A 144179-nucleotide genomic window follows, 5' to 3' on the forward strand; every position below is an offset into this window, starting at 1 on the left:
GGATGTACAGGTTCGGAGGGGGAGAGGGGAGGGGGTTTTGTGTTTAGTTTTGTATTTTTTCTTTGTATGATAAAATATGGAGGGAAGAGAGGAAGGAGCATTGAGTATATGAGGGAAAGTGTACACTTTTGTTGTATGTTTATGTATCCTCTTACCTTCAATTAAAATGTAATCATATGAAAAAAATAGTTGTGCAATAAAAATCTTTCAAAAGTAGTTATTTCAGCTGGCCCACCAGGAGAGGTAAGCCAACTTCATTCTTTCCTTTTTAGAGTTTTTAACGTATTTTATTTTTTTGGGGAGGGATGCATCTACCCTCTAACTGGAAATGTGCTTTTGTTGCTGACATTTGTAGGAAAGACATTCAATTTAGAAAACGCATTGACAAACACTAGCATTTGGTAAAGATTCATTCCTGGGAAAAGTGCTGCCGATGAAACCAGACACCATTCATTGAAAACCAGTCATTACAATAGTGCACAGGTTCTTCAGAGAAAATCACCAGTATGAAAGTCATCTTCAGGTTTTTCAACCATGATAATAGCAGTGCATGTATAGTTCGCAGGCAGAAGTGCGCTAAACAAAAGGAAGGGTCACATCCATAGTGTCAGGTGTCACAGCATACATGTGCTCTCTGTAGTGGCCTCCAGTACATATGAAGGTCTGGCAGGAAGTTGGAATTAAGGTGCAATGAACACATGTATATAACATAAAATAAGCTGGTCTTAAGTCTTGTGCCATAACATTTCAGGTTGGCCCATGGACAAGCGTATTAAAATATAATAAAAGTAGTGTGGATGTGATAAAGAATATTTTCTCTAAGGAAAAAAAGGGTTAACAAGTTCAGATCTTTCCACTGCAACATCATATTCTGCTACATGTGCTCTTTAAGTAGATAAGTTCCTCAAGATACCAGAGTTAAGTAGCCAATTACCTCTAATGGCCCATACTCACGGGCAACTTTTTTGGGCCTGTCGCCAGCACACGTGAGCATGTGGGCGACAGGCCGGCGACAGCTCCTCACCAAGTCCCTCCGCGTACACACGCAGAAGAGGGACCAGCGGCGCGACGGAAGCTGTCGCCTACGTTCCTCCTCCCCCCGCCAGAAGCTCCGTATTCCTCAATGGAGGTTGCTGTCGCTAGTCCGCGTACTCACGTGTATAGTTAGCCCGCATACAGAGTGCAGAGTGAGTTAACTCACATCTCCATGCTTCAGCAATGCATTTTCCCTTCAGCCTCCTAAGTCCCATGTCTATGATTTCTCCTGACAGGCCACATGATAAGAGATGTCACTTGAGCCATTGAGGGGATGTAGAGGTGAAGAAGTTGCGTCGCTGGAGCATGCAGAGGTGAGTACCATCCTGAAAACCGCTTGCCACTTTGTTATTTCAATTTATGAAAGAAAATCAGTGAGTTTATCAGAAATAGATTGTTGGTAGAATATGTATTTCTCAAGACCAGATGGGCTACCTTGTTATTATTATTTAGCATTTATTAAAGTGCTGACATCTTCCACAGTGCAGCAAATATACGGAATATTCATGTTACTAACTGTGCCTCAGAGGAGCTCACAATCTAATTCCTACCATAGTCATATGTCTATCGTAGTCTGGGGCCAATTTTTAGTGGGAAGCCAAGACACTTATCTGTATGTTTTTGGACTGTGGAAGGAAATCAGAGTGCCCGGAGGAAACCCATACAGACATGGGGAGAGCATGCAAACAACTTGCAACTTGCAGATATTGCTGGGATTTGACCCAGGGACTCAGCACTGCAAGGCAAGAGTGCTATCCACTACGCCACCATGCTGCCCCGATAGCTGTTCTGCACTGCACATGCACCGGTAGCACAGAGTCGCTTGTGCCCAGAAAAAAAAGCCATACAAGGAAGGGAGTGCAACCGTGAGCAGAGAGAGGGTCCCATGCAAGAGGGGCATTGGAAGATCAATGTAAATTTTAATTTGACGTAAGGTAGATAGATAGATAGATAGATAGATAGATAGATAGATAGATAGATAGATAGATGTAGTGAATTCAGACTATATTGACAGTCAGGAACAGAAGATTGCAGCTGTTGCCAGCTCTGTAAACACTGTGGGTTTTCATTACCCAGGGGCGCCTGGGGCAGCATGACCTGTAAACACAGGCTTGTTATATTCCAGCCATTTATGTTTATGCATGGTGCTGATGTAATCTGGGTATTTCTCTCTCGCTGAGAGCTGCGCGAGTTCCAAGTCTAAGCATGTTTTCTCCCCACAGAGCAATGTCTGGCACTTGCTCATCACTTAAAGATTTTCAATGAAGTTTCATCAATAAACAGACATCTGCAGCCAGAAAGTAAATGCCACTTCTTAATTTTATATTATTCAAGATTAGGAGTAAACACTTCCTCCACTGCTGTCATTTGTTTGTCATTCATCATCTATTAAATGTGCACGGGTAATTAAATTTGCTAATTAGTTCGTATTATTACAAAAAAAACAAATCAGCAACTTGAATAATAATAATGAGAAGTAAAGGGAAGGACAGAACCTTCTATATACCATAAAGGGGAACTCTACCCCCAAAAAATGTTTGTTTGCCTTCTAAATGTATTTATTTAATACAAATATATACAGTATACTGTATGTATATATATATATATATATATATATATATATATATATATATATATATATATATATATATACAGTGGCTTGCAAAAGTATTCGGCCACCTTGAAGATTTCCACATTTTGTCACATTACTGCCACAAACACATTACACCCCACTTTGCAGTTACTGATTTGTAAAAAATGTTTGGAATAATGTATGATTTTCGATCCACTTCTCACATGTACACCACTTTGTATTGGTCTTTCACGTGAAATTCCAATAAAATTGATTCATGTTTGTGGCAGTAATGTGACAAAATGTGGAAAACTTCAAGGGGGCCGAATTTTTTTGCAAGCCACTATATATATATATTGCTTTATTTATTTCTTCAGTGCTGTACAGAGTACATTGTCTTCAGACGCGTATCTGGAGGCGTGCACATGGGGCACCTGCTATAGGCGCCCTTGTCACTCACCCCCAAGGGGGCGCATAAGTAATCCGTTCATCTCCCCTCCTTCCCTCCCAGCAAGGTCCGAGTCCGTTTTCCGCAAATCCTGGCTCCTTCCCATGACGAGTATTTAGCTGGCCGCTGGCGCGTTACTGTACACAGTTACCTCCCTGCTGATTGCTTCATTGACGTGGCAACCCTGGTATCTCCCTCCTGATTGGAGCCCTGCTGCTGCCGCTGGGGCTGATGGGGGTGGGAGAGCAGAGGGGAACAGTCGGAGCTGTAGCTGCCGCAGCCTAAATTCTGTAGTGAGTCAGTGCACAGACACTACTGAGATAGGCAGAGAGAGTTCATCTAATCTGAAAGCAGCCAGCCACTGGCTGCTTTTGCAGGCATGAGATGAGACAGTCACAGTGACGCTGACAGTCACGTGTGAAGACAAGCGTGTGAAGGCACCGGAGCAGAGTGAAGGAGCTCCAGACAATTTAGATAAGATAATTATTTGCTTTGGCTGTTCTGTCATCTCTTTCTCTCTCCCTCCTAGCATGTCCTCTCCTCTGTCTGCCCTCTCTATTCTGCACAGTACAGCAAACCGGACTGGGGAAGAGATTCTTCTATTTCAACCCAGTGTTTCCCTCCTGTTCCTTTTCCTCTGCCCCCTTCTTGTTTTTACCCTCTTTTTTTGTGCCATCTTTTATGTGTCCACTGTCTACTTTCTCACACTTCCCACTCTATTCCATTCCCCCATCCCACTCTCCCCTCTCTCTGCTTCACTCCCCCACTCTTTCTATCTGTTATCCTCCCTTTAAATGTACTTTTAAGTGCAATGAATCTGGCTAGTTTAGCTTACTTGAGGCTTCTTCCAGCCACTCAAAGTCCTTTTGTGCCCTCACTGTCATTCTGTACTCATCCGTTCTGTTACTGTCTACCTTCAAAAGTCGTGAGCCACTACACATGCCCTGCCCCGTGCCTCTTCAATCATGCTCCTGTGGCTGGGAGTGTTCTGCACATGCGCAGTAGCAATTTTTACTTACTGCGCACATCATGCTCCCAGCCATGGAAGCGCGATGGAGAAGGCACATGGCCGCACAGGCAGCTTTCGGAGGAGCAGCGCGGAATGATTGACAGCGAGGGACCAGAAGAACTTCTGGGTACTGGAAGAGGCCCCAGGAAAGTAGCTGGCCACATGCCATTCTCTTAAAATTTTCTTCTTGGGGCACCTGGCTGTGTTTTTTTTTTCACAGGGAAATTAAACTTTGCAAAGGTGGTGGTGGTGGTGGTGGTGGTGGTGGTGGGGGGGGGGGGCGCAATTTCAGTATTTGCCATAGGCACTTTCTTACCCAGATACGCCACTGATTGTCTTGTCACTTAACTGTCCCTCAGAGGGGCTCACAATCTAATCCCTACCAAAGTTGTATGTCTGTGTGTGTATCGTGTAGTGTATTTATTGGAGCGTAAACTAAGGCCAATTTAAAGGGAAGCCAATTAACTTAACTGTATGCTTTTGGAATGTGGGAAGAAGCCAGTGCGCCCAGAGTAAACCCACACAGACATAGGGAGAACATACATACTCTGTGCAGATAGGGCCCTGGCTGGGATTCAAACTGGGGATCCAGCGCTGCAAAGACATCACTGAAATCTTCCACAGAGTTATATAGTGTTAATAACTATCCGTCAGAGGGGCACACAATCAGATTCCTGCTATAGTTATATGTCCATCGTAGAACAGCGAGGGGAACGCCAGTGCATACCACTAAGGCTGCATCTAAAATGACCACCAGCTCAGTGTGTAGCACCTATATAGACTTTCTACACACTTCGCATTCAATTCAGATGCAAATCATATGCACATCTGCTACTACTTATCATACAAACAGGAAACTCAGAAGGAGGGGCTGGGAGCAGCTAACCTGACAGTTACATAGTTACAAAGTTAGGAAAGGTGGGGGGGGGAAGGCTGCGCATCCCTAAACACATGCTGCAATTGAATGGTTAATCACACAGGCATACACCGCCTCTGCCAGACTGAAAAATGCATGCCCTGCATCCAAGACAAGTGCTAACATTTATTAAACTAGGAGGTACTTTAGCTTCCAATATACTTTGCATGCAAACCATATTAGAAGCTAAAGTACCTCCTAGTTTAATAAATGTTAGCACTTGTCTTGGATGCAGGGCATGCATTTTTCAGTCTGGCAGAGGCGGTGTATGCCTGTGCGATTAACCATTCAATTGCAGCATATGTTTAAGGATGTGCAGCCTTCCCCCCGACCTTTCCTAAATATGTCCATCGTAGTCTAAGGCCAATTTTTGAGACAACTAATAAACGTATCTACTGTATACACTCGAGTATAAGCCGACCCAAGTATAGGCCGACGTCCAGCCTTTACCTATTAAAACAAGAAAAAGTGATTGACTTGAGTATGAGCCGAGGGTAAAATACAGCAGGGACCTGCAAATAGACTATGAGGGGCTGAAAAGAGTCCCAGGTAAGTAAATTGCAACTTTTCGGTGGGACGAGAAGAATGTAGCAGTGATAACCCAGCCATCATTCAGCTTATGCAGCTCATGTTGCATACTGGAGGATTCCAATCCCACCACCACTTGTCCCCAAGCAAGGTCACCTTGCTCCCCGCAGCTGGCATATACATTGTGGTGGAGGTGGCAACTGTGACTCCTTCCCCAAGCGGTGCCCAATATTTGCAGCATGGTCATGGAGAAGGTGGTGGCTGTGAATCCCCTTAAGTGGCCTTCCCAATTTATACCGGGCGCCACTCAGGGAACCTCACAGCCACCATCTCAACTGGATTGCATATACCAGGGGGCCACACGGGGGGAGTCACAGCCACCATCTCCACCATAACCATGCCACATATGCCGAGTGCCACTTGGGGGGAGGCACAGCTACCATCTCCACCACACTGCATATGCCGAGGGCCACTGAAGGGATTCACAGCAGTCATAGCCTGTATCCTCTTATACATTCCAGAGAGGCTTTCGAGAAACCCGGCCGTCTCCTTTCTGTATATGGCAGTAGGGAGGGGACTTGGGAGAGGTGACTATAATGAAGTGACTCATTTATAAGCCGACACCCTCGTTGTTGGGCCCAAAAAGTTGGCTTATGCTTGCATATATATGCTGTATGTGTTTGGTATGTAGAAGGAGACCTACAAAAAGCACAGGGAGAACATACTGTACAGATGCATATACTGTATGTAAAAAGGGTGTCGTGGTAAAAAGGGTCTGAAAAAGCATAGAATCTACGTCCTGTCAGAGCCGCACAGCCAACAGCAGGATGTAGATTCCAACTACATTGGTATGGAATAGGTTGATTCACAATACTAATTTAACTACTTAACCTGCTGGGCGGTCTGGACGAGCTCAGCTCGTCCAGTACCGCCGGAGCCTGCCGCTCAGGCCCTGCTGGGCCGATTTGGCTGAAATAAAAAGCAGCACACGCAGCCGGCACTTTGCCAGCCGCGTGTGCTGCCTGATCGCCGCCGCTCTGCGGCGATCCGCCGCGAGCAGCGGCGAAAGAGGGTCCCCCCAGCCGCCTGAGTCCAGCGTAGCCGGAACAAAAAGTTCCGGCCAGCGCTAAGGGCTGGATCGGAGGCGGCTGACGTCAGGACGTCGGCTGACGTCGATGACGTCACTCCGCTCTTCGCTATGGCGACGATGTAAGCAAAACAAGGAAGGCCGCTCATTGCGGCCTTCCTTGTTTATTCTGGGCGCCGGAGGCGATCGGAAGAACGCCTCCGGAGCGCCCTCTAGTGGGCTTTCATGCAGCCAACTTTCAGTTGGCTGCATGAAATAGTTTTTTTTTTATTAAAAAAAAACCCTCCCGCAGCCTGCCTGGCGATCTTAATAGAACGCCAGGCAGGTTAAGGTCCGTAGCCTTTTGCCCCCCCACCCCCCTCCCCAAGCCGACCCCCCCTATTTTTTACATATCAGGCCACTGCACACAGAGCTTTCTCTTAGTGGGCTCTGATTGCTGCTGGCATGTTTGTTTATTTTTTTTTTATTTAAACATATTTATTTTTAATACATTTTCCTATTTCTTTTCCCCACCCTCCCTCCCTTCCCCGCCAGCCAGTGACAGTGATCAGCAGCCTATGACAGCTGCAGCCTATGACAGCGGATCGCTCCTATGGGTCCCAGGGGGAAAGCCATGTCATACGGCTTTCCCCAGTACAGCGCTGCCATAGATCACAATGCTGTACCATGTAAATAGACGGCGCGTATCGGCGGGCACGATCCCCTGCATCTCCGCCCCCAAGACTTCACACCAATTGGCATTGAGCGGTCCTGGGGCTGCCGCCGTGTTTACGCCAATTGGCGTGGAGTGGTCAGGAAGAAGTTAAAATTTTAACCTCATCTGTAGCACTAAGTAATTGTGAGCTGGGAGTCCAGCCCTCCTGCCCCTTCCCTCCCTCCCTTCCCCCGATGCCCTGACTATCTACTACTTTTCTTTCATTTAGCCTTTCCTGAGATCTGCTTATAGAAAAGACTAAGAGACTCTGAAGCAAGAATAAATCTCGCTTCAGAGCTCATAGTTAGCAGGGGCATGTGTGCCCCTGCTAAACCGCCGCCATAGCGCCGCTAAACGGGGGTCCCTTCACCCCCAAAACCACCCCCGCAAACATTAGTCGTGGAATTGGTCGTTCCTGGAGGCAGGGCTAACGGCTGCAGCCCTGCCTCCAGTCGTGTCTATCAGCGGCGCATCATCGCCTCTCCCCCGCCCCTCTCAGTGAAGGAAGACTGAGGGGGCGGGGGAGAGGCGGAGATACGCGCTGACAGACGCGCGTGGGGCAGGGCTGCGGCGGTTAGGCCTGCCCCAACCAGGAAGCGCTCCCCCCGCTGCACCGAGGGGATTTGGGGGTGAAGGGACCCCCGTTAAGCCGCGGGATGGCGGCGTTTTAGCAGGGGCACGCATGCCCCTGCTATCTATGAGGTCTGAAGCGAGATTTATTCTCGCTTCAGACTCTCTTTAAGTAAAAAATGCTAATATATTTTCTACCTTTTGTGCTGTGACTATTTATTTTAGATCCTGCCATTATTGCACTTCACTTAATATTTCGAAAATTTAGTTCAAAAAAGCTTTTGTCACGAGTTCCAAATTATAACGCTAGGTGACAGAGAACATTTCATTTCTTTGAAGTATTTAATTACATTATTTTTCTCTGAACAGGTGAGTCGCCTGAGTTTAATTTGATCTCATTATTGCAGGCCCGGCCACCCATCTCCAGGGTTGTACAGATCAATTTAGCTCAGGAAATGTATTTTTTAATTTCTCTAAACAGCTCAAAAGAAAGGCAAAACATGAATAAGGAAATGGAACCAATATAGCTATTATTAAAAAAGTTAGATAAAATGTAATAATTTATAATAGAAGATGAGGATATTCTTGCCTTTTCCTGCCCTGTCCATGCTGCTGCTTACTGACTGCACTTGGGCAGAACTCAATACATGTCGCTGAACGAGTGTGTGTTTTAATGTGATCTATACTAAAACCATTCTGTGAGGTTGTATTTAATGAGTTTGGGCCAGTGCACACCAAGAACCGCTAGCAGATCCGCAAACATTAGCGGTTTCTGAAGCGCAGGGCCGGATTTACCATAAGGCACTGTAGGCACGTGTCTACAGGCACCAGATGATGGAAAGGCGCCTCACTCCCCTCCCTGATGGCCTCCCTCCTGCCTTATGCAGATTCCTGATGAGAGTGTAAATGCGGGGTTACTCTCCCTGCTCTCAGCATTCCCCTGATGAGATCTCCTTTAAGTCAGCTTCTTAATTCTGAGGTTCCTCTAGCTACCTAATTCTTGGGGGCACCTCTAGCTACTTATACTGAGGCTACCTCCGGCTACCTTATACTCAGGGGCACATGTAGCTACCTATGACGGGCAAGAGAAGTAAGGGAGAAGTGACTGCTGGGACAGCTAGTACACTTGCGGTGCAGTTTGTTGGGGGTTTGTAGGTACATGGAGGGCAAAGTCTAAGGTGCCAGGACATCTGTGCCTATAGCTCATGTGAGGTAAATCCGGACCTGCTGAAGCAGTTTTTCAGAGCGATTCTAGGCATGTTTGGAGCAATTTTCTAAACATGCCTAGCGTTTTTTGGGGCATTTTTGTGTAGTTTTTTTTTAGATTTTGTTACAGTAGAGCTGTAACTGAACAACTACTGTAACAAAAACGATTGGAAAACCACTCTGATCTAGCGTTTTTCAGAGCGGTTTTCTACTTTCCTATACCTAACATTGAGGCAGAATCGCCTCAGAAATCAGCAAAAATGCTGCAGGACCTGAGTTTGCGTTTGGAAAAAAAAAAAACAAATCGCTGTGGTGTGCACCATCCCATTGCAATACATTAGCCAAGCGGTTTTCAAACTGCAAAGGTTTTTAAAAATGCACAGAACTGCTCTTGGTGTGCACCAGCCCTAAGGCTATGTTCACATTGGCACATTGTAGTGCAGCATAACACCCACTTGCAATGTGGATTGCTGCACTGCAATGCACCACCTAAGTGACATTCACAGTGCGGTGGGTGCATTGCGGCTAACACTAATCAGCATCTTAAAGTGGACCTGAACTCTCGCACAGGACACAAGGAAAACGTAACAGAAATGCACCCTGTATGTATTTAAAGAGTTTAGCCCAGGCATGGGCAAACTCTGCCCTCCAGCTGTTACGGAACTACAAGTCCCACAATTCACTTAATATTTGAATCATCGGTTCCAGCTGCAAAAGATAAACTCAACTTTTTCAAAGAACATAATAAGATGTCACAAGAGACTATGACCCAGGCTCAAGAGAAGTTCAAACAACATGCAGACCAACATAGGAGGGGAGATCTGGAGCTGAAGAGAGGAGATTTAGTCTGTCTGGCAACCAAGAATCCGAGGCTTCCTTGTCCTTTGAAAAAGTTGAGGCCCAAGTTTATTGGTCCTTTTCCAATCAAAAGAAGACTTAATATGTTAGCTTACCAATTAGAGCTACCTGACAACTATAAAATTCATCCTGTCTTTCATGTTTCACTGTTGAAACCAGCACGAAAGGATCCATACCCAGGTCGCCAGGAAGATCCTCTGTTGCCAGTAGTGATCGTCGGGTATGAAGAGTTCGAAGTGGAATCAATACTGGACTCAAGAAAGAGGGGTAATCAAGTTCAATACTTTATCAAATGGAAGGGTTATGGAATTGAAGATAGTACTTGGAAACCAGCCTCTAACATCCATGCAGATCAATTGATCAAGGACTTTCATAAAAAATTTCCTGACAAACCAGCCCCAAGGGACATCCAGCGGCTGCCGTTAAGGAGGGGGGGCATTGTCACGGTCACTTACATGCTCCGTTATGGCAGCTGCTCACAAACAGGTGTCCGTGCGCATGTCTGCGTGCGCTGTTGCGTGCCTCTGTCCTGGTGGTGCGTAATGGTGTGCACGCGTTGGTTTACGCGCGGTGTCTGGGTCAAAGGGCTCGGGCGTCTGCATGTGCACTGACGTCTGCGTGCGCATGCGCCCTCTACTGTTTAAACTTCCTGCCGGGCTAGAAGAAGTGAGGCATGCCAGACCTGGAGACCAGAGCGCAGACAGAGCAGCGGTGACCGGGGGCAGTCGCGCCGGCGGAGCAGGTAATGTATGCGGGGGGGGGGGGGAGCGGCGGCGGCAGCAGCAGCACCACCACAACAGATTGTGAACGGTTTCAGGCTGAAATCGGTTCACAATCTGTTTGCAGTAAAGGTAGCCATACGATCCCTCTCTGATCAGATTCGATCAGAGAGGGATCTATCTGTTGGTCGAATCTGATGGCAAATCGACCAGTGTATGGCTACCTTAATATTGTTTCCAGTACAGGAAAAGTTAAGAAACTCCAGTTGTTATCTATGCAAAAGAGCCATTGAGCTCCACGACTTTCAAAGTCACAGAGAGCTCTGTCTTCTAAAGCTTGTTTTCTCAACTGTCAGTCATTGTAATTTCTTTTCTCTGCAGAGGACAGGTCACAAGGTCACTAGCCTCCTCTGTAAAATCATTTAGAATGCTGAGTAGTGTGTAAACTGCAAATATTAGAGAATGATGCAATGTTATAAAAAACACTATATACCGTATTTTTCGCCGTATAAGACGCTCCGGCATATAAGACGCACCCAGATTTAAAGGGCAAAAATCAGGAAAAAAAGAAAAAACTAAACCTAGGTGTGTCTATGATGCAGGGGTGTCTTAAGGACTTTTTACCTCCCCCTTTCCAGTTACATTACATACTATTACACCACATATGGGGACAGTGTTATGTGCTGTGTCCCCCTGTGCCTGCTGTGCCCCCCTGTGCTGTGTCTCCCTGTGCCTGCTGTGTCCCCCTGTGCCTGCTGTGTCCCCCTGTGCCTGCTGTGTCCCCCTGTTCTGCCTGCTGTGTCCCCCTGTGCTTGCTGTGTCCCCCTGTTCTGCCTGCTGTGTCCCCCTGTGCTTGCTGTGTCCCCCTGTTCTGCCTGCTGTGTCCCCCTGTTCTGCCTGCAGCCCCCTGTGCCAGTGTCCCCCGTCCCCCTGTTGTGGCAGTGTCCCCCTGTTGTGGCAGTGTCCCCTATTGTGCCAGTGTCCCCTGTGCCAGTGTCCCCTATTGTGCCAGTGTCCCCTGTGGCAGTGTCCCCCTGTTGTGGCAGTGTCCCCCTGTTGTGCCAGTGTCCCCCTGTTGTGCCAGTGTCCCCCTCTTGTGGCAGTGTCCCCCTGTTGTAGCAGTGTCCCCTGTGGTAGCGTCCCCTGTGCCTGTGGCCCCGTTGTCTGTGTGTCCTCCAGTGCCGGTGTCCCCCTGTGCAGGTAGTGTGAGTACACATACATTACCTGCTCCTGCCGCCGCGCTCCTGGCTCCCCGATCCTCTTCTTCCATCTACCGCTGCCCGCTGCTGCCCCCGCCGAACATCGCTGGCCGGTCTTAGCCGCATGGATACGCTATCAGCACACCACGTGTCGGGGTCACGCATGCCGCCGAACAACGCTGGCCGGTCCTAATTATCCGCGCAGGGATACGCTATCAGTGTGCGCCGGGTCACACATGCGTATGCGTGACCCCGGCGCACGTGGTGTGCTGATAGTGTATCCCTGCGCGGCTAATTAAGACCGGCCAGCGATGTTCGGCGGGGGCAGCAGCGGGCAGCGGTAGATGGAAGAAGAGGATCGGGGAGCCAGGATTGGAGCCAGGAGCGCGGCGGCAGGAGCAGGTAATGTATATAGTGCTTCCCTGCGCACCTCTGCATCCCGAAATCCGTACCTTCGCCGCATAAGACGCACCCACTTTTCCCCCAACATTTTGGGGAAGAAAAAGTGCGTCTTATACGGCGAAAAATACGGTAACTGAAATTGAAAATATGAGAATATTTTCTTTGCTACTAATGTTCTAGTAATTATCCGTACTACACAACCAATTCATTATATCATATTTTTTTTTCGCTTCAGTGTCTCTTTAAGTGTAAGTACTCTAACACTCTTTAAACCATTTTTTTCATAATATAAACACATTACACAAGCGACATGGGAACTGTTTACTGATTGCAGACTGCATCGCGTCTTGATATTTTATGCCTATTAAACTAGATCGCTTCACTTGTATAGCAGGAATATGAATATTAGAGTTGCATCGCTACTGCCAAGCATAGAATGCAATGTGACACGTGTCACCGCTGACAATGTTCGGTGTCAAGCAGGTGAAAGTGTCACTAATCCCTTGCCTGTCACATTATATTGTCTATAAAATGTGCTTCTTTATTATTTCATCGCAGTGTACACACATTTGTTTTATGGATAAATAAATTGCTTGTTAATGCGTAAAACGATAAATTTGTCCTTCAGTGCACAGGGAGGAGAGGAAGCCTAGATGATTTTACCTGTCTGCGCTGACACAATTATATCTTGTAGAAGCAAACCTTGCCAATTTTACATCTAAATCGCTTTTATAGAACTATCATTTAAAGGACAAGTCCGCTGAAGAAGGAAAACAATTTTTAGGCTATACAGTTTTATTCCTGCGCAATCAATCCCTTATGGGAATAAATGGAATATTCTCTGAACATTAAATTTCCATTAGCCAGGGTAAGAGAGGCTGTTTTAGCAAATTAATCCCATTAGCGGACAATTAGGTAGTTAACAGCCGTGCTAATTGGTCAGCTGCTGATTGGTCAGGAATTAGTGGCTTTCCTTTGCCAGTGCAGTTTGCACTTGCTTGGTGTGTAGACACGAAGCAGGTAACTATGGCACACTGCGCTTAGCGTCGGGCACTGAAGCTGGGCGCCGTCATAGCAGCAATGCTATGGTGCGCAAGAGTAATCTGGTGATCCGGCAATCGCCAGACGCCGAATTACATCTCCCTCCAAGTTGCTACAACTCGGGAGGGGGATTAGTATTAAACGCCACCGGGGAGTTTAACAGCATTTCACCGGCGGTGGTAAAATATGTTCGTGTGGAGAGATTTGGCAAAAGCGCCTTCAGAGGCTAATTTAACAAAAAATAAACCTTTTCCAAAACCAAATTGGGATTATTCTTCTCTCAAAATGTATGGCTTATATGGACAGTCTTCTGTATGTTCAGGAGAGACTTTCTGGCCTGTTGGCATAGCCAATGATATTTATATTTTTACAAACTTTATCTGTTTCCTGCCTACACAGAATGAACCCTGCTCAAAGTTTTTTTTATATTTATTTTAACTAAGTATATAACTATTGGATATGATTTCCCTATTGAAATATATATAAATATATTTCATTTTTTTTTTACTATTACCTGACCTCTCTCTACTCTCCCACAGAAACCTCCCGTGGAGGTGCCTAACCCAGTGTTTCTTAAACCTGTCCTTGTGACTCCACACGGTGTATGTTTTGCAGGCAAACTCACCTATGCACAGATGGGGTAATTATTGTCTAATGTCTCCGCTACATGAAATACACCTAGCTGAGACACTAATTACCCCACCTGTGCATAGGCGAGGTTGCCTGCAAACATGCACCATCTGGGAGTCACGAGGACAGGTTTGAGAAACATTGGCCTAACCTTAAAGGACTTCTGAGGCGAACTTATAAATCTATTTTTTACTCACCTGGGGCTTTGCAGCCTTCTCAGTCCCTCGCCACAGCCCACTCCTCTTCGGTGTTCCTGCTGGCCAGTCACAATGATGGCGACCCGCCAGTGGGGTCGGCTCTTCTGCCCCTGTGCAGACGCAGTACGCGTCAGATGACGTGGACGCAGAAGAGTCGATCACCATCATTGCAGCTGGCCACCGAAGAGGACCGGAGCTGTAGCAAGGGACAGAGACTGCTGCAAAGCCCTAGGCAAGTAAAAAACAAGTCTTGTAAATTTGCCTCGGAAGTCCTTTAACCACTTCAGCCTACAGGGTTGAGATTTTTTTTACATCTGAGCAACTTTCACCTCCCATTCATTTACCAATAACTTTAGCACTACTCATCACAATGAATTGATCTATATCTTGTTTTTTCCGCCACCAATTAGGCTTTCTGTAAGTGATACATTTTGCTTAGAATTAATTTATTGTAAATCCATTTTAACAGGAATATTAAGAAAGAAATGGAAAAAAATCATTATTCCTCAGCTTTTGGCCATTATAGTTTGAAATTAATACATGCTACCATAATTAAAACCTATGTACTTTATTTACCAATTTGTCCCGCTTATTACACCATTTAAATTATGTCCCATTCACAATGTATGGCGCCGATATTCAATTTGGAAATAAAGGTGCATTTTTCCAATTTGGGTCCTTCACTATTTAGAAGCCCATAATTTAATAAATCATATTCATATACTCCTTTGACATGAATATTTAAAAAGTTCAGACCCTTAGGTAACTATTTATGGTTTTTTTTTTGTATTTTTTTTTTTTTATTAAAACTTGTATGTGGGTATTTTTGGTGTGGGAGGTAAACAGGGGATTTTTCATGTTTAAAAATGTATTTATTTAATACAAAGTGTGTTTTTGGTGTAGTTTGCTATTTGGCCACAAGATGGCCTTAGTCAAAAAGTCCTGGGAGCGATCGATCTCGCTCCCAGGAAGAAGAAAGAAGACCCGAGCTCAGAAAAGCCGCAGCGTCTGAAGAGACGCTGTCGGCTTTTCTCCGGGGGGGTCCGATCAGTGAAAGGGATTTATAATCCCTTTCATTGATCGCTGGGCTAACGGCCAGCAGCGGGGGCGCGCACAGGGGGGCCAGCAGCGGGAGCGCGCGCGACCCGCGGGAGTGCGCGCAGCCTAACTGGACGAAAATTTTCGTCCATTTAGGCTGAAGTGGTTAAACGGGCTCCAAATCTTAACTCTCCCCTGGAGGGTGCCTAACCTTAACCCCCTACCCCTGCACTAACCTTAAAGAGGAACTCCAGTGAACATTTTAGTGTTGGCAGGTGATGTAGCTGCTGCATGGTTTTTGGCAGTTGGAAACAGCTGTAACAGCTATTTTCCACAATGCAACAAGGTTCACAGACAGGAAACTGCCAAAAAAAGTATGAACTTGTCTTGTGAGAGGGGTTTCACCACAATATCAGTCATACAGCGCCCCCTGATGGTCTGTTTGTGAAAAGGAATAGATTTCTCATGTAAAAGGGGTTATCAGCTACTGATTGGGATAAAGTTCAATTTTTGGTCAGAGTTTCTCTTTAACAAAGCCCCCCCTCCCCCCTGACACCAGTATGCATGCTATTTAAAATGACATCTGCTAAGCGCCCGTTATTTTTTTGCCACAGTTTGCATGGTTGTTAGAAATGGAAGGCTGTGGTACTTAGTACATCCCGTAAGGGCTGGGACCCACTAGGCACACTTTGGCAGTACTTGTTGATCACTGGCGAGTGCTTTGCCAGTAGATCCCTATGGGGGTTGTCGAGTCGATTCCAGAGCAATTGCATCAGAGGCTACAGTAGTCAAATTGCGATTACTTCCGCAATTATGTAAATCATGGGCACTTTATGCTGCCCCAAACCACTTGTAGTGGGTCCCAGCCCTTAGCGTGGATCTACAGTAGTAACTTACCTCATGTTTCATAACATTGATGTATATTTTTTAACTTTAAATAAATGTGTTTTGTAAATGGAATGAGCAGATGTGCACGGCTTATTAATAAGTTGCTCAGTGCAAATGACTTAATAACAATTATTCAGCCTCAGAATCAGTTTAGCAGATAAGTGTGAAAACATTCAATTAATCCTAATAAAGAAATCAGTTCTTGAAGAAAGAAGATGCAATTTACATATCCTAGTCTTCTCTGAGATATTCTGTCAGGTATGCTCCACTTGCCCCTCCCTAAAATTCTCCTCACAATGGTACACTGTATTCAGCCCCTAGTAATTCTGGGAAGTAGATATAGGAAAGAGGAAGGTCAATAGTCGCATACAGTAAAAGAAGGCACCTTGGAAAAAGGCGCAGGAGATTGCAGCTTGTAGAATATCATTAAAATTAACAATATTCTACTACTGCATTCTGATAATCTTTACTGATATTTTACTGTGACTAAACCTAACCGTACATACAGTAGGCGTGGCCTTTGGTGGCTGCTGTCCAAAGATGGATTGCTGCACATAGAGCTGGAGGCTGCAAATGAAAGAGGGAGGTGGCAAATTGAGCGCAACTCATGGTATAGGGGAGCTAGTGCATGAGGAAATGTCACATGAAAGAGAGGGGTTGCTGTACATGGATGGTACACAAGGAAGAGGGGATAGGACAAGGAATAGGTCAGGTGGGAGGCTGCTGCATATGGAAAGAAGAGGAGCCACAAGAAGGTTGGCCTAAGGGTCAGGGGTTTAACATCAGAGGCCCTTGGCCCAATACAAATAATATTATGCCATCCCCGCGTCACGACTAGACAAGCTTTTCTCCCCCATAGGATCCTGCAGATCTACTCCTCCTCCCCCTCTCTTATGCCGTGTAAGCGTAGAGAGTACTGTTATGTATACCATGCTGCTTCTGGTTTCCTTTTCCTCCCATCTTCCCAGGAGCTGCACACTCTATGCTGCTGCTACCCTGAAGCTCTTGACGATGTGACATGCATCAGGAGCCTCAGGATGTCAGCATGCAGCGCACAGATGCCAGAATGAGGAGCAGACCTGATACAGTGTGGACTATAACACCATTCCTTGTGCTTACTCTGTACAAGAAAGGGGGGGGACCTGGATCCCTCCCCCCCCCCTTCTACGCAGGAGTTAATGTTACCTGATTAAACACAGCACCTGGCCAAAACATTGTATGTATTTAGAGAGTTTAGCCTGTCTAATTCCCCCTCATCTGTAACTAATCACAACTATAATTTGATCTTTCAGCTGTGTCAGCTATTTTGTAAACACAGGATGTTAACCCTATGTCTGCTTCCATGAATGCAGGAAGTAGACACACTGCAGATTTATTGCAGGATTTGTATCGGCTATAATAAAAATGTTTTTTCTTTAAAGGTTATTATGCTGTTGCTTATCTTTTAGAGCACAGAGGAAGTTCTGACTTCAGGTCCGCTTACAGTATATTTACTGTATAGCTAAAACTAAAAACCTGAGAGGGCTGCACAGGATTTATATAATTAGGACAGCATAACCCCTAATGCGATTTAGGCGCACATCTCTCCGGTTCTGTGTTTCCTCTCTCGTGTGCGCTCTCTAGATTTATAGCATCCGTCACCATGATTTAAAATATTTTTATGCTCCACTTGAAGGGGAAGGACATTTCAAGTAAAGCTCAGATGAGGGTAGAGGCATAAAACTTCCATGATGACAAAAAAAGATTTCTGTTTAACAGACAGATCTAGGCTGCAGCAGCTTAAAAAACAATCCTAGAGAGACTGAAGATTACAGCTCTAACAACTGTGCGGGAAAGAGAAAGGAAACCAGCAGCGGCAGAGCATACTAAGCAGTCACTGAGGCCTGAGATGCGACACCTTCTGCTGCCTCTGCTGGCCCAGCTCTCCATTGCCCTACTTAGCCACATCTGAAGAAATGTTCATAACTAAAGGTGCGTACACACGCACTACCGCCGGCAACGACGGGTCTGCTGGACCCTCCCGCTGGGCGGATGTTCGGCCGACAGAAGTGCGTGTGTACGCGCTGTCAGCGGACTGATAAGGCTTTTTATGAACGATCCGCCGAGCGGATCGTTCAGAAACAGCCTTATCAGTCCGCCGACAGTGCGTGCACACGCGCATACTGTCGGCTAAAGACCGCCCAGCGGGAGGGTCCGGCGGACCCGTCGTTGCATTTAGTAGTGCGTGTGTATGCACCTTAAGCAATGGCCATAGTGGCCAAAGCAGGTGCTATGGGGCCCTGAATTAAGAGGGGACCCATCTTATCCCTCAACTGCCTCTCGTACAGAGAATTATAGCATGTCTGGCAGTATGAGCTGGCTGTTGTCTCTAAACCAAGAACAAGCACACATTAGTAAGATGTCTGTAAGATGTATGACTGTAAGATAACCAGAATTGATGATGACTATTAGAGGACCAGAATTTGATAATATACTGTACTAGAAAGGAAATTAGAGAGAAACTGTAACCAAGGATTGAACTTCATCTCAATCAGTAGCCATTACCCCCTTTCCCATGGGAAATATTTACTTCTTGAATAGATCACCAAGGACATATGGCTGATAATGTGGGGAAACTCCTCCCTCAGTGTGTTGTCAAGACCATGGTTCTGACAGTTTCCTGTCTCTGAAACTCATAACATTGTGGGAAATAACAGCTGTTTCCAACTGCCAAGCAACCAGTATCTCCCTTTGTGGATTTGTATATCCATAAAAAAAGATAACCTTGTAGCCTATCACATTGTTAGGGGGTGTAGTTGTAGAAAATGTCAGTTGGTGCTGTCTGACATGGCAAATATCAATCATTTCTTGATTTCTCTTCTATTTTTTAACTTCTCACTTTGCAATGTATTGATATTTCCCCCCCTTTTTGCTGAAGTACCTCCTTAACTATTTGAGTACCTTATTTATTTATTTATTGTACTTATAAAGCGTCAACATATTACGCAGCGCTGGACATTAGTTTAGGTTACAGACAATATTTTGGGGTGACATACAGCAATAAGATAATACAGGAATACATGCAAACCAGATCACGCAGCACAGTACTAGTACAAGGTAATGCTTAGTCAGTCACTAGATGGGAGCATGGAGATTAAGCAAGTCGAGTCCACTCAAGAGTTTACTCAGATCCAGAGGATGGGTGTACGGTAATGCAGGTGCGTGATCAGGTAGGAGACATAAGGAGGAGGACCCTGCCTGAAGGCTTACAATCCAGAGGGAGAGGTAGGGACATGAAAGGTAGGGGACCAGAGTTCAGCTGTGGGTTTGGAGCACTAGTGGGGGGGGGGGGGGGGTAGGCCAGAGTAAAAAGGTGAGTTTTGAGGGCCTTCTTGAAGATGTTGAAGGAGGGGGAAGCCCTAAGGGTATATACTGAAGATATGTGTGCCTTCAAGCTGTAATGTGTATTATGACCCCGTCTACCATTGTTGAAACCCAGAGTTAAATTATCTTCCCTTACATCTGAAATTGACGAGAACCCATGGCGGATGCTAACAAAAAAGGTATATACTGATATATAAAGAGGCTTTGTGTCCTCCTCAAATTTGCCACTGCTGCCCGGGACCCTTTGTAATTTTGTGATGGCTCTCCTCTTTATGCACAAGTGTGGCTGTGCTGCAGCTGCACCAGTATGGGCATGGGCGACTCCAGCAGCCATGCTTGTACATGGCAAGGATCATGACCATGATAACGTATCAGAAAAGTTCTTGTTGGATATGTTCCTGGGGTCTGCAAGCAGCAATGGTGAGTGTGAGGAGGACACAGGAGGATCCAGAGGATTCCTTCTTCGTAGGTAAGTTTCTATCTAATTTGTTTCAATCAGTTTCAGGTACACTTTGGATTTAACCTTTTCCTGGTGCCTAACCTTAACCTCCCCCTTATCTTTAATCACTATCTGATACATAGTACTTCTATATGGGATACAAAGTCTACATAATACTGATATCTGTGAGGGTGGGTACCTAATACAGGTAACTTGGGCTGAGAGTTGGGGGGCATCCAAAGTTTTATGGGAGTGCCCTGTGATTTCTAGCTATATCCTTGATCTATAGAGTCATTTAAATCCAGTAGATGCATTGTCATCAGGTAAAGTCATGCATTATGGCATAAAGACATGTAAAAAATGTATTAGTGTACACATACCCTTAAAGCGGAATATAACCCTGCATTTCAACTTTGCTCTAAAACATTATTTACAGCATATTATATGCAACCAGCATTTTTTTTTACTAGACCAGCATTGGAAGGGTTAAACACAGAGGTTTAAAGTTCCGTGGAGAGATATGCAGAAGTTCAGATAGATACATTTAACTAAATAGAATGTAACAAGTGATAAATGTAACACACTCTTTGGCTGTCCTCCAGCTCCTTCTCAGTCAGAGAGAGTGAGTCACATTCCACAATTAGATACATTTATGTAAACAAAATGTATCTATGTAAGCTTCGGATGCGTCTGCAGTTCTCTCCAGGAACTTTAAAGCTCTGTGTAACCCTTTTAATGCTGGTCTAGTAAAAAAAAAATGCTGGTTGCATATAATATACTGTAAATAATGTTTTAGAGCAAAGTTGAAATGCAGGGTTATATTTCGCTTTAAAGAGACACTGAAGAGTAAAAAAAAAAGTATATAATGATTTGTATGTGTAGTACAGCTAAGAAATAAAACATTAGGAGCAGAAACATAAGTCTAATATTGTTTCCAGTACAGGAAGAGTTAAGAAACTCCAGTTGATATCTATGCAAAAGAGCCATTGAGCTCCACGACTTTCAAAGTCACAGAGAGCTCTGTCTTCTGAAGCTTGTTATCTTAACTGTCAGTCATTGTAATTTATTTTTCTCTCCAGAGGACAAGTCAATAGTTCACAAGTCTGCTCTGTAAAATCATTTAGAATGCTGAGTAGTGTGTAAACTGCTAATATTAGAGAATGATGCAATGTTATAAAAAAAAAAAAAAAAAAACACTATATAACTGAAAATAAAAATATGAGAATATTTTCTTTGCTACTAATCTTCTAGTAATTATCCGTACTACACAACAAATTCATTATATCATTTTTTTTTCCTTCAGTGTCTCTTTAAGGGATGCCCTGGAATTATTTTAGCTCCAGCTTTATTCTTTCATGGGCCTAAACATGCAGTTGTTTGGATGCTGCTGTGATTTTATTGCATACCCTAATCCAGTTAAGAGTTTCTTTCTCAGGTATGAAGGTGTTTTGATACATTTCGTATTCATAACACTTATCACTGTCCAGGAAACATGCTATCGACTGGAAACGAAAGCCGCTGAAACCCAAGGCATTAAGAAAACAATAAACTACAAGATCCGAAAAAAAAAAGCATCTTTTGAAGCTTTTTCTTTCTTCGTCTGCTTGTTTTAAATACATTCTGTGCTGTGCTGGGTAGAGATAAAACCCAAACAAATACAAGTGTGATATGCTTTAAACAGATCCGGTTAGAAAGTGCTTTATTTTTTTTATTATTTTTCCCCTACTTGTGACTGATTACAGCCATTTCTACAGAAAGGCATGCTGGGCTACAAATTGTTTCTGGAGAGTCATGAATTAATCATCTGGCATCAAAGTTTGGATATAGAAGTACTAACTGGACTATTTTTCTCAATGCAATAAAGAAGATTAGGATAAAAAGAGACACCGCGGCTATCAAGTCGCATATTACAACGCTCCGGAATCCATATTGACATCAGTTTCCTTCTTCCCCAGAGCCAGAGTGTGTTGCGAGCTAGTCGCCGCGTTTAATCATTCCCCATAAAGGCCGAATGTGATGTAAAATCATCTTTATGGGACGCGTTTACCCACAATTCTTTGAACTGGCGTGTTAATCTCAGTTCTGCTGATTTACTAACAAAAAGTGTTTCCTGTAGTTACTGGATGTATGTATTATACACTTACTGAGCACGTTGTTAGGAACACTGTATTAGCAGCCTTAGGGAGCCCATACATTACTTGATTTTCTGCATCAATGTTTGGCTAATTTGATCATAATGATAATCGATCCTACAACATGCCCACCTGATGGATCGTTTCAATTGATTTTCATCTGAAATCAATCAATACGAGCTCCCCCAAATGTATGTTAACTACCTGGACCAGTGCTGAGTGTTGCATACTCACCTGCAGGCAGAGGCGGGACAAGGTCCTCCAGCACCCAAGGCTGAGACACCAAAGTGCGCCCCTCCATCCCTCCCACCCCAGTCACCACACACTGATTGCTATTAGACTGAGAAGCTCCTCATGGCCCCCAACACCTTAATCTCTAGTTATTTGGCTTGTAGTCACTGTATTGTATCCCCTTTTATTATTTCTTTCTGCTTCAAACACAATTGGGGAATGATAGCTGAGTGAGTTGTGCGACCCCTTCTACACTGCGCCCTGAGGCTGGAGCCTCTCTCGCCTCTGCCTCAGCCCGGCCCTGCCTGCAGGCCTAAATTTACATCACAGGAGCCTATAGGCACAGATGTCCTGGCATCTTAGACTTCACCCTCCATGAACCTACAAACACATTCCAAACCGCACTGTGGTTGGCTCAGCTGTCACTTCTCCCTTAGTTCCATTGCCCATCATAGGTAGCTACAGGTGCCCCTTGTAGCCAGAAGTATCCTAAATGTTTAATAGGTAGAGGGGCCCCCAACTGAAGGGAGATCTGTGGATCTGTCAGTGGAATGCCAAGACCTGGTTGAGTAACCTCTCACTTACGCTCTGCTCCAGACGCTGCATAGTTAAAGAGACACTTAAGCCAGAAAAAAAATGAGTTTTACTCACCTGGGGCATCTACCAGCCCCCTGCAGCAATCCTCTGCCCTCACAGCCACTCACTAATCCTCTGGTCCCCCGCTGCCAGCTAGTTTCGTTTTTGCCGACAGCTTTTTCCGCATTCCCGACTGTAATTAGCGCTATTGCGGGCCGCAACGCGCTCAAAAATATGCGTTGCCGCATTACGACCGCATAGATATGCGGCAAGGCGTATTTTTGTATGCTGGCTTAAGGTTCACTTTAAGACGGGAGGGAGACACTTTGCGAGGTGGAGTGAGCCGCCTTTTCATCATCAGGTGTCTGTAGACATGTGCCTACAATGGTCTATGGTAAATCCAGCCCTGCTCACCTGCTTCACCGGGGTATTTCTATACTTCCTCCTGTACGCTGCATCTTTTTGATTTGCCACTGCAAGCGCCTGTACTGTGCGGCACTGTCACATGGTACAGGCATTTGTGGTAGCGATTAAAAAACATGCAGGACACAGGAGGAGGATACCAGCATGGCCAGATTTCAGGCAAGACCAAAAAGACCATGGCCTAGGGCACCAGGAAAGCAGGGGCTGTGGGGAGCAGGGTGGCAGTAGAAGTTAGCTTGCAGAGCGTTTGTCCTGCTGCACAGAGTTTGCACAGAGCAGTGGGTGGCCACCAACAGCCGGATGAGGCACTCTGAGCTGCCTGTCACTCACCGAATGTGCAGCTTGCCAAGGAGCTCACAATCTAATCCCTGCCATCATGTCACTAACTGTCCTCAGAGGGGCCTACAATCTAATCCCTGCCGTGTTGGGGGGAGGGGTTCGGGTGCAGCTGGTGATAGTGGGCCGGAAGATTCTGGTCTCACTTCAGACCAGATTGTACTGCACAGTCTTTACTGTTTTATCAGTTGCACATCCGTGTTATACATCTTACTTTCTATAGCATCCCACATTACCACAGCCTGACATACTGACACAAGGCAGGTTGGGTCCAGGGACTGATGCTCTGATCCTACCATCCATGGGTCTCCGCAAACCTATTCAAACTAGGCTATTTGTTGCCAAGAATCCTCAGCGTTCTGTGTCAAACTTAAGGTGGCTATACATGGTACAATTTTTCATTTTTTTTCGATTAGATCATTTAGTTTAATTATTCCATTAGATTAAATATATGGATTTTTCCATCATGTCCGATCAGATTCTTCTAAAAAAAACAGGATAATCTTTCGAATTTCTTGATCGAAAAAAAATATTTTAAACTTTCATTTGATTTCGATCATTTAGATCGAATAAATGGGAAAATCGAACGTTTTTATTGTATCGTGTATCAAACACAATGGGCTTGATTCACAAAGCGGTGCTAACTGTTAGCACGCCTGTGAAAACCCCCTTAGCACGTCTAAACAAGAAAAACTTTATGCGCGTAAAATTTTACGCACGCACTTCACAGAGCGCAGGGTGCTCCTCGCGAAGTGCCCATTAAAGCCTATGGGACTTAGCGCGTGCATAGGATTTAGGATTGAAAAATCCAGTGCTAACCTACTTAGCACCCTGGTTAGCACGTCTAAAGACTTTAGACGTGCTAAGTAGGTTAGCACTGCTTTGTGAATCAAGCCCAATATGTATAGGTGACTGTCACCAAGATAAATGGAAAACAACCGTGGTCACGACATGTTCAAAGCCGTAACCAATTTTTTCCAACACATGTAGCATAAAATCAGTGTATGATTACTTACATTGCGGGCTCTTATGACACGGACCCTTAAGATGTATAGCACATATAGTGCATGTATAATGCACTATAGGCAAACAAAGGTGCAGAAGACAAATGACCCGTCTCCAGTTCCCGACCGGTTTCGGCTATGCACCATCGTCAAGGGATCAGGCTATTTTTGTTTTTTCTAGACTAATCTTCAATTGTCAAATTTTGTTGGACCTGTACTCACTGTTTTCTGTGTTTTCACAGCCTAGTTATATGTAGGAAATGTTATGGAACGCACACATGCTTATCTCTTCATGTCTAATGTCAACTCAAGAACCCATTAATCTCTCTGACCCTCTACAAGGTTGATCTCCATGCAAGTAGCGTATTATGTGTAATACAGGAAATCTATCCAAGTAACCTGTTATGTGTACTCAAGTAAACAGACTAATATAGCCTCTTAGCTGATTCTCAGTAATGTGGTTATATGCATATATAATCACATATAAATTGGATGCCTTATGCAGGAAGATTCCTTTAAGTGCAGCAATTCTAAGTTAAACCAACTGTTATACTGAGCTCATACTGCTAGTCACTGGAATATTAATATATTGGAAGACTGCTTATGAAGAAGTATGTGTTACGTTTTTGGATAAAATGATGATTAGCCTGTATTAAAAATTGATATTCTAAAACGTTATTGCAATTGTTCACAGTGTAGTTTATAAATCTTCAGCGATTGTGGTCATACATATCAAAAAAAGACATAAGGAAAAACCCCTCCTCCATCCAAAAGGAAGCTCTTACTGATACATACAGTATATCACAAACTTCCCCTTCATTAATTAGTAAAGAATATATATATATATATATATATATATATATATATATATATATGTATATATATATATATATATATATATATATATATATATATATATATATATATATACAGTATATATATACTGTAGGTACAGTGAGATAATGTTCACAAATCCCTTATATACCCAGATAACAGACACGGAGCAAGCAGCCAATAGTTTAACTGCACGGACCCGATGGAGTACTGTGGCAGCCCTGCCAGTGCCATGATTGGTTCACCTGGTCAGCTGACATGTCACATGGGGGGGAAGAGACCATCACTGCTCGGATGTGAATAAAAGGATTGTTACATTCCAGGGCTGCTTGTCAAGTGTATTTCTACATATTTATAAAGCACTGACATCTTCCTCAGTGAAATACAGATGCAGACAGTTATGTCACTATCTTTCCTTTAGAGAAGCTTTTGAGGGTAAGCAATTAACATATCAAGTGGCTTAACTAAAAATCATGAGCCCACCTAGAAAACCTTTAAAGAAGTCCCCAATGCTCACGTCATTTCTCTTGTTGGCCCTCATAGTCTGGGAGCCCATCTTGCAAGGGCCATAAAACAAGTGTGGGCTCCATAATCTTCACACCCGTAACGAAAGTAGCCACAAAAACATCTGAAGAATTGGAGGTAGCAGGTTGGGCCCCCTTACAGCTCTGGGCACCCTGTCGGCGCAGGGGCTGCTCCCCTCCAGTTACACATCTAAACGTAGCATACATTGATGGGATGTGGAAGGAAATTAGACAAAGGCCACACAAATACAGGAAGAACATACAAAGTCCATGTAGATAGTGTCCTATCCCAGATTTGAACCAGAAGTCCTCGTGCTACAAGGCAAGAGTACTGCCCACGAATACCTTAGAAAATCAGGCCAAATTTATTTTTATTGCATTACAGGTTCAAAGTCTCTACTAACTTTTTACATTAATTGTATTGTAATTGTTCATAAACTCAGGCGTAACAATTGCCCCCCGCAACCCCGTTGTCACAAAATGTCCCAGCTTGGCAACGCAACATATGTGGCATATGTTACCTGCTCCCAGCAGCAATACAGGTCCTCTTCACTCCCCTTCAGCATACAAGTGTCAAGTAGCCAGCCAATCACTATGCGGCTTCCATGTCACCTAATATGAGCTGATACATCTCTGCAGTGGAATGTACCACTTTATAGTTACCCCCCTATTTATGAAATACTCTGTGCCGTGGGTCTGATAGTCCGAAGCATCATTTGATAGGCGTACATTTATTGCCAGTATCCCAAAACTGTTAGTACATATGCTCTAAGAAATCTCTTCCATTTCCAATTGATTCTAATATTTTTCCAGATCTGCATTAGATAAATTTACAGAAAGGATTAGTATCCCATGTAAATACAGCCAAACAGTAAAGAGATGTACTATGGCTAAACCAAATGTAATCTGAACATGTCTGTTGTGCTATATTGTGTCATGGGCGGTGCAACACTGGGGCATGCTGCGGCACTGCCCCCACCCTTGGATTCACTGTGCCCCCCTGAGTCTTCCCCCCCCACTAAGTTAACTGTTTCCAGGCTCCAGCAACATACAGTGCACCGGCTAGGGTCTGTAAAGAACTCTCCATACCAGCACGGGTCTATGTAGCAATGTAGAAGTTAAAGTGAGTCTCAAGACTATAAATCTACTCAGCAGCACTGAAAAGGCTTGTTGTTTCTTTAACAGTTTCACAGCATCAAAACTTTGTTTTTCTTACCCAAGCCTCATTTTTAGCTGCACAGAAGAAAACTGCCCGGGCCATTTTTCCCCTGGTGCTGTGCAAAGCATGGTGGGATATCTGATGTTGTTGTTCTCCTGCTGATTTGGCAGAAATTAGTTTTTTTTAATTTGAGATTTGAAGCCTAGTGCGTGCAGCTGGGAGGCATGATCGGGACACAGGACAGTTGGAACTGTGTCTTCTCATGCTCCCTGTCACCTCCTTTCAACCAAAAAGATGGCTGCCCCCATGAAAAAGATGGCTGCCCCCATGAAATCACAAACATTTGCCTGTTCTTTTAAAACAGGGTGGGTAAGAGATTATATTACCTATCCTACCTAATAAAACCTAAGTGTCTCTGCGTCCCATGTCCAAGTGTGTGTGTGTGTGTCCCTGCATTTGCGCTAATACGCATGTGCCGCAGGGACAGCCGTTGTTGGGACAGGAGCAGGACAGCCAGGGGGCCGGCATGTACGTGTGTGCAGTGGGGGTGCGCGCACACACGCTGACAGGTGGCGGCAGTGACAGACCTAGAGCCCATTATTAAACGGGTTAAGGTCACTAGTCTGTTTTAATTAACATAACTTAACCTATTTTGGTTCCTGGGCGTAGAAACTATGTCCAGGAACCATGCGCGCCCCCGCGCGCTCCCGTGGCCGATCGCGTGCGCCCCCGCGTGCTCCCGCGGCCGATCGCGCGCGCCCCCGCGCGCTCCCGCGGCCGATCGTGCGCGTGCACGTGCGCTCCCGGCCCGCGGTTCGTTAGCCAGGCAATCAGTGAATCGGGCTATGGTGCCCGATCACTGATTCCTCTCCCCCGCTGAAAAAGCGACAGCTTCTCTCGGAAGCTGTTACCTCCCCCACGCGTTGCTCTAAGCGTATGCTACGCTTAGAGTGACGTCATGTAAACAAACTCATGGCCGCCATCTTGTGGCCAAAAAGTGAAACTACAACTAAAAGTAAAAAAAAAAAAAAAAATCAACACACATTTACATTATAAACCTATAGTTTACATCCCACCCTCCCAAAACTACCCAAATAAAATGTTTAATATAAAAAAAAAACATTACAATAAAAAACAAACGTAAATATTTACCTAAGGGTCTAAACTTTTTAAATATCAATGTAAAGATGATATATTTCTATATTTTTTTTTATTTTAAACTTGTAAATAGTGATAGATGCAAAACGGAAAAAATGCACCTTTATTTCCAAATAAAATATTGTCGCCATACATTGTGATAGGGACATAATTTTAACGGTGTAATAACATATGGGCAAATACAATACGTGAGTTTTAATTATGGAGGCATGTATTATTTTAAAACTATAATGGCTGAAAACTGAGAAATAATGATTTTTTCCGTTTTTTTCTTATTCTTCCTGTTAAAATGCTTTTACAGTAAAGTGGCTCTTAGCAAAATGTACCCCCCCAAAGAAAGCCTAATTGGTGGCGGAAAAAACAAGATATAGATCAGTTCACTGTGATAAGTAGTGATAAAGTTATAGGCTAATGAATGGGAGGTGAACATTTCTCAAGTGAAAACGACGGAACGCGAATGGGTTAATGACAATGGGCTTGATTCACTAAGACAAATAGCATGCCTTATCAAAGTTAGCATGCCTTATCAAAGTTGAAACGCCTTATCAGAGTAGCATAGCGAGCTTATGCCTGTTAATTGGCAGTGACGAGAGCTCCACTCGTCCTGCCCTGAGCCCCTGTGGGTTCGTAGCGCTCGCTATGCTACTTTGATAAGGCGTGCTAACTTTGATATGGCATGCTATTTGTGTTAGTGAATCAAGCCCAGTATGTTTGTTTAGACTGAAGTTCCCCTTTAAGTGAGCCAAGGGTCTTATCTATTTGCCATAAATACCTTACCTTGCAAGATCCATTGTAATGGATGTGGATGACACTTATATTTGCAAAAATATCTCTCTACCACTCTAACGTTGTCAGACAACACCAGTAAGAAGGCTTACAAGCTGAACACTTACTGTTTTCCTTTTAAATTAGCCAATAAAATACAGCTTGTATTTTACAGAAGTTTTGAATCAGTAAATGTTTTAGAGCAGAGAGGAAGTTCTGAGTTCAGGTCCGCTTTAAGAATGATAAATGAATGCTCCTAACACTTTAGATTTGCGGTTGTGTGAAATGATTGAGTCACCTAATGTCCTGGGTTTATAAAGTCATGTTCCATGGCAGTATAAAGAGGGATCATTCTGTGTGACTCTTTATTTTACTAAGTCATTTACAGTAAATTCTGTTTTGTTAATAATAACCTAATAATATCAATTTTATGGCATACCATTTCCATTTTGCAGACCGAGATAATGAATAACATTATGCTAATTGCCGTTGTAGTGCCAATAATATCTCCATTATCATTGCATTAGTGCCACATTACCATGGAAGGAAGGAGCATGATGGACAGGTCTGTATCACAGCAAGTTATGGCTATCAGGGTCCCCATTATCCTCCTGAAATACAAATTGCCTTTATAGAAGAGATCTTTTATACCATGCCCAAATATGTTTATTAAAGTTCATGTGACAGGACTAAACTTTAGGTACTTAACGTTATAATCAAAGTATCTGCTATGAATAATGTTTTTCAGCCTGCTGCTATTTTATAAAAACAGTTATTTCAAGTGTAATTTCACAAATGTTCAACACAGTGGTGTCCTATCACAATATGATATATATATATATATATACATGTATATATATATCCTTCCTACTAATATAATAAATGGGAAAGTTCGGATGTTTGGATGTTTGGATGTTTGGATGTTTGTTACTCGATCACGCAAAAACGGCTGAACGGATTTGAATGAAATTTGGCACACACATAGTACATTACCTGGAATAAAGTATAGGATACTTTTTATTCTCATAACCAAAAAGAGACAAATACAAATTTCACTGGAAAATGTAAACTGCAGCCACTCTTACACTGTTATACTGGAGGTGTGTTTAGATTCTAAGGGTAGAATGGTTAATTTGCATATATTCAGCAGTGTTGCTCTGGGAGACATCTCAAGCTCACTCCAACCTGAATTATCGCAAATTCTTTCTGTTTTAAGAAAGCAAACTTTTTGTTTTTCTTAACATCTTAGTAAGGGGGCTTTTAGGACCATTGTAGTCCCTTACACACTCCAATGAGTTCTGGGTCACCATAAGCTCGCTGGTTAGTCTGTACCTCTCGGTGTACAAGCCCTACTGCATAGAGCCAAATTAATCCATGCCATGCACTGATGAGGATCAACCAATCCAAAACAGTATACTTGGTCTTGGTACGAGAGGTATTCTAAGGGTCCTCCTTGTGGGGGCCCTGGATAAACGAGGGGAGGATGGCAGCTGCGTCGAGTGGAGGAGGTGGAGGAGGCATGCCAAAACTTCGGAACTCAGTTCGCTTTGTAGTAAAGACGGATTGGAGGAAGCATGGACCAAAGGCGTTCATCGATAAGGTACTGGTGGAGGGGTTGAAGCTGAATAAGAGCAAGATGTTCGCAATACAAGATTTTCCAGGACAAGGGGCCTATGATATTACTATGCATAATGAGGAAGATGCGCTAAAAGTGCTGGCAGATTATAGAGAGAGCAGGGAAGATTATGTTAATTGGTTGGAGTCGGTCACGCCATTATTTAACGAAAAGGCGAGACAGATTTATGTACATATGTACAATCCATTCGTGGAGCCAGATGTGGTCAGGCTGTTTATGCTCAGATATTTTGAGGATGTAAGTTATGCTGAAAAAATATATAACCATATTGGTGTTTACAGAAGCAAAATGAAGTTTTTTGTGAAGTTCAAGAGACAGGAGGGTTGCTGGCATGATGTAGTTCACCCACCCCCTGTTTTCTCTATTGCTGGGGAGAGAGGTTATGTCACGTACCCTGGGCAGCCTCTCTACTGCCGGAGGTGCTATATGTTCGGGCATGGAGCCGGAAGTTGTGTTTCTGAGGAGCGGTGCAGACATTGCAAGGAGCCAGTGCACCCTGGCTCCAGCTGTAAGAAGGTGAAAGTTTGTGACCTCTGTGGGATAAGTGGCCACTTGGCCAAAGATTGTGAAAAGCGTGGCAAAACAAGGATTTACACGTATGCTGCTGCAGCTGGTTCATACAGCAGGTGAAGGAGGTGGTCACTGGCTCCCCATGTGGAGCCCCGGGACCCTGAGGCTGTTACTGAGCCTCCCTTTGCTGATGCAGCTGGAGAGGGCACCAGTGTGTGTCATTCGGGCCCAACCGCTGCAGAGACCCCCCCTGTCCCCCCTGTGGATGATGTGACTGATTCCCAGATGCTGCAGGCAGAGGAGGTGCAAAAGCCGCAGCGAGTTAAAAAAAGGAAACTTGCCGAGGATGTGAATGAAAATGATGATGCTGTGGGGAGTGGGGGTGAAGAGGACGCCGTGCCTCTGTCTGCAGAGTTTCCCTGTGATGTGCAGAATGTTACCGGTCCTGCCTGCAAGAAGGCTGCCGCTGCCGTGTCTGCAGCAAGTAGGACTGAAGAAGCTGATTTATGTGCTGTGACTGAGGTTGCCCCGAGTCCCCCCGCTGTGGAGAGTCAGGCTGGGGCTGTGCAGAGAGATTTTGTGGAGGAAACCCCCCCAGAGCAGCTCCCCGAAGATGTGCCCGGCTCTCAAGCAGAGCGGGATTTCCCCGATGCCAGTGACGTCACCAGCTCAGCTGTTGCTGAGCGGGACCCGCAGCGTTAGCCTGGAGAGCATGCTGAGGCTTCCCCGACCCCTGCCACCAGTACCGAAGCCTCCCCCATGCTTCTCATCAGCCAGGCAGAGGTGCCTGATGTCTGCACAGACTCCCAGCGGCCTGCCATGGACGCTAGTAGCCGCAGGTCCGCTGGGAGCAGTAGTGCCACAGTCCCTGGAGCAGTGATGACACCCATGTGTCAAAAATGCGTATTGTAAGTGACATTTCTGAGGGAGAGTTAAAAGTTGATATGACGCAGTCTCCTGTACCCACTAGCTGGAAAAACACCAAACCAGCTAGGAGGATTAACCCAGAGGTGCCTGGGCCGAGTGCTGCTGGAGATTCTGGTCCAGAGGACTGGAATATGGCGGAGTCAAAGAAACAAAAAAGGAAGAGAAATAGAAAAGGAAAGCAGGAGCCCGCTACAGTGGGCTTAAGGAAGAGTCCCAGGGCATCCAAGAAGTGATGATGGCTGAGTGTAGGGTGCATAACACGTGGTGTCTTTTGGTGATGGTCCTGTCCCTGCTGTCAGTAAATGTGAGGGGGATCGGCTCCTCATACCGCCGGGCTGCAGTCCTGCAGGATATTGCAAATTTTAGGGCGGATATTTTTTGTCTGCAGGAGTGTATATTGAAGACGGTACCAGGCTCTAGGGAATGGGCAGGGGGCAATGCCATCTGGTCCCCTGCCTGCCAGAGTAGGAATGAGGGCATTGGCGTGCTGTTTAATAACCCAGGCATAAAGGTTTTGTCACATGCTGTCATCATTCCGGGAAGGATGATGGTTGTGAATTTTGATTTTTTTGGTTCCCAGTACCGTCTTTTTAACTGTTACGCTCCTGCAGACAAGAAAGAGAGGGCGGAGTTTTTGGAGGTGCTCAAGTACAATCTGCCAGGCCGCATTAAGACCATTGTGGCCGGTAAGATCGGTTGGGGATCGAGTGGGGTCAGGAGAGACCAAGCTGGACTCCACCAGTAGGATCCTCAACCAGATTGTGACAGATTTTGGACTGCAGTATGCAGCTTTGGCGGCAGGCAGTAGGGACAGGGAATATACTTACTTTTCAGATACGGGCACGGTTAAGTCACGCATAGATTACTTTTTACTCTCTAGGTATGTGTTGGTTTCTGCTGTCTCTTATCACCAGGTCACTTTTTCTGATCACAGAGCCATTCTTTGTTCCTTGGAAGCGTCGGAGAGAGTGGTGTTTGGGAAGGGAGTCTGGAAGTTGAATGTGGAGTTGTTGGAGGATGTGGATGTACTTGAAAGATTTAGGGTGGAATATGCAGGATGGGGGCGCCGGAAGAGAGGTTTTGTGGATTTGTTGGAATGGTGGGATTGGGTGAAGAGGAGGATTTCTGGCTTTTTCAGGAATCTGTCGTATGAGAAGAGGTGTTTGCAGAGAGAGGAGGAAGAAAGGTGGAAAGTGAGATTGCAGTATCTGGTGAAGATGAAGGTATGGGGGATGAGGTGGAGGAAGAGTTGGAGGAGGCAAGACAGCGAATGAAGGGAATGTTGATGGAACGTGGGAAGAGGATTGTGTATCAGGCGAAAGTGAGAGATTTGGAAGAGAGGGGAGTCTTGCTCCCGTTTCTTCTTTAAGAAGGTGGTGTCCAGTAGGGAAGTGTTAGAGTCAGTGGTGGTGGATGAGAAAGAAGTGGTTGGTTCTGAGGTGGTGGAAGAGGTGCAGAAGTTTTATGTGGATTTGTATGGAGGAGGGAATGTTGTGTCGGATGTGGAGATGGAAGAGTATTGTGATGAGGTGTTGGAGGAGTGTTTGGATCCGTTGGAGGTGCAGCAGTTGAAAGAGTCGGTGGCCACGGAGGAGGTATGGGCGGCAGTGGGTGCCATGCAAACAGGCAAGACTCCAGGCAAGGATGGGCTCCCAGTGGAGTTTTTTAGGTGGGCCTGGCCTATCATTGGTGGGGAAGTGGTGGAGGTGGTCCAGGAGGTTTTTTCTTCTGGACGGTTGTCCCCATCAATGCGGGAGGGAGTCATCACCCTGATTTATAAGAAAGAAGACAAAAAATTGATAAAAAATTGGAGGCCGATTTCGCTGTTGAATGTGGACTACAAGATAGTGGCGAAATTGGTCGCAAACAGGTTAAGGAGTGTGATAGCATCTATGATTGGAGAGGGGCAGACCTGTGCGGTCCCCGGTCGAAGAAGCGTCGATAACCTGGTTTTGTTAAGGGACATGATAAATTTTTCACAGGAAAATAAAGTGCCGATGGTCATTGAGGGTATCGATTTGGAAAAGGCATTTGATAGAGTATCACACTCCTTCCTGTTCGGGGTGATGGCAAAATTAGGGGTCCCTGATTGTCTCCTAAAAGTTATTAGAAGTTTTTACACTGGAATTTCGAGCCAAGTCTTGGTAAATGGGGTTTTGTCCAGGTCATTCCCCGTTTTGTCCGGAGTCAGGCAGGGGTGTCCGCTGTCGCCTATGGCTTTTATTTGTGTGGTGGAGCCTTTGCTGAGGTATGTCCAGCGGGATAAAGTGGTGAAAGGGTTTGTTGTGCCAGGTGGTGGTGGAGAGCAGGTGAAGTATTTGGCTTATATGGATGATGTGTCGTTTGTGGGCGGGTCTCAGGCTGATATTGACAGGGTGAATTTGCATGTGAAGGTGTTTTGTGGAATGTCTGGAATGGCTGTGAATTGGGAGAAGTCCCAACTGGTTTCCTTTGGGAGGCCTGTACCTTTGAAAGTGGAGAAAGTGCCGGTGAGTCAGGAGATCAAGGTGTTGGGTGTGGTGTTTGATGCAGAGATGAAAGGTAGAAAGACTTTGGATGAGGTGAAAGGAAAAGTGGTAAGAAAGTTGAATTTGTGGAGGTTGCGGAAGTTGTCCTTTTCAGGGAAAGTGTTGGTGGTGAAAGCTGTGATATTGCCGTTGTTGTTGTATTTTTGTTTGGTCTTGCCTCCTGGCAAAAGGTGGATGCAAGAGGTGCAGAGAATGTTGTTTGTCTTCTTCTGGGGTTCAAAGATGGAGAGGGTGGCACGGGTGACGGTTCACAAGGGTGTGTCTCTGGGTGCTTGGGACTTCCCTGATGTTGCTTCCTTTTTGTCTCTGCACTATCTGGTGTCTGTCCATAGAGTGTTGGAGTCAGAGGGGAGGGTGAAGGATTTTGTGAGGTACTTGGGAGGATGGTTGTGGAACAGGTTGGGATGGGTCGCTAAGGATTTGAGCAAGCCTGTTGCATACACTACTACATCATGCTACCAAAAAGTTAAAGGAATTCTGGACAATTTCAATATGGCAGGAGCAGCCTTAACAGACATAAACAAGCAGAATATAAAAAAATGGATCACAAGAAATGATATAATATGTTATATAAAAGGAATGACAAGTGCACAAGCGGAGACAGTATGGAAAAGAATGAGTATTAAAGGAATAACAAACAGGCAAAAAGATGTTGTCTGGATGGCTCTGGTGTCAGCGCTCCCTACTAGGGTTTTTTGCAAATTGAGGGGTATGACTCCCTCAGGAAGGTGTCCAAGAGAAGGGTGTGGAGGGGAAGAGGATGTGGACCACGTGTTTTGGGATTGTGATTTTGCAAAGGGTTTTCGGAGGAAGTTGAGGAAATTTTTAGAGGTGGTGGTGGAGATTAGGGGCACATCTCTTTCAATGGTGATGGGTGGAGTGTCACTGGGTGCAAAGGAGAAGGATAGGAAGGGGTGGATTGTGTTCTCCGTACTTAAGGAAGTTTTGTGGGATGTAAGAAACTTAATAGTATTCCAGAAGGAGGAGTTGTCACTTGAAGCAGTGTGCAATATTTTCTTAGCAAGATTGTATGTGGTGTACCTGGCGGAAAAAAAAGGTGTTGGAGAGGAGAAGGCACAAGAATTGTGGAAGCAAAAGGAGTGGCGCTCATTGCTCTAAAATGTTTTGTTTTCTTTTTATTGATAAAGAACAGACTTAATAAAAGCCAGCATGATGATTGAACAGTGAAGGAAGGGCAAGATCGCTGCCAACCTGATGGAGAGATCCGTGTGAGGGCTGGTTTTTAAGTGATTTTAATCTGAAAGGCTTTTATATAAATAAAAAAAAAATCCAAAACACTCTGTATGCATGTTGGATTGTTATGGCGCTGTACAAATTAACAAGCTGACACATCATTGTATTCCAGCAGTTCTGGAGGTGAATTTAGCTTTTAAGGATAACAATGGTTAATTTGCATATATTCAACAGTGATGCACTGGGAGACATTTTAAGCTCACTCCAACCTGAATTATCGCAAATTCTTTCTATTTTAAGAAAGCAAAGTTTTGTTTTTCTTACACTGTTAATGGTAGGGTTCTCAAACTTTGCACAGTTGGTTGATTTTCAAGGGGAATATTTCTGCCATTCTTGCACTGTTAACCTCCTGAGCGGTATGGACGAGCTCAGCTCGTCCATCACCGCCGGAGGCTGCCGCTCAGGCCCTGCTGGGCCGATTTTTATCAAATAAAGTGCAGCACACGCAGCCAGCACTTTGCCAGCCGCGTGTGCTGCCTGATCGCCGCCGCTCTGCGGCGATTCGCCGCGAGCAGCGGCGAAAGAGGGCCCCCCTAGCCGCCTGAGCCCTGCGCAGCCGGAACAAAAAGTTCCGGCCAGCGCTAAGGGCTGGATCGGAGGCGGCTGACGTCAGGACGTCGGCTGACGTCCATGACGTCACTCCGCTCGTCGCCATGGCGACGATCTAAGCAAAACAAGGAAGGCCGCTCATTGCGGCCTTCCTTGTTTATTATGGGCGCCGGAGGCGATCGGAAGAACGCCTCCGGAGCGCCCTCTAGTGGGCTTTCATGCAGCCAACTTTCAGTTGGCTGCATGAAATAGTTTTTTTTTAATTAAAAAAAAACCCTCCCGCAGCCTCCTTGGCGATCTCAATAGAACGCCGGGGAGGTTAATGGCACAAGCCTCAAACCTGCCATTCTTGCACTGTTAATGGCACAAGCCTCAAACCTGGTATAGTTGATCATTGGGTGACTGGGGTTCAATTTCAGAAAGGAGGTGGAGCCACAAATAGCCAATCATATTTGTTTCATTCCAATGCAAATTATTGTTGCCAAACACCGCAAAGCTCACAAACTTGGTAATTGAGTAATTGATTAATTTTGTGTTAGGGTTAGGAAAGTGGGCACAGCCAACACCAGCCAAATACATAAGCGGGCAACACAGGGTCATAAGTGGGCGCAGACAAATACAAATTTTACTGGGAAAATGTAAACAGCAGCCATTCTTACTCTGTTAATGGTAGGGTTCTCAAACTTTGCACAGTTGGTTACTGGGTGACTGGGATTAATATTCAGAAAAGTGGGTGGAGCCTACAAAAAACAATCAAAAATTACCTATTGATTTTTCAGGGGAATATTTCATTGCTGCCATTCTTGCACTGTTAATGGCACAAGCCTCAAATCTGGTACAGTTGATCATTGCGTGACTGGGGTTTACATTTATATAAGGGAGTGGAGCCCCAAACAGCCAACCTGATTTGTTTCATTTTAATGCAGGTTATTGATGCCAAACACCGCAAAGCTCACAAACTTGGTCATTGAGTAATTGTGTGTTAGGGTTAGGGTTAGGAAAAGTGGGCGCAGCCAACACCAGCCAAATACATAATCGGGCAATGCCGGGATATCAGTAGGCGGAGACAAATACAAATTTCACTGAGAAAATGTAAACTGCAGCAATTCTTACACTATTAATGGTAGGGTTCTCAAACTTTGCACAGTTGGTCACTGGGTGACTGAGATTAATATTCAGAAAAGTGGGTGGAGCCTACAAAAGCCAATCAAAATCCACCTATTAATCTTTAAGGGGAATATTTAATTGATGCCATTCTTGCACTGTTAATGGCACAAGCCTCTTGCACTGTTAATCACATGTACCTGGTACAGTTGGCCATTGAGTGATTGGGGTTCAAATTCAGAAAAGGGGTGGAGCCACAGCAAATTAGATTTATTTTATTTCAATGCAAATTATTGATGCCAAAAACCGCAAAGCTCACAAACTTGGTCATTAAGTAATTTTGTGTTAGGGTTAGAAAAAGTGGGCGGAGCCCACACTAGCCAAATACATACCTGGGCAATGCCAAGTCATCAGTGGGCGGAGACAAACACACATTTCACTGGGAAAATGTAAACTGCAGCCATTCTTACACTATTAATTGTAGGGTTCTAAAACTTTGCACAGTTGGTCACTGGGTGACTGAGATTAATATTCAGAAAAGTGGGTGGAGCCTCCAAAAACCCATCACAATTCACCTATTGATTTTCAAGGCAAATATTTAATTGCTGCCATTTTTGCACTGTTAATGGCACAAGCCTCAAACCTGGTACAGTTGATCATTGGGTGACTGGGGTTAAATATTTAGAAAAGGGGTGGGGCCACAAAAAGCGAATCAGATGTGTTTCATTTCAATGAAAATTATTCATGCCAAAGACCACAAATCTCACAAACTTGGTCATTGACTATTGACAATTGTGTGTTAGGGTTAGAAAAAGTGGCCACAGCCAACAGCAGCCAAATACATACCCGGGAAACATTAGGACATCAGTGGGTGGAGAAAAATACAAATTTCACTGCTAGAATGTAAACTGAAATTTGGCACAAACATAGTACATTACCTGGAATAAAGTATAGGATACTTTTTATTCCCATAACCAAAAAGGGGGTGGAGACAAATACAAATTTCACTGGAAAATGTAAACTGCAGCCATTCTTACACTGTTACACTGGAAGTGTGTTTAGCTTCTAAGTGCACAATGGTTAATTTGCATATATTCAGCAGTGATGCCCTGGGAGACATCTCAAGCTCACTCCAACCTGAATTATCGCAAATTCTTTCTGTTTTAAGAAAGCAAACTTTTGTTTTTCTTAACATCTCAGTAAAGGGGGCTTTTAGGACCATTGTAGTCCCTTACACACTCCAATGAGTTCTGGGTCACCATGAGCCTGCTGGTTAGTCTGTACCTCTCGGTGTTACAAGCCCTACTGCATAGAGCGAAATTAATCCATGCTATGCACTGATGAGGATCAAACAATCCAAAACAGTCTGTATGCATGTTGGATTATTATGGCTCTGTACAAATTAACAAACTGACACATCATTGCATTCCAGCAGTGCTGGAGGTGTGTTTAGGTTTCAAGGGTAACAATGGTTAATTTGCATATATTCAGCAGTGATGCACTGGGAGACATTTTAAGCTCACTCCACCCTGAATTATTGCAAATTCTTTCTGTTTTAAGAAAGCAAACTTTTGTTTTTCTTACTCTGTCAATGGCAGGTTTCTTAAACTTTGCACAGTTGGTCACTGGGTGACTGGGATTAATATTCAGAAAAGTGGGTGGAGCCTACAAAAGCTAATCAAAATTCACCTATTGATTTTCAAAGGAGTGGAGCCACAGCCAATTAGATTTATTTCATTTCAATGCCAATTATTGATGCCAAAGACTGCAAAGCTCACAAACTAGGTCATCCTTGAGTAATTGTGTGTTAGGATTAGAAAAAGTGGGCAGAGGTAACACTAGCCTATTACATACCCGGGCAACGCCGGGCGACCAGCTAGTATATATATATATATATATATATATATATATATATATATATATATATATATATATATATATATTATATATAATATATATATATATATATATATATATATATATATATATACTCTATTTTTTGGACTATAAGACTCACTTTTTCTACCCCAAAAGAGAGAAAAAAAAGTCACTGCATTTTACAGTTCAAATGCAGGGAGTTCCTGACTTGTGAATGCCTTCCAATAGGAACCTCCTATTCGCTGCAATGTCAGGGACTCCCTGTACTGTGCCCATGCAGAGGAGGACACAGGGGGACCAAATGAGGACACAGGGGGGCACAAAAGGGCATAGAGGAGGACACAAAGGGACATAGAGGAGGCCCTCCTTTAAGTGTTTTATTATCTATTTATTTATTGTATTTATAAAGCGTCAACATATTACGTTTTATTAGTTCTTTACTGGTGCTTAGCAGGTTATGATTACCTCTAGATGTGCTTTGGTTAGTTGTAACCATTAATAGACGGTTCTCTTCCCCAGCTGACACCCCTTTGTGACTGCAGCTGTCCTTGGCAGGTTTTGGTGCTAAACCGCAGGTGAGCTACTTCCTGTAATGTTGAATCTTTGACATCTTTGTGTCAGTAATGTGGAAAAGAAGAACATAAGTGTTGATATATTCATATAATCCTACTATTAGGATATTATGCTCGGCTCAGGGACTGTATGCACACTGAGGCTTAGCAGAAGGTGCTTCATAGGCCTAAGGACACCATATTGTCCAGTCTAAGTTAATCATATATACTTTGTATCTCCATATGATAAGATGGGACGGAATGATATGATTTAGCTATGATATTAAATGTCACTACACAGATATGTTCTTTTGAAGTCTAAACCACAAGCTTATATCCGTTGTCACACCTATGATACATTTCCCCTGATGGCCCACCACATGTTCTGGGCATATAGCCAATGTTTCCCTATAAGATGTATGATGCATAATGACTGCGCATGTGCCTTTTGTGGTTAAATTCTATTTAAGTTGAGAATTCATTAAACACGTCATTCTGTTCACTTATACCAGACAGCACTTTTGTCCGTGTATTATTCATGTGAATGGAATCCCTTGGCATGCCATTTGCTGACCAAATTATGTGACTAATCAATTTTAAGGTTATATTATAATTGTTTAAGATAAGTTAAGCCTACACATGTCACTTGTTATGTAAAGAGCGCTTGAAGGGGCCCAATGTAAAACTCGCACTGTGGCACAGAATTCCTAAGCTACGCCATTTCCCACTGCCATACATACACCTTCAACGAGGGTCTTCATTTGAGACCCCTTTAATCCCCCCAATGACTTCAATGCATTTTACTGAAGTGTGAAGAGCAAGTGGGCATTGTGGTCCTATTACTAGTGATCATGTACCTGTTTTGCACTGTCTCGCTTTATTGGTGTTCAAAGAGTGCAGTAAGTAAAATCCAGATGTAAGCAAGGCCAGATTTACACTTTTTGTGTCCCTAGGCCAAGTATGTTGTGGCTCTGCTTTTATGTGCAGCAGCGCTTCTCCCATTCCATGTGCCGCCCCCTCTTCCATGTGTAACATCCATGTATGCAAATCCCCTCTTTCATGTACAGCTCCCTTGAGTATTCATTTCCCCTTTTCATGTCAAGGTGCCCCCTCCCCCCTTCCCCGGCTGCAGCTGCCCAAGGCCAAGGCCTTTCTTGCCTTTACAGAAATCCAGCCTTGGATTTAAGGAAACACTTTTAATCAGTTTTTCATACTGTACCTGTATCCAGGCGGCCTCTGTGACTGCAAGACATCTGTTTGGCTCCAAAAATACATATATTTTTTCCCTGTGAAAAGTCTAATGAGGTAAAACATATGATCCTTTTATTCATTTTATTATCCTCGGTGCTTAGGGATGAGGAAACCCAGAGAAAAATCTAAGCTAAACATTTCCCGGGGCAAATCCGATGATTGTTCTGGGAAGCCAGAGACACATGGCCCGCATTTTCCTGTAATTGCAGAAAGATACGGCTCCCATAAGGGCTAAGTTGCATTAAAATAGAAAATCTGTGTTGAGCACATTGTAAGGAGTTTATTTACCCGATACATAGCGATATCCTGTTAACAGAAACAGAATATGAAGTTTTCAGATCTTTTCTGCATAATTTAAAAAGGAAAAAGGTCAGTGTATTTCAGTAACTATTTGTTTTATTCAGGATGAATAAGAGATAGGCAGCATATATCTATATGTATCAATACCTTTCATGATGTCTCATATGCTTACATTACTTTTGGAACTGAGAAAATATATTTGTTTTATTTGCTCCTCTTTTCTTACCTTTAGTATAAAGTATTCTTGTATTTCTTTACCTCCCTGGCGGTAAGCCCAACACAGTGTCGGGCTAGCCGCCGCAGGCGATCGCATCGCCCCAGGAGGATTTTTTTAAATAAAATTTGTTACATTTTGTTAAGCTAGCACTTTGCTAGCTTACTATGTTGCCCAAGTCGCTCCGGCCCCCTCCGATCGCCCCCGATCACCTCCGGTATACATACCCCCCAGGGATCCTGCGATGGCACAGCCTCCCAATCAGCACCCGGGTTCGCTATGGGGAGGATCGGAACTGCGCATGACATCATGTCCGATTGTCGCCATAGCGACGAGTGATGCTAATTGGGAAGCTGCGGCTCTCATGGGATTGCGGACGGGTGAGTGTTGCCGGCGGCGATCAGGGGGGTCGGAGAGGTGCCGGGGGACTTGGGCAGCATAGTTAGCTAGCCTAGTGCTAGCTAACATTAAAAACAAATTTAATGAAAAAAATCCCTCCTGCAGACGCAGCCACTTAAACTGCGTACCGCCAGGGAGGTTAAGCATATGGCAAAAAAAATCTTTGAAAAAGATTTTAAAGAGAACCCGAGGTGGATCGGACACAGAAGCATGTTGTCTGCTTAATAACATGGCTCTGTGTCCCCCAACCGCCGATCTCTGCCCCCTCACCACTGCGCTATAGCCCCCCGGAGTTTAGCTACAAAATTTGTTGCTAACTCAGAGGTAAACACAGGTGAGAGCAATTCCCTGTTTAAAACACCTGCCAGGGGAGTTCCTGCAGGGTTTCCTGAGCTGCCGCTGGGCTGCTCTCTTTCCCTGGTCATGCCTCCTGCCGCTCACCCGCCTCCCTGCATTGCTATGAGAGACACACAGTCTATCAGTGCAGCATCTTGACCTATAGGTCACGAAAGAGTGGCGGTTTTTGTGGCTACCTAATCCACTCACCTCCGCGAATCAGGTAGCCTACATTTTTTTTTCATTTGTTGAGCCCACCTCAGGCTCTCTTTGAAGCAGTATTTCAGAAATTAAAGTGTACCTGAGATGAAAGACATCTCAGGTACCATACTTATCTGGGGCTTCCTTAAGCCCCCTTGAGGCCACTCAATCCCTTGCTGTCTCCTTGAGAGGTGCCTGTCCCCGCAATATGGCCCGAAAGCCTGGCCGAGTCACATTTCGTTGCGCATATGCGGCTGGCAAAATGTGCCCCCCCCCCCCCCCACTGCGCTCCTGTCCCTGGGAGTGCTTTGTGCTTGCGTAATACTACCACCAGAGCATATGCAAAATGGCAAAATGTGGGCATTTGCTCAGCTCCATCGCACCTCTGTGCAATCCATTTTGCTTCTGCTCCATCAGCACTCTCCATCCACTACGATTGCCATGTTCGATCGCCGATATGCACATGCCTCCTGGCTCTGCCACTGCTAACTCTTCTGATCCATCCAGGAGTTCACAGACCGGAGGCTGGCAGGAGCATGGGGCTCCCTGTTGGATTACAATAGGCCAATTCTCATTAGTAACAGGGAAAATGTTAATTGGTTTCCCATGAACCAATAGGAATCCTCCCTGTTGCTGAGGATTACCATTGGTCTTTTGCAATCCAACTGGGATCCCCATGCTTCTGCCCAACACCAATCTGTTTACCAGCTTCAAGAATGAGCGGAGGAGCCAGCAGCAACGGACCTAGTGGGGACATGTGAGTATCGGTGATCGAACATGATATTCGAAGTGGACAAAGTGGACACCCTCTATTCTCATAGGCTTTGTTTGCCTCCATGCACCCATTGCTCTGCGGTCCATTCCTGAAAAATACACCAGATTAAAAGAAACAGATTTTTTTGTGGAAGCGAATTTTATTTTTAACAATAGGATCCGGTTTCTGGGTTGAGCGGTAATGCAAAAAATGTAGCTAAATGGTATGTTTTCTGCACAAGTTGAACTTCCTCCATCCGCCCCCTATACACATGCACACACCACACACACACGTTCTGAATGTGAAAAAAAGTTTCTAAATACGATATCTAATTTCCCAGTATCCGTTCTTGGTCCCATTATGTCTGGCAAGCTCTCCTCCATTCCTGGGGAGTCTAACAGCACAAGCTATATCCCTTTCCCATGTGGCTCTGCAATATGGGAGGGTGATGGCAGCCCTAGTTTCCAGGTGTAAGGTTGCACAAGGAGAATAACCTTCTACAGTGGACTTGTTCGGGAGGGGAATCCAGGCGTAACTTTTTTGAAATTTTTGGAGATCAAATAATCATCAACCTTCTGCGATCCACTCAAAACACAATAAGTTGGAACAATTAAAGTAATATATAAATGCAACTGTCAAAATGAAGAATCTCTGTTGCCGAAAAAGTCTGCAGTATCTTTTCTACTGGGCCAATTCACCCCTTTGCGGTTCCTCCGTAGAAATCGTCCATACTCTACCTATTCCAGTTAGCTCTATAACCTGAATTTCAAGCTGAGGCAAAGCTGTTTCTTAACCTTTTAACAAAAGGAACACATGCATGCACATAAATCAGTCTCTCCAGGGAGTGACAAATTGTATTACTTTCTATAAATTCATTGCTATTGTGTTGGCACATCTATACCAAATGGTCATGTAGAAATAAAGTTGCAGCTGAAGTCCAATTTTGCATGCTGTTACCACTGTGCACCCAATCAACCACATTGGCCCAAGATTTTACCAGCTTCCTTGATCGATACATTTGATAGATTTTTGTCCCAAAATCGGGGTGAATAATCAATTGGGCATGCTTGATGCAGAACCGATTTTCTCCCGATTACATAAAGTTAGCGAATTTGATGGTGGATCGGGCTATAATATCACTTGATGTATGGCCAACTTGATCCAGCACCTCATGTGGCTTGCCGATTCCAGGAAGTGGATTTGCGTTTCGTGGTACAGCGGCAGCATTCGGAGAGAGTGAGCCCAGCTGTGCAGTGACACTTCTTGGTACAAGTTTAAAGGGATACTGTAGGAGGGTCGGGGGAAAATGAGCTGAACTTACCCGGGGCTTCTAATGGTCCCCCGCAGACATCCTGTGTTGGCGCAGCCACTCCCCAATGCTCCGGCCCGCCTCCGGTTCACTTCTGGAATTTCTGACTTTAAAGTCAGAAAACCACTGCGCCTGCGTTGCCGTGTCCTCGCTCCCGCTGATGTCACCAGGAGTGTACTGCGCAGCCACAGACCATACTGGGCCTGCGCTGTGCGCTCTTGATGACATCAGCGGGATCGAGGACACGGCAACGCAGGCGCAGTGGTTTTCTGACTTTAAAGTCAGAAATTCCAGAAGTGAACCGAAGGCAGGGCCGGAGCATCGGTGAGCGGCTGCGCGGGCACAGGATGTCTGCGGGGGACCATTAGAAGCCCCGGGTAAGTTCAGCTCATTTTCCCCCGACCCCCCTACAGTATCCCTTTAAGGCTGGTTCTTGCTGGAGAGAAGTTTATTACTGGATCCAAAAGCGCTCTTGGCTGGTCTGATTGAGGTCAGCAACAGGATCTGGTGAGAGGCTTGAAATTCATTTGGTGTAGGGTCACACTACTGGTGCTAAGGTGGAGGTTGTTTCACCTGTATGGATATACTGCACCAAGGATTTCTGTGTTTTCCCTTATGTGCTGAAAACGTTGAGGAAGCTACTGATGTGGAGAAGTTTGCAGGCTGGGCCAAAAACGCTGATGCCTATCTTCTAGATTGGCCACGATATCTGGTGAGGGCTTTGCATGTGTATGAACACCTGAGGTGATAATTCATTCGACATACTACACCATATATGTGTCTGCTTTTGTTTTTGAGCCACTGAAGAGACGTAAGGGATAAAGTATACTGGCTGGGCCACAAATGTGCTAGCTAATCTGTTATCGATTGGCACTGATATCTGGTGAGCACATTGCATGGGTTTGTGCACTCGAGGTGGGAATTTATTGCACATACTACACCATATATGTGTATGTTTTTATATCTTTGAGTGATTGAAGATTTAGGGCTTGATTCACAAAGCGGTGCAAAGTGTTTGCACGCCAGTGAAAAGCCCCTTATCACGCCTAAACTCACTTTAGGCGTGATAAGAAGAAACTCGCGCGAAGTTACCGCGCGTACGCGCGTAAGTGCGCGCGCAGCACCCGACGCTTCGCGCGAAGCTCCCATTAAACCCTATGGGACTTTGCGCGTGCGCTCACGCGCGTACGCGCGGTAACTTCGCGCGAAGAACAGGAAAAAACGGTGATAACTCAGTGGTGAAAAGGTCATCACGCCTAAAGTCTTTTAGGCGTGATAACTGGGTTATCACCGCTTTGTGAATCAAGCCCTTAATCTGGGATAAAGCGCACTGGCTGGGACAAAAACACACTGGCTAATCTGTTATCGATTAGCATCAATATCTGGTGAGCGCATTGCATGTGTGTGTGCACCTGGGGTTTGAACAAATTGGATATACTACACCATATATGTGTCTCTTCTTTCATTTTTGAGTTAGAGCTGGTCCACACTAGGTCCGGAAACGTATCCGTGGCTGCGTTTTTCAAACCTGATGAAAAACGGAGTCCCGGATACTAATGTTCAAAGTAGCAGCCAGCCTCACCCAAGTAAAAAACGGATCCGTCTGCGTTTGCGGGGACCCGTTTTCAAAACCTGAACGGAAGGTCCGGATCTGCTGCATTTTCACGCAACGGATCAGGACCACGGATACACGCAGGGGTAGTGACAGCAATGAGAAAACGCATCTCCAGCTCCACAGGCAAAAAACTGATGTTAAAACGGATAGCCTGAGCTTTATGATTGGCCCAAAAAATCCTCCCACTCCTTCCTAATGATAGAGACGTTTTCTGTCAGGGAAAAACCTGAACGGAAACTGATGCAAAACTGATGCAAAACTGATGCACTTTCATCAGTTTGCAGTACGGTGGGTACTTCCCCTAATCTTCCCCGGATCCGGACTGCAGTGTCCGTCCTGCAACTGTGTCTAATGTGGACCTAGCCTTACTCTGAAGATATAATCCAGGACAAAGTATACTGGCTGGGCCAAAGACGCATTGACTGATCTGTAACCAATTTTCATCAAAGTTTTTGAGCGTATTGTGAGAATATCATGCACTGAAAACCTGTGGAAATTAAATACTTTGAACATTACTGAGTAGAAACATAAACTGCTCACATTGAGGACTTGTTGAGCGCTAGACCATTTACAAATAATCGTATGGCCAACTTTAGTCTGATGCATTTTCTACAGTACTTTTGTTCAGTCCCAATTTATCTAAGATGGAGCACTTTATACTAATGAATGTAACACCATATGCGCAGGAAACTGCTCAAACCTTCATCAGGGAAGTGGTAAGATTGCATGGAGTACCCAGTAGTATTAATTTTAATAATGAAAACATATTTACTTCTAATCTTGGGAGAACACATAGACCCTAAATATTTCATTGTACTTTCATCTGCATTTCACATACAGACCAATGGACAAGCTGAATGTGTAAATCAGATATTAGAACAATATTTATCGCTTTCCTTCTCCCAGAACAACTAGTTTTTTTGCTGCCTCCACAAGAGGCAGCAAAAAAACTACTGTGTACGGACCTTTAGAGACAAACTGTACTGTCTCAAAACAATGGATATGTAAATTGTGCAGTATCAATCAACAATAACAAGAATGAAACATTTGTAAAGCGCTTTTCTCCTGTAGGCAGGTCTGGATTTGCACTTTTCACCGCCCAAGGCCCGCTATCACCACCTGTCCCCGGACCAACAGCATCCTAAACTCCCGGCCCCACCCCCACCCCCCCACCCACCCAACACAGCAGGGATTAGATTGTAGGCTCCTCTGAGGACAGTCATTGAAGAGATGGCAGGGAGTATATTATAAGCTCATCAGAGGACAGTTAGTGACATGATGGCAGCAGTGGTGTAGCTAAGGAGCTGTGGGCCCCAATGCAAGTTTTCCAATGGGGCCCCCCAAGCACTCTATACATAACAATTGATACGGTGCACCAAAATCTGCCAATGGCAACTACAGTGTCAGAGGTGCAAGAAGGGGATGGGAAACATTTTTTTAATGATTACCACTATTCAAAGCATCTATAGAAGTGATTATTATGAGCACAAAAAAAAATTGCACCGCTTTTAGACCCTAAAATCTGGAAAGAATCAGACCGCCAAGGAGGTTAATAGCGGGGTTCCCAAACTTGACACAGTGGACCACTGGGTGACTGGGATTAATATTCAGAAATGTGGGTGGAGCCAAAAACAGCCAATTAAATTTCACCTATTGATTTTCAAGGGGAATATTTACATTGTTACCATTCTTACACTGTTAATGGCAGAGGCCTCTTAGCTGATAGGTGACTGGGGTCCAAAATCACTAAAGGGAACGGAGCCACAAACAGCTAATCAGATTGGTTAGATTGATTTCAGCCATTCTGTTATTGGCAGGGTTCTCAAACGTGACACAGTTGGTCAATGGATGAATGGGATTAATATTCAGGAAAGTGGGTGGAACCTACAACAGCCAATCAAAATTCACCTATTGATTTTTAAGGGAAATATTGAAACTGCTGCCACTCTTACACTAATAATGGCAGAAGCCTCAAACCAGCTATGGCGGTCATGAAGTGGCTGGGGTTCAAATGCAGTAAAGGGGTGGAGCCACAAACAGCCAATCAAATTACTTTACTGGATAAACTGCTTCCATTCACACAATTTTGATGGCAGAAACCCAAAAGCTTAAAACTTGGTCACTGGGATTTTCTGGGATTCATATTCAAAAAAGTGGTTGGAGCCTAAAAAGAAAATCAAAATTCACCTGTTGATTTTCAAGGGGAATATTTACATTGCTGCCATTCTTGCACTGTTAATGGCACAAGCCTCAAACCTGGTACAGTTGGTCATTGGGTCACTGGGGTTCAAATTCAGAAAAGTGGTGGAGCTACAAACAGCCAATCAGATTTGTTTCATCTCACTGGTAAATTACAAATTATTGATGCCAAGGACCCCAGAGCTCACAGACTTGGTCATTGAGTGACTGTGTGTCAAGGTTACAAAAATTGGGCGGAGCCAAAAACAAATTTCACTAGGAAAATATAAACTGCAGCCATTCTTACACTGTTAATGGCAAGGGTTCTCAAACTTTGCCCAGTTGGTCACTGGGTGACTGAGATTAATATTATAGGAAGTGGGTGGAGCCTATAACAGCCAATCAAAATTCACCTGTTTATTTTCAAGGGGAATATTTAAATTGCTTCCATTTTTGCTCTATTAATAGCAGATGCCTCAAACCTGCTACAGTTGGTCATTGGGTCACTGGGGTTCAAATGCCGGAGAGATGCAGAGACACAAACAGTCAATCTGATTTGCTTAATTTCTATGGGAATATACAAATTATTGATGACAAAGACCCCAAAGTTCACAAACTTGGTCATTAAGTATTTGTGTGTTAGGATTAGAAAAAGTGGCCGGAGCTAACACCAGCCAAATACATACCCGGGCAACACCGATTCATCAGCTATTATTCATAAAAGTGGATGGAGCCTACAAAAGCCAATCAAAATTAATCTATTGATTTTCAAGGGAAGTATTTCATTACTGCCATTCTTGCACTGTTAATGGCACAAGCCCCAAACTGGGTACAGTTATGTATTGGGTGACTGGGGTTCAAATGCAGAAAAGGGGTGGAGACACAAACAGCCCATCAGATTTGTTTCATTTCAATGCAAATTATTGATGCCAAAGACTGCAAAGCTCACAAATTTGGTCACTGAGTAATTAAGTAATTGTCTGTTACTATTACAAAAAGTGGGAATAGCCAACACCAGCCAAATACATACCCAGGCAATGCTGGGTCATCAGTGGGCGGAGACAAATAGAAATTTCACTGGGAAAATGTAAACTACAGCCATTCTTACACTGTTAGGGTTCTCAAACTTTGCACAGTTGGTCACTAGGTGACTGGGATTAATATTCATAAAAGAGGGTGGTGCCTACAAAAGCCAATCCAAATTCATTTATTGCTTTCCAAGGGGCATATTCAATTGCTGCCATTCTTGCACTGTTAAGGACACAAGCTTAAAACCTGGTACAGTTGGTCATTTGGTGACTGGGGTTCAAAATCAGAAAAGAGGGTGGAGCCACAGCCAATCAGATTTGTTTCATTTCAATGCAAATTATTGATGCCAAGCAATGCAAAGCTCAGAAACTAGGTCATTGAATCATTGTGTGTTAGGGTTAGAATAGTGGGTGGAGCCAACGCCAACCAAATACATACCCAGGCAACGCCGGGCAATCAGCTAGTATATATATATATATATATATATATATATATATATATATATATATATATAGCAAAAGTTTGGATGTTTGATACTCAATCACGCAACAATATCAGAATGGATTTGAATTAAATTTGCCACACACACAGTACATTACCTGGAATAACATACTTTTTATCCCCATAAACCAAAAGTGGATGGAGACAAATGCAAATTTCACTGGGAAAATGTAAACTGCAGCCATTCTTACACTGTTACTGGTAGGGTTCTCAAACTTTGCACAGTTGGCCACTGGGTGACTGGGATTAATATTCAGAAAAGTGGTTGGAGCCTACAAAAGCCAATCAAAAATCACCTATTGATTTTCAAAGTGAATATTTAATTGCTGCCATTATTGCAATGTTAATGGCGCGAGCTTCAAACCTGATACAGTTTGTCATTGGGTAACTGGGGTTCAAATTCAGGAAGAGGGGTGGAGCCACAGCCAATGAGATTTGTTTCATTTCAATGCAAATTATTGATGCTAAAGACCACAAAGCTCACAAACTAGGTCATTGAGTAATTGTGTGTTAGGGTCAGAAAAAGTGGGCGCAGTCAACACCAGCCAAATACATACTCGGGCAAAGCCGGGCCATCAGCTAGTACATATATATATATATATATATATATATATATATATATATATATATATATATATATATACACAAGGGTTATCGTAAAGTTTTAATTATCACCTGGAAATTATTATGGTATGTTGATCAGACTTTGTCAGTGTCCTCATAGGTCCGTAAATGCATGATGTTGAGATGTCAGCTCATTGTACAGCATTCTTGCATTTCAACGGTAGTAGTGCCCAAACAAAAAAATCCTCTTCATTCTGTTCCAACTGCGTCACCATCTGTCTTGAAAGGTTATACTGTGTTTGTTTCTGGAAAGGGGTTAGCAAACGTGGAACCCAGCGTATCGACACCTTAGACACGTGCAGTTCGTCATGAATCATTTTCCACACACTACCATAACTGAGGCCTGTTTCAATCATGATCATTTGGATGGTTGTTCCTCTGTCTTTTAGGATTAAACACTCCACTTCCTTCACTGTGGCCACATCGTCCACCAGTAATGGTCTTCAAGTTCTTGGCTTGTCTGTGAGGGACATGTGACCACTTTGATAATTCCTTCTCCACCTCACAATAGCATCATAAGATGGGCAATCATTTCCATAAACTGCCATCATCTCATCATGAATTTCTAGGGTACAATTACCTTTCAAAAGTTGAATCGTTATACTGTGAGCCTTTATCTTTTCAATCATACACTTTAGTCACTTCTGGCACAATCTGTAAAAAAAATAAAAATCGGATCATTGGATTTACATACAGAAAAGTTAATTGGCTTCATCTTAAATAGGCCCTAAACTGCGATGGATATACGACTATGGTAGGGATTAGATTGTGAGCTCCTCCAAGGGACAGTTAACGGCAAGAGTATATATACTGTGTAAAGAACTGCGGAAGAATATATAAATTCTAAATAATAATAATAATTCCCTGTAGGGTGTAATGAAAGATGTTCTATCTGTAGGCATGATGGGAGGGGGGTGAGGGGAGGACAGAGCATGATGGGAGGGGGCTGAGGGGAGGACAGAGCATGATGGGAGGGGGTATAGGGGAGGACGGAGCCATACAAGGTCACACTTTTTCTACGAGGTCAATGACAGGCAACGCTGAAATGGCAATAAAAACTCCATAAAACTGTGACTAAGTCATAAGTTCTGTAACTGCCATCTATTTTATGAGCTTCTTTTTGGGCTGAAGAAGCCTATTTTGACAATTTCTTCAAATTTACACATGCTGCTCTAAATCTCCATCAATTGTGTCTGAAGTGCTCTGTATAGCAATATAACAGTATGACAGCTGTGATGGGAGAAAGGTCAGGCTTGTCTTTAGAAGTGTATTTTATGTCAGCTGCCCTCGTTCTCAGCGTCTCAGTGTCACTCTTAGAGGTGCAGGACTTTGCTTTGTTGATTTGTATCCTGTGCAGGACCCATTTAACAAGGGAGTCCACTTTGTTCGATTAAAGTCAGAAACTCATCATCATAGGAACATGCCCAGAATAGAGTCAGAATATGTGCAAATATCTATCTTTCTTTCTTTCTTTCCGAGCAATCTTACTTAAAGGGATACTGTAGGGGGGTCAGGGGAAAATGAGTTGAACTTACCCGGGGCTTCTAACGGTCCCCCGCAGACATCCCGTGTTGGCGCAGCCACTCACCGATGCTCCGGCCCCGCCTCCGGTTCACTTCTGGAATCTCAGACTTTAAAGTCTGAAAACCACTGCGCCTGCGTTGCCGTGTCCTCGATCCCGCTGATGTCATCAAGAGCGCACAGCGCAGGCCCAGTATGGTCTGTGTCTGCGCAGTACACTCCTGGTGACATCAGCGGGAGCGAGGACACGGGCGTGCAGGCGCAGTGGTTTTCTGACTTTAAAGTCAGAAATTCCAGAAGTGAACTGGAGGTGGGGCCGGAGCATCGGTGAGTGGCTGCGCCAACACAGGATGTCTGCGGGGGACCATTTGAAGCCTTGGGTAAGTTCAGCTCATTTTCCCACGACCCCCCCTACAGTATCCCTTTAAAGAGGAACAGTTAGCTAGGATTGGACTTCATCCCAAATGTTAAAAGGGTAAATGATACCCCTTTTCCCATGAAATTCTTTACCTTTTCTCAAATAGATCATCAGGGATGTCTGTATGGCTCATATTGTGGTGAAACCCCTCCCACAGTGTGATGTCAGAAGCTAGGTACTGACATCACACTGTGGGAGCCTTGTTGCATTGTGGAAAATAACGTCTGTTTTCAGCTGCCAAGCAACCAGTATCTCCCTCTGTGCATATGCATATGTATAAAAAAACAACCTTTTACCCAATGGCATTAGTATAAAATAGTTTAAGCGCACATCCTGATATTATAAACTGTGCCTTGATCCAATGTATCACCTCCACCATGGACATCCAACAGCATACAGACTCACCAGATGTATTGGCCACTGCTAGACTGGCCAACCATGCACAAATCCAGGAGCCTTGGTGCTTCAGGATCCAGGTGTCACTTTGAATCACCTCCACTCTCCTGAATATTAATCCTACTCACTCAGTGACCAACTGTATGAAGTTGAAGTCACCCACTGACTGACTGTTACAAGTTTGAAGCCTCTGCCATAAACAGTGTAAGAAAGGCAGCAGTTTAAATATTCCCCTTGAAAATCAATAGGCGAATTTTGATTGGCTGTTGTAAGCTCCACCCACTTTACTGAATAATAATCCCAGTCGCTCAGTATCCAATTGTGCAAAGTTTGAGAACACTGTGATTAATAGTCTAAGAATGGCTGCATTTTACATTTTCCCATTGAAAATGAATGGCTGAAATGTGATTGTCCGTTGTATGCTCCGCCCACTTTTCCTGAATTTTTAACCTCGGTCAGCAAGTGACCGACTGTGCCAAGTGTGGGGACTTTGAATGGCATCCTTTTACATTTTTTCCATTGACTTAAATGGGTGAACTCTGATTTGCTGTTTGTAGCGCCACCCAGGTGTGCAGGGGGGACCTGAGACCCCCAGAACATCACACACGCACGCACGCACACACACACATGATTTTTTTTTTTATTATAGATATAGATATATATAGATATATATAGAGAGAGAGAGATTGCAGTTAATTCTTATGTAGCCCCACCCTCAAGGTGATGCTTAGCCTAGGCTTTTTAGCCATGCAACATTCTCCACCCACAGAATTCTGGGAGACCAGGTATATTTTCTGCTGGCTTTAGAACTCTCAGAATATAAAGATTTTGCAGAGAACACCTGACATGAATAAACGGGATGCGTTGAAAAGGGTGCCTCAGCTGCCTGTATGAAAAGGGCGCCTTTATACACATGAATGTTATTTCAGCAAATATCGGCTACAAGGTGGTGAAAAGGGCGCCCGAGTTTTGATATAGGCTACAAGCGGGCGCCCCTTGGTAGCCCATATTTTATTTGGCTACTTTCGGCTACAGTAGGGCACCCATTTGTAGCCCATATTTTTTATTCGGCTACAAGGTTGTTGATTCTGCTACAAAAGGGCACCATTTTATAGCCAAGATTTTTGATTCGGGGATGCAGAGGGGGGGGGGGGGGGGGGGTTAGGATTAGGCATCACAAGCGGGGGGGGGGGGGTCTTAGGGTTAGGCACCACTAGAGTGGTTTAGGGTTAGGCACCACAAGGGGGGACATAGGGTTAGGCACCACCTGGGGGTCTTTGGGTTAGGCACCACCAGGGGAGTCTTTGGGTTAGGCACCACCAGGGGAGTCTTTAGGTTAGGCACCACCAGGGGAGTCTTTGGGTTAGGCACCACCAGGGGAGTCTTTGGGTTAGGCACCACCTAGGGGGTCTTTGGATTAGGCACCACCTAGGGGGTCTTTGGGTTAGGAACCACCTAAGGGGTCTTTAGGTTAGGCACCACCTAGGGGGTCTTTGGGTTAGGCACCACCTAGGGGGTTTTAGGGTTAGGCACCACCTAGGGGGTCTTAGGGTTAGGCACCACCTCAGGGGTCTTAGGGTTAGGCACCACCAGTGAGAGGTTAGGGTTAGGCACCACCTCGGGGCTCTTAGGGTTAGGCACCACCACGGGAGTTAAGGTTAGGCACCATCAGGGGAGGGTTTTTGTGAGAGTAGGGAGAAGTTAGGTCATAGTAATCACTTTTCTCAGCTATATCTAGAGCCCTTTTATAGACCAACACATTTTGTCTATAACAGCATCCTTTTTATAAACTAAAACTAGCTTTTTTTGGCTACACCAGAAGCCCTTTGTAACGGAATTTGGCATATATGGGCTACAAACAGGCGCCTTTTGTAGCCGAATTTGGAATATATGGGCTACACCAGGTGCCCTTTGTAGCCGAATTTGGAATATATGGGCTACACCAGGCGCCCTTAGTAGCCGAAGTTGGTATATGGGCTACACCAGGCGCCCTTAGTAGCCGAAGTTGGTATATGGGCTACACCAGGCACCCTTAGTAGCCAAAGTTGGTATATGGGCTACACCAGGCGCCCTTTTTTCCAGACGCTTTTTTCAAATAGACGGGACTAAACATGTCACCAACTGTGATAAATTGCAGAATGTAAATAGAGGTGAGGAAAGTTTTTGTACAATGGGCGAACTCTGACTAAATAATGTATACCCTAAATGAATACTGTAAAAAAAAAGGCAATTTTATTCATTACTATATTTTCCCTACAGTTACTCTCTATAGCCCATCTCCAGCCTTAGATCTAAAATACAATCTTATAGTTGGTATTATTTATCTAATAGCTCGGAATGCTTAAAGGGAACCTAAACTGAGAAGGATATGGATTTTTCCTATTAAAATAATACCAGTTGCCTGACTCTCCTGCTGATCCTGTGTCTCTCATACTTTTAGCCACAACCCCTGAACAAGCATGCAGATCAGGTGCTCTGACTGAAGTCAGACTGGATAAGCTGCATGCTTGTTTCAGGTGTGAGATCCAGATACTACTGCAGCAAATTGATCAGTTTGGATCCCCAAACTACTGGTGCGCGGGGCGCAGACTATAGCATTACTGCTAAAGCCACGCCAAGCTTCAGCACTACGTGGCTCGAGGCAGATGTCAGAAAGCCCTGCTTCGCCATGGGGAATTCTCAGAAATGTCCTTGTTTACCAAAGCACCAGGGATGAGCAGAAACTACGCCAGTGCGAATTTACGTATCGTAGTTCGCATCTACGCATCGTAGTTCATAGGCGAAGTTTCAAAACTTCGCTTACGAATTTACGCACATAGCGAAGTACCGCTACGCGTAGCTTACGCCCACTATTCGTAGTTAACATGTGTATTGCGTAGTGAACTACGAATGCGTTACTCGCGTCTAATTTTCCGCATGCGATTGTATGCATACAAATTTACGCATTGGAAAGGGGAATGTACGCATAGAAGGGTTCCCATTACATGTATTTATAAAGAAATTAATGCGTACAATTTTCTGCATACCGGCATAAGTATCCGCACACACTACGCTTCGCATTACGCGTAATTGCGTATTTTAACGTGTATTCTACGAAATGCATACGAAGCGAATATTTATTTTCGAAGCCGTAGTTTGGCGAAGCGTAATTGCGTAAAACTACACGTATTTCCAGCGTAGCAAAGTTGGCTGACTACGACCATCCCTGCAAAGCACTTACTTGCTCAGCTCAACTGCCAAATTAGTGTGTAAACAATACTGCTAATTCCTCATGAGGAGATGGACTAGTTCAAAATCTGTCATATCTCACAGTTTTTTACTACTGACTGTGACAGCAACATAGGCAAACAGCTATGTTTAGTGCATTATACTCAGGGAGACATGTACTGTATATTTTGTACGTCAGCATTTTAAACTTTACATTTTTAATCGGGGTCCTTTAAAAACCTGGTAAAATTTTGTAATTTTCCTTTTTTTTTTTTTTTCAAATGTTCTTAAATTATTAATAGATGTATTTATCTGTACACTGCAAGCATCACTTTCCATGAAACATCTGCCTTCAGCCAAGATGCTGCATCTGATACTCCAGATGCTACAGAATGCTATATGACTCACTGCTTTGTTCATCAAGGTAAACAGAAGTCAGTGGTACTGTGACAGGAGAACAGGTAAGATCTATAACTCATCTTTTCAGAACATATCCATGAGTTGTGTAATGTGCTGTAAAGTAAGTACAGTTCTTCCATGTAATTATAATCAGCTATTCCTACACAAAATCAAAGAAAAGAACACCAAAATACTTAAAACTAAAATGATGAACATGTCATTGCAACAAGTCCAAAATTGCATATTTCACAAAATGAAAACTTTTATTGATAAAGGAAATTGAACTCACGTTGTGAGCTTTTTTATGAATAAAACATACACTACCTGAAAAGCGCATTAAATCGGTGTCTAAGCTAAATATTATAGACTACCTCCAGTGTATTTTTAAAGTCATATGAAACTCAGCATTTCCTCTTTGCTCTAAAAGATTATTTACAGCATAAAATCTACTACCACAGAAAAAATACTGTAGCAGAACAGCATTCAAGTGGTTAAACACAGCACACCTTGTTCTTCAGAGGAAAGCTTCTTGCTAAGTGGAAAGCTTCTGGCCGCATCCAAAGAGGTGATAACATTATCTTTTTTTTTTTTTTATATTCCCTTGTTTGCTACAATTAGTATACAGCCAGCAGCGTGCTCATACTGAACTGCACACACTGTAAAACCAAATGTTTTGTCAGAGTTTTATCCCTCTTTAAAGGGGAGCTGTCAGCCATACTATCTCAGGAAAAAAAACAAATATATAAGTAGATAAATACTTGCTCTGCTTAGATAACATATGTATTGCACTGTCCACGTTATGATTCCTGTGAATTTTATAAAGGAAAAGTAGAGAATCCTATTCTAGACAGTTTCCATATTTACTGTGGCTATTTTGAAGCCATTTGTGATGTAATATCCGCCCTTAGTCTCCTCTGCCTGATTTGCCTGCCCTTCACTATAGAAAGTGCATTGTTTCAGCCTGAGAAATGTTGGCCAATCAGAGAGTAGCAGAGGTGTGGGAGGGGAAAACAGGAGGGATAGAGGCTTCCCCTTTAGTCTGAGGGGAAGTAGAGAAGCAAAAAAAGACAACCCAGCATGCCCTGCAACTTCTCTTTTGTGTACCAAATATTCTGTGTACCAAATAAGAGTCATGTAAACTGGGGAATGATAATTTATCAACAAGAAAAGTAATCATGATTTTAACTTTCGGATTGCCTGATTAGCATCCTTATTACTTGTTTACCAGATAAAAATAAAGAATTGATTTTATGCCCGACAGTTACTCTTTAAATACAAGTTCATGCAAGGAATGTATGTTATCCTTATAGTATTTGAATGCTGCTTTAGTGATTGAATGGGTGAACTCATTCATTACTGAATAACCCCAACCCATCGCAAACCTGAAGCCTCTCTGTTGAAGTCCTGAGCTCCGTAGCCACCCCCACCTGTGTTGCTTTAGTTAATCCCCTGCTTGGCGGCCACCCATCAGGCTGCAGCAGCTGAGCTCCATGGTGGGTTTGCCAACAGGGGGTGGAGTTAAACACTAATGCCCATTTCCCAGTGAATTGGGGAGAAATTCACTCATTCAATTACCAAAGGTACATTCAGGTACTATAAGGATACCATTACTTGCATTAAAAAATGCACTGGAGCCAGGGTGGTAACCGCATGGAGTCCCAAAACTGTAAGGTGGCCCCAACTACTACTTCACTCCCTCCAATAAGACAAGACACAAAACATTTATATCACGCTTTTCTCATGGCAGTAAAGGCGTCCATCCTTCAGAACTCATTTTTTTTATGTTACACTTGTCATGGGTGTGAAGAATAGGATATCCACACTTGTTCTATGGCTTTTGCAAGATGGGCTCCCAGGTTGTGAAGGTCACCAGGGGTAGGCAAGGAAAGCAGTGTAAATATTGGGAGGAGGGAGGGCCTTCAAAGTTTTGCTAGGGCCCCATGATTCGTAGTTATGTCCCTTACTGGAGCTACTCTTTAACCACAGCCGGCCGTGGCCATGGCGGCAGCCCCAGGACTGCCTAACACCAATCAGCAAAAGGTCCTGGAGAAGTGGTGTGCTGGAGATCGCGCACGCTGATAACAATAACAATATTATTTATATAGCGCTTTTCTCCCTGGGGACTCAAAGCGCTGTGACCCTGCATTATGCCGCCTCAAAGGCTCGGGAAAAGAGGTGAGTTTTTAGCCTTTTTTCAAAGCTGTCCAGAGAGGGAGCCTCTCGTACTGATTGTGGAAGTGAGTTCCATAGAGTAGGGGCTGCATAGGAAAAGGCCCGAGCACGAAATGTTAAGTGTATCCTGGGAATAATCAGCTTCATCTTGTTGGCAGAGCGGAGGGTGAGTGGAGGGGCATAAAGTTCCAATAGATCCGCTATGTATTTGGGTCCCATGTGGTGTAGAGCCTTGAATGTCAGCAGGCAGATCTTAAAATTGATTCTCCATTTTACTGGCAACCAGTGAAGAGTTTGCAGTACTGGGGTGATGTGTGAGCTGCGGGGGGCATTGGCTAGGAGTCTGGCTGCAGCATTCTGTACTAGCTGTAAGGGGCGCAGAACCTTTTCTGTAGATCCGATGAACAGGGCGTTGCAGTAGTCTAGGCGAGAGGATACAAATGCATGAACCAGGGCAGGTAGGTCTTCAGCTGGGATAAGGTGTTTGATTTTCGCTATATTTCTTAGATGGAAGAAGGAAGACTTGACGACAGCTGATATCTGCTGTTTGAGTTTTAGATTTCCATTCAGGATCACTCCAAGGTTTCACACAGAGTCTTTATACTGTACAGTATCTCCCCCAATTGCTAGTTTGAGGTGGTGAGCGTTTTGAACTTTATCCATCATGTGTGGACCACCTACCACCAACACCTCTGTTTTGTCAGAATTCAGCCTCAGCCAGCTGGTGTTCATCCAATTTTGTAGATCCACTAGACACGCATTTATGGATGCTGATGGGTCTTGGGTGCCAGGCTTGAAAGACAGATACAGTTGTGTGTCATCTGCATAACAATGGTATCCTAGGCCATAGTGCTGGATTATTTTGCCCAGTGGGAGCATGTAGACTGCAAAGAGTAATGGTGATAGTACAGAACCCTGTGGAACTCCATAGGGAAGTGGCACTGGATTAGAGTAGTGTGTGCCCAGACATACTTGCTGTGTCCTGCCAGATAGAAAGGTCTGAAACCAGCTAAGAACAGTACCCCTTAGGCCACAGTAATTCTTCAGTCGCTGGATTAGTATTTTATGATCCACAGTATCAAATGCTGCAGACAAGTCAAGAAGAATCAAAATTGAGCAATTACCCTTGTCCCTTGCAGTAAGTAGATCATTCATTACTCGGACTAATGCCGTTTCAGTGCTGTGCCTTTTCCTGAATCCTGACTGAAAAGTATCAAAGATGTTGTTATCTGTAAGCCTGGCTTCCAGCTGGTTGGCGACTACTTTCTCGATAACTTTTGATAGGAATGGTAAGTTCGCAACAGGTCTGTAGTTGGTTACAGAATCATGATCTTGTGATGGTTTCTTCAAGAGGGGTTTTATGATTGCTTTCTTTAGTTCTTCTGGGAAAAGTCCACTTTGCAAGGAGCACTGAGTGATTTTGTGAAGTGCTGGCCTGATCAGCTCTGGGCACTGCATTAAGGATCCAGTTGGGCCAGGATCCAGGTCGCAGGTAGTGGGGCAGAGACTTTGAATGAGAATTCCAAAATCTTCTTCACTCAGAGTGTCAAAGACTTGCCATGGTGGTACGGTAGTTTGCAGATGCAAAGTCCAGTGGTCAATTGATGTTGGTGTAATGCTGGCACGGATGGTAGACACCTTGTTTGTGAAGAAGGCAGAGAATTGTTCACACCTTTCCCTGGAGAATGTGGTTGGGGCTTTTAGGCAGGAAGGATTGCAGAGTGATTCCACTGTGTGGAAGAGTTGACCAGCTCTGTTGTTGGCTGTAGATATTTTGTGCGAGATAAAGTCTGATTTTTTCTTGGTTATTGCTTGTTGGTATTGTCTGAGGTGTTGAATTAGGCTAGATTTGTGCTCCTCAGACCCTGATTTACGCCACTGTCTTTCAAGTCTGCGCCCTTTCTTTTTTAGATCCGTGATGGTTTTGTCAAACCAATTAGTTTTCTGGTTTTTGGTTGCTGATTTGGTGCGCCATGGGGCAATACTGTCGCAAATCCCTGCTTGGATGACGGAGCTCTGCTTCGCCTTCAGTCTCCCAGCGCGATCACCACTGGGAGACTGTTAGATGGCGAAACCGCCATCTTTTAACACGGTACAGCGATCTATGGCAGTGCTGCACAGGGGACAGCCGTTCACGCTGATAGGCTGGTGGGGGGAGTGAGGGCGGGGAGTATAAAAAATAGATAAAGAAATAGGCATTTTTATTGCAAAATAAAACAAAAGAGAGCTCTGTTGGTGGGAAGAAAGGATGAAAATCACTTGTGTGCTGAGTTGCGCGGCCCTGCAGAGAAGCTTTCAAGCTGCAGTGGCCCTTTTTGTGAAAAATGGCCTGGTCTTTAGGGGGGGTTTAAGCCCGTGATCCTTAAAGTAAATGGGAACCGCATTTAAAAAAATGAGACAGATACTTACCTAAGGAGAGGAGAGGCTCTGGGTCCTATAGAGCCTTCCCGCTCCTCTCCTGGTCCCCTCGTTCCAGTGCTGGCTCGCCCGGTAGCAGTATTTGATTAAATTAGTCAAATACTGCTTTACCCGGCCGAAGGAGGCTTCAGAAGTCTTCAGGGAGCCCGAGTGCTCCTGAAGAAGGGCGGCCCTGTACTGTGCCAGCGCAAGCACGCTCTCTTGCACGCTCACGCCTGTGCAGTATGGAGCCGCACGTCTTCGAGGAGGACACGGCTCCCGAATGATTCCAAATACCCTTTCGGTGGGAGATTGAAACGGGGGGGGGGGGAGCCAGCACAGGATAGAGATCACCGAGAGAGGAGATGGAAGGCTCTATACAACCCAGAGCCTTCCCTCTCCTTAGGTAAGTATTTGCTTAATTTTTTTTTAAATGCAGTTCCCATTCACTTTAAGAGGTTAAGCTTCCAGGCTGACATTGTAATAGGTGTCTCAATGATCTCTGGCACTTTAAAGGGATACTTAAGTGAAAATAAAAAAAATGATTTTTACTCACCTGGGGCTTCCCTCAGCCCCCTGCAGCTGTCCGGTGCCCTCGCAGCCTCGCTCCGATCCTTCTGTCCCCGCCGGCGGCTACTTCCGGGTTCGGCGACAGCCACCGACAGGCTGGGAACACAAGTGATTCTTCACGTTCCCAGCCACAATATATCGCCCCCTATGTTGCTATTGCCTTCTTGCCGCAATAGCAGCATAGGGGGTGATATATTGTGGCTGGGAACGCGAAGAATCACTCGCGTTCCCAGCCTGTCGGAAGTAGCCGCCGGCGGGGACAGAAGGATCGGAGCGAGGCTGCAAGGGCACCGGACAGCTGCAGAGGGCTGAGGGAAGCCCCAGGTGAGTAAAAATCATTTTTTTATTTTCACTTAAGTATCCCTTTAATTCAAATACTTTATTCCTTTGTAAAGTTGGGTAAGGACCTGTCATTCTCCTCTTTGAAGCATCTCTGTAGTCTATAGAGGCTGTCCATCACAATGATGGACCAAAAGAGAGCTCTAGAAAAGAGGAAAGATAACATGACTGGGCTAGATTTAGGAGCTCACATATACTATCTTGCCAGAAGTGTCGGGACTCCCCTCCGAATCATTAATTCAAGTGTTCCAATCACATCCATGGTCATAGGTGTACAATCAAGCATCTAGGCATGCAGACCACTTCTACAAACAATTGTGAAATAATTGGTCACTCTCAGGAGCTCAGTGAGTTCCAGAGTGGTACTGTTATAGATGCCATCTGTGAAATTTCCTCACTACTTAATATTTCATAGTCAATTATTAGTGGTATTACAACAGGGTGAAAGCAAATGGACACAACAACAACTCGGCCCCAAAGTGGTAGCCCTCGTGAAATCAGCACATTCTGAGGTGCACACTGCCCAAAAGTCATCAACATCCTGAAAAGTAAATAAGTTCAGATCTTCAAACTTCATAAGGCCTTCAGATAAGCTCAAGAACTGTCCGTAGATATTTTCATGGAAGGGGTCTCCATGGCAGAGCAACTGCATCTAAGTCTAACATCAAAGAGCACAATGTAAATTGTTGGATGCAGTGGTGTAGAGCACACCACCACTGGACCCCAGGGCAGTGAAGATGTGTTCTCTGAAATGACAAGTCATGCTTTTCTGTTAGGCAATTCTGTAGGTGAGTCTGTGCATGGCAGGTGCCAGGAGAATAATGCACGACTGCCTTGTGCCAAGTATAAAGTTTAGTCCAAAGAGGATTCTGGTGTGGGATTGTTTTTCAGGGTTTTGGCTTGGCTCCTTAGTGCCAGTGAAACTAATTTTGAATGTTCCAAGACGATTTGCTCTTATCTTTGTGAAACTGTTTGGGGAAGGTCACCTTCTGTTCCACAATGACGTCTCACCAGTTTACAAAGCATGAACCCTAAAGACATGGGTGAGGAAGTTTAGTATGAATGAACTCAACTGGCTTGCACATTACAACTGTTCTTCTGGAAGAATGGGCAAAAATCCCCATAAGCACACCCCTAAACCTTGTGGAAAACCATCCCAGATAAGTTAAAGCTGTTGTATATGCAAAAGTTCGGTCAACTCCCTATTAAAGCCTATGGATTAAGAGTAGGACATCATTAAAGTTCACTTGTGTGTTAAAGGGGAACTGAAGAGAGAGGTATATGGAGGCTGTCATGTGTATTTCCTTTTAGACAATACCAGTTGCCTGACAGCACTGCTGATCCTCTGCCTCTAATACTATTAGCCATAGCCCCTAAACAAGCATGCAGCAGATCAGGTGTTTCAGTGGTTCAGACTCATAAGTCTAATCTGACAAGACTAGCTGCATGTTTGTTTCTGGTTTTAATCAGATACTACTGCAGAGAAATAGACCAGCAGGGCTGCCAGGCAACTGGTATTGATTAAAAGGAAATAAACATGATAGCCTCCATATACCTCTCTCTTCAGTTCCCCTTTAAGGCAGGTATCCCAATTCTTTTGGCTATATAGTGTATTACTATGAGAGGTGGTTAAGAGTGGTGGGAGCACTGCTAGGTGTCTTTGCTAAACCAAAATTAGAACCTCATGTCTTCTCTATAGGAAAAGTAGCACTTAAAGCAACAGCACAAACAGATAAATATATTTCTGCAATGTATACACAGTCTGTTAACTTGTTTTACTTGTAAGTGTATCAATTGTACTGTTTAGACACTCAATTCACACATCCTTAATACACTCTACAGACATCAAAATGACACAACTCTTTTCTTTTGCAGATCTGCGTGTTCCCGTTTCATTTGTCAAAGTTTAATTTGTTCGCTGGAGTATAAATTGTGAAAAATCACATTTCTGAGGCCACACTACTAGCTTCAAAGACAAGAAAAGTGAGAAATCATTATTTAGCCCAAAAAATAAAAAAGACAGTAACTGTTGTCTAAGTTCATCCATTATATAAAATAAAAAAGACTGTCTACGTTTATACAAAAATAAATACTACTGATAAGTAGTATTGGCTGCATAGTGTAATGGTTAAGGTATTTGCCTCTGATTCAGACGACTGGGTTAGAATCTTGGCTCTTCCTGTTCAGTAAGCCGCCACCTATTCAGTAAGAAGTCCTTGGGCAAGACTCCCTAACACTACTACTGCCTATTGAGCACACCCTCATGGCTGCAGCTCTGGGGCTCTGAGTCCTCCAGGAGAAAAGCACAATATAAATTGTATTTGTCTTGGTGTTCGAATTCAAAATACTGCCAAAACCCACACCCCACAGGCTCAGGGGGAGTTTACTACCTACGCTTCATGGTGTGTTTTACGGAAGTCTGACGCTTCCTCCTTCCAAAGTCAGAAGCAGGAAACATAGCAGTCCCATGAACCTCATCGATAAGAGAACTCCTACTGACCCTGTCCGCTTGTTCAGTACTGAAATGGTATTGAAGTGTGGTGTTGGCTATTTGGTATTATTTGGATGTTCCGAATTCATTATGCCAAATTTGAATACCAACACTACTGATAAGTTTGTATTTTTGGTATAAATAACTAAAACTGTGCAACATTCCAGACATGGCTAATAACAGGCAACACTGTAAGCAACAAAATCCATAAGTAAAAACAAAGTGGGGTTTCCAGGCTGCACTCCCTTACAGCTTAAATGAGGTGCAGGGCCAGTCCACCAGAGCGCTAGGCCGGACACACCTTAGACAATCCACAAGGACCAGCACACTTGAAAGATCTTCTGAAAATACGAACTTGCTTTGTTATAAAATTTCTAGATGGGGTAGTGTAAGTAGGAAAACAATGTCGCCTGACTTTATTGATCCTATAAGCTAGAATGCTAAATGACATGGTGACATGGGGGGGCAGTTGTGTACAAGTTAGATTCTTGGCAGAGATGGGGGCTAACAACCATTTTGGATGAAGGTTGTCTAGCAGTTGCACGAGGCTTAACACATCCTGAGGATGATGAAATGTGGTCCTCACAAAGCAAAACATCTCACAAATCAAGCATCTAAAAACAGCTCAGGTAGGACTGGGACGAGACTTTAGAGAAAGGTACCAAGATATAGCCCCATAAACCTGACCATCTAACATACTTTTATGTGTTGCACAGAGTGTACATGACCCCAGTCCGCTTAGCGAAGTTCAAATCAGAAAAGCTTCCAAATTGCCTCAAAGTGTTTTAGGAAACTAGGCACCTATTTCACATGATGTGATCCTGCCCACGTGTCAATGGATAATGGGAACAATTGGTCAAGTTCTTAAAATAAAGGATGCAGAGGATACAGATTACAAGATGCAAATTTTAGAATGACCCAGCTTGAGTAGTGGCTTTAATTAGCTGATAAGCCTTACATTAAATCTAGATGGACTTTTGGCCCCCTTCAAGAGTTCTTTTTGAGGGTAATATGCTTGAGTAAACTGAGAGAAAACGACTGAAGGATACAACTCTCCATACCATTAACAGCTGCCATAGCTTTAGCTGCGGTATCACAGTGCATTTTTCTTCTAATGACCTTTTATAGTCATTATTTAAAGAAAAAAGTACTTGTCCACTTTAAAAGAAAATGGTATTAGTAAAACCATATTAAGAAAACCCCATTTTATTCCTATAACCATTTGTGCACTTGCTCTAGGGTGAAAAAGGTCTAATTTTTTTTCTCCTTAGGTTTTCTTAGGCTTTAATGCAACTATTTCCAAATGGTGTTTTCAAAATGCTATTTGAAAAAGAAGAATTCAGAGTCAGGCTCCGTGTTTGTCTCTGCTGTCACTTGATGTCTGCAGAAGTTAATTTGCTGATTATTGATCAGTGCACTGAGATGCTGAAGAGCATTAAAAGGGGATGCAGAATTTGTGTTACAAGTGTAATTCTAATTGAGAAGACTGCAGACTAAATTGCTAATTTTAAGTTCGTATTTATTTTTTATTTTTTTTGGTTACTAGCTTAAAGAGACTCTGTCAGGGTTCCCAACATTTCTAAAATGGCATTAATATTTAAAAGGAGCCTATCAAAAAAGGAATTATTTGCCAAACAAAAAGGCATTTTTTATTTATGTGGCCTATATGCCATCTAAAAGTCCTCCATGGAACCGGTACATGTCTTTTACTAAAAGAATATGCACAGTTTTCCAAGATTTCTTTCTTCTGTAAGTCCCTTGGGGGATCCAAGCTGCAGTTTGTCCTGGTTTAGCTGTAGAAGCTAACACCCCCGCCCCTCCCCTTTCCACTGTCCTTATTTATCCAGGAGAGGGTGTGAATGCAATCAAGTGTGACTCTCCAAACTGAAGTACAGTGTCATCTATCCTTACCACACACACACACAACACACACACACACACACACACACTGTCAGCAATATAGTTACCTCTGCTGCGGAAAGCGGCATCACGGCTCCCGGGTCTGACGTCACCTTGCCCACGGCGGCATTTCCGCAGGCTCCCCGCCGCAGGCCGGGCATTTCTTCATTGCACAGGCATAGGTTGTCACGCGCGCGCGTCTGGCAGCGTGAACTTTATGCACTTAGGAGGCAAGTCATCTGACATGCCGGTCAGCTGACCTCGGCCGCCACCTCCGCAGTGCTGATTGGTCGGCTCGTTCTGGGCGGGTCTTTTGGAATAGCTGCATGTACTTAAGTTCGGGGCTTTCAGTAGCCGGTTGCCTGTTGTTGCTGATACTTTACAGTGAAAGCTCTCAGACCTTAGTCAGATCCGTGTGTGCTTGATCTGGCAGGACCCCGGGGATTCACACTTAGCTTAGGAATAACATATTAATGTTTATTGATTTTCTGTGTATGACTCTTTGCCTGAACCTTTGATTATCCTCTCTGCCTCTCGATTCTGTACCTTGCCTATCTGATCTGCTGCCGACCTCGGTCCGACCTCCACTCTGATTTTGCCTGCTGATTCTGTTCTTTCACCCATCTGATCTGATACCGACCTCGGCCTGTTTACTTACCACCTTTTTGTCTGACGATTATGTACCGCTGCTGACCGACCTGTTACCGACTTTGCTTGTACGACCACTCTCTGATTAGTGATAGTCCCAGCCACCTTAGGGCTATCACTAAAGGAGTACTCCTAATATTACTGTGCACTAATACACATGTGATCACACTCTGAATAAAGTACTGACTACAGTTCAGATAGAGCACGTTCTGATCATCAGATACGCCACTGATCATTACACACACGTTTTTGTTTGCTGATTACTGCTAATTACAGGAACCCTTATCTTCCTGCTCTTTCTGTGGACAACAGGCCGCAGAAGTAGAGCAATAAAAGCCTGAGGCAGGGAACACACTTGACAGTTTTCATACGCATTTTCTGCACAGAAAAACTGAGAACTCATGTTAATCAATGGGCTCGTTCACACTTAATGTTTTTCGCGCGCAGAAAAAAACTGACATTCTACATTATGATTCTGCACATTTTGTTTTCTCTATCAATTACATCAGCTGCTGTGAAAAAAACGTGCGCGTTTTCCTGCATAGAAACCCACTTGTGCAGAACAAGTACGCAGAAAAACGTGCGCAGAAAACTGAAAGACAAGTGTGCTCCCTGCCTTAAACAAACATTTAAATGTAAAAAGAAGAGGTAGAATGGATTTTTTTTGCATTGGGCCACATTGTTAATATGCATTTTTAATGTGCTATTGAGATGCTTTGGGTGCTAGATTGTTTTTTTGCGTTTTTTTGCTTTTTCTTGGGGGGGGGGGGGCACTGGATAAGATGGCAAGATATAACTGAAGGCAGTGGGAGCGGCCTCTCACTGAAGCGATGTTAGCCATAACTGGAAGGAGGGTACTATCAAATATTGTAGCAACAAATATTCTGCACCTTTATAAAGCACCAGAACCTTTTATTTTTAACTTGTTATTCCTATTAAATTTTACTTTTGCTAAAAAAAAAAAAAAATTAATAATTCTATTTTTTTTAATACAATTAACTAGAATTAAATAGAATTTAACTAGAGGTGAAACAACCATCAATAATCAATGCTCTCCTCCTTTATAATGCTAAATGACAAAAGCTAGATGCTTTTAAACTCAAACTATAATTTTATTCCTTGACGCAAATACTCCACATTCAGTTTTATCTCTTGGCTCTGATATAAATAAACTAGATTGAAGATAAGAAATCCATTTTCTTGGCTTCTCTTGCGACACCCTTGTGAGATCCCCTTAACATTCAAATGTCCATCCTTTATTAGGTAAATAACCATTATTTAAAATCATTTTACTTAACGTTTACACAAGTTTTTTCCAGGCAGCTCTAGGGGCAATCCAAGCAAGTTTTGAACAACTACAAATTCATCTTGTCATGCTTTATTTCTGTTTTTGTCATAGTCCTAGCAAGCATATTTCAGATTTTTTTTTCCTCCAACACAAATCAAAGTCATGTTACAGCTAATTCCATTTTTTTTCCTTGACCTCATTCTAGCAGAGTAGATGCTCAATTTATATCCTGAGACTTTGCCAAGTGCCTTCTACCAAAGCAGTCATTCAATTCCTTAACGACATTATTGAAGAGGAAATGGTGTTTCTACAACATTCTTCAAAGTTTTGTTTGTTCTTTGGTTAGGTCTTGAAGGTGCCACCAACTACATTTTTGAACAGTTGGAAGACTACCGTATATATCACCACAGATAGGTTGAATTTTTGGCAACCAAATGGGTGTAAAGTAGTGGGAGATCAACCTATTTCAGAATCAGGTTTGTTCAACAAGTACAGGGGTTTGAACCTGGAATAATTCTTGGCACAGTCAAGCTCAGTAGTACACAGACAAGATATGCTGTAGCAGAACAAGGTAGTACAGAGAGATAGTGGTATTACAAGTCAAGTCAAGTTACGGTCATGTGACGTGGACGGGAATCTACACGGGTGGGAACATTGAATAAAGGAGGTGTGATTGGGAGGATAGGTTAAAGTGGACCTGAACTCTTGCACAGGACAGAAGGAAAACATGGAGAAATGCACCCTGTATGCATTCATTTGTGTCTAATCACAAGTTGTAATTTGATCTCTCCCCTGTGGCACATGACTGCCTTGGCAGAGATGGCAGATAAGCTCATTTGAAAGCAAATGCTGTTAACAATATGTCTGCTTCCATGAATCAGGAAGTAGAAACAGTGCAGATTCATTGTAGGAGTTGTATCAGCTGTAACAAAAAAAAATATTTTTGTTTAAAGGTTATGCTGTTGTGTATCTTTCAGAGCAGAGAGGAAGTTCTGAGTTCAGGTCCACTTTAAGGCGTTGAAGGGCATGGGGAAAGAAGGTGTTTCTGCGTGTAGTGGACCTGGTCGATAAGGACTTTTAGCGGTGGCCTAAGGGGAGAAGATTGAGAACAGTTGCCGGGCTGAGAGGGGTATCTTGCTGTCCTAACGTTCCTGGAACGCAGTCTAAATGGGTAGAGAAGACTGAGTGGTGGGTACAGATGATGCTTCCTACAGCCTTTATGACTCTCTCTAATTTGTACCTGTAGCTCATGGAGGCCCTTGCGTAACATACGATGATAAAAGGAGTGCTGTGCAACTTAATACTGAGGGTACCTCTGGCTACCTTATACTAAGGGGCACCTGTGAATACCCATGAAGAGCAAGGGCAGTAAGGGAGAAGTGACAGCTGGGAAAGCCAGCACACTTGGAAGTGCGGCTTGGTGGGAGTTTGTGGCATCATGGGGGGGCAAAGTCTAGGGTGCCAAGAAATTTGTGCCTATAGGTTCCTGTGACGTAAATCCGGGCCTGCTTAAAATCGATAATTACCTTCCATTTACATTTTGTCTCATAAAACTGATTGAATGATCGCATCTAATGAAGATATCGTACCGTCAATGGACACCTACAAACACATTCAACTTACAAACAACCTCCCAGAACGGAACCTGTTTGTAAGTCTGATGGTGAAATCGCTTGTGATCCATAAGCTGCAATTTCCCTTATGATTCATAAAGGAAACACAAGGTGAAGATAAACTGATGAGATCAACAATTGTATCCATCCTCCTTCTCCTAAAAATGACTTTTTTAGAGATCCCACAGTTTTATTTTATTTTTAAATCTACTTTTTAAGTTTTTACTTTTTATCTGTGCTCAACGGTACATTCACTGAAGTAAGCCAGAGCTAAAATCTATGAACTATTATCCCTTTTTATCTCTTTCCTGCTCTCAGAAGCTATTTTCTGTCAGAGAAGTGGTTTATGGCTGTAATTCCTTCACAGTGAGCACAATTTGGGTAAAGAGGCGCCCCAAGGTGAATAAAATTGGATTAAAATCAGGAAAAAATGGAATAAAAAGGTAGCTTACCTCAATTAAGAGATCTTTGTATAGAGAAAGATATATTTATTTAGCACAGGCAACATGTTTTACAGGTCTAAGCCCGCTTCCTCGGGCCAATAACAGTGCCTGAGAACATCCTAATAACACAACAGATAAATACAAAATTATTCAGTAAAATAACCGCTCTGTGAAAACGATTGATCCTGTGTATGACATTGATTGTACAATGTACACATATATGAACATGCAGGGGAGCCTCTAGGCATAGGCAATACAGGCCATTGCCTGGAGTGCCATTGGTCCTGGGGGCGTCATGTTGCTGGATCAAGCCACACCCCCTGGATGAAGCCACACACCCTGAACAAGCCCCGCGCCCAAACGGGTGTTCTATTACTTGCTTCTGCTGCATCTGCTTAGCGTAAGTTGCAGGCAGCTGCCATTGTGTCCCTCTGTGCATTGTACATCCTTTTTCCATGTATCCATGTTCCTCCTCTGTCCCCTGCACCTTCCTCTGTCCCCCTGTGCCTCCTTCTGTGCCCCTTTGTGCCTCCTTCTGTCTCCCTGTGCCTCCTTACATCCCCCTCTGCCTTCTTCTGTCCCCCTTTTGTGCCTCCTTCTGTCCCCCTTTGTTCATCTTTCTGTTCCCCTTTGTGCCTCTGACTGTCTCCCTGTGCCTCCTTCTGCCCCTTTGTGCTTTTTTCTCTCCCCATCATGCCTTCTTCTGCCTCCTTTGTGCCTTCTTCTTTCCTCCTGTACCTTCTACTTTCCTCCTGTGCCCCCTTTTGTCCCCCTTTGTGCCTCAATCTGTCCCCCATTGTGCCTCCTTCTGCCCCAATGTTTGCTTCCTTCTGTCCCCCTGTGTGCCTCCTTCAGTCTCCCGTGCCTCCTTTTGTCCTTTTTTGTGCCTCCTTCTGGACCTCATGCCTTCTTCTGTCCCCTTGTACCGCCCGCTGCCCCTCTGTATACCTCCTTCTGTTCTCCTGTGCCTCCTTCTGTCCTCCTTTGTGTCTCAATCTGTCCCCCATTGTGCCTCCTTTTGTTGCCCCTTGTGCCTTCTTGTGTCCCCCTGTTTGCCTCCTTCTGTTCCCTTGAGCCTCCTTCTGTCCTCCTTTGTGTCTCATTCTGTCCCCCATTGTGCCTCCTTTTTTTGCCCCTTGTGCCTCCTTGTGTCCCCCTGTGTGCCTCCTTCTGACCCTCATGCCTCCTTCTATCCTCCTGTGCCTCCTTTTGTTGCCCTGTGTGCCTTCTTCAGTCCCCCTGTGCCTCCTTCTGTCCCCCTTTGTGCTTCCTTCTGTCCCCCTTTGTGCCTCATGAAAGAGGAGCCCTGCCTATGTGTATTTTCTGGTGAAACGCTGCCGGCATTGTGTATTTCCTGGTGAAATGCTGCCCACATTGTGTATTTCCTAGTGGAACGCTGCCGTATTTACGTGTATTTTTCTGGTGAATAGCTGCCGCAATAAGTGTAATTTCTGGAGAAGCATAAGTGTACTTGCTGGTGAAACATTGCCGCATTAAGATTATTTTCTGGTGAAACGCTGCTGCAATATAATTTTCTGGTCAAACGCTTCCTCAATACGTGTATTTTCTGGTAAAACGCTGCCGCATTACGATTATTTTTGGGTAAAACACTGCGATTATTTTCATGGGGGGGCGGCGCCATGGGGGAGGCGCCACAGGTTTTGTCGCCTGGAGTGACAAAATGGCTAGAGGCACCCCTGTGAACATGAGTGTGTCCCACATAAGGTGTACACACAAAGCTGTCATTATGCACACATATATGCATGCCATGCACAGTTTATGCAGTTTAACCATAACATATGTACATAGTAAATATCTATCTATAGAATATGCAAAATGTAAAAAATTGTATATAAAAACACTGGCCAGAGGCATTAATATATGTGCACCAGAGGTAAAGTCGTCCTAATAGATGTAGTCAAAAATTAATGAATACAATGAACATGCATATATATACAGTATATGTATATGTATGTATACAGGGCCGTGCAGAGGGTCCTTAAGTGGGGGATGCTCAAATTTAAAAAAGGGGCCTGGCAATGCCTTCCCCCGCATGCCCGCCCCCCCCCCTCCTCGTTTCTGGCTAGGGGGGTATTGATTGTCATGCTGCTGAATGCAGATGATGGGTGCCATGTGGGTTCTGGGTGTAAGTACTGAGTGTCATGTGGGTTCTGGCTATGATTGGGTATCGAGTGTCATGTGGGTGTTGATTGCAAGAACTTAGTGCCATGTAAGATCTGGGTGCATGTACTGGATGTCATGTGGGTGCTGGGTGCAGGTACCGGGTGTGACATGGGTGCGAATACTTGGCGCCATGCCTGTACTGGGTGCTGGCTATGGGTGGCCTTTGGGCATCACATGGGTTTTGAATGCAGGTACTTTGGGTGCGGTTACGGGTTAAGTGGATACTTGGTGCAGATAGTGGGTGCCTTGTGGAAGCTGTGTGCAGGTGTGAGTACTGGGTGCAATTTTAGGCCTGGGTGCAGATACTTGGTGTCATGTGAGTGTGAGTACTGGGTGCCAGCTATGAGGGGAAGGGGTGGCTGATGGGAAAAGTAGAGACCAGTGTGGGTGCTGCAGGAAGGGGCAGGGCCATGCAGAGGATCCTCAAGGGTGTGGTGCTCAAATTTGAAATCGATAAATTGTGCTAAATTGTCTTATTCCCCCCCCCCCCCCCCCCCCACACACACACACACACACACACACACACACATACACACACACACACCTTTATAGCAGTATCAGGCAGACTGTGTGTCTCCTTCCAACTCTTTTGGTGCTACCACCCTCAAATCAGCAGTGATAGGTGCCCACTGTTAGTGAGTTGGAGTGGGCACAGTGGAGCCCACTGTAGAGGCACAGACTCACCTTTCATTACTGGGACCTCTGTCCCTCTTGATTCCCTCTTGATCAGCACCCATGCCTCTTTTCAGGCAAAGAAGTGGTTACCAATATACAGTGGTTGCTAAGCATTAGTAGATGCAAAACTGCAGTAAGTGCCAGGGTGCAGTGGGTGCCCAGATGCTGTGGATGGTAAGACGCAAAGGTTCACTTTGTGGTAAATTGCAGTGGGTGCCGAGATGCCAACGTAAAGTCTGTGTCAAGCTGCTTTGGGTACCAAGGTCCAGTTTGTATTGGGTGTTTATTTGCAGTGGGTGCTATGCAGTATTGGGTGCTGAATGAGTAGCAGATGGTGATTAACAATAGTGGGTGCCATGTGAGTGCTAATTGGTACAGGGAGCCATGAGAGTGTTGGACATGAATGAGTAGGGAGTGCCATGCATGGTCTGGACGTGTGCCATGGGGGAGTACTGTGTCTCACATGGGTTCGGACCAAGGATGGGTACTGGGTGCTATTTGGGTGCTGGCCATGGACGGGTACTAGGTGCATATAATGACTTTGGAACTTGGTGACGCGTGAGTACTGTGCCATGTGGGTGTTGATTATGGGGGTATGTGGGTCTTTGGTGCAAATACTGAGTGCCAAGTGGGTACTGGGAATGAGTACATGGTGACATATGGGTGATGGTTGCTGTCTAGTGGGATATTTGTTGTCATGTGGGTGCTAAAGGCAGATGCTGGGTGCCATGTGGGTTCTGGGTGCTGGCACAGGGTGTCATGTCGATTCTGGCTGTATGGGTGTGTATCAACCATCATGTAGGTGTTGATTGCAGGTACTCAGTCCCTTCTGAGTTCTGGGTGCAAGTACTGGATGTCATATGTGAGTGCTTGGTGTGGGTGCTGGGCACCAAGTGGAGGCTTAGTGCAACTGGAACTACTGCAGATGAAACATGTGGGTGTTGGGTGCAGGTACTGGGTATCACATAGGTGCAAATACTTGGTGCCATGCCTGCACTGGGTGCTAGCTCTGGGTGGGTGTTGTGTGTCACGTGGGTTCTGAGTGCAGGTACATCCGGTGCTAGTACTGGTTATGTGAGTGGGTGCCATGTGGAGGCTGTGTGCAGGTGTGAGTAGTGAGTGACATGTCAGAGCTGGGTGCAAGTACTGTGCCATGTAGGTTTGAGTACTGGGTGCCAGCTATAGGGTGAAGGGGTGCAGGTATTGGATGTCATGTGGCTGTTTGATGCAAGTACTAAGTGCCATATTGAGGCCAGATGTGAGTATTGGGTGCAGAGTGCTTGGTGCAAGTACTGGGTGCTTGCTATAGCGGGGGTTACTGGTTGAGTGTAATGTGGGTGCTGAATATTGGTGGGATTGCTGTGGGTGCAGGGGGTGGGAGGTCACTGTGGGTACTGCTATGAATGGCATAGTTGCTTCTAGGGGAGGTCGAGGTCAGTGTGGTTGATGGGGGAAAGGTAGGTCACTCTGGGTGCTGGGGGGAGAAGTAACTGTGGGTGCTGTGGAAAGTAGAGGTCAGTATGGGTGCTGGAGGAAAGGGAGGTCAGTGTGGGTCCTTTGGGGGAGATCACTGTGGGTCTCGGGAGGTAGAGGTCATTGTGGGTGCAGGGGGTGGGAGGTCACTATGGGTGCTGCTATGAATGGCATAGTTGCTGCTAAGGGAGGGAGAGGTCACTGTGGGTGCTAGGGGAGGGAGAGGTCACTGTGGGTGCTGCTTTTGGGATGGGAGGTCCCTGTGGGTGCTGCAGGGGACAGGAGGGTAGCCACTGCGGGAGGGAAAAATCACTGTGGGTGCTGGGGGAGGAATAGGTCAGTGTGGGTGCTGGGGTAGGCAGGATCACTGCTAGAGCTGAGGAGGGAGAGGTCACTGTGGGTGCTAGGTGGAGGGAGAGGTCACTGTGGGTGCTAGGGGAGGGGGAGGTCACTGTGGGTGCTGGGGAAGGGAGGGGTCACTATGGGTCCTAGGTGGAGGGAGAGGTCACTGTGGGTGCTGGGGGAGGGAGAGGTCACTGTGGGTACTGGGTAGGGAGAGGTCAGTATAGGTCCTAGGTGGAGGGAGAGGTCACCGTGTGTGGTAGGGGAGGGAGTGGTCACTGGGTACTAGGTGGAGGGAGAGGTCTCTATGGGTGCTGGTGGAGGTAGAGGTCAGTATGGGTCCTAGGTGGAGGGAGAGGTCAGTATGCCACACTAGGATTCCTGTCTGGGCCTCTTCACTTGAAAGTGTCCCAGGCGGGAGCGGAGCTTCCCGTGGGTGGGCGGGGCTTATCACGGTCGGGGGCAGGGCTTATTTTTCTCGCCGAGAGGGGCCTTTTTTGAAGATTTTAAAAAGGGGGGTGCCTGGGCACCCAGAGCACGCCCCTGTGCACGTGCCTGTATGTATGTGTGTATATATATATATATATATATATATATATATATATATATATATATATATATATATATATGCTTCCTGCTTTCTGTGGTCAGTTGGCCCTCTGCAACCCGCCTTTGTGAGTGGTACAATTACCTTACCTGTTAATATCTCGTATATGAAAACATATTGCACTATTGGGCTCCTATTTTTTTGTCTCCTGTGTCTTTTCCTCTAGGGTGCTGAGACACCCCTGCTACTCTACCTTCTCAGTGAGGGTTACGCTATAGCCTAACCCAGTTCTTAAACCAAACAGCTGTCATTTGCAAACTTGATTTTTAACTCTTTCAGGCAGAGAAAGAAAAAAGGAATACAACATAGTTATTTGTGTGCATAACACTATACATACACATGTTTATCTCATCGTGTCTCCTCATGTATCCAAAGAGAATCTGAACTGAAAATTGAAAGTCAAATTAAACATAAACACATCATACTTACCTCCTGTTTAGTCTACTCATCAATCGCTTTCTCCTCTCCTGCATCCTGTTTGTCCACTGCGATCAAGGGAATTCTCTGTGTTCCGTTTTGAAAATGGCCATTACCCTATAACAGCTTCCTGGTCAGCACACTGTTAAACTGTAATATCGCCCACATGAGCCATAGGGAAGCATGGACATTACCTTTCACATTCAGTTGTAACTGACAGCAGCTGATTTATAACTGACAACCACTGGTATATTTCAGTTCTGTCAATCTTTTCAGAACTGGGAGGGATCACTATAAGAAGAAAATTGTGAGCTTCTGAGAGGAACTGACGGTGAGGTAAGTATGTCATATTCATTTGCAGCTACGCCATGTGTTTATTTTAAAGGGACACTGAGGAGTGCCCGAATTTAAAAGACTGCATTTACCTGGGGCTTCCTGCAGCCCACCGCAGGCCACAAGGTCCCCCGGCATCCTCCTGGCTCTTCTACATGTGCCTCCGCCAGCCCCTGTTACCAGCGACACTCGGCACGGGTTTGAACCGGCTCTTCCTGGTTTGTTATGCCACTCGTCATCACGCCGGCCGGAGTGACAGGTCTGCGCATGCGCGGAAAACCACGGATGCGCAGACCTGTCATGCCGGCCGCCATGATGACGCACAGCGGCTGGCATGATGACGAGCGGCATAACGAAACAGGAAGAGCCGGCCCGGGTGTCGCCGGTAGCGAGGGCCGGCGGAGGTGCACGGAGTAGAGCCAGGAGGACGCCGGGGGACCTCGCGGCCTGCAGTGGGCTGGAGGAAGCCCCAGGTCTTTAAAATTCGGGCACTCCTCAGTGTCCCTTTAAATAATTTTACTCAGTTCAGGTTCCCTTTAAGCACCATGTCACATGAGCGATTCCGCATTCGGAGCCACAGTTGGTGCAGGAAATCACCTGCATACATTTACATGGAATCAACTGTGTCCTAGGCTGCCTTTTTATATTTGACTTGCATTCTACTTTAAACTGGAAAGCAAAAAAGAAAAAGAAAGTTAGCGCAAAGCCATCATCCCAAATCCAGCACGATCACCCTGAAGCCCTAACTCAGATGTGACTTGCAGCCTAGCCTCCATTCACTTTCATAGAAGAGTGTGAAGAAGAGACGGTCGTTCCACTTAAAACTGAATATATATTTTAATTACTTTTGCCATCCTTTTTTTCACAGCAGATTTAGACAAGTTTCTCATAGAGAGTTGTGACATTGGTGAGACAGCAAAGCTTTGTGCTATTTCCCAAGGCAGTCTTTCTACAATACCGCAGCACAGTTCTTCCCCTGCTCCACTTTAAGATATCTGAAATGTTCAGTTTGTCAGAGCGCTGAACGCAGTTCTTTGTTATCTGTGTTGACACATAATTAGAGAGACTGAGTGCTTTATGTTGACAATGTTTAAACCTATCTGCACTAATATTTATGCAGTCACCCAGCTACAGATATTAAAGGGCCACGCTGTGTTATGTAACTACAGAAGAAGCTAATTGTCTTTCTTTTGTCTCTGATCAGCACTGACATGTTCTCGCTGGTTTATTATTTCTTTCTGGGGAAAGTTTTAAAACTGTAGCGTTTTCCTTGTAGCTAGGTGGTCTTAATGTACCCCTGAACTGCTTTATTATAAACGTACTTTTAATGCTGATTTATTTGTGGTGCTGTGGTATATGTCACAGCACCATCCTCCCTCTCCAGCGCCTCTTGTGCCCCTCGCTCTGCTCAGCTGAAATATTCGACTGAGCAGAACATCGATGATGGGCAGGAAGGAAGTGGCAGTACCTCTCTCCTTAGTTTCGCCTTCTCCACCCAACAATTATCACCGTGCTTTTCAAAGTAGCTTGCGAGCAGAAAAGGTGTGGGCACCCCTGATCTAAAATAATGCTATCACAACACTTGCAATGCCCGGTGCACACCGAATTATACAACCAGGGATGCGCATCCGGATTCCGGATACCCGAACTACCCGGATATCTGAATGTTTTTTTGGTATCCGAATCCGGATAGCTGGATAAATCCGGAATACACTATCCGAGCTAACTTGGATACCTATTAGGTATTCGGAATCCGTTCGAATACTTAGTTGAGGTATCCAAATCCGGATAGTGTACAGTAACCACGGGGATGACGTCCATGATGTCATTGAGCCAATCAGAGGGCTCCCAGCCGAAGCCCTAGCAACCAATCACAGAGGGGAACCCTGGCCAGCCCCTCCTGTGTATAAGGTGGGCGCCATGATGAGAATCTCGTCCTTGCTTGTGACTGCTCACTGAGAGACATCTCCAGTGGTGTTGGCTAAGCAAGTGCTGTATCACTGTGATAAACCTAGCGTTTTGGCACCTAAACACCTGTACTACACCAGTATTTTATTGTTTTTTTTTAGTTAGCTAGCTTGTATTTTGATTTTAGTTAGTGTGACAGTCAGACTCAGTGCTGGAGCTGCTAGGCTAGGTTAGGGCCTGCTGTCTGCACAGGCTAGGCCTGCTGCCAGCCTTAGCTACAGTATAGCCTGTAGGTTAGGGATTAGATTACTGTGTTATTGTGTAGTTAGTACTACTGTGGTTGGAGTACTACTGTGTTAGCTTTATTATTTACTAATTATTACTACAAAGTACTGCAGTGCTGTTGTGCTGAGTCAGTGTGACAGATAGACAGTTAGTGTGCACTGTCTTCTACTATGTTGTCTGTCACTCCGTTAGGTGAACTTCTATTACTGTGCTGATTTTCTTTAAAGTACAAGTACCCCAATTTTAATAAAATACAAGTACCCCACTTCATCTGATGACATCACATATAAGTTGTACTATGTCTGCTGGCACTGGCAGCCAGGGGAGGGGCAGCAAGGCCAAGAGGAGAGGGAGCAGCATTGCCGCCACCATCAGCAGTTCTGCCACGTCAGTGTCCATTTCGCCGCTAGCCACTGGCCGTGGATGCACTGGGCGCCCAGCTCTTAGGGGGAGTCACGCTGCAGAGGCGCAGCAGCGTGTAGCGGCCATTTTCCAGCCAGGTCAGCGGCGCAAATTGGAGGAGTAAGATGCCAAGCCTGTAATGCAGCTGATGGTGGATGAGCAGGCCACTACCAGCTCTACAAGAGAGACCTCCACCCCCACCAACACTCCTGTTCACTGGAGCAGCAGCAGCTGCTCAGCAGGTCCTGGTGACTCGGTCATCATGTCGACCCCAGCTGGCAGCCTACCCTCAATGAGCGCGCTTTTCACTCCAGGCACCGCGAGCGTAATTAGGACTGTTACCAGCGACTTTGAGGAGGATATTATGGGTGCAATGGGCTATTTGGAGGAGTCACAGATGCTGATGGTGGTCGTTGGGGGGGGGGGGGGGTCCTTGCATGATGTGTCAGCAGAAGAGGAGTTTGGGGGGTCATCATCCCAGCAGTTGTTTGAGGAGGGGGAGTATGATGATGATGATGACGAGATGAAGGACCATGGCTACCATCCACAGGAGGGGGATGTCAGCTCTGACTCTGAGGAGGAGGATGCGTTGGTGGGTCTGGCACAGAGGATCAGCATTGCAGACATTGGCAAGAGCAGCATTGGGCGTGGAATGCGGGACCCACAGCCTGCTACTTTATCTTCTGCCACTACCACCAGCTGCACCACTCAACCCCGGGCCCCACCCACCACAGGGAGCATCCCATTCAGGGCGTAAGGGAAAGTTCTTATCCCCAATCTGGCAGTTTCTCACTCTGCCCTCATTGGACAGCAAGTTTACCACATGCAATGTGTGCCATCTGAAGCTGAGCAGAGATTAACCCCTCCAAGTATGGCACCTCCAGTTTTATTATGCATCTAAAGAAAAAACATTTTGTTGAGCATGAGGAGTTCAAGAGGCTGAAGGTAACTGGTGCTGGCAGTGGTCAGACTCAGAGCACCAGAACCCCCTCTGCCACTCCAGGCTTGTTCAGGCAGTCAGTCCTCAGTGGTCTCCTCTGCTCCCTCCTCTGCTACCCTTGCAAGCAAGAAACGCCACCAGACCCTTTTGAGCAAGTCCTTCCTCGTCAGGGCTCAGCCTCCCGGCAGCCGTCGCATCAGCCATCTGAATGGCTTGCTTGCACTGGCTATGTCCTCCCAGCTCCTCCCGTACTTGTTCGTGCAGGAGGGGAGCCAGAGGCGTGCGCTCTTGCAGTGTGCAGCGCCGGATTGGCCAACCCCCAGCCGGCACTACTTTTCACGCCACTATCAATAACTGCATCTACCTACTCCTCCTGCTGTCTCAGCCTGTGTTTCTGTTTCCCACCGCCAGGGTCCACACAGAACAAATCTTCTGCTGCCACTGCCAGTCTGTCACCACCAGCTATTACGCCACTACAATCGCTGCATCTACCTCCTCCTCCTGCTGCTGCTGTCTGTGTTACCCACCGTCAGGGTCCACACACATATCTTCTGCTGCCAGTCTGCCACTGCCACCAGCTATTACACCACTGCATCTACCTACTCCTCCTTCTGTTTCAGTCTGTGTTACCCACCGCCAGCCACCACAGTCCACACAGAACAAATCTTCTGCTACCAGCCTGCTACCAGATATTATGCCACTACAATAGCAGTATTTTGTTGAAAAAAAAAATGTTTAATTTTTTTGAGATGTCTGGGCTGAAAACTGTGATGTCCCAGTTGTGTATTAGACACAATGTTGGCTTCACGACTGCTGACTAGAACCTCCTGATGTTAATTTACAGCGATTTTTTTTATTATTATTATTATACCTCCCCACATAAACAATTACTGTTTTTCTTCAAAAAAAAACTGATGCTTCATGCATCATTTACTATAAAAGACATTTTGGAAGCAATTTAAAGGCCACTTCCGGTATTCAGTTCGGATTCCAGATTTACCCGGATAATGGGTTTGGATATCCAGATCGACTCGGATAGGTGAACGGTTCGAATTCGAATATCCGAATTGATCCGGATTTCTGACTATCCGGATCCGGATCAACTCGGATATCAAAAAGAGGTATTCGAGCACCACTGTATACAACCCATGGCAGAGGTAAAGGACTCCTCCCACAATTCCCCTGTGGCTTTTGGTTGGCTGGTGTATGATGAAGAAGAGTAATGGAGTAGCCCTGCATCCCCGTCCCACTGATACAGTCACTGCAACTCCTCCTCCTACCCCCCTGTCCCTGGACACCCTTATGTTGCCATACCTTCCCTGTACCCCACAGTGGGGCAGATTTATGAAAAGCCATTGCAAGGAAATTTAGAGCAAAACTGATACAATCTTATCTGTATGTTTTTTGGATCAATCTCATTTGTATGTTTTTGGGATGTGGGAGGGAACCAGAGTGCCTGGAGGAAACCTATGCAGACACAAGGAGAACATACAAACACCTTGCAGATGTTGACCTGGCTGGGATTCAAACCAGGGACCCAGCGCTGCAAGGCAAGAGCGCTGACCACTATGCCGCCCATCAAGTGAGAGCTATAGAGGGAGAGCTATAGAGGGAGAGCTATAGTGTGAGAGCTTTAGAGTGAGAGCTTTAGAGTGAGAGCTATAGAGTGAGAGCTTTAGAGTGAGAGCTATAGAGTGAGAGCTTTAGAGTGAGAGCTTTAGAGTGAGAGCTTAAGGGGGGAGAGCTATAGAGTGGGAGCTATAGAGTGAGAGCTATAGAGTGAGAGCTATAGAGTGAGAGCTATAGAGTGGGAGCTATAGTGTGAGAGCTATAGAGTAAGAGTTTTAGAGTGAGAGCTTTAGAGTGAGAGCTTAAGGAGGGAGAGCTATAGAGTGAGAGCTATAGAGTGAGAGCTTTAGAGTGAGAGCTTTAGAGTGAGAGCTACAGAGTGAGAGCTTTAGAGTGAGAGCTTAAGGAGGGAGAGCTATAGAGTGAGAGCTATAGAGTGAGAGCTATAGAGTGAGAGCTATAGAGTGAGAGTTATAGAGTGAGAGCTTAACCTATTTTGGTTCCTGGACGTAGAAACTACGCCCAGGAACCATGCGCGCTCCCCCGGCCGATCACGCACGCTCCCGGCCCGCGTTTCATTAGCCAGGCAATCAGTGAATTGGGCTATAGTGCCCGATCACTGATTCCTCTCCCCCGCTGAAAAAGCGACAGCTTCTCTCGGAAGCTGCGCTTTTTCTGGCTGTTACCTCCCCCATGCGTCTCTCTAAGCGTATGTTACGCTTAGAGTGACGTCATGTAAACAAACTCATGGCCGCCATCTTGTGGCCAAAAAGTAAAACTACAACTAAAAGTAAAAAAAAATAAAACTCAAGACACATTTACATTACAAAACTATTGTTTACACCCCATCCTCCCAAAAATATGCAAATAAAATGTTTAATATAAAAAAAAATATTACAATAAAAATAAAAAAAAAACATGTAAATATTTACCTAAGGGTCTAAACTTTTTAAATATCAATGTAAAGATGAAATATTTCTATATTTTTTTTATTTTAAACTTGTAAATAGTGATAGATGCAAAACGGAAAAAATGCACCTTTATTTCCAAATAAAATATTGTCGCCATACATTGTGATAGGGACATAATTTTAACGGTGTAATAACCGGACATGTGGGCAAATACAATACGTGAGTTTCAATTATGGAGGCATGTATTATTTTAAAACTACAATGGCTGAAAACTGAGAAATAATGAATTTTTTCCGGTTTTTTTTCTTATTCTTCCTGTTAAAATGCATTTACAGTAAAGTTGCTCTTAGCAAAATGTACCCCCCAAAGAAAGCCTAATTGGTGGCGGAAAAAACAAGATATAGATCAGTTCATTGTGATAAGTAGTGATAAAGTTATAGGCTAATGAATGGGACGTGAACAATTTTTAAGTGAAAACGACGGAACGCGAATGGGTTAAGGAGGGAGAGCTATAGAGTGAGAGCTATAGAGTGAGAGCTTTAGAGTGAAAGCTTTAGAGTGAGAGATTAAGGAGGGAGAGCTATAGAGTGAGAGCTATAGAGTAAGAGCTTTAGAGTGAGAGCTTAAGGAGGGAGAGCTATAGCGTGAGAGCTATAGAGTGAGAGCTTAAGGAGGGAGAGGTATAGAGTGAGAGGTATAGAGTGAGAGCTTTAGAGTGAGAGCTTAAGGAGGGAGAGCTATAGAGTGAGAGCTTTAGAGTGAGAGCTTAAGGAGGGAGAGCTATAGAGTGAGAGCTATAGAGTGAGAGCTATAGAGTGAGAGCTACAGAGTGAGAGCTTTAGCGTGAGAGCTATAGAGTGAGAGGTATAGAGTGAGAGGTATAGAGTGAGAGCTTAAGAAGGGAGAGCTATAGAGTGAGAGCTTAAGGAGGGAGAGCTATAGAGTGAGAGCTATAGAGTGAGAGCTATAGAGTGAGAGCTTTAGAGTGAGAGCTATAGAGGGAGAGCTACAGAGTGAGAGCTTTAGCGTGAGAGCTATAGAGTTAGAGCTATAGAGTGAGAGCTATAGAGTAAGAGCTTTAGAGTGAGAGCTTTAGAGTGAAAGCTTAAGGAGGGAGAGCTATAGAGTGGGAGCTATAGAGTGAGAGCTATAGAGTGGGAGCTATAGAGTGGGAGGTATAAAGTGAGAGCTATAGAGTGTGAGCTTTAGAGTGAGAGCTTTAGAGTGAGAGCTTAAGGAGGGGAAGCTATAGAGTGAGAGCTATAGAGTGGGAGCTATAGAGTGGGAGATATAGAGTGAGAGCTATAGGGCCTGATTCACAAAGCGGTGCAAACTGTTTGCACGCCAGTGAAAAGCCCTTTATCACGCCTAAACTTAGTTTAAAATCTATTAACCCCTCGCACTCACGCATGCAAATGTTCAAACAAATGCATTCACAGATTCACTCATCCAGGCACAACTGTTATCCCTACAGCTAAGTTAAAAGCTGGGGTCTTAGTTCACAGAAGAATGCATTCTTATGCTTAGTCACCTATACTGCGCAGAAGTACCCAGGTAAACATAGGTGTCCTAACTATGGCCCTGTAACATGCATAGTGCAGACATGCAAACACATTCATTGCATCAAACCTATCAATGGATTAGGAGCACACATCCTGACGTCCTCTCCTGGGACAGATAGTGCATCTTACCAATCGCACAAGGGAGCTAACGCAATGTATCCATGTGCGCCATGCACATACACCAGCATAAGCTGTGTGCATGCTGACAAACACATACAGGGAAAGGAGGGAGTGCACTGAATTGGACCCTAGCCACAGGGGTCAGTAACAAGAAAAAATACATATATCCAGGCACATCGCCTCTAGTTAGGACATTATATAAGTTATTAAGGAAAGGGAGGTGCTGAAGGGGGCATGGCTAGAAAACAGCAAAAAATCTATTAACCCCTCACACTCACGCATGCAAATGTTCAAACAAATGCATTCACAGATTCACTCATCCAGGCACAACTGTTATCCCTACAGCTAAGTTAAAAGCCGGGGTCTTAGTTCACAGAAGAATGCATTCTTATGCTTAGTCACCTATACTGCGCAGAAGTACCCAGGTAAACATAGGTGTCCTAACTCTGGCCCTGTAACATGCATAGTGCAGACATGCAAACACATTCATTGCATCAAACCTATCAATGGATTAGGAGCACACATCCTGACGTCCTCTCCTGGGACAGATAGTGCATCTTACCAATCGCACAAGGGACTAAACTCAGTTTAGGCATGATAAGAAGAAACTCGCGCGAAATTTCCGCGTGCAAAGTTTTAAACCCTATGGACGCTGCGCGTGGAATTGCAGGACTTTGCACGCGATCACCAGCACAAAGCGGTGCTAACTCAGCGGTGCAAAGGTTATCACGCTAAAGTCTTTTGGGCGTGATAACTGAGTTATCACCGCTTTGTGAATCAGGCCCATAGAGTGAGAGCTTTAGAGTGAGAGCTTCAGAGTGAGAGCAATAGAGTGAGAGCTATAGAGTGAGAGCTATAGGGTGAGAGCAATAGAGTGAGATTCCTGCTTTCCTTTACTTTATTTCTCTTTTTACAGGAACTTTATCAATAAACATCTTAGAATGCACAGTTTGGCCAAGACTGAAGGGAAAAAGCTTCCATTAGCACTTGAAAGCATTATTTATGCAGAGGTCAGTGCATTCTGGAGCAGCATAGGAAACATACCTACCCCATTAGATGTGTTGCACATAGCAGTATTGACCCTCCTCGTCTTTCATGCTGTCCAAGTGTAACCTTCAGGTTCAAACACTGTGTGTTGTGTTCCAGAAGCAAGAAGATGAATCACATTCTCACAGTGCAGTCCAAGTATGTTTCTTTCCTCAAATAAAACTTCTCGTTAGCCCTTCCTGCCCTCATGCATGTGCATGGACTGCGCACTGCAGCAGCTCTCCAACCCTTCCATGCCACGGCCCCTATTCTAGCTGGCCTCATTTTGCTAAGTCTAATTTAACACCATTCCATTCCATGTAGGTAGAAAAAAAAAACGAAGTCTTGTAAAAGTAACACCTTTATGTTTTATTCCATACATTTAACAAACAAAGCCAACATTAAGATTAATCTGCAGAGAGAGGGATATGGAGGCTACCATATTTATTTAGTTATATCTTATTTATTAAATGTAACGAATGTGGAACTTTCTCCGTGATCAGCGCACAACGCGTGCGCTGATACGGCGGAAATCCTCCACAAGCGTATATTTGCAGGCACCCAGCAAAAGGTGCTACGCACCCTTAGAGGGAAATTCCTGTCGGCAGATGGCGCTGGGGAGTGCAGAGGAACCAATCCTCTGTACCTCCACAAATGCCAGACAGGAATTGTACGAAGCGCAGAACGCAATCGCAAGAGAGGCGATTGCGAATGAGATTGAGCAAAGGGACAGGTTGTATGTGTGTGCGCCAATCCAGTCGCCACTCCGCGACCGCGCACACACAACAGCAGATATGAAAGAGGAACGCGATCGCGAGAGGTGCGATCGCCAGACGTGACACAAGGCAGATCAGAACAGAATACGAGGTTAGCAAAACCACAGCAAATAATACAATGAGAATAACAAGGAAAATAACAAACGCTAACTGAATGCGAACACCGCACTCATTCGCAACAGTGCACGCGGTTATGCGCGGTCTCCACTTGATAAGCACAATAGAGACAAACACGCCTAACTAACCACCGACAGACAAACATGAAACAGAGGACGCGAGCGCTTGCTTAACGGTTACCTCACCGAGCCTCCAGCAAGCGGTCGTAGCAGACAAGACAGACACACGAAAACAGGGACAAGCAAGAGATAGGATCCACAGCACTAGCGAAAGTGGCTAGCGCGATCCAGGTACAGAGTAGCAGAACAGAAGGATGCACAGCACTAGCGGAAAGTGGCTAGCGCGATCCCAGGAGACAGAACAGAAGGATCCACAGTGCTAGCGAAAGTGGCTAGCGCGATCCAGGTACAGAGTAGCAGAACAGAAGGATCCACAGCACTAGCGGGAAGTGGCTAGCGCGATCCCAGGAGACAGAACAGAAGGATCCACAGCACTAGCGGAAAGTGGCTAGCGCGATCCAAGGAGACAGAACAGAAGGATCCACAGCGCTAGCGCAAGATGCTAGTGCGATCCAAGTGAGACAGATCAGAAGAGATAGCTGATAGCAACCGCTGCACCAGCTATACTCCAAGAACAGAGATCAGAACCATTTCCTGTCGACCACCGCTGGGACAGGACAATAGCAACAGAACAAACAAACAGATAAGCAATCCTAACTGCACTAAGGAAACCTGCCTAGTGCAGTTTTCCAGGAATTACTCTAAGCTGATCTTCAAACAAAGAGCATGGCTGACACTCCCGGCAAGAGTGTTACACAGAACTAAATCCTTATGACCAGCGAAGCATTGTGGGAAACACATAGTACTTATAGTACACGCCTCCAATGAATGTGGCCAGGCAATTTGCATGACAACATATGGAAATCTTCTCAGCAAACACAAGCTGCAAAACTGACAGAAGCTCTTCTTTCCAGAGTCCTGCAGCATGCAAACCTAAACAATGGTCAAAAAGCTGCCTGCCTGCACAGGCAGCTGAGCAGATCATTACAATACCCCCCCCCCCCCCCCTCCAGGGTCGAATTCCAGACGACCCTCAAAACTGCTATTAGCAAAAGACTCCAACCGAAGACTCATGAAGGTCGGGACAGCCCGACAAGGTCCAATTCCAGAGTCAGTCCACCCGAAACCGACCTCATCGGAAACAGAAGCCACCGAAACATGCCCATCAGCACTACAAGTCTCAGCATAACACCCATCAGGACTGTGGATACCAGAGAAGAAGCCATCGACACCCTCCAGACAATACCCACCACCTTCCAAGGAGCGTCCGAAAATACCAAATCTGCCACAAAACCTGTTCGAAGTGTCTCTTTCAAAACAAAAGCCGCTATTGATCGTATTCAGGGTACTAAGCAAAACTTCTCTCGGAATCTCCCAGAACGCCTTGAAACTCCGCAGAGATTCCAAGAAGCCAGAACGCTCACCAGGCTCACATGGAGAGCTACCAAGCACCCCAATGGAACCTATGACAGTTCCAGATTCAGAATTAGCAGGACACCCATCAAGATCAGGACTTTCAGGGACCACTTCTGGGCATGCAAGCAGGCAGGCTAAATCAGAACATGTCTCCACTGAGGAAGCATCTGAGTACGCTGGTAACCGAGGCACAACTGGGCTTTCTGGGTCACAGAGCACACTGGGGTACACCAGCACAGGAGAAACCTCAGGACATGTCGGGGAACTGCCAACCTCAGACTCCGGCACGACCAGACCAAAACCAGGACCGGGCAGAAAATCATCACGAGTAGAGGTCACAGGTACTGGTATTTCAAAAGAAGACTCGGTCTCAGGCTTAGAAATCTCAATGACTGTAATGGTATCTGACAGAAATTCATCATTGACTACCCATGACTGAAGCTCCACCAGAGCTGAAAAGGTAGTCAGCAAGGCAGCAATGCCTATGGAAGAGGGCAACACCTCAGAAGGACTTGGGGGGCAGGAGACATCTCCTACAAGTTCTGCACCCTTTGGGAGGAACTCGGAGACCTCCAGAACATCAAACAAGACCTCAGGAACATCATTTTGCAGGTTTTCTAAGAAGGATTCTAAACTATCCATGTTACAGGGCTGAACATTAAATACCTCCTGCAGGCAGGGCAGATGTCCCAGGAATGGTTCCACCATAACCTGAGACTGAACTTCCTCATAATTAGCGGGATGTACAGGAATATTTACTGGAACACACACTGACTCCCTAACTTCATTTACACTGTACCCAGAATTCTGTGTGGCAGTCAAACTAGCTTGTAACTCCAGAACTGCAGAAAAACAGGTAAGTATAGTGGCAATACCTAGACGAGCCTCTAGGGACACTGCAGGGGATTCTAAGCAAGGCCACCTTGACTCATCCAGAGTACAGGGTGCAGAATCAGCACTTCCCTCAGAGCAAGAAAGGGGCTCACAAACGTCAGTGTGAAAGGAAAACATGTTTTCATTCATGGTACAGGGCAGGTTCATAGAAAGCGTCTCTGAATAAGGCAAAGAAGGTTCAGCATCAGATTCGCAAAACCGAAGCGCTGTCTCACTCTTAGATTCGGCTAACAATGTCGAATCCGAGGAACCAGAACGCAAAACCTGCGAATCAAAATTCACTTTAGGTTGTGAAACTGACGCTTCCATAGCGCAAACCTCCGCGATCTGCGGAGCAGACTGCAAGGCATCTAGGACCGAAACACTGGAGCAACTGTCACCAGGCAACGGGCCCTTACAGGTGTGAACAGGGTGAGACAGAGACTCATCTGTAGAAGAAATAGCGACATCAACAGGATAAACTTTATTAGGCATATTAATTTTACTTTTGACGCTGCATAGTCGAGAAATTTTCCCCATAGCAGGGTCACAGACGGAAGATCTCAAAGATCTGTTTCTAAATGACAAAGGATCCCACACATCCTTGAGGAAACCGGCAGACTCATGCCGATCACAATCTGCAGGAACATCTGAGAAACAGGCATCTGATCGCACAGATTCAAACTGCACACTGTCAGGAGCGAATCCTTCAGGATTCGCACAGGAATCAACCACAGTGGCACACTCATTCATTTCAGATTGCAGAAAGTCAAGACTCTCATGCTTTACCCCAGAAAGGCAGGAACAATCCTCCGACAACGATGTCTCTTTATTGGAATCAATTGGTTGGTGTGTGTGTAACTCATCCAAAATCGTCTGCCACACATAAATCACCAGATCCACATCACCCTCGTCACATTCATCGGAAATCAATCAAAAGGTACATAGAATCGAGACAATCATTCAAGACATCCTGGCTTTTTGCGATGTAAAAATCGCATAAAGCTTTCCAATCAAAATCGAATTCCTCCAGCAAGGCCCCCATATCCCAGGAAGCAAATGGGTGTTCAAACAGGCCAGTATCCAGATAATCTCCATAGGGGTGGAGTTCAGGAACAAGAACAGATTTTTTAACTGCTTAAATATAGTGTGCAATCCTACCTATAGCAGGATCCACATAAGCTTTGGATTGGGGCAAAAAAGCCGGAGACGGAACAACATCATTATAAACATCAATAGGGAGTGTTTTATTCCGATGCTTGCATTTTTTAGTTTTTATCTTTTTAGCCACTTTGCACGTCTGCTGTTTAAAACCTGAAGTGGCAACAGACACATTGAACTGATTGTCATACTGAAAAGTTTTGCATGGAAGGGAAAGATCAGCTGACTTATCAGCAGCTACACATTCAATCAGAGCAGGTGGTAAGCCAGGCAGTTTAAACCAGTGAGAGAATATAACTGCAAGCAACTGATAGAGATTACCATTCCAAGAGTTATTTTTTAGCACATCATATGCCCAGGTAAACAAATCGTCTTTTAAGAGCACATAGGCAAACTGAAGAGCCGACGTAGACGGATCAGTAATCTGAAAGGTGGGATCCAGACAAAACCTCACACATTCAGAAAGAAATTCCGCCTTGGTCTCTGAGTTTAGCCTTTTAACGCTCTTAAAGACACAGGACCCAAACTCGACAAAATCGTACAAATCGGAATTTCCGTCTACACTGGGGTTTTGGGTTGGGCTGGTCATACTGTAACGAATGTGGAACTTTCTCCGTAATCAGCGCACAACGCGTGCGCTGATACGGCGGAAATCCTCCACAAGCGTATATTTGCAGGCACCCAGCAAAAGGTGCTACGCACCCGTAGAGGGAGATTCCTGTCGGCAGATGGTGCTGGGGAGTGCAGAGGAACCAATCCTCTGTACCTCCACAAATGCCAGACAGAATTTGTACGAAGCACAGAACGCAATCGCAAGAGAGGCGATTGCGAATGAGAACGAGCAAAGGGACAGGTTGTATGTGTGTGCACCAACCTAGTCGCCACCCCGCGACAGTGCACACACAACAGCAGATATGAAATAGGAACGCGATCGCGAGAGGTGCGATCGCCAGACGTGACACAAGGCAGATCAGAACAGAATACGAGGTTAGCAAAGGCACAGCAAATAATACAATGAGAATAACAAGGAAAATAACAAACGCTAAATGAACGCGAACACCGCACTCATTCGCAACAGTGCACGCGTTCGTGCGCGGTCTCCACGTGATAAGCACAATAGAGACAAGCACGCCTAACTAACCAAGACAAGACAAACATGTAACAGAGGACGCGAGCGCTTGCTTAACGGTTACCTCACCGAGCCTCCAGCAAGAGTTCGTAGCAGACAAGACAGACACACGAAAACAGGGACAAGCGAGAGATAGGATCCATAGCACTAGCGCAAGTGGCTAGCGCGATCCAGGTACAGAGTAGCAGAACAGAAGGATCCACAGCACTAGCGGAAAGTGGCTAGCACGATCCCAGGAGACAGAACAGAAGGATCCACAGCGCTAGCGAAAGTGGCTAGCGCGATCCAGGTACAGAGTAGCAGAACAGAAGGATCCACAGCACTAGCGGGAAGTGGCTAGCGCGATCCCAGGAGACAGAACAGAAGGATCCACAGCACTAGCGGAAAGTGGCTAGCGCGATCCAAGGAGACAGAACAGAAGGATCCACAGCGCTAGCGCAAGATGCTAGTGCGATCCAAGTGAGACAGATCAGAAGAGATAGCTGGTAGCAACCGCTGCACCAGCTATACTCCAAGAACAGAGATCAGAACCATTTCCTGTCGACCACCGCTGGGACAGGACAATAGCAACAGAACAAACAAACAGATAAGCAATCCTAACTGCACTAAGGAAACCTGTCTAGTGCAGTTTTCCAGGAATTACTCTAAGCTGATCTTCAAACAAAGAGCATGGCTGACACTCCCGGCAGGAGTGTTACACAGAACTAAATCCTTATGACCAGCGAAGCATTGTGGGAAACACATAGTACTTATAGTACACGCCTCCAATGAATGTGGCCAGGCAATTTGCATGACAACGTATGCAAATTCCTCAGCAAACACAAGCTGCAAAACTGACAGAAGCTCTTCTTTCCAGAGTCCTGCAGCATGCATACCTAAACAATGGTCAAAAAGCTGCCTGCCTGCACAGGCAGCTGAGCAGATCATTACATTAAATAATGCTTATTGCCTTCCTGTCCTGGTGATCTGTTTGTCTTTGATGCTGTTTGAATAATGCCCTGAAACAAGCATACAATTACCTTGGTCATGCTTTACTCAGAGTCAAAACAGCTGATCTGCAAACTCTTTCTGTGTCAGTGATGAAGTATTGAGAGCAAAGGATTAGCAGAAAAACCAGGGAAATTACTTTGTTTAAAAGGAAACAGATATGACAACCTCCATATTTCCCCTTCCACATTCCTGCTCCTCACTGATTGGCTGAGGGCAGTTCAGTGTGACAAGGAGGTTGAGAAGGGAAATGTACCTCATCCCTTTGCAGAAGCTAATGAAATACGATCTATGCTGTGCTCACATGTGTTTACAAAGCAAGGTAGATATGACAGTGGTACAGAGGTCAGTGGGGAGGAGGGCTGGCAATACATACACCATTGCATGCAGGGGAAAAAAAGAGTAAGGGAGGAAATGACATCGGGATTGGATTCAGTCAGAGGCAGTAAAGATGGAAAATGCCGAGAACAGGTTTCTCTTTATTCACTATATAAAATTCACTGAGATCAAAACGTGGATAATACAGTACGTATCTTATGGTAATAGGACAAGTATTTATTTATATATGTATTTTTTAGTGGGATAGTATGGCTGTCCCTGCTGCTTAAAACACAAATAATCTTTATTTATAGCTGATAATAGCTATTATATTTATTATTTAACATGTTTGTTTTAATAAAACAAATTATAAGACCAGTTTTTGAAACTGTACTTTGGGGCTAGGATCACAGTGGGAGTTTTGTTGTGTTTCCTGTAACAGCAGGAATGCAACACAACAGTAAAATGGCTGCTCACGTTATCCATGCGTTGCCTCACATTTAGTGAAGCAGTCAGGCAATGAAAAGTATGCTTCATCGTCACTTTTAATAAGCGTGTTTTGTGGTAATGGACTACATACAGTGCGTTGAGATGCTGCATTGCACCCAGCGCACTGTGAACATACATTGGTACATTGCAGTGTGGCAAGCTGCGTTACATAGTTACATAGTTACATAGTTACATAGTTATTTTGGTTGAAAAAAGACATACGTCCATCGAGTTCAACCAGTATAAAGTACAACACCAGCCTGCTCCCTCACATATCCCTGTTGATCCAGAGGAAGGCGAAAAAAACCTTACAAGGCATGGTCCAATTAGCCCCTAAAGGGAAAAATTCCTTCCCGACTCCAGATGGCAATCAGATAAAATCCCTGGATCAACATCATTAGGCATTACCTAGTAATTGTAGCCATGGATGTCTTTCAACGCAAGGAAAGCATCTAAGCCCCCTTTAAATGCAGGTATAGAGTTTGCCATAACGACTTCCTGTGGCAATGCATTCCACATCTTAATCACTCTTACTGTAAAGAACCCTTTCCTAAATAAATGGTTAAAACGTTTTTCCTCCATGCGCAGATCATGTCCTCTAGTCCTTTGAGAAGGCCTAGGGACAAAAAGCTCATCCGCCAAGGTATTATATTGCCCTCTGATGTATTTATACATGTTAATTAGATCCCCTCTAAGGCGTCTTTTTTCTAGACTAAATAAACCCAGTTTATCTAACCTTTCTCGATAAGTGAGACCTTCCATCCCACGCATCAATTTTGTTGCTCGTCTCTGCACCTGCTCTAAAACTGCAATATCTTTTTTGTAATGTGGTGCCCAGAACTGAATTCCATATTCCAGATGTGGCCTTACTAGAGAGTTAAACAGGGGCAATATTATGCTAGCATCTCGAGTGTTTATTTCCCTTTTAATGCATCCCAAAATTTTGTTAGCTTTAGCTGCAGCTGCTTGGCATTGAGTACGATTATTTAACTTGTTGTCAATGAGTACTCCTAAGTCCTTCTCCAAGTTTGATGTCCCCAACTGTATCCCATTTATTTTGTATGGTGCTAGACCATTAGTACGTCCAAAATGCATGACCTTACATTTGTCAACATTGAATTTCATCTGCCATGTATGTGCCCATATAGCCATTACCATGCAGCCGTTATGCTAAACCACAACACGCCACTGTGAAGAAAGCGTAACGCAGTTCCCACTTATTATTGCGGAAAGCTGAACATTTTTCCACATGCAACATCTGGGGAATGGGACTTCACAGAGACAAAGTAATGGTATGTCAGTAATCATGCTTCAGAGGAGAACATGCAAATGTCTTTTATTTAAAATAATAATAATAATAATAAAAGGGCTTCAATTACATCTGAAAATATTGGTGTATTTATATGTACACATGCTTAAAATAAATCAAAATGTGGTTCTTCTTGATAATGTATCGCTGACTTTAGCTTTATAATAAACTTAGAGCTTGTGATTGCCAATGTCCACATCACAAAAACAACTCATCAGCAGTCTATACCGTTGCACTCAGTGTTTCATCATAAGTTGACAAAAGCAACAGAGAAATGCTAAGCAGTGTAGAGAGGCAATATATGACTGTAGAATTAGTGGACCAAAGCAGAGCTATGTGAGAGGACTTCAGCCTGCTGTATAATTATATTTTGAGTTGAGTTTTAAAGCACAGCTAAACTAAAAACATTTAACAAGGTAAATTCTAAAAGCAATCAGAATAGTAAGTGTATATAAATGTGTATACAGTACATAGCAGCTGCCGACCCGGCTAGGTTGGAATGCACGTGCACAACCGCCACGCTGCTTGTGATTGCGCAGAAGCCGCCAACCTAACCGGGTCGGCAGCTGCTACAGAGGGGACCCCGGGAGACCGGCTTGGAGCAGGGCTGTGGCGAGAGACACATACAGTAGGCTTCCAGGGGCTGGGGGAAGCTCCAGGTAAGTAAATCTCTTTTTTTTTTTTTACAATCCCCCCATGTTTCCTTTAAAGCAAATGAAAAAAAGAAACAGTTTAACTTACCTTAGGCTTCTACTAGCCCCCTGCAGCAGCCCTGTGCCCACGCCATCACTGAGTGATGCTCCAGTCCCTCAGTAACCCCCTTTTGGCTAGGCAACTCGTGAGTCGACAGCCACTGGGCATGCGTGGCCCTTGCCGCACATTCTCAGTCACACTCCATTGCTGGGAGCATTCTGCACAGTAGAGATTTTCCCCTACTGCCCATGTGCAGAATACTCGCATGGGCAGTACTCGTATGGCCATCCACGGGGTCGCGATCAGGAGGCATGCGGATCAGGGCCATGCATCCAGATGAAAGAATGGAGCTGCTGGTGGCAGGAACATCACGGAGTGAGGATGCAGACACAGGACGGTTGCCAGGGGCTGGTAGAAGCCCCAGGTAAGTTAAACAGTGTTTTTTTGGTTTGTTATTTTCATTTACTTTAGGTTCCCTTTAAAAGCAACCAGCAAGCAAAAACATTTTAACCAATCTTTTCACCTACTTTTTGGCATTTTTTTCAGTGCAGAGTGCTGAAAATGTATTTTAAACAGAAGATGAAACAATTATCTTCTGGGAGAAAACTTAGGAGAAGAAACGAATTGAATCGGGCCTTAATTTAATTGAATAAGAACCCATGTACCTGCATAAGGAAGTAATACTTAGCAGTTAACATGAACTATGGTAGTTAACCTAACCTTTGTTAACAGGGAATAACAAGTTCTGGAGATTTTAAAGAGAACCCGAGCCAAAGTTTGGGTAAAAAAAAAAACACATACTTACCGAAGAAGAGGGAAGCCTCAAGATACGGTAGCTCCTTGCCATTGCTCACTAGGACCCTCCAGTAGTATGGCCGCACCTGCACAATAGTATAAGTGGCTCCGGCTTACTACACAGGCGCAGCCATACTTGCGCGGGAGCTTTAAGGTCATGCTCATTCCTGAAGAAGAATGCTGCCCCAATCCTGCCCTTGTCAGATTTTTTCGGGGATGTCCATGCTTTGCAATAGGGGATCAGAGGTTGGCGTGAGAAGGATCCAAGGGCTTGTATGTGTCATTCAGCCATGCTTGAGCTGGGTGCAGGGTGAGCCAGATGACAGCTCTCCCTGCTGCCACTCAATACCCTGGCAGCATTAAATACTATCCCCATTTCAAATTGTAGCAACTCGAAGGAAGATGTAATTCGGGGTCTGGCAATCGCCAGAGCCCTGAATTTCCCTTTGCGCTGGGTGCGCAGCATAGCACTAGTGCAATGGTGCAAGCCAGGCACCAAAATGACCTTATTCGCCAGGGGCTTACCCCTTCTGAGGCAAGTATGTGTTTCATAACCCAAGGTTTGCCTCGGTCACACTTTAAGCCTGTATGGTTGGCTGCACAGCTGTAGCAAGCACACGTACACAAAGCATTGTTCCATAAGCAAAGGTTAATTTCCCAATGCAATATTCATAATTTGCATTTATTAAAATTCTTGCTTTCAGAATTTGCATTGTTCAGTTTAGGGTTTAGTTGCACTTTAAATTTTGTGAATGAAGATATGGAGAAAGGGCGGCACTACTGTATGGGCTTATTATTTATTGTGCAATACGCATCAAGGAAAACACATGGCATGAGTATGTCCAAGCAATAACAAAATCCAAAGGTGTGTGCATGTACCAATCCAAGCAGGCAGGTGGTTGTGTTTTTATTCAGAACACTGTCTCTTTAAGAGGCAGACCCAATGAAATTCTGCTGAAGTGCAGGTGCTGCAAGTGAGGAATGAGGTGACTGCCAGCAAGTAGTTAATCACTCGGTAGCAGTAGAGGAGCACCGCCCAGGTAGTTAAGTCCTAACGCAGCAGCCAGCAGGATTATAGCATCACTTTCAGGTAGACAGACTTGGTAGAGTAACTGATTTATATACTTGGGAAGAATTAAGGATGATAAATGGTGATGCCGTGCTCCTTCTTACATGTTTTAATCCAATTGATCTCCCACAGTATATGTAAGCTCTGCTGACCTTTATTGGAATAATTGAATCTATCCTTCAAACTGACCCAGGCTGGGAACAATTGTACACTAATTATGAGACTATTGATTTTGTAATTTAATTTGTCTTCAGTGCATTAAGGATTCAATGTTTAAGAGTCTAGGTCTGCCACATGATGATGAATTCCTCATATCAGTAGGAATGTCCTCTGTCACACCTCTCCGGCTCAGGAAGGAATGGCAACTGTGTGATGTCTCTATGAAAGGGTGGCCACTGCTAAATAGGCTGTACTGAGGAAGCAGACACATGATACTGAGAAGATCAAGCTTTTGTTTCTGAGCAGCTTTTAGAATGTAATGCAGTAGTAATATATAAGCCCATGAATACTCCTAATTGAACTGTGCTAATGATTAGTTATTAAAGTATCAAAATACAAAGATGCAGAGAAAGGAAAAAGTACATTAAAACAGGTTAAAAGGGAGGTGGTATTAGTGGACTTACCTTCAGGTAGTCAGACTCAATAGATTTAATTAAAAAAAAAAAACTTTTATATTCAAAAACAAAAAAATCATAATTGTGATGCATTTCACGGGACAACCCGCTTCCTCAGGTAAAATATTGGAGTATTTGCTTTTTAAGGTTTAAAGTTTGTTAGTAATGATAAGTACTCCTCATATATGCCTCCTGGCATATAGAGGGGGAAGAAATGGAAGCAGCACCAGACTTTGTGGGCTCAAAGATCACCACAGACCGAGAATGCAGCCATGATATTAACCACTTCCTAACCCTACGACCTGAAAATAAGTCTCTTCACTCTCCTCCCTACAAAATCTTAGATAACACTGATTATTTATCTCTGACCTGATAACATCACTACAGAGTTGCAAAGAAATGACTGAAAACCCCTCTCCTCCTCTCAGGGAATTCAATGGCAGTTACAGTAATTAGCAAACAGGTGTAAAATAAACATTCCAGGAGCAGATTGTATACATTACTTAATTGTTACATAGAATACATTATCAAAACAAATGAACCGTTTAAATAAACAGGAGAGATAGACAAATACAATGTGTGGGATTAACCTCTTGAGGACTGCAGTGTTAAACCCTCCTAAAGACCAGGCAATTTTTCACAATAAGGGCCACTGCAGCTTTAAGGGCTGACTTTAGGGCTACACAACACAGCACACAAGTGATCCCCCCCCCCTTTTCTCCCCACCAACAGAGCTTTCTGTTGGTGGGGTCTGATCGCTCCCCCAATGTTTGGGTTTTGTTTATCAATATTTATTTCTTTATATTTGACTAAAAAGTATCTTTTTTATTATTGTACTCCTCCCTCCCTCCCTCCCCCCGTCAGCCAATCCCCAAGATCAGCTGTTATAGGCTTCAGCCTATGACAGCCGATCACCTCCGAGCCCACAGAGGGGACAGCCGTGTCACACGTTCGGCACTGGGAGGCTGAAGGCGGAGCTGAGCTCCACCGACCAAGCGGAGATGGGCACGCAGTGGTGTTTCTTCTAAAAGATTATTTTTTGGTTCATGGGATAACAAAGAGCTGGAAACAACTGAATAACGACTGAACCATGATGATTAGCCTACAGAAGTCAGGGATATGGTAAATGCTATGAGGGGGGCAGTGTGGTTATGATTGAGGGGTTAAGGTAGCTGCATCATCATGAAGACGGTGTTGTGGTAGCTATACTCATTAAACGACTGAAGGTTGATGGGTACCTGGCCAAAGGTAGCACCATGGGGAGCCATGAACATGGATGAACACTACCAATATTTCCCTGGAGGGACCTATGACTTATAGTTCTACCCCTGCCTGAGTCTTACCTACTGCTCTGCCATTTGCCTAACTCTAACCTACCTATTCTTAAAACCTTAATTGGGAATTCCACAGTTCATTAAATTATATGAATAATCCCCAACTGACACCTTTGAATGCCTTTTCTGCGCACAGAAATTTTGTGTGCCCTGGTCCCAGTTATAACGCACTTCTAGAAGGTGTTGCTACAGCTCGTGATGTGGCAACACTGTCAGTTTAGAACCTCTCTTGTGGGAAGGTTAATATAAACTTTTTTTAATCAGTGCTTGGATCCCTTTATTATGGTAAACACTCTTTGAGACATGTCAGTGTCCTTTTAAGTGGATGCAGACTGAATGTATTCCAATCTCCTTTCAGAATCGGTTGCCCATAGTATTGCAATATTGCACGCACGCACGCACGCACGCACGCACGCACGCACGCACGCACACACACACACACACACACACACACACACATTATTACCCTTCCAAATTCCCCCACCCACTTTTATGACAGAGCCACTGCTCCTTACTCTGCAAAATATGACAGTTAAAGTAACTCAAATTTGCAGGAGTGATAGTTTAAGGTATTTTGCCTTACAAATGGGTTTTTATGAAATGTTCGTGAAAGAGGTTGGCATTTGCAAAATAATTGTTCTGAAATACTGACATTTTCCTGTAATCTTATCTATTTTCTGCTAATGTAAATTCTTAATTGTATTATATTTATCAGATCTTTCAGAGATGATTTCAGAAGATACATTTTCCTTCCAGACAGGCACGTTCTTAATTGCATTTTAGTGTTTTAAGACTTTAGTGGGATAAATACTGACTAGTTTTCTTGCATGTGACTCACAGGAACTTATCCAAGGTCTTCCGGGAATGAACATCGCACACCAGCTTTGCAAGGAGGAAGATGGGAAGGAGGGGAAACTTGGGTCTTATTACTGGAATTAACAACGATGAAAAAGGAGTTATTGAATCACTGAAGCCCAAGGCTGGATTTATAGTTTTTTTATACCCCTAAGCCAAGTATGTTGGGGCACCGTTCCATGTGCAGCTGTGCCCCTCCCACTCTATGTGGGAGAGGCACTGCTGTACATGTATCATCCATGTACAGCAGCCCCTCCCACTCTATGTGCCGCCCCCTCTTCCATGTGTATCATCCATGTACAGCAGCCCCTCCTACTCTATGTGCCGCCCCCTCTTCCATGTGTATCATCCATGTACAGCAGCCCCTCCCACTTTATGTGCCGCCCCCTCTTCCATGTGTATCATCCATGTACAGCAGCCCCTCCCACTCTATGTGCTGCCCCCTCTTTCATGTGTATCATGCATGAACAGCAACTCCTTTCTTTTATGAACAGCTCCCTTTAGCATCAGTTTCCTTTGTCATGTGTTACTCCACATTTTTTACCCCCCTCTTTCATATGTAGTAACCCCTCTTTCATGTCCAGTTGCCCCGTGGCCTGCATCCGCCCAAGGCCAGGGCCTTGTGGCCTTTCCTTAAATCCAGCCCTGCTGAAGTCCCTGTCCAAGCAAAAGTTTTATGAACGTAATGGCTTCCTCCCCTCCCAGTACATTACTGATAAAGGTTTAAATGGATGTAAAATATTGTTATATTGATGAAAACAGATGGTCATATGTGAAGCATTCAATTTGGGTGCCAGCTAGCAGCAGAAGTTTGGGCACCACCATAGACACCTATTGAAATAGCAGTAATGAGGGGCAAATAGTGGCCTCTGGGTCTAGCACTCTTTTATCTAGCGCTCTTTTTTATTTCGTTAATTTTGAGCTACTTTCAATTTTGAGGTACTAAATTCTAATATCTAAGTGACAATGGCTACTCAATTTATGTAACCAGGGGCATATTAACCTCTGGTATTTGGGTATCCCAGCTACTTAGTCAGGGCTAGTTCTAGGGAAAAAGCAACGTGGGGGTCCACCTGACCCCCCCAACATAGTAGTCACATGTGCTCCTAAAAACCCGACCCACACACACACATACACACTTTAATATCCAGATGTGCTCCCCTTCTCCTTTCTCCCAGAAACTAGCCAGATGCCTCCCCCGATCCCCAGTGTAGTAGTTAAATGCGCCCACCTCCCACCCCCCAGTGTAGTAGCCTGATGCCCCCCAGTGTAGTAGCCTGAGGTGTCCCCTCCACCCCACTAAATTATGTGGCTGCCAGAAGCCAGAGGCCCCCTCCTCCCCCTTTTCCCCTCATACCCCCTCCCTCCCCACAACGTAACAGAGGTAGTGGGGACATACTTACTCTCATCTCCTCCAAGTTCCGGACATTGCAGGTCCGTCTGTGTCCCCTGTAGTGATTCTGTCCTTCACGTCCTGCTTCTCCATTTGGGCTCTAGTGCCTGAATGGAAAAACAGGAAGTGAAGGACAAAGTCACTTCAGGGGAGAAAGACGGAGCTGCATCGCGTGGAGCTTGGATAAGGTGAGAGTGTGTATGTCCCCACTGCCTCCGTTAATCTGTGGGGGGAGCCGGGGGGACCTCTGGCCGCCGGCAGCCACATAATTTAGTGGGGTGGAGCGGGACACTTGGGGGCCCCTGGGGCAATTTCTCCATTTGCCCATATGGAAGCGCCGCCCTGTACTTAGTTCTGGTATCTGGAGACAACACAAGCAACTTCTGCAATACCCTACGTAAAAAAACTCTGTCGACGAATGTGTACAAGAAAAGATGCTGTTATTATGGAGCAAGGGGGTTTCACCGGGGGAGGAAGGGAGCATTTTCAGTGTTTGCTATAGGCGCTATATTACCCAGATTTGCCCCCGCATCTACCTATGACTTCTGTACAGTTTTAACTTTGTTAATGTGCAGAATCAGCACCATGGAAAGCAAATACATCAAGCTAAAAGCAGGACAAAATATAAAATCCCCAAGTTTTATGCCCAGGAAAATGGCAACTTGTGAATACAAGCTTTTAACCACTTGAGGACTGCAGGGCTAAACCCCCCTAGTGACCAGGCCATTTTTAGCAAAATTGGCCACTGCAGCTTTAAGGCCAAGCTGCAGGGCCGCACAACTCAGCACACAAGTGACCCCCCCCCCCTTTTCTCCCCACCAACAGAGCTCTCTGTTGGTGGGGTCTGATCGCTCCCCCCATGTTTATTTATTTTTTTATAAATATTTGTGTTGTCACTTTTTTTAAAAAAAAACCCTCTTCCTTTAAATCCCTTCCCTCCCTCGCTCCCTCCCTCCCCACAGCCGGCCAATTACGGCGATCGGCTGTCATAGGCTTCTGCCTATGAGAGCCGATCGCTCTCTTGTCCCCCATGGGGACAGCCGTGTCACACTGCTGTCCCCAGTGCAGCGCTGCTGCTCATCGCAGCGCTGCACCTAGTAAATAGACGGCGTGATCGCCGTCTAACAGTCTCCCGAGCGGCAATAGCCGCTCGGAGACTGAAGGCGGGGCGGAGCTCCGCCCTCCGAGCATGAGATGCGCGCGCACCATGCGCGCGATCTCATGCAAAACAGAGCCCCAGGACTTTACGCCAATTGGCGTTAGGCGGTCCTGGGGCTGCCGCCGCGGCCGCGCCCACTGGCATGACGCGGGCGGCAGAAGGTTAAAAGATACACAATCAATACAACACTCTAATAAAAATGAGTAATTAGGCTGAATGGATTTTTACGTTGCAAATGAACTTCTTAAGGAGATGTCTACACTTTGCGGAAAGTTTCAGGAGTTGAGGAGTGCCCTGTAATCACTGTTCATTACCCTGCAAGTACCAGTCATTTCCTTTCAGACTTTAATGTGAATTAGCGCAATTAGTACAATTTGGCAAATCTGCATCTGTAAAATGGGATTTGGATACAGTAACAAAAAAGAGAGGTAAAAAAAAAAAAGAAACACATTTAACACAACATGAAAGTATGAAATGCAAAGTCACGCTCTGCAATGGGTGAAGATTGCGGAAGGTGAACCGTAAGAACGCTTTCCAGTAAGTGAGAGCTTCAGCCTTGATCTGCAGTGCTAGAAAGAGATGACTAACAGCATCACAAAAGGAAAGAAAATAAACTTTATGGCTGTGCTCAACATACTGTAGATATACAATAAATGACACAAAAAAATGTACATAAGCTAAGTAAATGCATTATAATTTTGTTACCTTATCCACAGCTCCCAACTGTCCCTTTCTCTGAGGGACAGTCCCTTTTTGGGAGCCCTGTCCCTCTGTCCCTCTTTCACCCTCATTTGTCCCTCTTTCTATGTAAATATATATATTTCTATACTAAAGATGTGTTTGATTGACTCTAAACTTTATTCCCAACCTTTAAATTGATATTACTAATTTTAAAATGTTACTATGAAGGAAAATGAACCAGGATAGAAAGGACCAGTGTGGTTTGAATGATAAAACGACATATGTTTCTTATGAAATCTTTATGGTATGTGTGACTAGAGGCATGGCCAGGGGTGTGGCTTAAGTGTCCCTTTTTCTCATCTCAAAAAGTTGGGAGGTATGCCTTATCTAATCATTTAAAGGACACCAGTACAGACAGGGATATAGAGGCTGCCATATTTATTTCCTTTTTAAAGAGAAAACATAAACAAGAATTGAACTTCATCCCAATCAGTAGCTGATACCCCCTTTCCCATGAGAATTCTTTTCCTTTTCACAAACGGATCATCACGGGGGTCTGTATGGTTGATATTGTGGTGAAACTCCATGACCAAGGTGCTGACATCACACTATGAAAGCCTTATTGCATTGTGGGAAAGAACAACAGCATCTCCTTCCACTGACATCACCTGACACCAGTAAAAATGTCACCATGTGATAAATGTCAGAATGTAAATCAGGGAGAGGAAAGATTTAACAATGGGCAAACCCTGATTCAATCATTTATACATAATTATTGTAAAAATGAAACACTTTTATTATTACATTATTTTCGCTGGAGTTCCTATTTAACAATACTGGTTTCCTGGCAGTGCCGCTGATCTCTTTGGATACCCAGTCCACTGTCCTCTATCCTGTAGCCTTAGTTTACATGTCCCTCAACAGTGATCTGAACTACAATAATAAACTCCTTTTGTGCGAAAAATTTATTTTCAAAAATATTTCCTGAGATCCACAACACAATTCACCATTCTTAAAAGATCAATAAAAAATGTGACTGAATGTTAAATGAAGAAACATTAAAATGTTTTATATCTATAAAGTCTGGGAGTAGTGATGGAGTTGGAGATCAAGATAGTCATTGCATATATTAGTATTCGCTTCCTCATTACCCTTTAGGATTCCTAATACCATCCCTGTGCTCAATGAAGTGTGCTTTTAATTATCTAGTAATCTAACCAACACTGAGTTTTCTGCAGGTTCATTTTGAAATGGACGTAAATGCCAGTCTGGCTAGTGAATCACTGTTTAATATTGACTTGAGAAGTGCATTACTATTTGACACATCGATTTTTTTTTTTACCAGGTCAATCGACAAACTTTTCCTCCAAGCCGTTCTACACTAGTAGCACACAGCATACAATGTTACACTCAGCTTGTTTGTCCTTGGTGTAACCTTGCAAATTAGAGCTCTTTGTAAATATATAGCAAGAAGAATCGTCAGGATTCCCCTGCTGAAAACATGTCTCGCTGCCCTTCATTGCCTGAGTGCTCCTCTACAATTCATCATCATCAAGTCTCATTAAATCTCCCAGGAACTGTGAATGAAAATTCAGGTTCATTAAGGGGCCGCTCTTTCTCAGGTTATGCGGTGGGCGGGTGTTATGCTACAATGCACGCCGCTGTCCAATGTTATGCTAACCCCATTCATTATATAGAATGGGGCAGGCGGCAGCTCACAGAGACTACAGAGTTGTGTCAAGCGGTGCAATATTGTGGCTGAAAATGCTCTGCAATGCACCACAGTTAGTGAGAATAGGAATGCCACCACTACAGTGGCGTAGTGGTTAGCGCTCTGGACTTGCAACGCTGGGTCCCTGGTTTGAATCCCAGCCAGGTCAACATCTGCATGGAGTTTGTATGTTCTCCCTGTGTCTGTGTGGGTTTCCTGCAGGCTCTCCGGTTTCCTCCCACATCCCAAAACATACAGATAAGTTAATTGGCTTCCCCTCCAATTTGGCCCTAGACTCCGATACATACACTGCACAATACATACATAGATGTAGGGATTAGATTGTGAGCCCCTCTGATGGATTAGATTGTAAGCGCCTCTGACAGTTAAGTCACAAGGCGATATATACTCTGTACAGCACTGCGTAAGATGTCGGTGCTATACATATGTACTAAATAATAATAATAATAATCGTAACTGACATTAACCTCTCTAGCAGTATCCCCGACTCAGTCTTGGGGTGGAAAAAAGCAGCCAGGAGTGGAAATCCTGTGCCTGACTCGGGGTAGCCACCTGGAGGCTTGTGCAGAGCCTTATGCGCAGCAGGTGTTCCAACTCACCTCTGGGATTCAGGTGCCGCCAGCAAATCTCCTTCCTGTCTTCTGATCCTCTGCATCCCTCTGGTGAGATTGCCATCTGTCGTCATAACGACAGACGGCAATCTCACTATAGGGTTACAGCACCACCCGGAGGATGGAGGGAGAATTGCAGCGCTGGATCCCAGGGAGGTGAGAAAGTACTGGGACTGCTGCAGATCTCACTGCGGTATGATTTTTTTTTTCTGATTTAGGGTCTAAAAGCATGCTAAAAAACTGCACCGCTTTTAGATTCTAAAATCTGGAAATAATCAAACCGCCAGGGGGGTGAATTAGTTAATTAGATTTGCTGTCATAGAAAGCAGTCACTATTATGATGCATGTGTAACCACTGCAGAAAAATATGACACTGTTTATGTACAGTTTGTGTCTTTACAGGTCAGAATATTCGGTACAACAATATATCAAAAATCAAACCAAATACACTACAGCTTAATTAGTACATTAACCACTTCACCACTGAGGGGTTTTACCCCCTGACCACCAGAGCAATTTTCACCTTTCAGCGCTCCGTCCATTCATTCGTCTATAACTTTATTATTACTTATCGCAATGAAATGAACTATATCTTGTTTTTTCCTCCACCAATTAGGCTTTCTTTAGGTGGGACATTATGCCAAGAATTATTTTATTCTAAATGTGTTTTAATGTGGAAAATAGGAAAAAATGTGGGAAAAAATTATTATTTTCAGTTTTCGGCCATTATAGTTTTTAAATAATGCATGCTACTGTAATTAAAACCCATGAAATTTATTTGCCCATTATTCCCGATTATAAAACCGTTTAAATTATGTCCCTATCACAATGTTTGGCCCCAATATTTTATTTGGAAATAAAGGTGCATTTTTTTCAGTTTTGCGTCCATCCCTAATTACAAGCCCGTAGTTTATAAAGTAACAGTGTTATACCCTCTTGACATAAATATTTAAAAAGTTCAGTCCCTAAGGTAACTATTTATGTTTTTTTTTTATTGTATATATATATTTTTTTTTTTATTACAAAAAAAAAAAAAATTGGGGAGTGTGGGAGGTAATGAGTTAATTTATTATGTAAAACAATTTATTTGTATGTGTAAAATGCATTAGGGTGTAGTTTACTATTTGGACACAAGATGGCCACAGTGAGTATGTTTACATGCGACCTGTAAGCGACCGGAAGGACGCTTACAGGAAGCAGTAGGAGGCTGGGAGACTCACAATGATCGCGCTGTTTCTGAAAGAAGCAGCAGATCATTGCGGGGGCTTAGATCAACGAACGGGAATGGATTTTCCCGTTCATTGATCTCCGGGCAAGCGGGCGGCGGCGTGCACGAGCGGCGGGTGCGCGCGCACGAGCGGCGGTAGCGCGGACAGCGGCGGGAGCGCGGAAGGTACGGATTTCTCCGTCCCTGGTTTTTTAGGAGGGAAAAAAGGGGCGGAGAAATTCGTACCGCCAGGGGTAAAGTGGTTAATGGCACCTGCTATAACATTGCTAACTAAACATTTCCCTTTTTGTTGTCCTAATCAGCAGTACCCATTTAGGTCATAAAACTACCATCCATTCCTTTCTTATTGAAACTAGTAATTGCCAGGGCCGCATCTACCATGGAGTGACCTGAATGCCTTGATTCAGGGCGGCACACTTTAGACAGACTGTAGGGTCCATAGAGACTGATAAGGGTCTGTAAAAAAAATCTGTACCATTACAGATCTGTAGTCTGTACCATAATTTCTGCACTGTTGTTCTAATGACTACATGTGCACAGCCAGATAAGGTATTACACACAGGTTGAAAAACTTGTTGACTGTCCCTACTCAGCCCTCAGTAGACACATCCCTTGAATAATTAGGTCACACACAGGCAGAACGACCTTTATTTATTTAAAGAGGACTGTCGTGAAAATCGTAAAATTTAAAACACATACAAATAAGAAGTACATTTCTTCCTGAGTAAAATGAGCCATAAATTACTTCTCTCCAACGTTGCTGGCAATTACAGTAAGTAGTAGAAATTTGACATTATCGACAGGTTTTGGGCTAGTCCATCACTCCATAGGGGATTCTCAGCATGGCCTTTATTCTTTATAAAGACACTCCCTGAAAAAGATTTATACAAAGATGTTGACCAGCCTGCCTGCTTACGGTACACTTTTTTGGCAGTTGGGCGAAGCAACTGACATTCACTAAGTGCATTTTGAAAATAAAGAAATCCCTGGGAATGCCCCATAAAGAGATGGGCTAGTCCAAAACTTGTCGGTTCTGTCAGATTTCTACTACCTACTGTAAGTGACAGCAACATAGGAGAAAAGTAATTTATGGCTCATTTTACTCTGGAAAAAATGTACTTCTTAATTGTATATGTTTACATTTATTTTACATTTTGAGATTTTCGCAACAGAGGTCCTTTAAGTATTTATACAGCACCAACATCTTCCGTTGCGCTGTACAGAGCATATTGTCTTGTCACTAACTGTCCCTCAGAGGGGTTCACAATCTAGTCCCTACCTGTGAGGATCCGCTCGGCTGCCTGCGCAGGCAGGCAGCCTTTTGACCACTGTTCAGGTCTGCATTCTGCAGGTCTCTGGAAGAGAGACCTTATGTCAGTTGTGCAGCTTGCTGCTGAGGAATTTGCATACGTTTGTCATGCAGATTGCCTAGCCACATCCTTTGTAGGCTTGCTCTATATATACCATGTGATATCACAGATCTGGGCTGGTCATAAGGGTTAGTCCTGTGGAACACTCCTGGAGTGTCAGCCTTGCTCATTGTTTGAAGATTAGCTTAGAGTAATTCCTGGGACTGCACTAGGCAGTGTAACGATCGGTGAAGCACAGAGAGGATCTGATTACCGGTGATCTGCAGTATCACTGGGAATACAGATATATACCAGATTATAAGTGATCTGCAGTATCACCGATAATCCGATATACCAGCTAACTTCTAGTTCACCTGAGTAAAGTGTAGTGTTAGGTGTAACAGAAACACTTAGAGGACTAAGCCTCAGTGCAGTGCACAGATTCCTTCCGAAGACCTGAACTCTCCAAGGCGGGAGGAGTCAGGTCGAGAGAGTAGGAAGGATTCTTTGAAAGTGACACTCAGGAGGAAGTGTCACTAACAGGACGGGGAACCGCCTCCAATAGTGAGGTCGGTTCTCGAGGTCGGACAAGCCAGGTCGTAAACACACGGACAGATAAAGTACAGATTCAGAAGGCAGAGGCGGAGTCTAGGTACAGGCAGGGTTCGGCAACAGGGTATCAGAAATATCGAGGTACAAGATCAGAGTTCAGGAGGATAGTCAGGCAGGCAAAGGGTCATAACAGATAATCACAATCAAACTAGTACTTTAAGCTATCAAGAGAATCTAGCTAAGTGTAGGATTACAGCTCCAGCTGGTCCCGGCACACTTAAGGATCTGACTAAAGGTCTGAGTGCTCCCACGTTTGTGATCGCAATGCCAGACAACCAGCAACTGAGCAGCTAATAGTATATATACACAGAGATCTCTCCAGCACCTCCCTAAGTACTGGACCAATGAGGAGTGGAGCCAGAGTCAGCTGACCAGCCTGGTCAGCTGACTCACTTCTGGCTGTCATATAATCCCTGCCTGAGTGCGCGCACGCGTTACTCTAAACCTAGAGGGACTACGTGTCCCAGCCACACCAGCACCGCTCTGCGGTGTCTCCGCACTGGGGCCATGCACGCTAACCGCCGCATCCAACGTGGCGGTTTCTCCGCGCTCCGCCATTCCCTGCATGGAGACAGCCGCCTCACACTGAGAGGAGACGGCTGCCTCTCCGTGTCCAGCCATACTGTGCGTGGAAAGAGCCGCCTCCCGCTGACTCATGGCGGCGGCTCTTCCGCACTTCTTCACAGGCAGGTTCCCTAGTGCAGTTAGGATTGCATATCTGTTTTGTTTGTCTGTTGCGATTGTCCTGTCCCTGCGGTGGTCGACAGGAGATCGTTCTGATCTTTGTTCTTGGAGTATAGCTGGAGCAGCGGTTGCTACCAGCTATCTCATCTGCCTGTCTAGCTTGGATCGCACTCGCCTTGCGCTAGTGCTGTGGATCCTTCTGTTCTGTCTTCCTGGATCGCACTAGCCTCTTGCGCTAGTGCTGTGGATCCTATCTCTCACTTATTCCTGTTTTCGTGTATCTGTCTTGTCTGCTACGAACGCTTGCTGGAGGCTCGGTGAGGTAACCGTTAAGCAAGCGCTCGCGTCCTCTGTTTTATGTTTGTCTGTCGGTGGTTAGTTAGGCGTGCTTGTCTCTGTTGTGCTTAACAGGCGGAGACCGTGCATAAACGCGTGCACTGTTGTGAATGAGGGCGGTGTTCGCGTTTAGTTAGCGTTTGTTGTTTTCCTTGTCTCCTTATTGTATTATTTGCTGTGCCTTTGCTACTCTCGTGCTCTGCCTTGCTGTAGCTTTGTGTCACCTCTGGCAATCGCCTCTCTCGCGATTGCGTTCCTACTTCATATCTGCTGTTGTGTATGCACCGTCGCGGGTTGGCGACTAGTTTGGTGCACACACATACAATCTGTCCCTGTGCTCATTCTCTTCCGCAATCGCTTCTCTTGCGATTGCGTTCTCACTTGGTTTCTTCTGTTGTGTGTCCACCGTCGCAGGTTGGCGGCTAGATTGGTGGACATACATACATTCCTCATCTGTGCTTATTCGGTCTTGTGTCACTGTTAGCAATCGCCATCTCTGGCAATGGCCTTCTCACTTTGTCTTCATGGTTGTGTGTTCATCGTCGCAGGGTGGCGACTAGTTTGGTGAACACACATACCCTCTGTCGCTTTGATCTCTCTCTTTCAGGGCTATCTTGCCCTGCGTTTCTTCCCTTCGTGCAATTCCTGTCTGGCGTGTGTGGCAGGGCAGAGGAGCTGTTCCTCTGCACTCCACAGCTCCCTCTGCCGACAGGAATTTCCCTCTACAGGTGCGTTGCACCTTTTGCTGGGTTCCCTCAAATGATACGCTTGTGGAGGATTTCCGCAGTGTCAGCGCACGCCCTGTGCGCTGATCACGGAGAGAATTCCACAATCGTTACACTACCATATTCATATGTCTACAGTGGAATGCAATAGTTTGGGCAACCTTGTTAATCATCATGATTTTCCTGTATAAATCATTGGTTGTTACGATAAAAAATATCAGTTAAATATATCATATATGAGACACATGTAGTGATATTTGAGAAGTGAAATGAAGTTTATTGGATTTACAGAAAGTGCGCAATAAATTGTTTAAATAAAATTAGGCAGGTGCATACATTTTTTTTATTTTATTGATTCTAAAACCTTTATATTTAATTATTGGAACTCAAATTGGCCTGATAAGATCAGTGACACTTGACCTACATACGCAGGTGAATCCAATTATGAGTATTTAAGGGGGTCAATTGTAAGTTTCACTCCTCTTTTAATTTTCTCTGAAGAGTAGCAACATGGGGGTCTCAAAACAACTCTCAAATGACCTGAAGACAAAGATTGTTCACCATCATGGTTTAGGGGTAGGATACAGAAAGCTGTCTCAGAGATTTCAGTTGTCTGTTTCCACAGTTAGGAACATATTGAGGAAATGGAAGACCACTGGCTCAGTTCAAGTTAAGGCTTGAAGTGGCAGACCAAGAAAAATCTCGGATAGACAGAAGCGACGAATGGTGAAAACAGATGGAGTAACTGTTCATCGTTCAACAATTCGGCGTACTTTACACAAGGAGATGCTGTATGTGAGAGTGATGCAGAGGAAGTCCTTTCTCCACCCACAGCACAAACAGAGCCGCTTGAGGCATACTAAAGCACATTTGGACAAGCCAGCTTCATTTTGGAAACTAAAAGTTATTTGGGCATAACAAGGAGCGTTATGCATGGAGGAAAAAGAACACAGCATTCCAAGAAAAACACCTGCTACCCACAGTAAAATATGGTTTTGGTTCCATCATGCTTAGGGGCTGTGTGGCCAGTGCATGGACTGGGAATCTTGTAAAAGTTGAGGGATGCATTAATTCCACTCAGTATCAGCAGATTCTGGTGACCAATGTCCAGGAATCAGTGACAAAGCTGAAGCTGCACTGCGGCTGGATGTTTCAACAAGACAACAACCCCAAACACTGCTCAAAATCCACTAAGGCATTCATGCAGTGGAACAAGTACAACGTTCTGGAATGGCAATCTCAGTCCCCAGACCTGAATATAATTGAAAATATGTGGTGTGAGCTAAAGAGAGCTGTCCATGCTTGGAAGTCATCAAACCTGAATGAACTAGAGATGTTTTGTAAAGAGGAATGGTCCAAAATACCTTCAATCAGAATCCAGAGTGTCATTGGAACCTACAGGAAGCCTTTAGAGGCTGTAATTTCTGCACAAGGAGGATCTACTAAATATTGATTTCATTTCTTTTTTGTGGTGCCCAAATTTATGCAACTGCCTAATTTTGTTTAACCTCCCTAGCGTTCTGGACGAGCTAGGCTCGTCCAGAGACGCCGGAGGTCACCGCTCAGGCCCCGCTGGGCCGACTTGAATAATTTTTTTTAAAACACGCAGCAAGCACTTGGGGTGAGGGGTGGATCGGGTCTCCCTGTGACGTCACAACGTCGCCGACGTCGATGACGTCACGACGTGCGTCGTCATGGCGACGGGGGAAGCCCTCCTGGAAATCCCGTTCAGAACGGGATTTCCGGATGGGTGATTGCGCCGGCGGGGATCGGAGGGGTGGGAGGGACGCCGCAGGGAGGGGGGAATCATGTAGCTAGCGCTAGGCTAGCTACATGATATATTTAAAAATTTTTTTGCAAAAAACGTTGGCCGCGGGAATCAGAACGCCAGGCAGGTTAAACAATTATTGCAGACTTTCTGTAAATCCAGTAAACTTAATTTCACTTATGAAATATCACTGTGTGTGTCTCCTATACGGTATATTTAACTGACATTTTTTATTGTAACAACCAATGTTTTATACAGGACAATCATGACGATTAACAAGGTTGCCCAAACTTTTGCATCCCACTGTATGTATGTATGTATCCTGTAGTGCATGTATTGTAGTCTAGGGCCAATTTAGGGGGAAGCCAATTAACTTATCTGTATGTTTTTGGGATGTGGGAGGAAACTTGAGTGCCCAGGGGAAACCCATGCAGACACAGGGAGAATATACAAACTCCATGCAGATGTTGACCTGGCTGGGATCCGAACCAGGGACCCATCGTTGCAAGGCGAGAGTGCTAACAACTATGCCACCATGCTGCCCAATGGCAGATGTCTGATTACAAGATGCCAGGCTGTTTCAATACAGAACACTAAGCAAACAATGAGAGTCTCAGTAAGGAAATCTGTGTTACATTGTCTGCCCAGCATTGTGAAATCCAATGCAGTATGTGGCAACCTAGTGCCTGGCTACCTCTGCTTGCATCTTGTTTGGATCTTGGAGATGTATTCTACTGTGATTCTAAAGCATTCTGACTATGCATATTGCCTGGAAGATTAACACATAGGAATTATTAAGCATGCAATTATTAAGCATAAACCAACACTGCGGTATAGAGAAAATTATCTGAACTTATGTGGTCGAATTGGGATCCCAGTTTCCCAAGTTACATTTCGGGAAAAACGCGCACTAGCGCACACCAACACGCACTAACGCAAACGCATGCCCAATGCAGCGGATTAAGTGTGAAAAGGCCCTAAGAGATTATTCAGGATATCAAATTTTACATGAATTTTCCTGGTTTAAGCATCAGAAAAACTTCCTATATCTATATATTGCTGTTTATTGGTAAGTAACCCCTCCCTCCCAGTGACATTTAACTTAGGTTATTTAGGTAGGCAGCCTTCTGCCCCGGAGCACTCTGGGAGAACAGGTGTGGTTTCTGCTAACTGTGGAACACACTACAAACATTCCGCAGAGCTGCACCTTGCCAGCAGTAACGATGTCACCACCTGTGAAAAATTACCAAATTCAAATCAGGGAAAGGAAAGATGTTACAATGGGCAAATATTGACATATTTTATAACTCAATATTGTAAAAGCAAAGACATTCTATTCATTAGGTTACATTCAGTAAAGTTCCTGTTTAAAGGACCACTATTATCAAAAATGTAAAATACATATAACATACAAATAAGAAGTATATTTCTTCCTGAGCAAAATGAGCCATACATTACTTTTCTCCTACGTTGCTGTCACTTACAGTAAGTAGTAGAACCCTGACAACAATAACAACAATAACAATAATATTTATATAGCGCTTTTCTCCCTGGGGACTCAAAGCACTGTGACCCTGCATTATGCAGTCTCAAAGGCTAGGGAAAAGAGGTGAGTTTTTAGCCTTTTTTTAAAGAGACTCCGTAACAAAAATTGCATCCTGTTTTTTATCATCCTACAAGTTCCAAAAGCTATTCTAATGTGTTCTGGCTTACTGCAGCACGTTCTACTATCACCATCTCTGTAATAAATCAACGTATCTCTCTCTTGTCAGACTTGTCAGGCCTGTGTCTGGAAGGCTGCCAAGTTCTTCAGTGTTGTGGTTCTGTGATGCATCTCCCCCATCCAGGCCCCTCTATGCACACTGCCTGTGTATTATTTAGATTAGAGCAGCTTCTCTCTTCTCTCTTATCTTTTACAAGCTGGATAAATCCTCCTCTGAGCTGGCTGGGCTTTCACATACTGAGGAATTACATACAGGCACAGCTGTCTGCACTCTGCAGGAAGAAACAGCCTGACACTTCAGTGAAAGATAGCTGCAGGGGGAAAGAAACACACAAATGATCTCTTGAGATTCAAAAGGAAGGATGTATACAGCCTGCTTGTGTATGGATGTATTTTCTATGTGTGGACATACTGTACATCAACCTACTTCCTGTTTTGGTGGCCATTTTGTTTGTTTATAAACAAACTTTTTAAAACTGTTTTTAACCACTTTTAATGCGGTCGAGGAGCGGCAAAATTGTGACAGAGGGTAATAGGAGATGTCCCCTAACGCACTGGTATGTTTACTTTTGTGCGATTTTAACAATACAGATTCTCTTTAAAGCTGTCCAGAGAGGGAGCCCCTCGTACTGATTGTGGAAGTGAGTTCCATAGAGTAGGGGCTGCATAGGAAAAGGCCAGAGCACCAAATGTTAAGTGTATCCTGGGAATAACCAGCTTCATCTTGTTGGCAGAGCGGAGGGTGCGTGGAGGGGCATAAAGTTCCAATAGATCCGCTATGTATTTGGGTCCCATGTGGTGTAGAGCCTTGAATGTCAGCAGGCAGATCTTAAAATTGATTCTCCATTTTACTGGCAACCAGTGAAGAGTTTGCAGTACTGGGGTGATGTGTGAGCTGCGGGGGGCATTGGCTAGGAGTCTGGCTGCAGCATTCTGTACTAGCTGTAAGGGGCGCAGAACCTTATCTGTAGATCCGATGAACAGGGCGTTGCAGTAGTCTAGGCGGGAGGATACAAAATGCATGAACCAGGGCAGGTAGGTCTTCAGCTGGGATAAGGTGTTTGATTTTCGCTATATTTCTTAGATGGAAGAAGGAAGACTTGACGACAGCTGATATCTGCTGTTTGAGTTTTAGATTTCCATCCAGGATCACCCCAAGGTTTCACACAGAGTCTTTATACTGTACAGTATCTCCCCCAAATGCTAGTTTGAGGTGGTGAGCGTTTTGAACTTTATCCATCACGTGTGGACCACCTACCACCAACACCTCTGTTTTGTCAGAGTTCAGCCTCAGCCAGCTGGTGTTCATCTAATTTTGTAAATCCATTAGACACACATTTATGGATGCTGATGGGTCTTGGGTGCCAGGCTTGAAGGACAGATACAGTTGTGTGTCATCTGCATAACAATGGTATCCTAGGCCATAGTTCTGGATTATTTTGCCCAGTGGGAGCATGTAGACTGCAAAGAGTAATGGTGATAGTACAGAACCCTGTGCAACTCCATAGGGAAGTGGCACTGCATTAGAGTAGTCGGAGCAGTGCTTTTCAGCGCTGCTAGATTTGGGCGCAGCCAGCGCCTCCATAGACTTCAATAGGCATCACTCCTATTGAAGCGCTCAGTGAGTAACATCGGCTCCGTCAGAAGACGGAGCCGAGGTTGCTTAAAAACATAATAATTTGGCCTCCAGCAATCGCTTGAAGCCGAATTATTTCATTCCCCCACTATCCATGGCGGCCTGGAGGGGGAATAGTAATTAAATCAGCCCGGACTTGTGCAGAAGCAGGATCAGCTATATACCGCTGTATCCTGTGCCCAAGTCTACCGGCGCCGATTTCAAATGTACTCAGAGTAGTGTGTGCCCAGACATACTTGATGTGTCCTGCCAGATAGGAAGGTCTGAAACCAGCTAAGAACAGTACCCCTTAGGCCACAGTAATTCTTCAGTCGCTGGATTAGTATTTCATGATCCACAGTATCAAATGCTGCAGACAAGCATAGTCGGCCTTTGATATGAGCGACCGGAGCGGTCGCTCAGGGCGCCGACTTCCAAGGGGGTGCCTATAGCTGGTTACCTATACTGAGGGCACCTACAACTGCTTTCTTATACTGGGGGCACCTATAGCTGGCTACCTTTACTGAGAGCACCAACACCTGGCTACCAACACTGGAGGAACCTATGCCTGGCTGCCTATGGGGGGGATGGAGACCTTCAACTGACTTCCTGTACTGGGGGCACCTATGCTTGGCAACCTATATTGAGGGCACCTACACATGAGATCCTATACTATGGCACCTATACCTGGCTACCTACCTGTCCCACTGATTGTTTTTATTAATATTCCAGAAAGGTTCTAGCCTTCATTTTTAAGTATATTTAAGATAATGCACTCTTTCCATCCATTTGTGGTTATTAATAGTATTTTTTGTATTATACATATGTGATGTGTCACAGAGATCTGAGCATTTGGCGTGCTGTGTTACAACGTCAAAAAAGGTTGGGAGCCACTGTCCTAGGAGATATCTCAGGAGAAAAGGAATTGTGTGTGTGTGTGTGTGTGTGTGTCCGTCCGTGCGTGCGTGCGTGCGTGCGCAAAGAGGATGAAGGGGGCACAAAAATCAGGTTTCGCTCAGGGCGCTGTGAAACCTAAGGTCGGCCCTGCAGACAAGTCAAGAAGAATCAGAATTGAGCAATCACCCTTGTCCCTTGCAGTAAGTAGATCATTCATTACTCGGACTAATGCCGTTTCAGTGCTGTGCCTTTTCCTGAATCCTGACTGAAAAGTATCAAAGATGTTGTTATCTGTAAGCTTGGCTTTCTAGCTGGTTTCCAGCTGACAGAACCGATAGGTTTTGGGCTAGTTTATCTCTTCATGGGGGACTCTCAGCATGGCCTTTATTCTATATAAAGGCATTACCTGAAAAGGATTTATACAAAGATGCTGGATAGCCTCCCGGTCACTTCACATGTTTTCGGCACTTGGACAGAGCAACTGCCAACTAAGTGCTTTGGAAAATAAAGAAACCCCTTAAAATCCCCCATGAGAAGATGGGTTACTCCAAAACCTGTCGGTTCTGTCAGATTTCTACTACTTACTGTAAGTGAAAGCAACATAGGAGCAAAGTAATTTGTGGCTCATTTTACTCAGGAAGAAATGTCCTTTATACTTGTATGTTATTATATGTATTTTACATTTTTCACGATAGTGGTCCTTTAAGGCTGTCCTGCTGGATGGTGGGATTATATAGCTCAAAAGTCGAAGACTCTCAGAGGTGAGTATGGGATGGTGGTTTTTGAGGATTATAAATTCACAGGTTGGTTGGGCGGGAATAATTAAAAACAATATATACATACAGTATTTATGGAAATGGGCTTTATATGTGTATAAATTGTGAATGTGTAAATTGAGTAATCTGCACCATTTTAAAATGTTATTGAACACATTCCTGAAATAAATGAGCAATTTTTTTGTTATTCTTGCCTGGAGTTCAGCTTAAAATATAAATATGTATTTCTAAAAAAATCCTTGTGTATTCTCCCAAAGTAAAATGACCATACTGAATACATTTTATTGGAGCTGCACATTGTGTCATCCTTGCTGGGCTTCTATTGTTATTATTAGTTCATTGCTTATAATTTGGAAAACAGATTCAAGCTAAGTACTTCATATCATTTTGTACATCTGAGCGATGGAGAATACAGGCTATCTGTTCAAGACATGACAATCAGCATCAACAACTGCTGCAGAGTCTAGAGACATAAATAACAAAAGTTTGCCTTCTTAAAACAGAAGGAATAATCCTAGGAGTTCTGATTCACCATTAGCTTGCTGGGTAATCTGTAACTCTAGAGACATACACATAAGAATATAGTGTAATGGGTAAGAAGATGAACCTTCCATGTAGTGCGAGCTGGCTGTCCTCTCGCGGGTGTCCTCTTCCTGCTCTTGTGCACTAGGAAGGTACTCTCTGTACAGCAAAACTCAAAGAGTACAACAGCCTAAGCAAATGGCAAGTGTACATCACCTTTAAGGTGTACCTGTAGAAAAAAAGGTGTCCCTACGGGGTTCTCACCTCGGGAGGGGGAAGTCTCTGGATCCTGGAGAGGCTTACCCCTTCCTCCCCCACTGGCCCATTCCAGCACTGAGACTACAAAGAAAATCTCGCTTGCACATGCACAGTAGCACGGACCCAATCAGGCATGCTTCTGCCACACCTCTAATCACACCCCCACCACTGCCCTAGTCACGCTTACCGTAAAGACTATGAGCAACAGATGCTGCATAATGATTAAAACAACGCTAGTCAGTTATTATTATTATTTTTTTTTACGCTAACATTTAAAAATGAGAAATATATCAATTTAAAGGACATCCGAGGTGAAAATAAACTGATGAGAAAAACAATTGTATCTATCCTCCTTCTCCTGAAAATGACTTTTTAAGATATCCCACAGTTTCATTTTATATTTAAATCTAGTTTTTAAGCTTTTACTAATCCAGTCTCTGCTCAATGACACCTTCATTGAAGTATGCCAGAGCTCAAATCTATGAATGATTGACCCTTTTTATCTCTTTCCTGCTCTCAGAAGCCATTTACTGACAGGAAAGTGTTTTATGGCTGTAATTACTTATCAGTGAGGGTTATGCTATAGCATGACCCAGTCCAACCCGGTCCCGACCCAGACAGAAACTGTCAATTGCATACCTGATGTTTAACTTTTTCAGGCAGAGAAAGAAAAAAGGAACACAGCCTAGTTATTTGTGTGGTTGGCAATATACATACACATGTCTATCTCATCATGTCACATGTCACCTCAGATATCCTTTAAAGGAAGGGAATAAAGTTTAGCGTTACTATAAACATATATATGAAAAAAATACATATATTTACGTAGAGCTGTACATCAGTTCTGAAAGAGAGACAGATAAAGAAGAAAGTGGGACAGTGTGTTTTGGTTCCCACAGAGGGACTGTCCTTCTGAAAAAAAGGCTTGTTGGAAGCTATGTTCTAGACATCAGAAATTATGAATACTTTGAAGAGTTTTATAAAGTATTCATATTAATGTAGCATTTAAGTCTGGAATGGATGCAATGTGTCATACCAGCATACCAATGTGCCCATGAAAGCATTGCATCTTGCTGGGTTTTCAGGCTAATGCTTCATGCAAATGACATTGCACAGTATGTCACAGCTACAGTGTTTTCCATTAAAATGGACAAATTATGGTCTGTTGGACAATAGACGGCATTGCGTTACAGCTGTCAGAAAAAAAAAACATTTGAAATTAATATTGTTTCCATGGAAACCAAAAACAGTTTCCTGGGTAAACTGTACTTGTCTGGCTGTCATACAGAATTAATAAAAAGAACCCAAGGAAAAAAAATTAGCCTGAAATATGGTTTAGACTTAATTTTAAGGATCTAAGAAACTGGTATTAACCAATTAGGAAGTAGGGATAAACAAGACCGATTTTGCAAGCAGCAAAATTGCCCTAAAGTGTGTGGGGGTGCAGGCTGTGTATCAGGGGTTAACTCACCTAAGCCACTCTTTGTGAAATCTAATGTGCGATTGCCGAATACATCACATGACACACTGGGGAATCATACATTAGTACAGTGCACCGGGTGGTTCTGCTGATAGCCGAAGAGGAGAGCAGCATCGGACACCACTGGACCCAGGATGATGGTATACTGTTTCCCTGCACATTGGGAGGGGGAAAGACACTGCATTCGGCAGAGCAGCGGAGGGAAGCACATTGGCCAGCGGGCAGGTGAGGAGTTCCAAACTTCCAGGTGCCCTGCAAGTAGAGTGACAGGGGAACAGGGGGGAGGGGCAGTCAGTGAACGCCACTGGTCTCTCTTCCATTCAGTCTCCTTGGGAGGCAGGTGCCACTGCACAGAAACACAAGGAGGAGGAGTGCTGGCATTGTGCCCATGCGCTGCAGCGCCCATGGCATGAGCCATGCCTGTACCCCCTATAGATACTCCACTGCACCTATCCTTATTAGGAACCAGCTTTTGTTAGGTTTCCTAGCCTTTTATCTAAAAATAAAATATGATGTTTTACCAAATAAAATAAATAATAATGTAATAGAGATCTCTCGCACTGGCCTGATCCAACTGACTTTTTCTCTTAAGTTTTCTCCTAGGCAGGGTGGGATTTAGCAATAGTCACAATAAGCACAAGCCTAGAGGATCAAAATAAATCAAACTATTACCACAGTGGTTATAAAAAAACATAACAAAACTTTATTCATATATGGAAGCTATCTTATCATTTTGCCACTCGGTACACTTATCCAACGTCATGGCCTGATGTACCACTGCTACGCCGATGACAAACAACTATACCTGTCCTTCAAACCTGGTGGAACAGACCCTACCCCAAAAATAAACTCTTGCTTAGCTGAGCTACAGGCATGGATGAATGATAACTGGTTGAAACTGAATGCTGACAAAACTGAGGTCCTGTTTGTCCAAAGCCAGCGCTCGCCATCAAAACAGCTCTATCCTAAGGCAACACCAATCAGGATTGGGAATTCAGACATAAACAGCTCCAACCTTGTGCGCAGCCTTGGCGTACTAATCGATGGGGAGTTGAGTTTCAGAAACCAAATTTCATCTGTAGTTAAATCCTCCTTCTTTCATCTGAAGAACATTGCAAAGATTAAACATCTGATTCCCCCAGAGGATCTTCCAATCCTAGTTCACACCTTCATCACATCACGGCTGGACTACTGCAATGCCCTTTATGCTGGCCTCCCCAAAAAGGACCTGCGTCGCCTGCAATTAGTGCAGAATGCTGCTGCCAGATTGCTAACAAACCAGCCTCGCCACTGTCACATTACACCGATCCTTCGCTCACTGCACTGGCTACCAGTAGAATGGAGAATACTCTTCAAGATTGGGCTGCTGACATTCAAATCCCTGCACAATATGGGCCCTGGATACATGAAGGACTTGCTGAAGCTGCACCACACCTCTCACAACCTCAGATCAGCAAGTTCTATAAACTTGGTCACTCCCAGAGTGCACCTCAAAAAATCTGGAGATAGAGCCTTCTGTCATGCTGCCCCTACTCTTTGGAACTCCCTGCCACACCCAGTAAAGACAGCACCATCCCTGGAGCTATTCAAATCCAGACTGAAAAGCCACCTGTTTAGCCTGGCATTTCCAGACTTATAAAATTCTTCCTCTGTACCACGATGGTCGGAGCCATGCTTATGCGCTTTGAGTCCCACGGGAGAAAAGCGCTTTACAAATGTTATTTGTTGTTGTTATCATATATATATATATATATAAGCCCACCCCACAAGCAATCCTTAAGTACCACCCATTAAAACCTAACACATGGGCGGAGCACATGGGAACTACATGTGCTCTGTCCTTGCCAACCTGTACCTGGGGGAGTGGGAACACCAGCTTTTCGATAATGAGAGTTTGGAGATGTACCTGTGCCACATTTTGGGGTGGCACAGGTACATCGATGATATTTTGGTTTTGTGGCATGGGCCAATGCAATTACTGAAAGATTTTGTGAAAATAATGGATGTAAATGATAGAAATCTGCGTTTCACACGAGAGTGTGACATGGAACAGATTTCTTTCTTGGATCTACGGATTTTGATTGGCCAAGATGGGATATTACACACTAACCTATACCGAAAGTCAACCAGTACTAATGCATTCCTACGAGCCGATAGCTTCCATCCGGCACATGTGACCCGTGGTATTCCCACGGGTCACTATTTATGAGCAAGGCGTAATTGCTCAAGCGAAGCAGCTTTTGAGGATGAGGCAAGAATTTTGAGGGAACGTTTTTTGGAAAGGAGATACAAACCCAAACAATTGGCAAAGGCCTACAATAGAGCAAAAATATGTAAACAAAGTGATCTTCTGACCCCGCTGGGAACTGGTGGATCTGATGGTGGTGGAGGTAAAAACCAAGTCAGGTTCATTACCCAGTATGGTACAGAACATAAAGAACTTCAAAAAATTCTGAGCAGACACTGGCACATCCTTTGGAATTATCGCATTTTGAGTAAGTTTATACCTGAGAAGCCAAGCTTTACTTTTAGGAGGGCCAATAAACTGAAAGATAGTTTGGTCCAGAGCCATTTTGTGAATGAATCCAAGACTCTACACTGCAAGGTAAAGGGAGTGTACCCTTGTGGCGGCTGCACATATTGCAGATGGCTACATGTGGGCAAACATATTATTTTGCCTTCTGGCAAACCTTTTTTATTTCAACATTTTGCCAATTGCAACACTATTTTAGTTGTGTACATTATGCTCTGCAGTTGCGGAGCCTTTTATATAGGCAAAACAAAAGGGCAATACCAAGGCAATGGGCACGGGCCGGCCGCTACGCGCGGCCATTCGGTGACAGTCTGTGGCTTGCTCCTTTTCTTGCTTGCCAAGTTTGTGGTTAAGTGTGCATGATTATGCACATTTTTTGTAGGAAACTCTTGTATCTCTCTGTGTCCCAGCCCCCCATATATAAAAGAGGGGCGACTGGTGATGGGAGATGTAATATAATGTGATTTTGTACAATGATGGGTTAATACAGTGCATAAAGGTACTATTGAAAAACCGGATTTGGAGTTAATATAGATAGTGCAGTTAGGCTTTTCCCCAAAAGATTGCACTGAGCCGCGTGTGCGCCTCCTGGGGTGACCCGGTCGGTCTGGTGGCGTGTCTTGGCGCAGCACGGTTGGGGCGGGATGACGTCTGCTGGCCTTCCCCAGGGGGATGCGCGTGCGGCCATGATGGCGCGGTTAAGTGTATTTAAACATAGATGGGTGCAGGGCCGGCCCTAGACTTTTTGCCGCCTGAGGCAAATTTTAAAAAAAAAATTGCCACCGCCGCCCCCCCCCCCCCCCCCCTTTGGGGGGGGGCCGCTCTGGGGGGCCGCCGAGCTGGAGGGGTAGCTGGCAGGACGGGGGTATTGGGCCAGCGGCGGGGAGGGGGGTCGGACCCCCCCCTCCCTCGCCTGGGTCCCCCGTCCTCCGCTCCCCTCCAGCCTAAATAGACGCAGCCGTATTTGTAAGACACACGGGCGGGGAGGACACTCACCTCTTCCCAGCATGCGCTCCACTGACATCACTTCCTGCAGCGTTGCAGGAAGTGATGTCAGTGGAGCGCACGCTGGAGCGAGGAGGAGGTGAGTGTCTCCCCGCCCGTGCCTCTTACATATACGGCTGCGTCTATTTAGGCTGGAGGGGAGCGGAGGACGGGGGACCCAGGCGAGGGAGGGGGGGGGTCCGACCCCCCTCCCCGCCGCTGGCCCAATACCCCCGTCCTGCCAGCTACCCCTCCAGCTCGGCGGGCCGGCTCCCCGCACCCATGGACGGGCGGGTGCCGCCCCTGGAAATTTGCCGCCTGAGGCAAAAGTTTTACCCCGCCTCATGAGCGGGCCGGCCCTGGATGGGTGTATAGACAGCATGGCAACTCTGATGACGCCGATAACTCGGCGAAACTAGTTAGCGAGAGGTGCCCCAGCCTGGCCACCCCATGATAAACTGAGCACTGCCAGAGTGGACTCCACGCATCCCAGCACAGCACAGCAGAGCCTTTCATCTATCCCCACCAGGATTCTGAAGCTTTTGATGTCCGTCATCACAGTAATAAGACAGACACTGCACCAACAAGGGTGAGACCATCCCATACTAGCAATTATGACTGTTATGCTACTATGAGATGCAGGACATATAAAGGATCTGCGGCTGCGATTTGGCCTCTTGTGATCTTAATGATAAGTACTAGGACTTTCCTGCGAATACTTGGCTGCGATTGGGCCTCATTTTGCATTGATCACCAAGAAAGTGGATTTAAGAGTTGTTAATTGAAGTAATGCTGTGTGCTTTGAACCTGGGATATAATGGCATGAATGGACTTTGTGACCTGGCTATGCTTCACTAACAACTGCATGTGCTGGCAGCTTCTGTTTTATGAAACTAAACAACATTAGTAAACCATAAAATCGATGAACAATTAGCTTCAATAACATGTGGATGTTGGAGCATTTTTCAAAAAAAAAATTGATTTTGACTGGGGATGCCCAGTTTTGATGTTATAGGCAGTGCAGTTAGTGGCCATTCTTTCTGGCTGGGGCACCGCTTAGCCATGACAAGGGGTTAGGTTTTAATGGGTGGTACTTTTAAGGATTGTTTGTGGGGTGGGTTTATATGTATGATAAAATAGCTTCCATATATGAATAAAGTTTTGATATGTTTTGTATAATAGCCGTGGTAATAGTTTGATTTATTTTGCTCCATGATCAGGAGAAGTACAAGTGCCTAAAAGAAAGTTGTTTTTCCATTGCTTAGGGCCGGTTCATGTAACAATTGGGCCCTAGGGCAAAATTAGCCTGGGGCCCCCCAACAGATACCCCCCGAACCAAAAAGCGTCATTAGAGGCGCTTTGTTGCAGCCAAATTTCCCTCCTGGGCCCCTGAGCTGGCTGCTGACCCTCCCCCAATCACCTCTCAACTTAACAGACTCTGCAGAGTCCCTGGGGAGCAACAGTTAAGATGGGGGAGGGACACCTTGGGGGCCTTACAGGCTCTGGGGCCCTGGGGCAATTGCCCATTTTTTTCCTATGGTAGCTCCGGCTCTGCCATTACTCTATAGAGGCACCCCCCTCTATTGATATGCTTGTTTGATCTATAGGTATTGTTTCCAAATAGGGACACACCGCCCCACTATCTACTTCTAGTTGTTTTTTCCACAAGCCTAGAGGAGCCAGTGTGCCTAGAGGGGGCTGTCAGGAGTTTGTGATTCCGTGGCCACCATCCTGGAGCTGTACTGATGTCAGCACCTATGGAGCATAGAGAGCTGGATGGATGGGCTGGAGGGACAGTTTGATGCAGCGTACACATCCAACTCTCTATGTTCGCTCAGTGGTGACCAACCCAAATTAATGCATTTAGCATAGAGAGCTGGATGGGCGGGCTAGATGTCGCTTAGGGTGGAGTTTATGGCGCGAGAATTTTGGTGTCTATCGGCAACAGATGTATATATAGCCCTGATATTTTCACATTATAAATAAAATGCCTTTTAATACGTACACCGTATGAAGCATGGTGTGACCTCAGACCACTGGAGGGAGGTCAAATATCATTATTATATTCCATCTTATCACAACCTTTGGCGTTCTATAAACTAAAGCCCATGCTAACATGGGAATCAGAGTTAGGGGTAAATCTTACTCCGGAAAAGTGGGCTAAATGTTGTATTACTCTTACAAAAAATAGCAACTATTTTTCTCATATTGAGACCAATTAAAAGCTCCTTCATAGAGCAAATATATTCCCCCAACCAAACTGCATAGTATTGACAAATCTAAAACTAACCTATGCTTTCGAAAAAGTGGAAGAGTGGGAGATATGGCCCATATATGGAGGTTCTGCCCCGTAGTGCAAGAATTTTGGGCTAAAGTTACCTCATTAATAAACACAGCATTGGAAACTGCACTAAGCCCAGACCCAGGTTTACTCTTATTCGGGGACAGACCCATGAAATAGAGGCACCCGCATTATCGTCTAGCTCAGCACATAGCCAAGGCTGCCAGATCACATATTGCCAGGCAATGGCTACAATCTACACTCTCTATTCAGCAAGCTGATAATATCATTTTGGATATAATGATCTCTGAAAGATGATTAGCAATCACTAAAGATACATTTGATACATTTATTAAGACATGGCAGCCCTGGTTGAATGCTTCTAACCTTATAGGTCTCCGATCATGTGCATTTACACTGTGACCCTTACCAACAAGTATTTTCTAACCATAACCGTGCTGACCTCTTTAACTATTTGTATGGATGGATCTCTTGTATCAGCTGTAACTGCATAAATGGTATCTTTTGTTATGTTTAATGTAAACTTCTATTTTTACTTAGTACAGTCCCTTAGGGGACAAGAAAAAACTGCTGTATTGTTGACTTGGTTATATTTTAACTTAACTAATAAAAACCTTTTGGAACTAAAATGCCTTTTAAGCCACCAGCAAGCAAGAAAATACTAATAACTTTGTATTGTACTTTTTCAAGTTATTTTAAACATAAGTTTTCATGTTATTTTAAACAGAAGTTGAAAAATAATTTCCTAGGAGAAAAGTTAAATTGGATTGGGCCCATCTTATCTTGAATCTTTGGCATTTAACAACCCTACTCTTGCCAAAAACAGGGGCAAAAAGTTAATCTTCTTAATAGGGACAGTAACAGCAAAAGTTCTAAGCCTATCCCACTCTGCTAAAAAATATATTTTTGTCTGTGACAAACCTGGTAAAATTTCTGTTCATGTGTCCTTCAGTCTAAGCTAAAGTCATGTAACTAGTACATTTTTTTTTTAAGTTCCATACTGTTGAAAAAGTCAAATCATTCAGTTAAAGAGACACTGAAGTCTAAAGAAAAACATCTTTTTATTTAAAAAATTTGTTTAATATGCTAGCCCTACCTAAACCGCCGCATCCCCGCCCCTGTAATCTATCTAAATCCCCCTAACTCCCACCTCCCTCTCCCTCGCAAAATCCACTACTTTCTTGGTCGTGAATTTTGCTGCTATAGGAGGCAGAGCTTTCAGCTGCAGCTCTGCCTCCTTACGCGTCAATCAGTCGCGTATCTCCGCCTCTCCCCCGCCCCTCTCAGTGAAGGAAGACTGAGAGGGACGGGGGAGAGGCGGCGATCTGGGCTGATAGACGCGCTGAGAGGCAGAGCTGCGGCTCATAGCTCTGCCTCTCACGGAAGCGCTGCCCGGATTGCCCCCCGGGGATTTTGGGGGGATTTAGATAGATTACAGTGGCGGGAATACGGCGGTTTAGGTAGGGCAAACATATTAAACACATTTTTAAAACGTCAGAGTCTCTTTATGCGCTGTATATTGCAAGGGTTAAAATCTAATATCATTTTAGCATGCTTACATTTTTTGTGTGCGTGTAAAACACAGTCATTTCACAGAAACAGGCAGGTGGGGATAACAAGATTTGATGTACCATAAGCCATTGGTTGGATATAAGCAACAATGGGCTCGATTCAATTCATTTCTCTCCTAAGTTTTCTCCTAGATGATATTTTACACTGTATCAATAAAATGCCTGTTAAGCTACCAGCAAGCAAGCAAATACTCCGAAGAGGGGGGCAAGAGGTGGGGAAGTATATAGTATACATACAGGCAGCGTGTGTTTAGGTTATCTAGTAAGGAGTACAACTTGGCGAGAGGTCGAAGGGGGAATGGCCTAAGTTAGAGCATTTACTTTTCAGAAAAAGTGAGTTTTGAGGGAGCATTTAAAGATTTCAAAGATTTCAAAGTTGGGAGAGTGACGGATGTGCTGTGGAAGGGCATCCCAGAGTAGGGTTGAAGCATGTGAGGAGTCTTGTATACGTGAATGCGAGGAAGTGATTCTAGAGGAGGACAAAAGCAGTTTCTGTGCAGATCTGAGATTGTGGTTGGGTTGGTATCTGGAAACAAATGCGGAAATGTATAGGGGAGAGAGACGGTGGAGAGTTTTGTTGGTTAGCACATAGTGTATTTATTAGTTGCCTTTTAACAAAGGTCCCTGTTTATATCTGAACATTATAAACTAGAGTGTGGCTACCACTCTCCATATTAGATCAAAGACGTAAATTACCATCTTTGAAGTGAAGCAGCATCTTTGAACGTGCTTCAACCTTAGCCGCTAAGTATAACATCGTTATCTGGCTTTCATCCATTTTAAAAATAATCAGAAGATAAAGGCTTAAGTTATAATTACCATTCCACCTATTGTTCCTCATGAAAAAAGGAGATTTTTTTTGTATTTCGCCATCATTATAATTAGGCAACAATAGCTTAACAGTCCACACTCAGCAATTCTTCACCGAATAATATATGTATACAGAAAAAGGAGCACTGCGCCATTGTTTCCCGCACTGTTCTCTGAAAATAAATTAGGACACAGCAAAATCATGGGGTACTCATTACGGATTCAGGAATTCTATTTAGAGACATAGAGAGAATATAATATAGAGCCGTATCAGTTTATTGTATTCAAAATGTTCTAAACGATATTTTTTTCCCAGTGGAATTGATAGGGGAACAATAGAAAATCATTTAGATTTTCCTTGGTATTTTTTTATCCCTTGCAGCCAGAGCGTTGAAGGACATTGCGGGTTGGATTGTTATATGTTTGAACTATAGGTGAACTCTCTTTCTCATCTTGACTTTGTTATTTTCATTGTTACCAGGCCTAAAAAATCCTTTTTACTACAGTAACCAGCCACCTTCACAGGAAATAATACAATTTTCCCATAGACCTGGATGTATCGGTGAGCTCTGACAAAGTGGGCCCGAGCCTTTGTATTTCCTTTGGAAGCGTAATCCGCGTGCTTAGTATTGATTTCTGCGGGTGCCTGTGGAGTATTTGCAGCATAAATTGTGCTGGCTGTCAATAAATTGCTAAGGAAAATCTTTATAAATGTGAAATAAACAGCAGCATAACACACCTATTCACTTTTAACTGTCGTAACCTTTTGTTATAGGTTTTTTATTTCTACTGACGCAGGCCTTCATTGACTCGCATGTGTGAGCAGCTACCGTTACAGGGATGCTATAGTGATGAAGGGCTGTCTGCTGGCATCAGGTGGAGACACAAGTGGCAGAAAACTATTCAAATACAAGATTTACATCACAGGAGCCTATAGGCACAGATGTCCTGCCACCCTAGACTTCGCCCTCCATGAACCTACAAACCCCTACTAAACTGCACCGTGAGTGTGCTGGCTGTCCCAGCTGTCACTTCTCCCTTACTTCCCCTGCCCAGTGTAGGTAGCTTGAGGTGCCCCCAACTGAAGGGAGATCTCATCAGAGGAATGCTGAGAGCAGGGTGAATACCTCTCATTTACACTCTTATCAGGACTCTGCATAGGAAAGGAGGGAGAGAGGCACTCAGCGGGTGGATTGAGTCATCTTTCCATCATCAGGTGCCAGTAGGCATGTGCCTATAGTACCTTAGGGTGAATCCAGCCCTGAATACAAGGATACTGGGGGTGCCTAAAGTATATAAAATCATTTAAAATCCATTTAAAAATGAAGGAAAGTGTTGACCTACCTTCATAAAGTTCAACTCATCGAATAATTCAATTCTATTTATTCAAGCACCTAAGACAATGCTTAGGCCTGGTTTCGGGCATTTGTCACTCAAGCTCTGCCCATTCAAATGTATGGCAGCGCTTTTTAGATGTCGGTAGGGCTTTATCCATCGTTTGTCCAAATACCAAGCTCAATCGTGTCATCTTGTTTCATCCTGGACACTACATGTAGCCTTCAGAATACGCTACGCTAGGTGATTTCATTGGCTTCCAGGTCGGGTGCGGGTAGCAGGGCTGTGGGTGCGGGGCAGGTGCGGGTCTGAAAAATTAGACCTGCGCAGGCCTCTAAAGAAAATGCTGTCTCTGCGGATTTACTGTAGACACCTGTCTGAACCAGCCCTTTGGTGCTTGAATAAATGCAACTAAATGTATCAATTAGTTGAACTTTGTGAATGTAGGCCTTCATTTTTAAATGGATTTTAACCAACTGCAGACCAAACATTTTGGTCCCTTTAAAGCTAATGGGAACTAGAGTGGGGCCGAACCTCCGATTTTATGTTCGCGAACCGGGTTCACGAACTTCCGCGTAAGGTTCGGTTCACGTAAAAGTTCCCGAACCGCAATAGACTTCAATGGGGATGCGAACTTTGAAAAAAAAAATTATGCTGGCCACAAAAGTGATGGAAAAGATGTTTCAAGGGGTCTAACACCTGGACCCCCAGGTGGAGGAGTGGAATACATGCCAAAAGTCCCCGGGAAAAATCTGGATTTGACGCAAAGCAGCGTTTTAAGGGCAGAAATCACATTGAATGCTAAATGACAGGCCTAAAGTGCTTTAAAACATCTTGCATGTGTATACATCAATCAGGTAGTGTAATTAAGGTACTGCTTCACACTGACACACCAAACTCACCGTGTAACGCACCGCAAACAGCTGTTTGTGTAGTGACGGCCGTGCTGGACTGGTGCGCACCATGGCGAGAGTGCAGTGGTGGGTTCACTGAACAGGAATACAGTGGGGGGTTCACTGAACAGAACAGGTATGCAGTGGCGGGTTCACTGAACAGTACAGGTATGCAGTGGCAGGTTCACTGAACAGGTATGCAGTGGTGGGTTCACTGAACAGAACAGGTATACAGTGGCAGGTTCACTGAACAGAACAGGTATGCAGTGGCGGGTTCACTGAACAGAACAGGTATGCAGCGGTGGGTTTACAGAACAGGTATGCAGTGGCAGGTTCACTGAACAGAACAGGTATACAGTGACGGGTTCACTGAACACAACAGGTATGCAGTGGCGGGTTAACTGAACAGGTATACAGTGGCGGGTTCACTGAACAGAACAGGTATGCAGTGGCGGGTTCACTGAACAGAACAGGTATACAGTGGCGGGTTCACAGAACAGGTATGCAGTGGCAGGTTCACTGAACAGGTATACAGTGGCGAGTTCACTGAACACAACAGGTATGCAGTGGTGGGTTTACAGAACAGGTATGCAGTGGCAGGTTCACTGAACAGGTATGCAGTGGTGGGTTCACTGAACAGGTATGCAGTGGTGGGTTCACAGTACAGGTATGCAGTGGTGGGTTCACAGTACAGGTATGCAGTGGTGGGTTCACAGAACAGGTATGCAGTGGCAGGTTCACTGAACAGGTATGCAGCGGTGGGTTCACAGAACAGGTATGCAGTGGCAGGTTCACTGAACAGGTATACAGTGGCGGGTTCACTGAACAGGTATGCAGTGGTGGGTTCACAGTACAGGTATGCAGTGGTGGGTTCACAGAACAGGTATGCAGTGGCAGGTTCACTGAACAGGTATGCAGTGGTGGGTTCACTGAACAGGTATGCAGTGGTGGGTTCACAGAACAGGTATGCAGTGGCAGGTTCACTGAACAGGTATGCAGTGATGGGTTTACTGAACAGGTATGCAGTGGTGGGTTCAAAGTACAGGTATGCAGTGGTGGGTTCACAGAACAGGTATGCAGTGGCAGGTTCACTGAACAGGTATGCAGTGGTGGGTTCACTGAACAGGTATGCAGTGGTGGGTTCACTGAACAGGTATGCAGTGGTGGGTTCACAGTACAGGTATGCAGTGGTGGGTTCACAGAACAGGTATGCAGTGGCAGGTTCACTGAACAGGTATGCAGGTATCCAGTGGGCTCACTGAACAGAACAGGTATGGTGGGCTCACTGAACCGAACAGGTATGCAGCCAGGAACAAGCTAAGCCTAACTAATCTTTCCCTATGAGAGACAGTCTGCAGCAGCTCGCCCTACTCTCACTAACGCAGGCACACGAGTGAGCGTAATGGCCGCCGCTGCCTGCCTTTTATTAGGGGGGGGGAGTGGCTCCAGGGGCTAGTGTAGCCTAATTGGCTACACTGGGCCTGCTGACTGTGATGTAGAGGGTCAAAGTTGACCCTCATGGTGCATTATGGGGCGAACCGAACTTCCGCAAAAGTTTGCCTGCGGGACCCGAACGCGAACCACTGAAGTTCGCATGGAAACGTTCGCAGGCGAACCGTTCGGCCCAACTCTAATGGGAACCCACCTTACAAAAAAAGAAAAGTCAGATAATCACCTAAGGAGAGGGAAGGTACGGTCCTAATGAGCCTTCCCTCCCCTCTCCCGGTGCCAGGTCCCGCTCAGGATCCCCCGTAGCAGTATTTAACCGTTTCGGTCAAATACTTGCACTTCCGCCGCCGAAGAGAGGTTTCGGAAGACTTTGGGAGCACTCGGGCTCCCGAAGACGGGCCGCTCCATACTACGCATGCGCGAGCGCCGTCATAGATGCACTCACACGTGTCTATGACGTACTCGCGCGTGCGCAGTATGGAGCCGCCGGCCTTCGGGAGCCCGAGTGCTACCGAAGACTTCTGAAGTCCCCGCAGCGACAGATTTGACCGGAGGATCCACCGGGCACCAGGAGAGGAGAGGGTAGGCTCATTAGGACTCTGAGCCTTCCCTCTCCTTAGGTGAGTATCTGACTTTTTTTTTTTACAGATGGGGTTACATTAGCTTTAAGGACCAGAGGCCTTTTTCTATTTTTTAACTTCCGATTGGCTCACAGTGATCAGGTAGTCAGAAGCCAATGAATAGGGCTCCTGACCAATGAACGGAATGCCACTGTCTTACGTCACCAGAGATCTGTGATGGCAGGAATGCGCTATTGCATCCCATGCTGGGGAGCCACCGGCGTTAAAACTATGCTGCATCAGTGCATCATAGTTTTAAATATGAGCGGTCCCAAAGCAGTTAAATTATTGTATATACTTTGGATGCCTCCAGTATCCTTCTATCCCAGTTCTAGCTACACCTCACACCTGTTGGCAGTCAAAATGTTATGATTTATGATAATAATAGTTTTTGGAGTAATACGTTTTTTGGAGCAGTGATCACCCATCTCTCATAAGTCTGAGTTAGGACGGTACTTCAATACATGCTCTTATCAATTGTTCCTTGATACAGTGGGCCAGATTTGTGTCTGAGACAAAATATTGGTAGGTTTTTAGAAATCCATGCAGAACTGTCTCAGGCATCTTAAGAAATCAATAGATAGTGCAGATTCCTTCTAAAACTGTTGTAAAATAGGAGGAGCTAGAAAGGTCTCTCAGACAGTGCAGTGTGTGAGGGGAATTCCTGTAGCTGAGGTAACCAACACACCTGCTGTATTGATAGCAGCTGGCTCTGAGGAGGAATTCAGCAGGGGGGAGGAGCACCACACAAATCATGTCTAGCCTGCACACTGCAATCATGCCTAGCCTGCAGTTCTACACCTGTAGAACTGCTATCAAGCACTTCTTAATCTGCGCCAGTTTAGGGATGGATTTGCACTTTTCTTTTCCGTAGGGCAGCTGTAGAAATTCATGCTAAATTGCCACTATTACCTAGGATTTAAGAAGGTTCTTATTATCATGTAGAACTGTTCTCCCTGCTGATTAGAACAGATTAAGAACAAAAATCTGTCGGTAATGCGTTGATAAATCTCCCCCAGTGTTCCAGTTATGACTATTAGCAGGCTAGCAGCAGAGTGGCATAGTGGGCAGTGCGCTGGTGTAGTGTAGCTCTTACCTTGCAGTGCTGGGTCTCTGGTTTGAATCCCAGCCAGGTCAACATCTGCAAGGAGTTTGACTGATACATGCACTACATGTTACATACATAGACATGTCACTATGATAGGGATTAGATTATGAGCCCCTCTGAGAGACAGTTAGTGACAAGACATTATACTCTGTACAGTGCTGTGTAATATGGTGGTGCTATATAAATACTTAAAAAAAAATAAACTACCATCTTCTTGCCAACCTCCACTGACCATGCTACACTAGATTGGGCTCCCACTGTCCCTGTGTTTTCTTTGTTCCCCATACATGTCAAACTCCGGCCTGTGGGCCAAATATGGCCCTCAGAGTCATTACATCTGGCCCTCAAGTGGTTTACCACTTTGCATTATGTTTGGCCCACTCTAGACCACCACAGAAGCTATATTGGAGGTGAAGGCCTAGAACACCAGGGAAACCATATAGGGGAGGTAGGGGGAAAGCACTAAATACTAGGGAACTGTATAGGGGAGGGTGAGGGCCTCTAGACACCAGGGAACTGTGTAGGGGAGGAAGGACCACTAAACACCAGGGAACTGTATAGGGGTTTGAGGGGGGCATTAGACACCAGGGATTTTTATAAGGGAGGGAGGTGGCCAGTAGACATTGAAGTTGGCCCGCGGCTAGGTCTTAGTGTACAATTTTGGCTCACTTTGTATGAGTTTGACACCCCTGCCCTAAACCTAGTGGCAGAAAACTAGCCATGAACAAGACTAATAGATCACCCTACGATATATATTTTAAGTGTTTTTTTTAAAGAAGCAGTGATTGTGAAACCAACCTTATTGGAAGCTCCTTACAGCTATACTTGATCTATTCTTGTGCTAAAAAGGGGAGCAAGACAAATGAAAGGCAGCTGGTATTGTTTAAAAGGAAATAAATATGGCAGCCTCCACATTCTGCTCACTACAGTTGTCCTTTAAGCCATCTCTGGCCACCGGCCCACCTCATCTAATTCTTTACATGATCACATTGTATACAGTGTCACACCTGGACCAACAGGAGGAGCAATGTGTTTGCTCCTAGGATGAACAAAGAGGCAGACAGCATGCCTATCATTATTCAGAATAGCAGTATTATACCCACACTTTGGGAAATAACAAAATTGACTTCAAAAAGATCATCCTATCGGAAACATCACATTACACTTTAAAAATGCATAAAAATGTCGGATTTAAGAAAGAATGTCATTTTGTTAACTTTTATCAAGAAGCTATCGAAGCATATCAATTGTGTCCTGTTGGAGAGAATACTAAACACTCCAAATCCCACTGCGTCAGACACTGAAATGATTACCTATCACAGCAAAAACAACTGACATGGAAACTTAATTTAAGGAAATTTACACCAGTTCTTACTGCAGGCGGACAAAATGGTAACCTGGGCCGGCATGATGCGGAGTTTTACTTCTTTCGCTCTGAACAGCCCATTGATCTTAACAAGAGGTCTCTTTAGAAAATTGAAAAATAATTACTACCACAAACGTACAAACATAATAACAGTGTTTTGATAGAGGCATCTTAGAATGCTAAAATATGTACTTACATTGTTTAACACAGCGGTTGGCTCCATTTGGTAGGAGTTGATGGAGATGTGGAGATTTGTCTGCTGCAAATAATTATTCTTCCTGGCGTTCTGCGCTATATCTTTTTCTCCGACGTACTCATTAAACAGTTAGCGTTATACATAAAATCAATGCTTGCTATTAATAAGTATTGTGCTCTCCTTTCTATTATACTAAAATATAATGGTAGGAAATTAAGCTTCTTATAGTTTATGGTTTACAGTTTTTTTTAAGTAAGCCATAAATATATTTATTTCTCCAGAAGTTACTTTCTCCAAATAAAGAGAGAGGATTATGTGCCTGTACACATTATAAAAATGGAATTATTTCAAAATTGTAAGAATAACTTAAGTATTCATGTGATATTAATGTGGTGTTATACTTTATATATATATATATATTTTTTTTAAAGACAAAGTTTCCCTCAAGCTATGTTGACTGCATAGTTTGTCAGTGTCACAACTTTTCAAACTAAGTGGACCAATGAGAATCCCTCTCAGAATCCTTGAGGAGGATTCTCATTGGTTCACTTAAAGGGCCAATGGGCAGCCCAAGCAGGTGCTTTGAAGATTTTTTTTTTGTGCTGGGGCCCCTGTGTTATATTGTACTGAAGAGTGGCGGAGAGCAGCTGCAGTGGTCCCAGTGGGTCGGCACACCTGCCGTGGGGAGCAAAGGTGCCAGAGGAGCCTGGCATGAAGCAGCAGGTGTCAGTAGAGTGCCTAGTTGCCTGACACAGTAGTGGTGGCGTGCAGCGGACATCAAACGTGTGTCGGGATGTCTGCCACTGTGGCAATGGTGATTGACGGGTGCATCGGCAGTACGGACAGGGAGTGCCGGCCGGGGGGTGAATCTTGGAAGATGACAGAGGAAAAAAGAAAACAGAAGACAGAAGTGTACGGACAAATATAGTATACAAAAGAAAGTGTTGTCAGAAGAAAGTTTTTCTTTGTTTACTTACAATATTAAGTAGAGGGGCAAAAGTAGCCTTCTATACATATTTACCTAGATGGGGAGAGACATCTGGGGATCATCTTATGAAAGAGGGCTCCCATATTTTACCATAACCCCCCCCCCCCCCTCTCCAGGGCATTCCCACATACGTGGGGATGGAAATCTCCACCTCCTCCTGGGCACTGGAAATGGAGATGAGCCTCTTGGCTCTGACATGGGCAGGGGCTTTGCAGGAGATTTCTGACCCTGGCCTGCAAGGTCCAACTATGTTAACCCATTCAGGTTCCGTCGTTTTCACGTGAGAAATGTTCACCTCCCATTCATTAGCCTATAACTTTATCACTACTTATCACAATGCACTGATCTATATCTTGTTTTATCCGCCACCAATTAGGCTTTCTTTGGGTGGTACATTTTGCTAAGAGCCACTTTACTGTAAATGCATTTTAACAGGAAGAATAAGAAAAAAAATGGAAAAATTCATTATTTCTCAGTTTTTAGCCATTATAGTTTTAAAACAATACATGCCTCCATAATTAAAACTCACGTATTGTATTTGCCCATATGTCCCGGTTATTACACCGTTAAAATTATGTCCCTATCACAATGTATGGCGACAATATTTTATTTGGAAATAAAGGTGCATTTTTTCCATTTTGCATCTATCACTATTTACAAGTTTAAAATAAAAAAAATATAGAAATATTTCATCTTTACATTGATATTTAAAAAGTTTAGACCCTTAGGTAAATATTTACATGTTTTTTTTTTTATTGTAATGTTTTTTTTTTTTTTATAGTAAACATTTTATTTGGGTAGTTTTGGGAGGGTGGGAGGTAAACAATAGATTTATAATGTAAATGTGTGTTAATTTTAATTTTTTTTTCTTACAGGTGTAGTATTACTTTTTGGCCACAAGATGGCGGCCATGAGTTTGTTTACATGACGTCACTCTAAGCGTAACACACGCTTACAGTGACGCACGGGAAGGGAACGGCCAGAAAAGGCGCAGCTTCCGAGAGAAGCTGTCGCTTTTTCAGCGGGGGAGAGGAATCAATGATCGGGCACCATAGCCCGATACAGTGATTCCCTGGCTACCGAATCTGCGGCCGGGAGTGCGCGTGCACGCGCGCGATCGGCCGCGGTAGCGCGCATGGTTCCTGGACGTAGAAACTACGTCCAGGAACCAAAATAGGTTAAGGATCATGCAATACACTGAGCTAACCCGAGTAGGGCTCCATCATACCATGCAGACGGGTAAAGTCAGGATGGCTGCGCTAACCCGTGTAGAGTTCCATCATACTCTTTATATATTGCAAAAAGGGTGTGTGCATCAAGCACCAAGTGAACCCTCATATACCTCGCTTTGCAGATAAGGCCTAATTGGCTTATTCATGAGGCATAGCTCAAGCAAATCTACATTCACTTTCACATGCCAGGATATGCAGGGTTTTGCCAACGAACTCACCGCAAAATTTTTGCCCTGCGGGGGATTAGTTCACGCAGCATTTAGCACTTATCATACCCTTTACCTACTGACCTATTTACTTTTACCCTTTAATTAGATAAAGGTTAATAGGTTAATAAGTAAAGGGGGTCATATCTGACCCCTACTTATTTAGTGTTACTATGCTAATTATAGTGGCTGGATAGTGTTCTGGTTAAGGGCTCCGCCTTTGACATGCGAGACCAGGGTTGGAATCCAGGCTAGGGTCAGTGCCTATTCATTAAGTACTTGGGCAAGACTTCCTAGCACTGCAGAGTGGCCTCTTGAGTGCCCTTAGTGGCTGCAGCTGGAGAAAAGCGCTATACAAACGTTAGGATTTTTTTTATTATTATTATACAATAAATAATAAACTTTATAAATAAAAACAAATCTTCTGTATTCTTTTGTCTTTCACCTGACACTTCTTTATTCTATTTTTGCTTTCTTTTGTCTTCTTCTCCTTTAAATTTGCTTGCAAAGTCACCTTCTGGGCCACTGCCATCGTACTTATGCCACTACCCACCTCTCCTTAGCCAGCCCACCCCAGCCGTCTGAACAAATGAGAATCTGCAAGGGATATAGTATGGCAAAAATCATGTTCTATCACTTGCATATTAAAACTGTAGCATCTGAACTGAGCCTTTACAGCTGAATTCTAGGGTAAATTATTCCTTATTGCAGCTAGCAAATTAAGATAATCTGCAAATTGATGAAAATGCATGCTGGCAAGAGAAATGGCAGATTTGCATGTGATAGATTCAGTAGGTACAGCCAGGGCTGGATTTACCATAAGGCACTGTAGGCATGTGTCTACAGGCGCCTGATGATGGAAAGGTGGCTTACTCCTCTCCACAAGTGCCTCTCTCCTGCCTTCCCTAAACAGTGTCCCAAACGGATTGTAATTAAGAGGTCACTCACTTGGGTCTTGGCATTACACTGACCAGATATACCTTCAGTAAGGGGAGTCTCTAGCTACCTAATACTTGGGGGCACCTCTAGCTACTTAATACTAAGGGTACCTCTGGGGCTACTTAATACTAAGAGGCACCTGTAGCTACCTATGACAAGCAACGGAAGTAAGAGAAAAATGACAGTTGGGCCAGCCAGCACACTTGCAGTACAGTTCAGTGGGGGTTTGTAGGTTCAGGGAGGGCAAAGTCTAGGGTGTCAAGACATCTGAGCCTATAGGCACCTGTGATTTAAATCCAGGCCTGGGTACAACTGAAAAAAATGTATGACATATATATATATATTTATTGAATTTGTTAATATTATGATAATGCAAGATCCTATTTTCGCTAATAGCTGTGCCCAAAGAAAAATAGAAATGCATGGTACTTAAAAAATAAAAATTGGTATTCATGAAATAATTTTTTTTTAAATATTGATATGGCAGAATACCGATCTATTTATATCTGAAAGATAAATCATGTAATAGAGGTAACTTTCAATTTTCATATTAAGCGTTATTAGGATTTCCAATTACTTGTGAAGTTCATAAATGATCATTATAATTAGACGTAAAACTGTTCTAGATAGAAATCTGATACTGCTGGGAACAGAAGCTTTTTCATTCTTTGCACTATTATGTTATCTCAAGGCCCCTTCAAACACATTCTGCTCCTAAAATATTCATATTTTGTTACAAAAATGTAAATGCCTACGCAACGCGTGTTTTTCTCTGAACTTTAAACTGCGGTATATAAATTGCCATCTATCTGTATTTTTTTTCTTTTTCAATAAAAAATTTAAACATATCTTTTCAAGTTGCTTCTCATCGTAATATTGCTTGTGTTTAATTAATGGTCCCTTTAAAAAATAATGTTTAAAATGTGCAGAAGTTGCAGTTAAAGCCCTGACAGTGGCAAAACAAGCTGCAAATGTTAAATATAAAGTGGTTCTCTAGTCAAGAATTTTATTACAGCAATTAATATTACAGTTTAGGGCATGGTCACATACACCAAGAAATCGATTAATGCGATCACCACTTATGAGCAGTAATGGCTATATTACTTGACTCTTAGACCCAAGTTTTAAGAAAATTTATATTCTACATATGGCTGGCACAGTTGTTATGGAAATAAAATAACCATGCAGTCCTGTAGGCATAACTCGACTATCCAGAAGGAGCTAAATATCACCCAGAATGCTCTCCACTATCATGCAGGTTCCCGCTTCTGTGTCCTCCTTTATGCAATTTGAGTACAGGTGTCCATTTACTAAAATGATGGCTGGCTTATTGGGTTAAAATAGACAGAAAAACTTGTCCAGCACTGCAGCAGGTGTGAGTTTTTATTTATATTGATGCAAATCAGCAACCAAAAGTGATCAACAGGGCAAAATAAACAATGCAAAGTGTTTTGATCCTACCATGAGATGTTGTTGGAGGTGCTAGCAAGGGGGGCTGGGCACTAAAGTGAGCCTGGGCACTAAAATAAGCCTGAAGGTCATTTCACACAACAGTGCCTCTTCCAAGGCTGACCCACGATTGGTTTATTGGTCAGCCTCAGAAGAAGCGCTGTAACTAGAGAAGAACAGGATTGCAGAGGGCCCAGGGCTGTTTTTGTTCCCCAACTACTAACCTTCCCTTCCTCCAAAACAGGGGACAATACTTCAGATCAGGCGGTTTTGTGGCTACTCTTGTATGGGTGTGAAGATCTTGATGGCCATATTTGTTTTATGACCCTTGTGAGATAGGCCCCAAGGCCGTGAAGACCACCAAGGGGAGGCAAGGGAAGGGGTGTGATTGTGAACTTTGGAGGGGCCCCACCAAAGTTTCACTGGAGGGGCCTCGTGAATTGTAGTTACTCCCCTGTCACGGTTCATTATAATTCACAGCGAAAGTCTTCCCTTAAAAAATCATAAGAAAATGTCTAAATTAGTTATTATTTCTATGCTAAAGAAAATGTGAAGGAAAAGGAGTATGGAAGCAGACATCTGAATACCCTTTTATTATAATGCATCTTTCTGATTGTTGTGCTGATCCTCTTATTCTAATGCTTTTTGAGCCACTAAGAAGCATAAATATTTTGATCAGGTGTTCCAACTTCTGACTCAAACCTAACTAGTTTGGTTTCATACTTATTTCAGGTTTGTGGCTCAAACATGAGTGAAACCTAAAGATCACCATTATATTCATTAACCTCCTTGCCGGTTATCCCGAGCTGAGCTCGGGGTAACCCGCCGCGGAGGATTTCTCAGGCCCTGGTGGAGCGATTTACATAATTTTTTTTGTTGCACACAGCTAGCACTTTGCTAGCTGTGTGTATAACACGATCACCACCGCTCGCCGCCGATTTGCCGCTACCCGGCGCATTAGAGCCCCCCCGAGACCCCGTGTGCAGCCTGGCCAATCTGTGCCAGGCAGCGCTGAGGGGTGGATCGGGACTCCCTCTGACGTCACAACGTCGATGACATCTGTGACGTCATCGCGATCATCGCCATAGCGACGGGGGGGGGGGACGCTATTGCTAGGCTAGTTACATGATAGAAAAATAAATTACGCAAAAGAAACCTTCCCGATGCCGCAGGGCCATGGGAATCAGAACAGCAGGAAGGTTAATGGCTGTGTGTTGAGTTATTTTGATGGGACCACAAATGTACACTACTTTCCACTGTTTGTGCAAATGGCAGTTCAGATTTTCAAAACATTGAACAAAGATCACAAGTTCTACATAGCTCAGCATATGGAATTGACTTAACAATGTTCTGGGGTTGAGTTGACCCATGAAACATTTAAAGCAGGACTGACAGCCATAATATCAAATTCCATTTACCCACTGCTCTGTGTTTATTATGCACCCTGCAACCTTACCCTGCATTGCAAGTACTACAATCTAATCAGATATGTTTCTACTGTAATAAATCTCATTTCAGTCAGCCTGACTCTGTTTAATACATTGCCAACGAGAAGAAAGCTTGTAATCACCCCTCCCACATTTCTGCTCTTCACTTATTGGCTGAGGGCAGTTCAGTGAGCTGCTGAAATATGATCTATGCTGTGCTCACGTGTTTACAAAGCAAACTAGATATGACAGTGCAGTTTCTTGGAGGAAAAAAGTAAGGGAGGAAATGACATCTGGAGGACTGGCTTCAGTCAGAGGGAATAAAAATGGAAAATGCCAGGAACAGTTTTCTCTTTATTTACTATATAAAAGTCACTGTAATCAAAACGTAAACATAGTACAATATATATGTTATGTATTTATCTACTTATATATGTGTTTTTTTTTCCTGGGATAATATGGCTCTCCCTCCTCCTTTAAAGGATTGGGACATACCTCTGAGAAGTTACCCCTATGTTTTCCATGCTGCATATAGTAAACTCAAAGCCAGGACAGCAATAGCAATAGGAAAACAGCCATCATTTGCATATATGCCAGTTAATCTTGAATATATCCTTTTTTAATAAATGTACCTGTGTCTGTACCCTGCACACCATCCTGTTTGGGGGCTTTGAGTTTCTCAAACTTTTTGTAGGCCTTTTTTATCTGAAACCTTCACATCCCATGATTCTCGCACTTTCTCTCCAAAGCTAAAGACAGCTAGTGTCAAGTTATCTCAAAAGTTAACTTTATCTGTGAAGGCATCTCGCCCACTGCAGTAACGGCTAACATATTTCCTGTCAGCGGCATGATGGAGAGTTTTTTTATTTAAATTCCCTGGCAATCCCAAGGTGGTTTTCCACACATGAATTGAAATGAGAACTTTTCGTTCTCCTTTTTCAGTCCACCTATTCCTAAGTCACTCATTATTACAGATTTGTATTCAGAGTCCCATCCATCCAGGGCACGCTAGACACATCCAAAGTCTACTTATCTTCAGGTGGATGATTATTTTCTATATATTATAATGCGATGTACCGTTCAATTTCTTCTCCAGGGCTCAGGTAAAGAATAAACAGAAGGGGAAGGAGAGGCTTGCGGTCTTTCAGGAGTTTTAATTCATCCATGAAAGTAACTGTAAAAGTAAATGAGGCGGATCTGCTCTTGAAGGTGTGTTGTTGGATGAATAATGAGTCAAAAGATTATCCAGGTAGACACTAAAATGAATAGAAGAATACAGGAACGTTAAAGTACTCTAATAATTGCGGTATTATCTATACCTAAGTATCGGCACAACATAAGCCACTGCTATTCCGTCACCATATTCTGTTTTTTTCTCTAATGACCGTTAGTGATACCTCATTAGAGGAGTTACCGGCTCTCTAGAGATTATGGACCCTGACTAACAAGAGCAATTGGAGACAAGGGAAAACTTTTAAGTGCGTCCCCGGTCACAGAAATAGGACATTATTGCTTTCCATGAGACCATCCAACAGCCTATTATCATTCGAAATTGATTTTATTACATCCAGAAATGTTGCTATCCTGTATGTCAGTATTATATTAACATCACAATTTCAGGCTGTCCGGCCAATTTAAAGTAGACAGGTGCAAAGAAAACAGGGAATAGAGGAATACGTAAAAAGGGTGCCGGAGATAGTCGTTACAAGAATATCAGTACAATAACCATTATTCTACTACTTAATTTTGATAGTAAAATACTATGTGTGTATTGGTAACCTTTACCAATGTTTTACTATGGCCTGACCTAACCCTACTATCACACAGAACCCTCCCTCTACTGATGCGTAACCCCAAGACCACCCTAGTGGTGCCTAACCTTCAAGTGGACCTAAATTCAGAATTTCCTCTCTACTCTAAAAGATAGCAACAGCATAATAACCTTTAAAGATAAAAATTTACTGCATTTGTTACAACTTATAGAAATCCTAAAAAAAAAACTTAAATGTTAATTTTCTGGACATTCCTGGGAGCAAAGAAAGGGTTAGCTCTCAGTGTTTACATATTATCACATAACCCCTTGACACTGCTCACAGTCCTCTATCACAGTTTCTAATAACTTGCTGATAATGGTTATTTAGACAGGCTGGTTTCCTTAAACACAATTTCTTAGCAACTACTGTATATGTGCTTTTATTATATGCTGTGCAAAAGTTTAGGTCCACTCTATCCCTGCCTAGTTGTGCCTAACTTTAACCCCTCCCCCGTGGTGCCTAACCTTAAGCCATCCCTCTAATACCTAACCTTAAAGTGAACCCCTGGACTAACAATCTACTCAGCAGAACTGAAAAGGCTTTGTGTTTTTTTTAACAGTTTCACAGCATCAGAACTTTGTTTTTCTTACCAAAGCCTCATTTTTACCTGCATTTTTAGCTAAGCTCCACCTATCAAAGAAATCTGCCCGGGCTTTTTTCCCCTGATGCTGTGCAAAGCATGATGGGATTTCCTATGTTGTTGTTCACGTTGCCTAGCTCCCAACTGGGAGGGGTGATCAGCACACAGGACAGTTGGAACTGTGTCTCATGCTACCTGTCACCTCCTTTCAACCAAAAAGATGGCTGTCCTCCTGAAATCAAACATTTGCCTGTTCTTTTAAAACAGGGTGTGTAAGAGATGATATTACCTATCTATTTTAATTAACATAACTAATGTAACTTAATGACAGTATGTTAATTTAGGTTGAAGTTCCTCTTTAACTCCCTGGTGCCTAACCTTAACCCCACATGGTGCTTAACCCTTAAGTGCGCCCTCCTTCTAACACTAAAGACAACACCTCCTAAACCTCCAATATTTTCGCCACAACAGGTGTCAATGTTAAAACCTATGATTAGCAGCTATACATACTAAATAGTGGTGTTGGGTGCCCAAATTACTGTTTATAGCTGCTAATTGTGGTTCTTAACATTACTGCCTATGGCGGTGCCATTTTTAAGATTTTTGCCTCCTGCTCTCTTTTTACCTGCTTTGTAATCACTCAGAGCAGCTCATCCCTTTTCACCTGTTAAATTTAAGAAGGGTTCTGAGTGGTTACTCTGTAAAATTGTTCCACTTGTTCGTGGGGTTTATTTCCATCTGTCCTCTAAATCAACCTCTTAGTGATTTAGGTCTGCTATAAGCAAAGTAGTAGCACAGTGGAGTACAAACTTTTGTTAAAGGACCCTATTGGAAAAAAATTAAAACTGATAAGAGGTACTTTTGGCAAATGTGGATCCAGTGTGAACATACATCTGGGCGTACCTTAGGAAGATGTGTATTGTAATATTTCAGATCTGGTCAATTGATGCATTTAAAAGAAATAGTTAGTAAAAATCTTTCTTTTTTGTTTTTGCTAAACACACCAAATATTTATGAATGTATCCTACATTCAGAGTGTGTTTACTCTATTGGTATCACAAGACAATTAATCCTTAAGCAGCCAATATATTTAGAAGCTTGAAAGTGCTCCAGGCCATTTTATTTTAGTACATTTTAAATTTCTTATTTGTTACATTTCCTTGCATCTAATAAGTACTGATGTGAAGTGTACTTATGGCCACCTGTCACTAGGGGGCAGTGTGAGACAATAACACAGGACTTCTGCTTTCAGTTTCTATATGTTCTGCTTGTAGAGAGAGATCAAAGCATTCCAAGAATTTACAGCACAACAAGTTCTGCGGACTGAGGTCAAAAGCAGTGAACTTATCTCAAACGAGATAACTTATTTGAAGCTGCTAATGGGTTAATGCTTGGTCTTGAACCTAGAGACCCATACAATCAATCTGTGTTGCCCATAACAATCATTCGATTGCTGGGGGACACCAAGGGGTACAAGTGCTATACAGGCACCCTACTTGGCTGAAGCCAACAGCATGAAGTATTTAATGGCAAGAGGAGGAGGAAAGATGGGGAGATGCGAAAGCAAGCAACTGTGGTAGGTAGGGTAATTGCAAAAGCAATGCACTTGTCCATTGATCATGGGACACAAGTACCGGTACATACCTTGC

The sequence above is a fragment of the Hyperolius riggenbachi genome, chromosome 4 (assembly GCF_040937935.1).
Source record: "Hyperolius riggenbachi isolate aHypRig1 chromosome 4, aHypRig1.pri, whole genome shotgun sequence".
Classification (NCBI taxonomy): Eukaryota; Metazoa; Chordata; class Amphibia; order Anura; family Hyperoliidae; genus Hyperolius; species Hyperolius riggenbachi.